The sequence below is a fragment of the Muntiacus reevesi genome, chromosome 2, assembly GCF_963930625.1.
Source record: "Muntiacus reevesi chromosome 2, mMunRee1.1, whole genome shotgun sequence".
Taxonomy (NCBI): domain Eukaryota; kingdom Metazoa; phylum Chordata; class Mammalia; order Artiodactyla; family Cervidae; genus Muntiacus; species Muntiacus reevesi.
In genome coordinates, this window is record NC_089250.1 from 275,732,677 (window position 1) to 275,850,528 (window position 117,852).

Below are 117,852 nucleotides of genomic sequence, written 5' to 3' on the forward strand. Positions count from 1 at the left end.
CAACAAGCAGCATCAAGCTCTTTATCGGGACCTCCTGTTGTGAGGAAAGTCAGGCAAGCAGGCCTGGCAGAGGTGGGTGATTATGGAAACAGTTCCCTAACACTTTGTCATGGGAACTTTCAGTGTATTTTTATTTTCTATGATGTTTATAGCAGGACTTCACAAGATGCCAACAAATCTCCCCAGCCCAGTGTCCTGTGACAATGCCAGGTGTCCTGGGAGGGGGGAGGTTGGGGGGGCTGACGAAAATCACCCTCAGTTGATAGCTTCTGTTCTAGAATCATCTGGGACCCTGCCCTGGATTCTCTCCGTAGCACCAACTCTCCAAACTAAAATTCCACCCTCTTGCACAGGGATCGCACAGACCCCAAGCAGCAAAATTATCCTGCAGAGGATCTTGTCTCTTGAAGTAAAGAGAGAGATCATTGTTGATTCATGGGTCCTGGATTGTCCTCTTCTGTCCTGACTTTAAGTGAAGAACCAGCAGCTTCAGCCACTCAGCAGCCAATGTCCAAGTAAGGTTTCGTCACTCGAAGTGCCGCCAAACTTCGGTGGGTCATTTTATTCAGGTCCATGCCAAACAACCTGAGGACACAAGATGGGAAATATTCCAGGCCAGTATGGTGGCATCCAGTCTCATCCTGCTTGGCTAAAATACCTTAATTCCATTAAGTAGTTCTTCATTGTCAATCAAATACTACTGGGAGATAAGCTTGCTCTAAGCCACGCCCCATATTTAAGACCCTAGCCTGTGTTAGCAAATTTGTAATCATCTTACAAGAGGGCTTCTCCTGGTGGCTCAAACAGTAAAGAATATGCCCGCAGTTCGGGAGACCTGGGTTCGATCCCTGGGTGGGGAAGACCCCTGGAGGAGGAAATGGCAATCCACTCCAGCATTCTTGCCTGGAGAATCCCATGGAGGGAGGAGCCTGGCGGGCTACAGTCCATGAGGTCACAGAGTCGGACTCGACTGAGCACACTGACTCTCCCGACCCCAAGCCCCGGGTCCCGTCTCCTCCAGAGGCAGAGACCATCTCTCACCAGAGGACTCGGAGCTTGCAGCCTGGATGGCTCAGCCTCTCGCATAGCAGCCTGACACCTGTGTTCCCCAGGGCGTTGTTGGTCAGATAAAGGTCTGTGAGGGTCTGGTTGACGCCCAGGGTGGAGGAAATGTCCTCACACGCTTTGCCTGTGAGGCTGCAGCTGTCGAGCCTGTGGAAGACGAGAAGTGGTTGAAGCAATGCGGGCAGTTCCTGTTGGAAAGTGTCAGCTTCGCAGGGAATCAGGGTGATGTTTTCAGGGATCAGTTTAAGGGAAAAGTAGACTAGAACCAGAGCAGTCCAGGTTAAGGCCGATGTGGTGAGGGAAAGCATTTCATCAAGGCATTTAAAGACACTTCCCTTTGCTGTACAGTGGGAACTAACATGATGTTGTAAAGCAACTATACTCTGCTAAAAATTTAAGGTTTTAATTTTATTTATTTTTAATTTTTGGTTGTGCTGTGTCTTCATTGCTGTGTGGGCTTTGGTTGTGGTGAGTGGGGGCTATTCCCTAGTTGCGGTGCTCGGGTTTCTCATTGCGGTGGCTTCTCTTGTTGCAGAGCTTGGGCTTCAGCAGGTTCAGCTCAAGGGCTCAGTAACTGTTGCACTCGGTCTTAGTTGGTCCCTGACATGTGAGGACTTCCTGGACCAGGAATCGAACCCGTGTCTCCTGCACTGGCAGGCAGACTCTACCACTGAGCCACCACTGAAGCCCCCAAATTAATTTTTTAAAACAAAAGAAGAAAGAAAAAAAAAAAAAAAAGACTTCTTAATTCACAGCTCCATCTGTAATGGATATCCTGATTCTGCAGCCAAGAATTTCTCCTTCTGGTCATTCTATCCCAATTTCTCATTGAAACCCCCATCTCAGGGATTAAAGTCTACAAGCTCTAGAAGTAGATATAGGGTCCAGGCCTAAGCTGGTTGGTTTCTTTGTCCCCAGCCACCACGAGTGGTTCCCTCTGGGCACAGGATCCCTTCAAACTGAGTGAATCAGAATCACACTTTCCCTAGAGATTCTTTTGTTCAGAACTTGCACCTGAAAAGAAGTCATCTATAGAGCTGCAGGCATTTTGCCACCATGTATTGGATCAAGGTTAACCTTAATGCAGAATGAGTCAATACAGCAATAAGTAGAGAAGATAATGGAGATCAAATATCTGAATGCCTAGATCAAGCCATACCTGAAACCTACACTTCCAGTTACACAACTTGATCAAGGCTCCCCCCCACTTTTTTTTTTTTAAAGAAGCCAGCATGATTTGGGCTGCTTCCTGCCCCACCCAACACTATGCCATCTGATTTTCTCTGGTTTCTATTCTGTCCGATTGTGTTTCTTTCCTGTATTCCATGCTGTTACAGTAAAAACAGGTAGCATTATTGAAGTGTTGCTGTAGTTGGGATGTTAGATGGAAATGTTTTCATCTTTGACTGAGGCTGTGAGGCAATATGTGCCTCCAAACAAGGTATAAGGCAACAGTTCAGGACTTGAAATGGAAGAGAAAGACCCAGGTGGGTGATGTATAATCACCCACCTCATAGCCACAGAAGGGTCAGGAGTAGGACGTATGGTGAGAGCTGGGGAGGGGATTGTGGAAAGAGCTTGACCCAGATCATTCCATGTCAGGAGCACCTCCTCTGGGGTCCCCATGAGAACACACATATGATCCCCACGAAACAGGTATCATTTGGACACCTGCCAGACTGGGAGGGCGTGGTACTGACATCCCAGAGGGAACCTAGCCGCACCAATGAAGGGAGAGATGGGGCTTCTTTGGTGGTCCAGTGGTTAAGAATCCACCTGTCAATTCAAGACACATGGGTTAGACTCCTGGTCCGGGAAGACCCCACATGCTGAGGAGCAAGTAAGCCCATGAACCACAACTACTGAGTCCGTGCTGTAGAGCCTGTGCTCCGCAAAAAAAGAAGCTACCGCAAAGAGAAGCCCATGCACTTCAACTAGAGAAAGCCCTCTCGCAGCAACCAAGACCCAATGTGGCCAAAAATAAATAAATAAAAGGAAGACATGCTGTCCCTAAGCCCTCATCTTCGTTTCCAGTTACCCAGGGCCCCAGATAAGCAAGAGAGTCATGAAGGGAAAAAAATTAAAAATAGATAAGCCCTGGACTTCCCTGGTGTGTTCCAGTGGTTAAGAATCTGCTTGCCCACGGAGGGAGCACAGGTTCGATCCCTGGTCCAGGAAGATCATACATGCCAGGGAGCAACCACAATTACTGAGTCAGCGCTCTAGAGCCAGTGAGTCACAGCTACTGAAGCCTGTCTGCCTAGAGCCTCTAAGAGATTCTTGACCATCTGAGCCACCAGCATAGACTCACAAGAAGAGAAGCCAAGGCAGTGAGAAGCCCTTGCCCATCACAGCCAAAAATAAGTTAATTAATATAATTAATTAAAAAAATAGACACAGCCTCCTCTCATTCTAAGTCTTTTGGGAGGAAGCGATGGGCTGGTATTGGGAGAAAGGGGAAGGAAGAAACATTCATTAACACTTGACTGAAGTTTATTCTGGACCAGACTGAATTTTTAAAAAATTATTTATTTATTATTTGTTTGACTGCGTCCGGTCTTAGTTGAGGCATATGGGATCTAGTTCCCTGACCAGGCAGTGAACTCAGGCCCCCTGCATTGGGAGCGAGGAGCCTTAGCCACTGGACCACCTGGGAAGCCCCAGACTGAATTTTTACTACATAAAGGTTACCAGAAAGCTATAAATTTGCCAAAGTAAATGCCCAGAGAAAAGGGGAGTTTTACAGAACGTGTTTAGAAGCAATGACTGGATGGAAAAATTTAGCCTCTTCTGTTTGTATTCCAGAGGACTGAATTACTCTGCGACTCATTCACACAGCTTTTCTTTCCACCTCTGAGCATCTCGTATTTTCCAGAGAGATGGAGGGATGGAAAGATAACGATCCAATAGAAAAAAGACAAGGACAGGAAAATGCTCGGTGTTGCCCACCCCGCCCCTGCCAGGGACCAGCATCACACCCAGCAGCCCTGCCCCCCAGTCACTCACCACAGTTTCTGGAGTCTGCAGGAGGGGTGTCGCAGCCCCTCACACAGCAAGGACATGCCGCGGTCCCCCAGGTCATTAAAGCTCAGGTCCAGCTCCCGAAGGTGGGGACTGAGCCCCAGCACAGCAGAGAGACCCTCACAGGCCGCAGAGCTGAGCCGGCAAATGCCGAGCCTGGGAAGACATTAAGCACAGGAGAGAGCTGGCTCATTCCTTCTGAAATTTTTTGGGGGAAAGAGAGGGGTTGGATCTTAGTTCCTCCACCAGGGATGGTCCTGGTCCTCGGCAGTGAAAGCAGGGAGTCCTAACCACTGGACCATCAGGGAATTCCCAGATGTCTTCAGTTTAATGGGGTTGAAAACGCTACTGTATTAACTAGTGAATATTATGCAAAAGAAGCAGACTCACAGATACAGGAACAAACTAGTGTTTACAGGTGGGGAGAGGGGATGGGGGAGGGGCGAGATGGAATTGACAGTCCTCCTGCTTTTTTTTTTTTTTTTGCCCCACCCAGCAGCTTCTGGGATCTTAGTTCCCCAACCAAGGATTGAACCCCAGCCCTCAGCAGTGAAAGTGCAAAGTCCTAACCACTGGGCCGCCAGGGAATTCCTCATTTTATTTTTTTAAATTTGCTTTTTCATCTGTTCCATCATTTCAAAATATAATCTCTGAGCCAGATCTTATGTTAGTCATTGGAACACGTTGCCACAACGTGTTGTTCCTGCACTTCTGGAATACAGCACACACACACAAATTCTGATAGAAGTGACACTGAGGAGAAAAATAAGGTCAAATAGGATCCTGAAAGTAATCTTATCTAGGGGTTGGAGAAGGTGTGCATGAAGAAGCAGCATTTGCTTTGGATCCTAACAGATGAAACGGGTATTATCAGGGTGAAAAAAAGGAGAAATCAGAGCAGAAGTGCATCTCAGGGGGACTTCCCTGGTGGTCCAGTGGCTAAGACTCCAGGCTACCAATGCAGGGGGCTTGGGTTTGATCCCTAGTCAGGAAACTAGATTCCACAAGGTACAGCTAAGAGTTTGCATGCCACAACTAAAAATCCTGCATGCTGAAGTAAGACCCTGGGGGCAGCTAAATAAATCAATAATAAATAAAATAAATATTAAAAGAGAGGGGAAAAAAAGGAGTGCATTCCAGGAAGAAGGGACTGCTTGTGCAAAGGCCCTGTGGCAGAAAAGCCTCTGACAGGAGGCCGATGGAGCTAGAGGTTAGGAGAGGAGGGGAGGGAGATGGCCCCACTGAGCCCAGGCAGGAGGGCAGGAATCGTGACTTTGGACTCCTAGGACAGTGAGGAAAGCGGGGACTCACCGGAGGGTCTGGAGTCTGCACTGGGGGTGCCTGAGGCCCTCACAGAGCAGCAGCACCCCGGGGTCCCCCAGGTCATTCAGGCTTAGGTCCAGCTCCACCAGGCTCTGGTTCACGCGGAGGGTGGAAGCCAGGTCTTCACATGCAGCACCGGTGAGGAGGCAGATCTTCAACCTGCAGAAAATCCAGTTGGGCGTGTGCTCGGGAGGGTTTCCTGTAGAATGCTGATGCTATCCTCCCTGCCCCCAGTCTTTTTAAAAAATTCTATTACAGTAGGCTTGATTTACAACGTTCTGTTAATACCTGCTGTGTAGCAAAATGACTCAGTTATACATATGTGCTCTTTTTCACATTCTTTTCCATTAGGGTTTATCACAGGATATTGGGTATAGTTCCCTGAACTGTAAGGTAGGACCTTATTGTTTATCCATTCCATTTATAATAGTTAGCATCTGCTAACCCCAAAACCCCAGCCCTTCCCTCCTCCACCATGCCTTCCCATTAGCAACCACAAGTCTGTTCTCTGCAACAGTGAATGTTTCTGTTTCATAGATAAGTTCACTTGGGTCGTATTTTACATTCCACGTGTAAGTGATACCATTTGTCTTTCTCTTTCTGACTGACTTCACTTAGTATGATAATCTCTAGGTCCATCCATATTGCTGCAAATGCTTGCCCCCAATCTTAAAACTAATATTTTCAAATAAACAACTTGTTCAAAATATGGCCAAAGGCCTAAATAGACATTTCTTCAAAGAAGACATACAAATGGCCACAAATCACGTGAAAAAAAAAGTTCAACATTATTAATTATTCAATGTTAGTGAATAATTCAATAATTCAATGTTAATATTAACATTATTAAATATTCAACATTATTAGGAAAACGCAAGTCAAAAGCACAGTGAGATATCACCTAATACCCACTTGGACAGACATTATCCAAAAAACAGAAAGCAACAGGTGTTAGTGAGGATGTGGAGAAATTGGAACCTCTCTGCACCGTTGGTGGAAATGTAAAATGGTGCAGTGGCTATGGAAAATAGTATGGTGGTTCCTCAAAAAATAAAAAATAACTATGCGTGTGTGTGTTCAGTTGTGATCGACTCTTTGCAAACCCATGAACTGTAGCCTGCCAAGCTCCTCTGTCCTCTGTCCATGGGATTTCTCAGACAAGAATACTGGAGTAGGTTGCCATTTCCTTCTGGGGATATTCCCACCCGGGGTTTGAACCTGGGTCTCCTGCGTTGCAGGCAGATTCTTTACCCTCTGAGCCACAGGGAAGCCCATATGAGGTCCCTAGAGGAGTCAGATTCACAGAGACACCGGCAGAACTCACCACAAAATCCGCAGCCTACAGACTGGGTGCCTCAAACCTTGACACAGGAGCCTCAGTCCCGCATCTTCCAGTGCATTTCCTGTCAGGTCCAGCTCCAGCAGATGGCGACTGGTACTGAGCACAGAGGCCAGCTCCCAGCAGGCCCCGGCCTCTAGATGACACTTCCTCAACCTTGGGAGGAAAGAGAAGAGTTGAAGAGGGCTCCATCTTGCTTTTCTGTATCCTGATGATTCCTGCCCTGGCCCATTGAATCAGCCGACATGCTTCCCTGGCGGCTCAATGGAAAAGAACCTGCCTGGCAATGCAAGAGACGTGGGTTCGATCCCTGGGTCAGGAAGAACCCCTGGAGGAGGAAATGGTGACCCACTCCAGTATTCTTTCCTGGGTCCTGGGAAACCCCATGACAGAGGAACCTGACGGGCTACAGTCCATGGGGTTTCAAAAGAGCTGAACACGAACCTACAATTGTCCCTAAAGTTACAGAGACAAACAGGATTTTGTCATTTCCAGAAAGGAGAAGCCTGTCTATTAAGACAAATGAGTAATTATGACCCAGTATAGGTGGTCTCTGGAGAAGGAAGTGGCAACCCACTTGGATACTTTTGCCTGGAAAATTCCATGGATGGGGGAGCCTGGTAGGCTACAGTCCATGGGATCGCAAAGAGTTGGACACGACTGAGCGACTTCACTTTCTTTCTTTCTATAGTTCTTTTTGGAGAAGGAAATGGCAACCCACTCCACTGTTCTTGCCTGGAGAATCCCATGGATGGAGGGGCCTGGTGGCCTATGGGGTTGCAGAGAGTCAGACACGCCTAAGAAACTAACACACACACACACACACATAGGAGGACTCATGGAGGCAGTGTACACAGAGTAATAGCTCAGAGCAGGGTCTCTGGGGTTCAACAACCTGTTCCCCACCCCCCTTCCTTTGACCTCAAGGGAGTTTTTTTGTTTTGATTTTTGGGTTTTTTGCTTGTTTGCTTGCTTGTTCAGCTGCACCTCACAGTGGCTTGTGGGACCTTAGTTCTCACACCAGGGATTGAACCCTGACCCTTGGCAGTGAGAGGACGGAGTCCTAACCCCTGAACCACCAGGGAATTCCCTCAAGCGCGTTTTCAGCAGGTCTCAGCTTTCTGTTACATGTGCCGCCATGTCTCAAGTCACTGACTAAAATAAGGATAATAACTGTGCTGGCCTCAGAGGGTTGTTGTGAGGATTACATAACTTATTAAAAGCAGTGGGTGTAGAACCAGCCTGACGCATGGTCAGTGCTCTGTCAGTGTGAGTTACTGTTTGTTGAACATCCTGGTGGAGGGGCTTTCCCACCCAGCTTTGGCAAATGGTGCGCAGTGAGGGAAGGCTCTCTGGGAGGATTTGAGCTGGTTCTTGAAGGGTAAATAGAAGTTGATTTGGAGCAGTAAGACGAGGGGCAGTGAGATAGTAGTAAAAAATACACACACACATACACACAACACACACACAGGTCTCTGCTCTGGCTCCTGGCACAGACTTCCTAAATCTCTAATTTCCTACGTGATATAACAAAAACAAAAACATGGGACTTCCCTGGTGGTCCAGTGGTTAAGGATCTGCCTTGCAGTGCAGGGGACACAGGTTCCAGGCAATGAAGCCTTACTCTGATGCCATCTCCAGGTAGATAGTGTTAGAACCAAGTTAAACTCCAGGACACCCAGTTGACGTCACATGCCTTAGTGTGGGTATAACTCCACGCATAAAAGTGTCAGAAGCAGAGTGTTGGGGGACTTCCCTGGAGGTCCAAAGGTTAAGAGTTTATCTTATCTTCCAGCTAGCGGGGTTTGGGTTTGATCCCTGGTCAGGGAACTAAGATCCCACATGCCTAGCAAAAGGAATATTGTAACTAATTCAATAAAGAGTTTAAAAATGGTCCACATCAAAAAAAAAGAAAAAAGAAAGTTTAAAAAAAATGGGGAAAAAACGGAGTGTTCTTATGAGTAGTAATGAAGACATGGAGAGGGAAGGCAGGGTGATTTTTTAAAAACAGTGGTACTGCAGAAAAAGGAAGTTGCACAAGAAAAGGATCTTTGCGTAGAGACCCCCTAGGGTTCTGACTACTCAGGATGTGGTCAATAAACAGGGTGTGGGTTCTGGGTGGGCAGGTGGCCCCAGGGACTCCTCACCATGTGGAAGTGAGTGGGGTCAGAAGAGGCCAGAAACAGGTTCTCCAAAATGCAAAGAGTCCAGGGCGGGGCGTCTCAGGTCAAGGGTCTAAGGGCAGTTCTAATTCGAGCTCAGTGATAAAGAATGTGCCTGCCAAGCAGGAGATGCGGGTTTGAACCCTGGGTCGGGAAGATCCCCTGGAGGAGGAAATGGCAGCCCACTCCAGTATTCTTGTCTGGAGAATTTCACAAACAGAGGAGCCTGGTGGGCTACAGTCCACCGGGTGGCAAAGAGTCAGACACGACTGAAGTGTCTCAGCACACTTGCACAAAGTGCAGAGAGTCTGGGGAGGGGTGGCATCTCAGCTCACGGGTCTAAGGGCAGCCGTGATGTGAGGTAGGGGTCTGGGGGTCGGCATTTGGGGGGATGCTTCAAGCCCCGGGACACGACCAGCTTGTCCCAGGAGGTCACAGAGCTGAAGGACGTGTTCCCGGGGGGGACACTCACTGCACCACCTGCAGCCTGCACTTGGGGTGCCGGAGCCCCTGGCAAAGCAGCTGCACGCCCGGCAGCCCCAGGTCGTTGCCACTGAGGTCCATCCTCAGTAAGTGCTTGTTGGCGATCAGCGCTGTCGTCAGGTCCCCGCAGACGGAGCTGGGAACTCGGCATCTCTTCAACCTGGGACGGAAGGAAGAAAAGAGCCTGGTGATTTCGTTTGGGGTTGTTCTGTAAAAGGGCTTCTCAGGTGGCACTAGTGGTAAAGAACCCCCCTGCCAACGCAGGAGATGTAAGAGATGCAGGTTTGACCCCTGGGTCGGGAAGATCCCCCGGAGGAGGGCATGGCAGCCCACTCCAGTATTCCTGCCTGGAGAATCCCTCGGGCAGAGGAGCCTGGTGGGCTGTAGTCCACGGGGTCACAAAGAGTCAGACACAACTGAGCGATTAAGCACGCACAGTTGATTTACAATGTTGTGTTAGTTTCAGGTATACATCAAGGCAAGGTGATTCAGCTCTACTGAATATATACATATATAAAATATATATGAGTACATCTATGTATACATATCTATATTTCAGATTCTTTTCCTTTATAGGTTATTACAAAATATTGAGTAGAGTTCCTTGTTCTCTACCGTAGATCCTTGTTGGTTATCTATTTTATATATGAACTTTCCTGGTAGCTCAGAGGTAAAGAACCCACTTGCCAATGCAGGAGATGTGGGTTCAATCCCTGCATTGGGAAGATCCCCTGGAGAAGGCAATGGCAACCCACTCCAGTATTCTTGCCAAGACTACAGTCCGTGGGATCACAGAGAGTGGGACCCGACTCAGCGACTAAACGACAACAACAAAGTGTGTATATTTTAATCTCAACCCTCTAATTTATTCCTCCTCTCCCCAGTCTTTCTTCTTTTCTCCATCAATACAAGAAGGCAATTAAGTTAAAGTGAGGTCATTAGGGTGGAGCCTAGTCCAATATGACTGGTGTCCTTATATGGAAAGGAGATTAGGACAGAGACACACACAGAGGAAAGACCATGTGAGAACGAAGGGAGTAGGTGGCCGTCTGCAAGGCAAGGAGAGAGAGGCCTCAGGGGAAACCAAGCCTGCTGACATGTTGATCCGGAACTTCCAGCCTCCACAACTCTGAGAAAATCAAAGTCCATCATTTCAGTCATCCAGCCTGTGGTGCTTTGTTATGGGAGCCCAAGCAAACATCATCCTATGATTTTTTGGGGTTTTTTTGGCTACACCCCGCGGCTTGCAGGATTTTAGCTCCCCAACCAGGGATTAAGCCTGTGCCCCTGGCAGTAGAAGCTGGAAGTCTTAACCACTGGACCACCAGGGAAGTCCCATCCTATGCTCTTTCTGACGGAGCCCTTAGAGATGGAACGGTAGGGCCCCCAGAAGCTCACAGACCAGCCTGGACTTACCTCAGGTTCTGCAGTCTGCAGTTGGGGTGTCTGAGTCCTTGACATAGCAGCTTCACCCCCCGGCTTCCCAGGGCATTGCTGTGCAAAGCCAGCTCCACCAGGCTGGGGTTGGTGCTGAGGGCAGCAGCCAGCTGCTCGCTGTAGATGTCAGGTAAAACGTGCCTCTCGGGGCTGCAGGAAGGAGAGATGGGATCGTTGATTTATGGAGATGTTTGGCCTTTGCATGTGTGCTCATCCCTCAGTCATCTCGCACTCTTTGCCCGCCAAGTTCCTCTGTCCAAGGAATTTCCCAGTAAGAAGACTGGAGTGGGTTAGCATTTCCTTCTCCCGGGCATTTTCCCAGCCCAGGGATTGAACCTACGTCTCCTGTGTCTCCTGCATTGGCAGGTGTGTTCTTAACCACTGAGCCCGAGGGCTTCCCAGGCGGCGCTAGTGGTAAGGAATCCGCTTGCCAACACAGGAGATGTAAGAGACAGAAGTTCGATCCCTGGGTCGGGAAGATCCCCTGGAGGAGGGCACGCAAAGAGTCAGACATGACTGAAGCGACCTAGCACACACACACGCACCAGGGAAGCTCTGTATTTGAATATGGACTGAGTATTAGAAGATATTAAGGAATTGTGTTTTTTGGTTGTTGTTTTTTGCTATGCTGATCGATTCCTGGGTGAACCCAGGCCCTTCGCAGTGACAGCAGGAAGCCCTAACCACTGGAAAGTGAAAGTGAACGTGAAGTCGCTCATTCATGTCTGACCCTTTGCGACCCCATGGACTGTAGCCCACCAGGTTCCTCCGTCCATGGGATTTTCCAGGCAAGAGTACTGGCGTGGGTTGCCATTTCCTTCTCCAGGAGATCTTCCCGACCCAAGGATTGAACGTGGGTCTCCTGCATTGTAGGCAGACACTTTACTGCCTGAGCCACTAGGGAAGTCCCCTAACCACTGGACCACCAGGAAAGTGCCAGGAATTATTAATTTTGTTAGGAATGATGATGCCATGGTGAGGGAAGGCGGCACAGGTTCAATCCCTGATTGGGGAAATAGGATCCCACAAGCCTAGCAGGAACAATCCCCCCATAACATTTTTTGAGAAAAAAAAAAAAAAAAAGCAACACAGGTAACAATAGATGAAGCACATTTGGCAAAATGTTGCTAACTGGTCACATATATATATTCATCTATCTATATATACTGTGTATATTTGAAATATTCCATTATAACTTTTTTTTTTTTTTGGAAAAGCATTAGCAAGCAACTCAGAGAAGGCAGAAAACCATACAGCTCTAATCCTTGTTGATTGAGTTACTATCAGGGAGCTCTTTAAATTTATTGATTTATTTATTTTGGCCGTGCCATGCACCATGAGGGATCTAAGTTCCAACCAAGGATTGAAACTGCGCCCCCTGCAGCAGAAGCACGGAGTCTTAACCACTGGACCACCAGGGGAAGCCCCAGGGAGCTCTTTAAAGCCATGCATCTACTTGTGGTTCTCAAGTGTGGTCCCCAGGCCAGCAGCATCACTTGCTCTTCTGGTCTTCACTGTCTTTCAGTAAAGTTCGGGTGTTTCCCCTGCTATGCTGTCTTTTTTTTTTTTTCCAATTTATTTTTATTAGTTGGAGGCTCTTATGTCAATTTAATTCTTAGGCCCAACCAGAGACCCTAAGAAGGAAGAGGATTCTTCTTCCCCTGCAGTTCCAAAGCTGATGAAACCACACTGTGAGACCGCACAAACTATTATTCCATCAGTTTTCCCACATATTTGCCTTTCCACAGCTTGCCTCAGGGGACACTCAAAACCCTTTTCTTTTGTCTTGTCACAGCCCTAAAGACCTATTGCTCTTTTGTTAAGACTATACATAAACCCAAATTCATTTTGCTTAAAATTTATTTTTAGTTGGAGGATAACTGCTTACAACATGGCGTTACTTTCTGCCGCACACCAACATGGATCAGCCACAGGTATACGTGTGTCCCCTCTGTCTCGAGCCTCTCTCCCATCTCCCCCCATCCCACCCTCTAGATTGTCACAGAGCACCAAGTTGAGCTCCCTGAGTCAAGCAGCAAATTCCCACCGGCTGTCTAATTTACATATGGCAAGGTATATGTTTCCATGATACTCTCTCAATTCCTCCCATCCTCTCCTTCCCCCTCTGTGTCCACAAGTCCATTCTCTTTGTCTGCCTGTGTCTCCATTGCTGCTCTGCAAATAGGTTCATCAGTCCCATCTCTCTAGATTCCACACACACACACATATATATATATATATATATATATGCATAAGCCCAAATTCTAAGGAGCCCTTTGGGTTAGTTACTTCTGGGTCCATCCACATGTAAGTGGGAATGAACCTGCCAATAAACTTCTTTTCTTTTTTTTAGCTTGTGAATCTGTCTTTCGTAAGTCTAATTTATAAGCCCCCAGTTTCACAACCTAAGAGAGGAGAAGGAAAAAGAATGTTTCCTTTCCACTCCACTTACATTGAAATCCTGGCTCCTAAGGTGACTCCTCGGGGAACTCAAACCAAAACAAAGTCTTAGCCAAACACACACACAAAGAATGTCGCTTGCTCAGAGTTTCCTTCACTGACCACTTCCTTTCATGTTGCCCTTCCCCCTCCAAGTCACTGTTATATAATATTACCCGGTTTTACTTTCCTCATAATAGTTAATTCTGTTTGCAACTACCTTAATCATCAATTTCATTTCATTTGCTTATTTTTTTTTTTTTTTTTTTTTTGCCTATTTCTTTATTTACTATTCTTTGTCTATCTTCCTTCTCCATTGGATGTTTGCTCTATTAGGGGCACTGGTTGCCTTATTCATACTGTCTTCAATCTATAAAAAAAAATGCCCAGGAACAAGGACCTACTTACTGTATAGCACAGGGAACTATACTCAATATCTTGTAATAACTTACAATGGAAAAGACTCTGAAAAAGAATATACATTTATATGTATATTTCATACATTGTTATGAATATACCGAGGGACTGAGTCACTTTGCTGTACATCTGAAACTAACATAGCATTGTCAATCAACTACACCTCAATGTGAATAAAATTTAAGAAAAAAAAGACCACATAGTAAGTTTAGAAAATCACTGGGAATTCTCTGGAGGTCTAGAGCTTAGGACTGTGTGCTGTCACTGCCAGGGGCCCAGGTTTCATCCCAGGTCAGGGAACTAAGATCTCCTAAGCCTGTCAGGGCAAGGACAAGGAAAAAAAAACCTGAAAAAAAAGGGAGTGTGCAGTCCACAGATATAAGGCCCTGGATAATATATGTTGACTGGATACATTCTCCTTGACATGGGCTGCTATTTAGTCCTGATAAGTATTGCTTAGGGCTTCCCTGGTGGCTCAGTGGTAAAGAATACATCTGCCAATGCATGAGACCTGGGTTTCGTCCCTGGGTCGGGAAGATCCCCTGGAGAAGGGCATGGCAACCCGCTCCAGTATTCTTGCCTGGAGAATCCCATGGACCAAGGAGCCTGGTGGGCTACAATCCATGGGGTCGCAAAGAGTTGGACACAACTGAGAAACTGTTAGTGTTTTTCTTCTTGTTGTTTAAGAACAAGAAAATGACCTGGGCACTGTTGACACTTTGGAGCCAAATCATTCTTAGTGATGGAGGCTGTCCTGTGCATTGTAGGATATTTTTGCAGCATCCCTGACCTCCACCCACTAGACCCTAGCATCTGTCCCATCTCCCCTAACTGTGACAGCAAAATCCTTCCCTGCATTTTGCCAAGTATCTCCTAGGATGGAGGAAAAAGTCACCGGCTTTGAGAACATGAACGTGGCTAAGGGCATGAACTCGGGGAGTGAGCCCCAGCAAATACTTACGACGTTGCCAGGGGCCACCTCACCCCGTCCTCTCCATCGGCTTGGTAGGCAGCCCCGAACAGCTGCAGCACCTCGGCGTTCCTGCAGCTCTTCACACAAAAGGAGGACACCATGTGCTCCATCTTGGTGGTGATGTTGTTGACCACGACCACCTGGAAGGGGCTGAGGGCTTGTTGGATGAACTCCTCCTCCTGGAGCTCGTACAGGCAGCCGAAGACCTCCAGGGCGCCCCGCTTCAGGGTGGACCCCTCGCTCAGAGCCTTGCGGCGGATCCACTCGAGCAGCTCGGTCTTGACGCCAGGCGAGACCTTCCAGCCCAGCGTCTTCTCCAGGTAGCTCCTGGTCTCCTCGTTCAGGAGTCCAAAGAGGAAACGGACCGTGAGGGCTAAGAAGCTCCTCTCGGAGAAGGCGTACTCCGTCAGCAACCTGCTGAGGTCCCGCTCGGGGCCGGACCCGCTCGCTCCATCATCCAAGACGTAGTGCATGGCCGCGAAGAACTCCTGGAAACTCAGGTGGATGAAACTGTAGAGCGTCTCGCAGTTGATGTCCTTCTGGAAGATGTTCATGTTGAGGAAGGAAGAGACGTCGGCCGCGTCCAGGCCGTGCTCCCGGAGGTCGTGCTCCGCAAAGAGGATCTTCTGTTCCCAGAGGCCGTGGGCCGCCAGGGCACACAGCCCCCTCCGGTTGGGCGGGGACGGCAGGGTGGGGGTCCCCGGCTTGGGTTGCATCAGACTCAGGAGGTAGAGCAGGTACACGGCCGTCGTGGTCCTTGACCTCCGTCTTAAGAGCCCCCCGCCCTCCAGCTGCTGCTTGAGGCAGGTGCAGACCACCCAGCACACCATAGGGACAAAGCATAGAGTGAAGAGGGGCTCGTCATCTCTCACGAAGCTGAAGACCTGGCCGGCCTGCTCCCGGTCGTGGAAATACCTGTGAAAGTACTCCTTGCGCTCGGCCTCGGAGAAGCCCAGGATCGCCACATGCCTGGGATGCTCGAGTGAACGCTGGAGCTTGGCCAGAGCGGTGGGCCGCGTGGTGATGAGCAGAGACAGCTCGGGCAGGAGCTTTTTACGAATCAGGCTGCCCAGGAGGACCTCCGCGGGCACTTTCTTCTCCCAGCAGAGGCACCAGGTGCCCTGCGGGTCGTGGAAGGAGGGTCTGAGCTCGTCAAAGCCGTCCATAATGACGAGGAGACGCTCAGGCACGCGGACGAGCTCATGGAGAGGCGCGCAGGGCTCGGGCCAGCAGCCGGCCAGGAGGTCTCGCGCGCTGCCCTCCGCGGTGCCCAGGTTCATCTCCCGGCAGTTGATGTAGCAGACGTAGTCGAATCTGTCTTGGAAGAGCTTCCCGTCGGCCCAGTCGAGCATCACTTTGTGGGCCAGCATTGATTTGCCCATGCCCGCCGCGCCCTGCAGAACCACGGTGCGCGGGGGCTCTGGGCGCTCTTCATCCGGCTCGAAGAGGGCCTCGATCTGGATGAGGCTGGCCGGCTGGCCGGCGGTCCCCGCGTGTCCCCGGCCCGTGTCCAAGAGCTTCTGCTGGGCCCCCCTGGGGCTGGAGTGTTCCTTCGCCAGGAGGAGCCGCGTGTACCGGTGGCTGAGGTTGACGCACTCCCCCAGGCGCGCGTTGCGATCTTCCATGAGCCGGAATTTCCTGCGGATGTAGTCCCGGTAGGTTTCCTGGGGATCTAACGGAGAGGAATGAAGGACCGTGAAAGATAGATTGGTCAGCAGCCTTTAATGAATGCATGCATTAATGCAAACTGTGGTCTAGTGAACTATCTGCTTTGCTATGATCTTGGAAGTCTTTTCTAGATGGAGCCTGGGAACTTTGGTACTTTGGTACAACAACACAGATCTTGCCTCCTTGTGGAAAGCAGAAGCATCAACATGGGAACTATTCTTTTTTTTTTTTTTTTTTAATTTAACTTCCCAGGTGGCTCAGATGGTAAAGAATCCACCTGCAATGCGGGAGACCTGGGTTCGGTTCTTGGGTTGGGGAGATCCCCTGAAGAAGTGGACAGCTACCCACTCCAGTATTCTGGCCTGGAGAATTCCATGGACAGAGGAGCCTGGTGGGCTACAGTTCATAGGGTCACAAAGAGTCAGATACACCTGAGTGACTTTCACACTTCACTGTTAATAGGTGGCCCAGTGGTGAAGAATCTGCCTGCCAGTGAGGAGATGCGGGTTCAGTCTCTGGCTTGGGAAGATTCCCTGGAGAAGGAAATGGCAACCCACTCCAGTATTCTTGCCTGGGAAATAGGATAAGGGGCAGAGGACCCTGGGGGGCTGCAGGCCATGGGGTCTGGAAAGAGTCATTCATGACTGGGCACACCTGTACAGATAGTTGATTTATTTTACAATGTGGTACCAATCTCTGCTGTGCAGTGACATGACTCACTTATACACATATAGACATTCTTTTTCTAAATATTCTTTTCCATTATGATTTATCACAGGATATTGAATATACTTCACTGTGGTATAGTAAGACCTTGTTGTTTATCCATCCTATATAGAATAGTCTGTATCAGCTAATCCAAAACTAGTCCTTCCCTCCCCCTCCCTCCTCCCCCTGGGGAATTAGGAGTCTGTTCTCTAGGTCTGTGAGTCTGTTTTGTGGATAGGTTCACTTGCGCCATATTTTAGATTCTACACGTAAGTGATATCACATGGTATTTGTCTTTCTGACTTCACCTAGTACAGTAATCTCTAGTTGCATCTATGTTGCTGCAAATGGCATGATTTCATTCTTTCTCATGGCTGAATGGCATTCCAGTTTCTTCAGGCTGGAATGGATAAAGAAGACGTGATATATATGTATATGTGTGTGTGTGTGTGTGTGTGTGTATCTTTATCCATTCAACTGTTGAAGGACATTTAGGTCATTCCCATGTCTTGGCTATTGTGAATAGTTCTGCTGTGGGCAAAGGGGTGCATGTATCTTTTTGAATTAGAGTTTTGTTCGGGTATATGCCCCAGAGTGGGATTGCTGGATCGTAGGGTATTTCTAGTTTTCTGAGGACCCTCCATGCTGTTTTCCATAGTGGCTGCACCAGCTTACATGGCTCGGGGCTCACCTTTTCTTGGAGCGGCAGGCAAGACTTCCAGAGAACATGCTGACTCGCTGCCCAGTGAGAGTGGGCCGCCAGGTGGAGCGTCTGGAAGAGAAATTTCGCCAGATCAGCTGGCATGTATCTGACTAGCCCTCCACGACATTAACTTCCATTACATCAAACTGTCTACATGATAATAACTCACTGCCCACGTGGGTATCGATCATAGTGATTGGCACCTCCATCCATCTGATTAACCCCTCAGCCAGGGAATTCTGAGTCAGCTTGAATTCCTCCTCCCCTTCAGCCCCAGACCACAAACTCGCATTCTATAGTGCTAGCCTGCCTTTTATACATGCATACCTAGCATATTTCTTGATTCAATACTTATTTATTGACCATCTATTCTTTCATGGACTCCAAAATATATATGTGTTAAGCACTTAGTATGAAAAGTGGGGTTTCCAAGCCAGCCAGGGTGATTGAGGATGATGAGCAGGGGGAGGGAGAAAATGAGTAGAGGAATCACAGAAAAGGTAGTGACTTCAGGGTTCTGACTGACGAATAGGAGTTTCCCAGGAGCAGAAGATAGAGCGGGGTACTCCAGGCAGCTTGAACAAAGGCCAGGGGGACGGGCTAGAGGTGGCCCTTGGGAGCCCAGCAATCATCAAGAAGGAGAAGGGCGGATCTTCCCCAGTGGTCCAGTGGTTAAGAATCTGCCTTCCAATGCAAGGGGCACAGGTTCAATCCCCGGTGGGGGAACTAAGATTTCACAGGCTTCCAGGCAACTAGAGAGAGAAAATGACATGGTACAAGAAGGACCCCACGTGCCACAATTAAGACCAGGTGCAGCCAAATTAATTAATTAATTTTAAAACAGGAAGCAGCAGAAAAATCTTGAAAAAAACACAGCAAAACAAAAACACAAAAGAAGGGAATTGGTGGGTGGCAGCCTCAGCCCGGGCTGTCATCCTTACCCCTCCCTAGGTCCTCTCTCTGGCCTCTTTCCCACAGGTCCTTCCTGTTGATCCGCTGAAAGACACCGAGGGTCAGCAGCCAGGCCTTCCGCGGCCCGAAATGAGCGGCCAGCAGCTGGGCCATTTCCAGGGGACCCGCCGGTTCCATCCTCCCCCAGGGGATCTTGCCCTCCCCCATTTCTGTCTCAGTGCCCAGGTATAACTTGAACTTCTTCAGCTCCGTGGCCTCCAGTTCCTCCAAGTAGGTGCAGAGGCGACCCAGGTCACTCCTGAGCGGGGTTGGGGACATGGGCGCGCCGTGGGCCCTCCGGGAGAGAGGCTGGAGGGGTGTTTCTATACCCGGGAGGAGCGTGTCCACATGCCCCGCACTGATCACCGCAGGAAGAGATATGAACGCCGGGACTGTCCTTCTGTTGAAATAGCGCCTCCTCCCCCTTTGATTCCTTCCCACCCCCTCCCCACCACATCCCCACCTCACCATCAGGTCCACTTTGAAGAGGAGGAAGTGGAGACAGATTGGGACATCGCAGGAGGCTTTGAGTCGTAGTGAGAAAGAACTTTCACTTCTCTCCCTTCTTCCCCGCTCCCTGGACCAAACGCTCTTTGTCCTGTCTACTGTCTTCCTTACCTTACTGGGTCTGAGGTAGATCGTTATCAAAATAGTTACTGCCCTTGGGGGTGAGGGGACGTTTCCCTGGTGGTGCTAGAGGTAAAGAGCCCACCTGCTAATGCAGGAGACATAAGAGAGGTGGGTTTGCTCCCTGGGTCGGGAAGAACCTCTGGATGAGGGCTTGGCAACCCACCCCAGTATTCTTGTCTGGAGAATCCTGTGGACAAAGGAGCCTGGGGGGCCATAGTCTGTGGGACCGCACAGAGTGGGACATAACTGACGCACCTTAGCACACATGCTTCCTCGTGGGAGAATTAGACCTCCTTTCCGATGATATCAGACTCGGATGTGTCGCTTGCATTAACCAATGTCGTGGGAGCAAATGTGAACATGAGCTGTGGGTGAAGGTGAGCAAATTTCTCTTCCAGGTATTGATGAGGGAGACAGAAGCTCAGAGGGGGTCATGGATTCTCCACCATCACACAGCTAAACAAGAGCAGAGGCAGATATCTCATCTCCTTCAGACTAGGAAGCTGCCCTCGGGTGAATGAAAAGGGCATAGCCGGGACTTCCCTGGTGATCCCGAGGCTCAGAATCCCTCTTCCAGGGCAGGGGGTGTGGGCATGATCCCTGCTGGGGGAACTAAACCCACAGACTCTGAAGTCAGCCTGCCACAATTAAGACCTCACGCAGCGCACCCTCCCACCCCCAAGAAGAAACAGTCTGGAGAAGGATGTAGCTCAAACAGCTATCAGTCGTTAATGCTGGGGAAAGATTTAGGTTGGAGGAGGAGAAAGGAATGATCTTATAATTGGATATTCTTTTTTATTTTTTTTTTTTTTAAGATTTATTTATTTTTGACTGTGCTGAATTTTCATTGCTATATGTGGGTTTTCTCTTGTTGTGGCGAGTGGGGGTATTCTTCCTTGTGGTCCTTGTGCTTCTCATTGCAGTGGCTTCTCGTTGTGGAGCAGAGGCTTTAGGGCGGTGGTCAGTCGTTGTGGCCTCGGGCTTAGTTGTTCCGCGGTACATGGCATCTTCACTGACCAGGGATCAAACCCGTGTCCCCTGCATTGGAAGCAGATTCTTACCCACTGTGCATGCCTACATGCTAAGTCACTTCAGTCGTGTCTGACTCTTTGCGACCCTATGGACTGTAGCCCGCCAGACTCCTCTGTCCTTGGGATCCTCCAGGCAAGAATGCTGGAGGGGTCTGCCATGCCCTCTTCCAGGGGAACATCCTGACCCAGGGATTGAACCCACATCTCAGCATCAGAAGGCAGGTTCTTTACCACTAGAGCCACCTGGAAGCCCCTTATTCCACCAAGGATGTTCAGGGAGCCAGGGAGTGGTTTTGAGCATGGCAACAAGGTGAAGAAGGGGTTTGGGGGAAATGCTTTGGTTTCTAGGTCTTTCCAGGGACAGTGATGCAATGTGGACATCCTCTGCAGTCTTCACATTCCTCTCCCCTGACCCCTCACCCTGGGGCTTTTTCTGGAAAAGTAAGAGCCTGAAAGAGCTTTCTAAGCTTCACCCCAAACTTTTACAGGCTTGGTGAGGAAATAAAGAAATAGGACAAAGCCGAAGTCCTTCCATAGTCTATGTAAACTGGGAATTTCAGAGATGCGCTGTTTGGCTCTGATGCTTACATGTGACATGCTTTAATTGTCCTGTTCCCGCCTCTCTCTTTCCTCAACCACCATCCACACTGGAGGTCTGCCTCTTCAACTGCTAATGCTTCTAGAGGCAAAGACAGGAACCCTGAGCTTAGCGGAAAAGGGAGGGATTCGTGAGGGCCTGTCACGTTTTCTGGACTCAGAATAGAGCTGGATTCCTATATAAACCATATGGCTTTTTCGTGTAATAAACTATAGTGAAATAGAATAATATATGTATTATATGACTGAATCACATTGCTGTATACCTAAAATTAACACAATACTGTAAATCAACAATACTTCAAAAGAAAATTTTAGTGGTTAAGAAATGGAACTGGGGTTAGTGAACATTTCTGGGTACAATTGCAAAATCATATCTCCAGGCAGTGATTCTCAAACCCTAATAATGTGCATCACCGGGAGACCTTATTGAAATAAAAGTTCTATTTTAGAGGGTGTGAGGGTCTACATGTCTTTCTTTCTTTTTATTAATTCTATTGGAGTATAGCTTCTTTACAGTGTGTGTTAGCTTTGACTGTACAGCAAAATGAATCAGCCATATGTGTACACAGATCCCCCTTTTTGGGTTCCCTTCCCCTGTAGGTCACCATAAGAGTGCTGAACGGAGTCCCCGTGCTGCACAGTAAAGCACTCACTGTTATCTGCTGTGCACATATGTCAATCCCAGCCTCCCAGTTCATCCCTGCGTTCCCCTTGGTATTCGTACATTTGTTCTCTACATCTGTTTCTGCTTTGCAAATAAGTCCATCTGCGCTATTTTTCTAAACTCCACACATGGGCAATATTATATATTTGTTTTCACGGTTCAGCATGTAATAGTATATATCAGTACTCCATTCCTTTTTTGGGGGGGAGGGGCTTCCCTGGTGGCTCAGATGGCAAAGAATCTGCCCACAATGTGGGAGAGCTGGGTTCAATCCCTGGGTCGGGAAGATCCCCTGGAGAAGGAAATGGCAACTCACTCCAGTATTCCTGCCTGGAGAATCCCATGGACAGAGGAGCCTGGTGGGCTACATTCCATGGGATTGCAAAGAGCTGGACATGACTGAGCAACTAACACTTCATTTCTTTTTATGGCCGAATAATATTCTATTGTGGGACTTCCCTGGGGGCTCAGTGGTGAAAAATCTGCCTGCAATGCAGGAGAGCCAGGTTCCATCCCTGGTTCGGGACGATCCCCTGGAGGAGGAAATGGCAACCCACTCTAGTATTCTTGATGGCCATTCTCATGGACAGAGAAGACTGGTGGACTGTGGTCCATGGGGTCACAAAGGAGTCAGATATGAGTTGTTGACTAAACAGCAACAATATTCCTTCGTACGATATGGAATGGTTTTGAGCACGGGAGGGATGGAGTCAGACCTGCACCAGGAAAGATGCTTCAGGGTGATAATAGACAATCAACCGAAAGAGGCAGCCTGGAGCTGTGGTGTAGGCTCTGAGCCGGGATAGGGAATGTGTTCAAGGAATTCAGGGGTTAGTCACACGAGTTCTCAGGCAAGGGGTGAGAAAGAAGGTGGTGCTAGGCTGCACCCTCTAAAGGTTAGACCAGGGCTTCCCTGATGACATGCTCGTTACCTTACCTCTTCCCCTCCTTTCCCAAGAGGGAAAAATATAGTTCTAGGAATTCAGAGGGGAGGGAAGCTGAATCACTAAGCTGTTTCCTAACTCTGTTTCAAGAAAACCCTTCTTTCTCATGGGAAGGAAGAGACTTGGCAATTTCAGGGCCTTCTGGGCTCAGCATTGTTCCTGGAAACACAGGAAAGGAGCCATTCCACTGCGTGACTTCAACTTCTGCTTCTACAGAAAAGGAGGGACAATTTTTTTTTTAAGCCAATTCAGGAGACACCTAAAATGCTTCTAGAGATTTTTCCCCTCTCACCAAAAAGATGTGATTTTCTGATTGTAGACAATGACATCTCTGTCTCTCTCTCTCTCTTTTTTGGCATGTGAGATTTTAGTTCCCTCCCCAGGCATGGAATCTGTGCCTCCAGCACCTCATTCTTAACCTCTGGGAAGTCCCAGCAATGCCATATCTTTATTTGTAAATATTCTAGTGTGTTAATAAGTGGAAAGAAATGTAAGGAGGTCAAGAAATTTGGGGGCTTCCCAGGTGGCTTGGCAGTAAAGAATCTGCCTGACAATGCTAGAGATGCAGGTTTGATCCCGGGGGCAGGAAGATCCCCTGGAGGAGGAAATGGCAACCCACTCAAGTATTCTTGCCTGGAAAAGCCCACGGGCAGAGGAGTGTGGTGGGTGACCATCCACAGGTTCGCAAAGAGTCAGAGAGGACTGAACATCTGAGCATAAGCTGGATAAAGTATGTTGAAGAATCTCTGGCAGAAGTCTGAGACACGATTTTCATGTTGACTGTAAATCTAAATTCCCTCATGTAGGGGAGACATATCCTAGTTTTTTAAGACATATCCTTGTTTTTTCTTTAAGGAGTTTTTTTTTTTTTTTTTAATTTGGCTGTGTTGGGTCTTAGTTGAGGCACTGTTAGGTCTTAGTGGGTGCATAGGATCTTTTTTTCATTGTGATGTACAGACTCACTAGTTGTACTCAGGCTATTTTTGGCGTGAGGGCTTAGTTGCTCCTCGGCATGTGGGATCTTCAACCCCCAGGGACTGGACCCATGTCCCCTGCATTGTAAGGTAGATCCTTAACCACTGGACCACCAGGTAAGTCCCAGTGATTAAAGGGAATTTTTAATTGTCTTACTCTATGTGATATGATGAAAACTCTCTCTACCCCCATTCAGCTCCATCATCGGTATAATCTACGTTACTCATGAACGCATTGTAAGCTGGACTTGCTTTTACATGAGATGTGATAAAATGCTGAGTTCTTAGCAACTGAGTGAGACGACAGGCTGCTCCGTGGGCTATCACAGTGGTGGCCTACACACACCCTTGTTGTTGTTCAGCTGCTAAGTCACATCCGACTCTTTTTGAGCCCATGGACTGTGGCACGCCAGGCTTCCCTGTCCTTCACTATTCCCGGAGTTTGCTCAAACTCATGTCCATTGAGTCAGTGATGCCATCCAGCCACCTCATCTTCTGTCACCCCTTTGTTGTCACATAAAGAAAACATCAAGTGCTACCTGCCCCAAACATGCTCATCACCACCAGCATCCCCAGCTCATAACCATCTGAGCCAAAAGAGAAACCATCACTCCCAGCTTACAGATGGGGAAACTGAGGCTCCGAGGGAGGCCCAGAGAGTGTGACCTGTACAGCAAGTCTAGAAGATAGATGACCTTCAAGCTCAAGTCAGTCTGGCTCCAAAGTTCAAGCTTTTAAACGCTTAGCAGCTGGAAGGGCACTTATCACCCCAGCAGACCGCTGCTCCAGTTCGAAAGAGGCCGAAGCAGTGAGGTGACCTGCAGACATCACACAGCTCCCCAAGCTGCCACGTAGTCGGTCCTCCCACTGCCCAGGGCCCCGCTGTCGACAGGTCCCAGTCCTGCCTCCTGTGCCCCGCGAGTCTGAGCCGCTTCCTCAGCCCTGTCCTCACTCTCTGACCGCAGACCCCGGCAGGAAGCTCCCAGCCTGACTGGTCCCTCCCCCACTGGGTTTGCGGAACAGTCAGATGTTAGCAGATCACGGCCCCAGAGGCTCCCACTGCTCCTCCCCGGGACCACCACTTGCTGACGACATTGAAAATGAACACTGAGGGGGCTTCCCTAGTGGCTCTGTGGTAAGGAATCTGCCTGCCAGTGCGGGAGACACGGGTTCAATCCCTGGTCCGGGAGGAGCCCACTTGTGGAGAAGTACACAAGCCCGTGGGCCACAGCTACTGAGTCTGTGCTCGAGAGTTGCAACTACTGAACCCACAGGCCGTTGCTACTGAAGCCTGCACTCCCTAGAGCCCGTGCTCTGCAACAAAAGAAGCTACTGCAATGAGAAGCCCATGTACTGCAACTAGAGAGTAGCCCCCAATGCAATGAAGACCCAGCAGAACCAAAAAGAAATTTAAAAAATAAAATTTATTTGAAAAATTAGCATAGAGCAAAAATGGGTGGTATTTAAAGAAAATTTGCCCGGTTCTTAATATCACAGATTAGCTCATGTCTCTCTCTTAGAAGCTCTCCTAGCATCTCGGACTTATCCTTCAGGGCACACGGCGTGGTTTGCAGCTATTGATATGTATTGCTCTTGCCCAGTTAGCCTACGACCACCAGGAACAGACCTGTAAGACTGACAAAGCTAAGTTTATTCCAGAGGAAACAGGGTGAGACCTGAGAGGGGACAGGGAGGGAGGCAATGGAGAGCTCTCACCTCCTCTCCAGTTTCTGGATTCCTGAACAAATGTGGTCCCTGGAGCCCAGCCTGATTTGTGCTGGAATACCCTCTCCACCCCAGAGTGCACACCTTTTTTTTACTTCCACAGCAGTTCTCTCTCCCACCTTTTTCTTCCTTCCTTTTTTTTTTCCCCTTGGCTCTGCAGCCTGTGGGATTTTATTCCCCTGCCCAGGGGTTAAACCTGCACACACCCGCAGTGAAAGCACAGAGTCCTAACCACCGGACGGCCAGGGAATTCCAGGTTCTGTCCCTTTATCTTGGCTTCTCCAGCCCAGGTTTTACTCTGAGAATTTTCTTTTATAGCCGTATTACCAGGGAAGTTTATGGTAAACTGATGTAACCAAGAATCCTAGTGGTGAGATAAAATAGTCCTTCATTTTCGTTTACAGATGATGCCTGCGGTTGATGCAGGGTCAGCAGGCGGCGCTGTTCCGCATGCTCATCCAGGGACCCAGACTGAAGCGGTGTGTGTTGTTCGGTGGCTAAATTGTTTCCGACTCTGCAATCCTCTGGGCTGTAGCCCACCAGGCTCCTCTGTCCATGGGATTTCCCAGGCAAGAATACTGGAGGGAGTAGCCATTTCCCGACCCAGGGATCAAACCCGTGTCTCCTGCATTGGCAGATGGATTCCTTACCATCCAGCCATCGGGGAAGCTCTCTGCTCTCAGCAGATGGAGTCTCTGCTCTCAACAGTTGCTTCCACCTCTTGGCCTTCCACAGAGGTCACATTCCCCAGGCAGCAGGAAGATGGGAGGGGGAAAAAAAATGGAGAGAAGGCAAGTCCATGAAACACACAGATCATTCCACGTACACCCCATCCTCTAAGACTCAGTCATGAGAGCAGAGGAGCTGCAGGAAGGATGGGAAATGTCCCTAACTGGACATTATGTGTCCGGATAAAATTCAAAATCTTCTGTTACTAACCTGGAGACTGGATAAGCAGAAGGACTAGCAGTCTCCATCAGTTCAGTTCAGTGGCTCAGTCCTGTCCAACTCTTTGCGACCCCGTGGACTGCAGCACCGCCAGGCTTCCCTGTCCATCACCAACTCCCGAAGCTTACTCAAACTCACCTCCAGTCTCCATGGTTACTGCCAAAGGACTGTGATTTCTGAGCAGAGGAGCAATCCATTTCATCTTCTATTCTGCTAGAATGCAGAAATAGCCACCATCAGCTTTCCGACTAGCAAACCTTTTCTCCAAGGCCTTCACTGGAAAAAAGAAATGGATTAAATACCGAGCAGACCCTCTGGGAGCCTTGAGTTTCTTAGGAGAAAACCTTCATCAGCAAATCCCTGCTAACTTTCTGGACCAGCTCATTCCTCAGGCAGCAGACGATGGGGTTCACCGGGGTTGACACGATCGCGTGGCAGAAAGTCCCTCCTTTTTAGAGCTCCAGCCACGCGGTCTGCCTGGGGCTCAGGTACAGAGAGAAGGGGCAGGGCGCGGGAGGCTGAGCAGCTCGCTGCGGTGAGGGAGATCAGCACACGTGGGAAGAGCGGGTGGAGAAGGCCTTGCGGCGGCCCCTCAAAAACAGCAGGTGCAGGCCTGTGCCAGTGATGCAGATCCCTAGGACAGGCCGGGCCCCGCCGCTGCGCCCGGCAGGGTGCGCCCGGCCACCAGGAAGGACGCCAGCGGCAGGGGCCGGGTGGCCACGCGCACCCGCTCCAGCAAGGGCGTGCTGTCGCAGAGGGAGTGGTCCAGCATGCTGGGGCCACAGACGGGGAGAGGACATCCAGGTGAGGGGCCCAGTGAGGAAGAGGAGGCTGCCCACCCAGCCGCCCGGTCCGAGGACCCGGCAGACGCGCACGCGCGTAGGGCGCGGGGTACCACTGGGGCGGCGTGGCCAGGCAGCGGTCCGCGGACATCCCCGCTGCAGCAGGGGCTCCGCGGGGCCCAGGGTGGAGTCGAGCCCCGTCTGGGCGAAGCATCCGGCTCGGGGGACTGTCCCGCGTCCCTTGAGGAGGTGGACTGGCAGCTGCGGGGTCACGGCAGAGGTGAAGCCCACCTCCTGCAACGAGAAGGGCCGCAGGGAGGAGTCCCTGGCGGATGGCCAGACGGCGGTCGGCCAGGGTCAAGGTGATGATGAGCAGGTTTTCTGGAAGGGTCAGCGCCTAAGTGACAAGGAGCACCGCGAAGGGAAGGAGCTAGTGGCCCCCAGGAGCATGAACCGCACCCCTCCCCCTGGCCCCGCCTGGGGGTCCGCTCTGCGGGTTGCATGTGTGGCCGGTGGTCTGAGCGCCTGGTTTGGTTCTGGCTCTCTAGGGCTTAGCCTTTTTGGGGTCCCCTCAGTAATGCAGGGGTGGGAAGAGTACCCACCCCATGGGGCAATCGTGAAAAGGAAATGAAGGAAAACTTTCAACAGGACTCGGCTCGTCATAAACACCCTCCTGGATGCTCGCTATTTTCTGTATGTAGTGGAAGAAATATTTTATCAGGATTTTCCAGGACTTCCCTGGTGATCCAGTGAATATGCAGGAGAGGCAGATTCCATCCCTGGTCGCAGAAGAACCCACATGCCTGGGAGCAACTAAGCCCTTGTCCCACAACTACTGAACCTGAGTACCCTAGAGCCCATGCTTGGCAATAAAAAAGCCAGCACAATGAAAAGCCTGGACACGGGACAAAGAGTAGCACCCGTTTTCCACAACTAGAGAAAGCCTGCATGCAGGAACAGAGCCCCGCGGCAGCCAAATAAATAAATACAACTGTAAGAAATTTTTTCTTCTTGCCTCCCACAAACCCTGTTATTTACATATTTATTTGACTGCCGTGTCTGTTGCTGCAGGCATGTGAAGTCTAGTTCCCTACCTAGGGATTGAACCCAGACCCCCTGCATTGGGAGCAGGGGTCTTAGCCAATGGACCACCAGGGACGTCCCCAAACCTGTTATTTACGGATTAAATACTTTGTTAATCCATTGAGGGGTGAGACGTATTACTTGAAGGGCTTTTATTGTCTCCAGAGTGAGTTCATATAGAATGGAATCAGAAAAAATAATATAGAGGACTGGGGTTTTGCTTTTCTCAGCTCTTTATTTATCTGTTTGCTTATGTTTATGAGTGGTAATGTCATATATTTTTTCAGAAGTGCATGTGTCATTTCCATTTTTTTTTTTTTTTTTTGCACTGCTGCATTTTCTCAGAGCATACAATTGCAACCAGCACCCAGATCAAGATGCAGAGTAGGAACAGCACCTTATGTCCCTTATAGTCACAACCCCCCTCCCAAAAGTTCTTCCCTCGTGGCTCAGTGGTAAAGAACCGGCCTGCCAATGCAGGAGACCCGGGTTCCATCCCTGAGTTGGAAGATCCCCTGGAGGAGGAAATGGCAACTCACTCCAGTATTCTTTTCTGGAAAATCCCATGGACAGAGGAGCCTGCAGGGCTACAGTCCCCCCTGCAGGGGGCCCAAAGACTTGGACAGGACTAGTCACAACTAGTGAGTCACAACTCGTCACAACTAGAGAAAGGTCGTGTGCAGCAACAAAGCCCCAGTGCCCTCAAAAATAAATAAATTAATTAAATTTTAAAAAGAGAATTCTACTGTTCAAAAATAAATAAAAAGACAAAAGTGCAGCTGACTGATTTAGGAAGTCTGTATAAAGTTTAAATTTTTTAAAAATATATATTTTTGACTCATGCACCCTGCAGTGGAAGCACACAGTTTTAACCACAGGACTGCCAATAAAGTCTCAAACCAAAGTAAATTTTTGCTCCCCTTAGCATTGATCTACTGTAGCAACCAGTTTAGGGTGGCCAAGTAAAATGCAGAGGGGCAAGGTAAATTCAAAGTTCCAATAGACAATGAATAAGCTTTATTTATTTATTAAATGTGCACATGTCATATAATTTAGGATACATTTGCTGGGGACATGGTTGTGCCTACGGTAGTGAAGTAGTCATCCTTACCCTTTACCTCCTCTTTCTCTTCTGCCTCCGTACTCATCTCTCCCAGCAAACAGAGCTGCTTGAATAAGAGGACTAAGTTGCATTCTACTTCATCCTCTTCCATCCCTTTGTGCAAGGCTGGACACAAGCATGATGCTTGCTAGCTGCTTTTGTTGCTGCAGCAGAAGTGATGAAAGAAAATGCTTTTGCTGCTAGAATTAACATCAGAGATTTTAAACTCTCTTTCTCTTGATTCAGGCACAGCTAGGCTTGAGGTCCCCCACACTGGAGTGTGTCAGGTCACCTGCAGACTGTGGGGACTCGAGGCGCAGAAGAGGACTGGGAGGGAGCAGGGTTAAGTGGGGTCCTGAGTCTCACAGCCCACACTTCTCAGGGTCCATGATCAAATGAGTTCAAATGTCTACAGAAATAATCAATGAACTATCTATAATAGGAATAGGAAAGAGTTTTATCTGAGTCAAACTGAGGACTATGGCAAGGGTGTAGAGAGTGTCCATATAGCTCTGGGAAGCTGTTCCAGCAGTCTTACACCTCATCCAAACAAAGCGCACACATCAACACGACAGAGTGCGTTCCTTCAGGGTTTGAAAGGAGACAGACTTAGTGCATAGGCAGTGAGGCAACAGCTCCCTGGTGTCTGGGAAGGGAACCTTATCTTCCAGGGAGTGTTAACATGGACGCCATGAGAAGGGAGTTATTCATCCTTATCTTCAAAACAGACACCCTTTACCTCAGTGGTTAAAGCAGATGAGCTGTTAGGCTTGGACAGGCTGTCAGTTCACACACAGTTCAGGCTGAACCATTGATGAGCCAAAATGACTTCCACATTCTTCACTATGTGAGCATTTCCTCCATCATGAACATATAAAAGTCTTAGAACCCTATGATCCAGCAATTCTACTTCTGAGAATATATCCAAAAGAATTGAAAGCACACTCTGGAAGAGATATTTGTAAACACCTATTCATTGCAGCATTATTCACAGTAACTAAAACATGAAAGCAAGCCAGATGCCCATTGACCAAGAAAGGGTAAGCCAAATGTGGTATGTGCCAATAATAGAGTATTATTTATCATTACAAAGGAAGGGAATTCTAACACATGCCACAACATGGAGGAACCTTGTAGACACTTTACTAGGTGATACAAGCCTGACAGGAAACACCTAATAAATATTCTATGATTCTCCTGGAGTGGTCAGTTTCACAGAGACAGAGAGCAGAAGGGTGATTGCCAGGAACTGTGAAGGAGAAAGGCGGAATTGTTGATGAATGGGTGCAGAGTTTAAGTTTTGCCAGATGAAAAAAAGTCCTGGAGTTTGGTTGGACAAAATGTGGATGTACTTAACGCGATTGAGCTGGACACTTAAAGATGGTTAAAATAGTAAATTTTATTTTATGAATACTGTACTCAACAAAAATCATCTTGGAACTATTCCCTAAGGGTAACCACAGAGGAGTCAAGCTGATAACAACACGGCAGATGCTCCCCGCCCACCCAGCCCCATCTCCACCCCAACAACCCAGGGGGAAGGACCGTCGTCTGTGCTCAGGACTCCCCGCTTCGGTTCTTGGAGATGTCTCAGCTCCAGCCCCGCGTGGCTTAACCTCAGCCTCCCTGACGGACCCAGTGCTCCAGGTTCTGCTCCAAGGATCCAGTAAGCCTCGGGTCACCCTCTTCTGTGGGAGACTGGGCGCTGAGTTCACATCCTCCCAAGGAGACCTCTGCAACCCCAGAGTGCAGGGGGTCAGCCCGGCTCCTGACTGAGGGTGGAGAGCCCTGTTTTTCAGATGAAAGCAGAAGCTGGGAGCTGGGAGTGTGTGTGAAAAAAAGGTGTGTGGGGGGAATGGGGGTGATTGGACCAGTGTCCTGATGATCTAAGCCTATTTTTTTGACTTATGTACAAACCATATTAATAATTACCCTCATACAGTGAATGGACATGTAGACGCCTGATTTCAGTCTTCTATATACGGTCTGCCCTCCGTGTCTATGGAGGGTGAATCATATCATCTGAAGATATGGGGGTGACTGTCAGGAACTTGAGCTTCTGTGGATTTGGGTATTCATAAGGGGCAACTGTATGGTGATATTACTTTTGGATTTGTTACACCCAGCAACTCTGTGAAGCTGACTACATTATTCAGCATTGGTGGCAATTTTTAAAATGGTGGCAAAATACACAGATAATTTACCATCTTGACCATTTTTAAGTGTACCGTTCAGTAATGTTAGGTGTACATTGTAAGATTTCCGATCTTCAGAACTCTTTTCATCATGTAAAACCGAAACCGTCTCTATTTTATAATAACTCCTTATTTCTCCCCAGTCCCTGCTGAACCACCATTCTACTTTTTTTTTTTTAATTTGTTTACATGGCTACTTCAGGTCTTAGTTGCATCATGCAGGATCTTTCATTGCAATGCACAGACTCTGTAGTTGTGTTTTGAGGGCTCCAGAGCACACAGGTTTCAGTAGTTGTGATCTGCAGGCTCAGCTGCCCCACGGCATGTGGGGTCATAGTTCCCAGACTAGAAATTGACCAGCCTCCCCTGTACTGCAAGGCCATCTTAACCACTGAACCGCCAGGCAAGTCCCCACCATTCTACTTTCTGTCTCTATGATTTTTGACTGCTCTCAGTACTTCATAGAAGTGGAATCATACATTATTTGTATTATATCACTTAGCGTAATGTTTTCAAGTTTCCTCTATGTTGTAGCGTGTATCAGAAATGTCAGTGTTTTCAAGGCTGAATAGTATTTCAATGCATGTGTAGACCTCATCATGTTTATCTGTTTCTTTGAGGATGGACATCTGGGTTGCTTCCAACTTTCAGCTATTGTGAATAATGCTGCTATGAATATAGGTGTACAAGTATCTCTTTGAGATTCTATTTTCAGTTCTTTTGGGTATATACCCAGCAGTGGAATTGTTGGATCATGTGGTAATTCTATTTTTAGTTATTTTAGAGAACTTACATTCCTACTCACAGTGCACAAGGGTTCGTCAGCAGCATTTGAGCAAGAAGAAAACACAGGTCCAGAGACGTGTATGACTTGTTCAAAGGCACAGTAGTGTTCGAGGAGCCAAGATTCTAATCAGAGTGTCCTGGCTCTCTGAATGCTTGCTCTGAACCAAAATGCTAAACTTGGACTTCAGAGTATCAGGGCTGGAAGCCCCCTGATGGGGACTCGTGGTCACTGGGTCAGCCTAGCCCTGCAGAGCAGTGTAGTGAGGGGACATTTCATGCCCAAAGCAGCAGGAAACAGTCCTGTCATTCCTGATTCAGAGTAAAGGTTAGTCCCTCTTCCCTCCAGGCAGTTAGTTGGGAGGCCACTCTGCTGTGATGCTTTGACTGAGCTGGGCTTGAGTCTGTCCCTCCCGACAAATTCCATCTCCTTCTGCCCCAAAGCAGAGTCCTTATTCCATGTCGCTCTGCAGGCAACAAAACAGGAAGCTACCAGGTTTCAGGATCTTCATCATGGAAACATGCAGAGTCTGTGATTTCTGATCACCAAGCCCCTTAGCCACTTCATCCCTATCTAGGACAGAAGGAAATAATGATCATAACGACAGTTTTCCCAGTGGTACAGAGAAAAGCAGCATGAAGACGGTATCTATCACGTGCAATAGCAACAAGCTACTAAATAGCAGAGCTGGATTTGAAATGGCAGAACTGGTTGATTTTGCTTAAAACCAAGAAATCGGCATTCTTATCCACTCAGACCATACCCATTAAGCAGATGCTGTGAGCCAGGCAGTGTGCTGGAAGGTTTTGCTTCTGTACGGACAGAAATTTCCTTTTCTAAGCTCTTTGGCTGTTTAATAATTAAACTGACATAAGACAGGCAAACAGGCACTTCCCTGGTGGTTCAGTGGTTAAGACTCCGGGCCCATATTGCAGGGGGCCTGGGTTCGATCCCTGGTTGGGGAACTAGACCCTGTATGCTGCAATTGAGTTCACCTGCCTCAACGAAAGATCTTGTGTGCTGCAACTAAGACCCAGTGCAGCCTGAAAAAAAGACAGATTAGGAGATTCAATTTGCTTCATAGGGGAGCCCCATAAAAGTTCTGAGACTCAAGACATTCAAACAATTGAGACTCATATCCTCCCCTGAGCTAAGGAGAAAGGAGTAGGGCTTTGGGGCTTCAAATGGGAGGAAAAGAACCCACAGGAAGATGGGAAGAGAAAATGCTTGGAAGACCCTTGGTAGTCCTTTGGATGGCAAGGAGATCAAACCAGTCAATCCTAAAGGAAACCCACTCTGAATATTCATTGAATATTCATCTGAATATTCATATTGAGCATCAGATGCTGAAGCTGAAGCTCCAATACTTTGGCCACCTGATGCAAAGAGCCAACTCACTGGAAAAGACTCTGATGCTGGAAAAGATTGAGGGCAGGAGGAGAAGGGGGTGACAGAGGATGAGATGGTTGGATGGCAGCTTCGACTCAATGAATGTGAATTTGGGCAAACTCAGGGAGATAGCGAAGGACAGAAGAGTCGGGAAAGCTGCAGTTCACAGGGTCACAAAGAGTCGGACATGACTGAGTGACTTAACGACAACAAAAAAAGTACAAGTGCTTGGAAAACAAATGTTTGCCACTCCAGGCAGATAATCCTTCTAGAAATGAAAAGTTGTCTTTGGTTATAGCTGTCTTCCTGGTGTAGGTCCCTTGTGAAAGTTGCTCAGTCATGTCTGACTTTGCTACCCCATGGCTATACAGTCCATGAAATTCTCCAGGCCAGAATATTGGAGTTGATAGCTTTTCCCTTCTCCAGGGGATCTTCCCAACCCAGGGATCAAACCCAGGTCTCTCACATTGCAGGCGGACTCTTCACCAGCTAATTACCTTATCTTGAGCAGTTAAGGGAGAGGCAAGGAGCTTCTGAGTCTGCTGTGTCTTCAGTGCCTTCAGCTCAAAACAGTCAACCCGAAAAAGGGTATATTTGAGAAGACGTATTGTTCTCCCCATCACTTCTCTTTAAGCACTCTTTCTAGTGATTTTGAAACACGTTAAGAGGCTTCTTTGTGTTTGAAGAATCCACAGCTCAGAGATGGACACACCCTATGTGTCCTTTTGCCACCTGCCCCTCGTCACTCCAGTACTTCATGGAATTTAACTCCTAGGGTCAAGGACAGAAAAACAATCTTGACAACTCTGTGTCTTGTTTTGTCAGCAGATTGTAGCCTCCTCAAGTACATCTAGGATGATGCATCAGTATGTTCGCCAGTTTGGGCAGAAGCTGGTTCACAGGCGAGGGGAAGACACCATAAAGGAGTCTGATGATCCCAATGTTCATCTGAGTGCCGTAGAACTGGTGTTCTTGGGTGTGGGCAGGAACCTGGGAGCCGGCCTGTACATCGTGGTTGGTGCCGTGGCCAAGTACGTAGCTGGACCAGCGATTGTCGTCTGCTTCTTGGTGGCCGGCCTGTCTTCCCTGCTGTCCAGGCTCTGCTATGTGGAGTTTGACGCCCGGGTACCACGCTCCTCTTCTGCGTATGTCTGCAGCTACATCATGATGGGGCAGCTCTGGGCCTTCGTCGTTGGCTGGAACATCATAGTGTTATTTTTATCTGGTGAGGTGATGGGACCAGGCGACAGGTGTGGGGGAAAGGTGTGGGGCTAAGGTCAGGAAACTGGGAGATGGGACTTCGGTCTCATTCATGGGAACTTTGTTACCTGAATTGTGGGGGGAAGTGGGTAACTGGCTGGAACACCCCACAACATCATTCTATTCAGCTCTCTCCTGCTTTCCTTAAAATTGGACTAAGAATGAGAAGGAAAGGAAACTGTAGGCATGGGTGGGAGGGAGGCGTGTCCCACAGGCTCATCACCTCATCATATTGAAGTCTTTGCTCAGCTGTTGCCTTTGAATGATTTTTTTCTTTTGAAGGGGGGTGTTGCCACTTGATTTAAAATTTCACCCCTCATCCTTTAGCCCTCCTGGTCCAACTTCCCTGTTTCCTTTCCTTGTGAAACATTGATCTCCTCCTAACATTAAATAGTGGACCTATTTTGTGAGTCATCCCAGTATGCTCTCACCACCCCATGAAAAAAACCTTTGAGATTATGTATTTTGCCTATTTCTTCTTCCAAAATACATCCCCTGGCACATACTAGGTGTTCGATTATGTCTGTGAATGTTTGTTCTTCTGCTGCTGCAGCCACTGCGTGTACAGCCATGGCTTGGAGGTACGCCTTTGACAACCTCATCGGGGACCGCATCTCTCAGGCATTGGAGGGAAGTTTCCCTCTGCATGTGCCCTACTTACTGGCCACGTATGCAGACTTTTTCACACTGGGCCTGGTGCTGCTGCTTGCAGGTGAGTCAGGGGTCAGATATAAGGTGGGATGAGGGGACTCCCCTGGTGGTCCAGTGGTTAAGAATCCGCCTTACAATGTGGGGACACAGGTTCTATCCCTGGTCAGGGAGCTAAGATCTCATGTGCTGCAGAACAACTAAGCCCAAGTCCTTAGCCTGCACACTACACATAGAGAATCTGTGTGTGTGTGTGTGTGTGTGTGTGTGTGTGTAGTTGCTCAGTCACGTCCGACCTTTTGGACTATAGCCCAATAGACTCCTTTGTCCGTGGGATTCTCCAGGCAAGAACGGTGGAGTGGGTTGCCATTTCCTTCTCTAGGCGATCTTCCTGACCCAGGAAGTGAACCCACGTCTCCTGTGTTTCCTACGTTGCAGGCAGATTCTTTATCCACTGATTCCCAAACTTTGCTGTTTGGGTCACAACGAAAGACCCCACAGCTAAGACCCAACTCAGCCAAGTTACTAACTAAACAAAACACTTTTCAAAAAAAGATGGGCTGAGTAGGGTGTGGAGGGAGAGCTGAGGTTGGGAAAGTCTTGGGAGTGGGGACTAGGACTGGAAAGGATGGCCTGTGCTATGAGAGACAGGAAGGCAAGACCTGGACGGTCGTTTCCCACTCTTGGCCCTCTTGACAATTCGAGCCAGTTCATTCCTTGGTAGGGGGGCTGTTCTCTGCATTTCAGGATGTTTTAAAAAATCACTGTTGGATGCTGAGTGGCATCCCTGGTCTTTTCTCACTAGATACCAGGCAAACTCACTCCCCAGATTCTGACAATTGGAATGTCTCCAGACCATGCCAAATGTTTGGGGAATAAAATTTAATCCCAGGTGAAAGTCATTTACTTAGACCGACATATTTTCATCTTGGTACTGAGACCAAAGATTTTTTTTTTAACTTCAGAGGAAATTCACAAAGCATAAATTTATCATTTTGCTATTTTCCCCAGCTTTACTGAGATATAACTGATATACAGCACAATAGGTTTGAGGTGTGCAATGTGATTTTTTTTTGGCTGTACTAGATCTTTGTTGCTGCTCACAGGTTTTCTCTAGTTGCAGAGAGCATGGGTTACTCTTTGCTGCGATACATAGGCTTCTTTTTGCGGGGCTTCTCATGTTGCAGAGCACGGGCTCTCGAGCTTGGTCTCAGTAGTTACAGCATGTGGGCTTCTTTTTTTTTGGCACGTGGAATGTGTTTGAACCAGGGATGGAACTCTTGTTCCCTGCATTGCCTGGCAGACTCCCAACCACTGATCCACCAGAGAAATCCCTCAGTGATGACCTGATGGACCTGCCTATTGTGAGATGATCGCCACAATAAGAAATGAACTATTAGGACCTCCCTGGTGGTCCAGTGGCCAAGACTCCTTGCTCACAGTGCAGGGGACCAAGGTTCCACCCCTGGTCAGGGAACTACGATCCCACTGATGCAATTAAGAGTTCACACACCACAACTGAAGATTCTGTTATGCCACAGTGAAGACTCAGCACAGCCAAATATAGATAAAATGAAACATTTTTTAAATTATAAGAAAATAAATTAACTATTTTATGGGGACAGTTCAGGGGCACTAGTACATTCACAATGTTGTCCAGCCGTCACCTGCATCGAGCTTCAAACATGTTCATCTCCCCTGAGAGACACCCTATATCCACTGAATAGTCACGGTCCATCCACCCCACCCCCACAACCCCCAGCCCCTGAGGCTGCTTTCTGTCTCTATGGACTTAGTTACTGTGCATGTTTCATATTCCATCTCTCCTCCAGTACTACTCGCTCTGGGAGTTCCTGAGTCAGCCTGGGTTTACAGAGTGTTCACCGGCATCAACATTTTGGTTCTCGGCTTCATCATCGTCTCTGGTTTCATTAAAGGAGACCTGCACAACTGGAAGCTCACAGAACAGGACTACGAATTGGCCGCAGCTGTATTCACTAATAGGTTAGGAGCGTACCCTTGGTCATATTAATGTGTGTGTGTGGGGGGGAGTCAGAGCTGAGAATTTGGTGGGGACAAAAGAGACCCAGGCTAGTGGATCCGGATGGTGGGTTTCCTGCAGCCCAGAGTTTGTGGTATTGAGGGGAGAGTCCAGAAGTGATGGCTGAACCCACCTCACCCACGTTCTTTATTGCTCTTTCTCCCACCACAGCTTGGGCCCTCCAGGCGCTGGAGGATTTGTGCCTTTTGACTTTGAGGGGGTTCTCCGAGGAGCAGCTACGTGTTTCTACGCATTTGTCGGTTTTGCTGCCATTAATACTAGAGGTAACGAGGTCACTGAGTGTCCCATCGGGGGTTTGGACAGAGTTTGGGCTGCCCTTGGGCACAAAGGTTGGGAGGAAATTAGCCTGCTTTTGGAGGTCCAAGAGGGAAGGCAATTCTGTGCTTTCACCCAAGGTGTTTTCCTGACCTGCTGCTTCTACCCCTTTAGCAGAGAGAGGAGATCTAAGGCGTCAGCGATCCATCTCCCTGATCTCACTCCTGATGTGCTTTTTGGCCTATTTTGGTGTCTCAGCGGCACTCACCCTCATGGTGCCCTACTACCAGATTCATCACCACAGCCCCTTGCCCGAGGCTTTTCTCCATGTAGGCTGGGGCCCAGCCAGATACGTCGTGGCTGTTGGCGTTCTCTGTGTTCTCACGTCCAGGTCAGTGACACGGGTTTCTCTCCGTCTACTGTCAGATGCTCATGCACCCCAGCCCGTGGGACTGAGAGACAAGAGGGAAAGACATCTTGCTCTCTGTAGACTAGGGAGCAGATGCCCTGGTCTCCCCTGGTTCTCCACGTCCTCACACGTGTCTCCACTTTCTCTCCCAGCCTCCTGGGTGACATGTTCCCCATGTCTCGGTTAATCCATGCAATGGCAGAGGATGGGCTCCTTTTCCGGGGACTTGCCCGAGTCTATGGTCACACAAAAATTCCCGTCATGGCCATCATGTATTCTGGAAGCCTTGCAGGTGAATAAACAAAGCTCACTCCTTCCTTGATCCGTTTCCCTTATGTGCAGATCCAGTGGTTTCTCAATCCCACCCCCTCCATTTTTGTTCCCCCATTCTAGCGATCACAGCATTACTCTTTGGGTTCAGTGACATTGTAAACCTCATGGCAGTTGCGTCCCTGCTCGCTTACTCCATGGTGTCCTTCTCGGTCCTTGTTCTCAGGTGAGACCCCGCTACACCTTGATCAGGGGGCTTGGGGTCATGGGGACGACGGGGAGGTCATCCTGGTCTGTGTCATGCTGCCTTCTGATTGTTCAAGAGAGGAAAAGAAATGGAATAGACAACCTGATGTTGTGTGAATGGGGGCTGCTGTTAATACTGCCTTTAAACCTCTAATTCAGGTACCAGCCAGATCAGAATTTAAGTAAGAATGAGAAAACAAAAGAGAAAATTGAGATCAAGTTTGGAGTTGAAGGAAGTCCTTTGGACTCTGAACCTGAAGCAGGAACCTCAAACATTCTAAAGAGTCTGTGGTTCCCTACCAGCCCCATCCCCACCCGGAAATCTGGCCAGATTGTCTATGGATGTGCCTTCCTGCTTGGTGAGCAGTGGGGTTTCACTTTATTCATATTCTGAAATTGACAGGATGGAGTGAGCATGTGCATTTTGTCAGTTGAGGAGTCTGGGAGATATGATGGCCCTTCCTGATGTTGGTGGTTTCAGGGAGGGGTGTGACCCGAGGTGCTGACATCTTTGGCTTCCGGGCCCAGCCTTTTCTCCTCCACCTTGACCTTGCAGTTCTCCTGCTGACCATCCTGAGCCTGATCCTGGCCCAGTGGCCCAGACGTGTGTTCTCTGGAGACCCTGTGCTCACAACAATGGCTGTGCTGCTGCTGCTGCTCATCTCTGGGGTCACGGTCATCATCTGGAGGCAGCCCCAGAGCCCCTCTCCTCTTATGTTCAGGGTAGGTGACCTATGTGTTCAAAGTGTCCACCTTGAGTGAAGCAGGTCTGTGTGCTTTAGGTCTAAACATCCTTTGCTGGACCAGGGAAGAAGGGGAGTTGCTGAAACCAATGGACTCTTCCCTGATCCACACTCAGTGCCTACAAACCAGGCTCAATAGGCACCGAACACACAGCCTGAATTGGACTGAACTTGTCCCACCCACATGGGGAAGGGTCTCCCTTTCAGATGTCTGGGTTGTGTTCAGGGATGAACTGACTCTGCCCACAGGTCCCTGCTCTGCCTGTCCTCCCACTGGTGAGCATCTTTCTGAACATTTACCTGATGATGCAGATGAGCACTTGGACCTGGACCCTCTTTGGCATCTGGAATGCCATTGGTGAGTGACTGTCTGGGGTGAAGAGGCTTCTTCAACGACTGAACCCAATCCTCTTCTAACCACCTCTCCCCTAAACTGTGTCAGATGCCATAATAGGAGGCTTACTAGGCATTTATAAGTGAGGAGAGCCCCTGTTTTTCTTCTTACTGTCTCATTTCCCTACTAGGATTTGCCATATATTTTGGATATGGGATCCGACACAGCTTGGAGGAGAACAATGAGCCACAGCCACCAGTCTCCACTTCCTAGGCTCTGGACTAAAACAGCCCTAGTGATGAAGCATCTTAGCCACAGGAAATAGATGCTGTGTGGGACCCCCCCATGTCCTGGAGGTATCTGCTGGTTCAAGGTGCACTTTGAGCCTCAATGGACTGTGAAGGTGGAAAGCATTTAGTATTTAGTATAAGTATTTAGTATTTGTTGCCAGTGGACAAAATGACTTTGCTATTGACTTACATCAAGAAAGAAGAAAAAAGCCAAATAAATAACCTAACTCTACACCTAAAGCAATTAGAGAAGGAAGAAATGAAGAACCCTAGGGTTACCAGAAGGAAAGAAATCTTAAAAATTATGGCAGAAATAAATGCAAAAGAAACTAAAGAGACCATAGTAAAAATCAACAAAGCTAAAAGGTGGTTTTTTGAAAAAATAAACAAAATTGACAAACCATTAGCAAGACTCATTAAGAAACAAAGAGAGAAGAACCAAATTAACAAAATAAGAAATGAAAAGGGTGAGATCACAACAGACAACACTGAAATCCAAAGGATCATAAGAGACTACTACCAGCAGCTCTATGCCAATAAAATGGACAACTTGGATGAAATGGACAAATTCTTAGAAAAGTAAAACTTTCCAAAACTGAACCAGGAAGAAATAGAAGATCTTAACAGAACCATCACAAGCAAGGAAATCGAAACTGTAATCAAAAATCTTCCAGCAAACAAAAGCCCAGGACCTGATGGCTTCACAGCTGAATTCTACCAAAAATTTAGAGAAGAGCTAACACCTATCTTACTCAAGCTCCTCCAGAACATTGCAGATGAAGGTAAACTTCCAAACTCATTCTATGAGGCCACCATCACCCTAATTCCAAAGCCAGACAAAGATGCCACAAAAAAAAGAAAACTACAGGCCAATATCACTGATGAACATAGATGCAAAAGTCCTTAACAAAATTCTAGCAAACAGAATCCAACAACATATTAAAAAAATCATACACCATGACCAAGTGGGCTTTATCCCAGGAATGCAAGGATTCTTTAATATCTGCAAATCAATCAACGTAATACACCACATTAACAAATTGGAAGATAAAAAACATATGATTATCTCAATAGATGCAGAGAAAGCCTTTGACAAAATTCAACACTCATTTATGATTAAAACTCTCCAGAAAGCAGGAATAGAAGGAACATACCTCAACATAATAAAAGCTATATATGACAAACCCACAGCAAGTATCACCCTCAATGGTGAAAAATTGAAAGCATTTCCTCTGAAATCAGGAACAAGACAAGGGTGCCCACTCTCACAACTACTATTCAACATAGTGTTGGAAGTTTTGGCCACAGCAATCAGAGCAGAAAGAGACGTAAAAGGAATCCAGATAGGAAAAGAAGAAGTGAAACTCTCGCTGTTTGCAGATGACATGATCCTCTACATAGAAAACCCTAAAGACTCTTCCAGAAAATTACTAGAGCTAATCAATGAATATAGTAAAGTTGCAGGATATAAAATTAACACACAGAAATCCCTTGCATTCCTATACACTAACAATGAAAAAACAGAAAGAGAAATTAAGGAAACAATACCATTCACCATTGCAACAAAAAGAATAAAATACTTAGGAGTATATCTACCTAAAGAAACAAAAGACCTATACATAGAAAACTATAAAACACTGGTGAAAGCAGTCAAAGAGGACACAAACAGATGGAGAAACATACCATGTTCATGGATTGGAAGAATCAATATTGTCAAAATGGCTATTCTACCCAAAGCAATCTATAGATTCAATGCAATCCCTATCAAGCTAACAACGGTATTTTTCACAGAACTAGAAAAAATAATTTCACAATTTGTATGGAAACACAAAAAACCTCGAATAGCCAAAGTAATCTTGAGAAAGAAGAATGGAACTGGAGGAATCAACCTGCCTGACTTCAGAGTCTACTACAAAGCCACAGTCATCAAGACAGTATGGTACTGGCACAAAGACAGAAATATAGATCAATGGAACAGAATAGAAAGCCCAGAGATAAATCCACGAACCTATGGACACCTTATCTTTGACAAAGGAGGCAAGGATATACAATGGAAAAAAAACAATCTCTTTAACAAGTGGTGCTGGGAAAATTGGTCAACCACTTGTAAAAGAATGAAACTAGAACACTTTCTAACACCATACACAAAATAAACTCAAAATGGATTAAAGATCTAAACGTAAGACCAGAAACTATAAAACTCCTAGAGGAGAACATAGGCAAAACACTCTCCGACATAAATCACAGCAAGATCTTCTATGACCCACCTCCCAGAATAATGGAAATAAAAGCAAAAATAAACAAATGGGACCTAATGAAAATTAAAAACTTTTGCACAACAAAGGAAACTATAAGCAAGGTGAAAAGACAGCCCTCAGATTGGGAGAAAATAATAGCAAATGAGGAAACAGACAAAGGATTAATCTCAAAAATATACAAGCAACCCCTGAAGCTCAATTCCAGAAAAATGAATGACCCAATCAAAAAATGGGCCAAAGAACTAAACAGACATTTCTCCAAAGAAGACATACAGATGGCTAACAAACACATGAAAAGATGCTCCACATCACTCATTATCAGAGAAATGCAAATCAAAACCACAATGAGGTACCATTACACGCCAGTCAGGATGGCTGCTATCCAAAAGTCTACAAGCAATAAATGTTGGGGAGGGTGTGGAGAAAAGGGAACCCTCTTACACTGTTGGTGGGAATGCAAACTAGTACAGCCACTATGGAAAACAGTGTGGAGATTTCTTAAAAAACTGGAAATAGAGCTACCATATGAGCAGCAGTACCACTTCTGGGCATAAACACTGAGGAATCCAGATCTGAAAGAGACACGTGAACCCCAATGATCATCACAGCACTGTTTATAATAGCCAGGACATGGAAGCAAGCTAGATGCCCATCAGCAGATGAATGGATAAGGAAGCTGTGGTACATATACACCACGGAATATTAGTCAACCATTAAAAAGAATTCATTTGAATCAGTTCTAATGAGATGGATGAAACTGGAGTCCATTATACAGAGTGAAGTAAGCCAGAAAGATAAAAAACATTACAGTATACTAACACATATATACGGAATTTAGAAAGATGGTAATGATGGCCCTATATGCAGGGCAGAAGAAGAGATGCAGAAGTACAGAACAGACTTTTGAACTCTGTGGGAGAAGGTGAGGGTGGGATGTTTCGAAAGAACAGCATGTATATTATCTGTGGTGAAACAGACCACCAGCCCAGGTGGGATGCATGAGTCAAGTGCTCGGGCCTGGTGGGCTGGGAAGACCCAGAGGGATCGGATGGAGAGGGAGGTGGGATGGGGGACCGGGATGGGGAATATGTGTAACTCTATGGCTGATTCATATCAATGTATGACAAAACCCACTGAAAAATAAAAAATTTAAAAAAAAAAAAAAACAGTTAAAAAAAATGACTTTGCTATTGTATAATTTTTAAGCAAACGTTTTAAAGCTTAATATGCATACAGAAGATTGCATGCTTCGTAAGTGTGTAGTAAGATGAATCTTCACAAAGAAAGTACTATGATGTAACTGTCAATTAGAGGAAGAAATAAAATATTAGCCGACACATAAGAAGTACCTTCTTGTACTTATTTCCAATAAGAACATAGAGATTGCCGCATGGGAAGGAAACTCAGGTAACTATGTATTATGTCAAGAGTTATACTTTAGGGGCTTTCCTGACGGTCCAGTGGTCAAGACTCTGGGCTCCCAATGCGGGGGGCATGGTTTCGAGCCCTAGTCAGGGAACTAAGATTCCACATGCCACAACTAAGACCCAGCACAGCCAAATAAAGAACCAAGTAAGATTTTTAAAAAGAGTTACATGTAAACATTAGCACATGAATAGGCTAGAAATAAAAGAAAGGGAACAGATATTTTGTGCAAATACTAACAATAGAAACTAGGGTGGCTATATTGCTATCAGACAAATTAGATTTTAATCCAAAGAATAGCAATAGATAAAGTTGATCATTTCATAATGATAAAGAGAAATGATCATTTTGGTATTTTCTCCCAACCTTGTTGAGACAAAGTGTAACATAGTGTAAATGGTTGGTTTTCTTTACATTTCTATCCCAGGGTCCTCGGGTCACATAGTAGTGTTGATGAAGAAAACATCTTAATTGGAAAAGAAAACTTCCTGCATTGTCAGAAGTGGGGGGAAGGGGTCATATGTAATGGTTGGTTGATAAATGGTTCCAGTGGGGTTGACCTAAAACCTAGAAAGTAAAACTAGAAAGACAGGACAGAAAGTTGCTGCTGCAGAACAGAATGCTTGAAATTGAGATTTCTGTCATGCAAGAAGTTGGTATTAATGGAGCAGAGGATTGTTTCTGGGAACAACTGAAGTAGAGTGAAGGAGGGATGGAGGTCAAGAAATCAAGTACAAGTTATTAGATGAATTTAAACAAAGATGGAGGAGAATGAATAGAATTAGGAAAATCACTACCTTGCAAGTTCTATTGAAATTACTGACTTAGGAAGCAATTGGAGAACGAGACTGTCAGGTGAAACTTTGATGGAAAAGTTGCTATCACCTGTTTGTGTTGACTGCTTACTGATGTGGGACAACCAGATATCACATGATGCCCAATGTACTGTGATAGGCAATCCAGAACACTTCCCATACAATAGTCCTGATGAAAAGTTGACTCAGAATTAATCAAGTCTCTACATCAACTGCTTTCCAGGTGGCCCAGTGGTAAAGAATCTGCCTGCAATGCAGGAGACCCAGTTTTGATTCCTGTATCAGGAAGATCCCATGGAGGAGGAAAAGGCAACCCACTCCAGTATTCTTGCCTGGAGAATCCCATGGACAGAGGAGCCTGGTGGGCTACAGGCCGTGGGGTTGCAAAGAGTTGGACACAACTGAGTGACTAAGCATGAGCGCCTGCACCCTGGATCACCTAGGAGCTCAGAGCAGACATTAGGGATAGATTCACATTTCAGCTGAAAACCTGGTCACCCAGGGACTTCCTCATTGCAAGGGAGCACAGGTTGAATCCCTGGTTGGGGAACCCACATGCCTCACAGCCAGCGCCTCCCCCACCAAAAGAAAATCAGCCAAACCAGAATGTGGGTAATTCTCCAGGAAAGAAAATGATGCACTTTCTGTAATGATTAAATGATATGACCCAAAGTGGAGAGTTCATACAGGCATGTGAAAGTGTTAGTCTCTCAGTTGTGTCTGACTCTTTGCGGCCCCATGGACTGTAGCCCGCCAGGCCCCTCTGTCCATGGGATTCTCCTGGCAAGAATAGTGGAGTGGGTTGCCATGGCCTCCTCCATGGGATCCTCTTGACCCAGGGATCAAACCTGTCCTCCTGCATTGCAAGTGGATAATTTTTTTTTTTTTTTTTTTTTTTTTTTTATTTTTCAGTGGGTTTTGTCATACATTGATATGAATCAGCCATAGAGTTACACATATTCCCCATCCCGGTCCCCCATCCCACCTCCCTCTCCATCCGATCCCTCTGGGTCCTCCCAGCCCACCAGGCCCAAGTACTTGACTCATGCCTCCCACCTGGGCTGGTGGTCTGTTTCTCCACAGATAATATACATGCTTTTCTTTCGAAACATCCCACCCTCACCTTCTCCCACAGAGTTCAAAAGTCTGTTCTGTACTTCCGCGTCTCTTCTTTCTGCCCTGCATATAGGGCCATCGTTACCATCTTTCTAAATTCCGTATATATGTGTTAGTATACTGTAATGTTCTTTATATTTCTGGCTTACTTCACTCTGTATAATGGGCTCCAGTTTCATCCATCTCATTAGAACTGATTCAAATGAATTCTTTTTAACGGCTGAGTAATATTCCATGGTGTATATGTACCACAGCTTCCTTGGATAATTTACTGTCTGAGATACCAGGGAAGTCTTGGAGATATTACTGAGTTGGTTCCACAGAGTTGACATAAAAGAAAGTCGCATTTTTTTTTTTTTCGGTTTCCCAGTGCACATAAAGGTTATGCTTATACTACACTTCAGTCTAGTCAGTGTGCTTAGAATTCTGTCCGAAAAACCCCAATATACCTACTGTAAGCCACTCCTTTGCCCATTTCTGTTTGCTCATCCCTGTTTTTCTTAGACCTTAATTGTAAAGATGAGATCATTAGGCAACATTTAACTTTCTACTTTTCTAATTACGCACAACACCTCACCTAACCTGCTAATTCCTGGATTATAAGGAGTAAGAATGAAGAATTAAGTAGTTTAAGAATGACTGACTCTCTACCCCTAGGTTCCCCTTAGTAAATTTGCAAGTGGACCACAAGGGGAAGAAAACCTCCAGCTGCAGGTGGATATCCCAAGTCAGATAGTGTCCCAGGGAAGATGGGGAGAAGTCAGCAGGCTTGTAGCAATGGAGAAATGAGAGGGAATCTGACCTCCTGCCTACAGGATTAACTGAGGCATTTAATCATCTTCCCTTTAAAGATTCCCTTGTGCCTTGGCTGGTAAAGAATCTGCCTGCAGTGTGGGAGACCTGGGTTCCATCTTTGGGTTGGGAAGATCCCCTGGAGAAGGGAAAGGCTACCCACTCCAGTATTCTAGCCTGGAGAATTCCATGGACTGTATAGTCCATGAGGCCACAAAGAGTCAGACACGACTGAGCGACTTTCACTTAAAGATTGTCATGGCTGCGCAGAACCGGCATGGACACAGGTCCACCTTCTCCTGAGACAGCTGGCTTTTCTGGAATAAAGTATCTTTTTTTCTCTGAAGAAGCTTGTTCCTTGCTTTATTGTCTGTTGAGTGGCGAGCGGCTGAACCAGCGATCAGTTACAAATCTAACTGCTTGGCTAGAATAGCCAATGAATCCATGTTGGTCACCATGTTTCTGAGTTAACACACCCAGGGTGAGTCCTCTATCTTCACGCACAATGATTAAATGTGGCAATTTATAGTTAGGATGGCCTACTGCTGGAGCCTGGGCTACTGCAGATGTTAAAGCATTGATAGCCTTTTTTCCTTCTCTCATTCATTCAGTTGGGTCTGATTGGGTAGAATTTAGTAGCACATAGAGAGGGTGGGCAAAGCAGGGATATCTCGGTACTCATTCTCTCAGTATCTGGTTAGACTTAGAAATCCCCCGAGTGATTGGGGACTGAGAAAGCCAGGGTTCCCTTAATCCTTTCAGAATCAATCAGCATTCTTCCTTAGATATGAAACAGCCTGAATATTTCACAACTGATGTGCAGAATTGCAGTTTGTCTGTGGCGGCATCATGTCTCTTAGAGGCTTATTGTTGTAATGGATATTGTCTAAAGTATCCACAACAGCTTAAGACACTTCATTCCACCTTGCACTGTTGGCTTTAAGAAAATTTGCAGTATTGTAAATCAACTATAACTCAATTTAAAAAAAAGTTTTTGTAAGAGTCAATCACTACATTTAATTCCGTTTTGATGGTCTGTGCTCAGTGTTTTGGCTTTCCAGGTGGCTCAAGTGGCTAAGAAGTCACCTGCTGATTCAGGAGATGTAAGAGACATGGACTTGATCCCTGGGTTGGGAAAGATCCCTTTGAGTAAAAAAATGGCAACCCACTCCACTGTTCTTACCTGAAAAGTTCCATGGACAGAGGAGCCTGGTGGGCTACAGTCCATGGAGTCTCAAAGACTCAGACATGGCTGAACACACACACATGCCCAGTATTTTAGCATGAGAGTCTCTTGATACAGATTAGAATCTAGTCAACCCTTCACCAGTACCTCTGTTCCCTTACCACTCCACTTCCTGCTCTGATGTTTTCCTTCCTCAAGAGAAAAGCTCATGACCACTTACATTATTTCCCTTCCCTGCCATGGTGCTCAACTCTCCCAACAAACAGAACTCCTTGAAGAAGTGGACGAGAAGGACACCTTCCCCTTTATCCTCTTCATCCCTTTGTGCAAGGCTGGATGCAGGTGTGATGCTTGTTAAATGCTTTTGTTGCTTGAATTAACAGCAGAGATTTTAAGCCCCCACATTCTGGTTGGCACACAGCTAGACTTGGGAGTTCCCCCACACTGGAGCCTCTCAGGCTCCATGTGCAGAATGTGAGAGCCTGAGTTGTGTAAGAGGAATGGGAAGGAGGAGGGTTGAGTGTGGTCCCCGGGTTAACAGCCCCTACTCCTCAGGATCCTTGATGATCAAATAAATTTGTGTCCACAGAAATAAGCAATAAACAATCTATAATAAGAATAGGAAAGAGGGCCTCCGTTGTTCGGGATCTAGGACACCATGAGGGGTGACAGAGGTCGAGGTCGTGGCGGGCGCTTTGGTTCCAGAGGAGGCCCAGAGGAGGATTCAGGCCCTTTGTGCCACATATTCCGTTTGACCACTATTTGTGTGAAATGGCTTTTCCCCGGGTCAAGCCAGCCCCTGATGAAACTTCCTTCAGTTAGGCCTTGCTGAAGAGGAATCAGGGCCTTGCTCCTAATTCTGCTGAACAGGCCTCTATCTTTTCCCTGGGGACAAAGATAAACAATGTGATTGACAATTTGATTGTGGCTCCAGGGACATTTGAAGTGCAAATTGAAGAAGTCTGACAAGTCGGATCATATAAAAAGGGAACGATGACTACAGGACACGATGTGGCTGACCTGGTGGTGATCCTAAACATTTTGCCAACATTGGAAGCTGTTGCTTCACTAGGAAACAAGGTCGTGGAGAGCCCAAGAGTGCTGGATCCTTCTGAAGTTTTGACCGTGCTGACCGAGGAAACTGGCTTTGAAATCAGCTCTTCTGATGCTACAGTGAAGATTCTCATTCCAACAGTGCCACCAAATCTCCGAAAACTGGACCCAGAACTCCACTTGGATATCAAGGTATTACAGAGTGCCTTAGCAGCCATCCGACATGCCTGCTGGTTTGAGGAAAATGCTTCTCAGTCCACAGTTAAAGTTCTCATCAGACTTCTGAAGGACCTGAGGATTCGTTTTTCCTGGCTTTGAGACCCTCACTCATTGGATACTTGACCTACTTGGACACTATGCCATGATGAACAATCCCACCAGACAGCCTGTGGCCCTATATGTGGCATACAGACGATGCTTGCAGATTCTGGCTGCAGGACTGTTCCTCCCAGGGTCGGTGGGTATCACAGACCCCTGTAAGAGAGGCAACTTCAGAGTACACACAGTCATGACTCTGGAGCAGCAGGATATGGTCTGCTACGCAGCTCAGACTCTGGTCCAAATCCTCTCACAGGGTGGCTTTAGGAAGATCCTTGGCCAGGAGGGTGATGCCAGCTATCTTGCTTCTGAAACACCTACCTGTGATGGAGTGATAGTGACACTTTCAGAAAAGGCGTGTGAGAAGCCACCAGAGAAGAAGGAAGGAGAGGAAGAGGAGGAGAGTACAGAAGAGCCACCTCAAGGAGAGGAAGAGGAAAGCATGGAGACTCAGGAGTGACCTCCTTATCTCTTCACCGCCCCCTTTCTGACCCAGGGGGAAGACTGGAGCCTAAGCTGACTGCTACTGGGCTTTATGTGGTGGCATTTCTGAGTAAGTAAGGGAAACAGGAAGGAAGATTTCTAAGAAAGACTGTAGAAGGAAGTGTCATTCCACTGGGTTCTGAAACTGACTTAGTAATCAGAAGTTTCCTGTTTATGACCTGTGCCATCCATCTAAGTGAAGCAAGATACTAACTTTTCGTCCTAATATTCTAGAATCCCCAGCTCCTGAAACCTCTCTCAGCCAGTACTTTGTTGTTGAAATGTTGTGAACTGTTAGTGTTTGGATTTTTTTTTTTCCTAAGAAAAAAGATTAAAGTACTTCCTAGTAGGGAAAAAAAAGAATAGGAAAGAGTTTTCTTTGAGCCAAATTGAGGGCTATAGCAAGGGAGACAGTGTCCCGACGGCTCTGAGGAACTGCTCTGCTGAAGGGTAGTGTCCAGCATCATCTTACACCTCATCCAACAAAGAACTCACAACATGATGGGGTGCATTTCTTCAATGTTTCAAAAGAGAGAGACTACAGAGACAGCAAGACAGCAGTTCCCTGGTGTCTGGGAAGGGAACCTTATCTCACAGGGAGTGTTAATACGGACGCCGTGAGAAGGGAGTTGCTCATTCTTATCTTCAAAACAGATGTTCTTTACCTCAATAGTTAAAGCGGATGAGCTGTGAGGGTCAGACAGGCTGTCTTAGTCCACAAACAGTTCAGGCTAAGCCATGGATAAGCCAAAATGACTTCCCCATTTCTCAATATGTTTTCATCTTCTCCATCCCAAGCAGATAAAAATCTTAGAAGTTTGTGATCCAGCAATTCTACCTCTGAGGATATACTTGAAAGAATTGAGAGCATACCCTGGAAGAGACATTTGTAAACTCCTGTGCATTGCAGCATTATTCATAATAACTAAAACATGAAAGCAAGCCAAATGTTTATTGACCAAGAAATGAATAAGCCAAATGTGGTGTGTACCCGTATGAGAATATTCTTCAGTGTTAAAAAGGAAAAGAATTCTAACACATGTTATGACAGAGAAGAACCGAGTGGATATTCTACTAAGTGATATAAATCTCACAGGAAAGGACACATGTTACATCATTCCACTTAAATGAGGAACCTAGGATGGTCAGACTCATAGAGAAAGAAAGTAGAATGGTGAATGTCAGGAACTGGGAAAGGAGAAGGGGGAATTGTTGATGAATGGATACAGAGTTGAAGTTTTGCCAGATGAAAAAAGTCCTGGAGTTTGATTGCACAAAATTTGAAGGTATTTGGCATGGCTGAACTGGAAACTTAAAAATGGCTAAAATGGTCAATTTTACGTGTGGGTATTTTACCGCACACACACACACACACACACACACACACACACACACACACACAAACCCTCTCAGGACCTCCCCCTAGGGTAACCACAGAGGAGTCAAGGCTGATAGCAACACGGCAGATGGTCCCCACCCGCCCAGCTCCATCTCCACCCCAACAACCCGAGGGTGAGGACTTGTCTTCTGTGCTCAGGACTTCCCGCTTCGGTTCTTGGAGATGTCTCAGCTCCAGCCCCTCATCCTCCCTGACTGACCCAGTGCTCCAGGCTCTGCTCCAAGGATCCAGTAAGTCTTGGGTAACCCTCTTCTGTAGGAGACTGGGCGCTGAGTTCACATCCTCCCAAAGAGACCTCTGCAACCCCAGAGTGCGGGAGGTCAACCCAGCTCCTGACTGAGGGTGGAGAGGCCCATTTTCCAGATGAAAGTGTCTGTCCTGTGTGTGTGAGTGTGTGTGTAAGGAAAGGTAGGGGAGATGGATCAGTGCTCTGAGGCTCTAAGACAATTTTTACTCATGTTCAAATAATATTAGAGGGTACTTAAGTGAAGAGCCGGATACGACTGAGCGACTAGGCACACAAGACAACCACAACCCTCATATAGGGCTTATGATGTGGACCACTGATTTCAGTCTCCTGTATACTGCTGGCCCTTTGGGTCTATGGGTTTCTGTTCTGCTGACTTTGGGGCAACTGTAAGGGACTTGAACATCCACAGATTTTGGTAAACGCGGAGATGAAGACATGGTGACGTATTCAGTCATTTTGGTGTTTGCTGCAACCAGTAACTGTGAAGCTGGTTCTGTTATTTATCATGGGCAGCAATTTATTTAAATGATGGTAAAATACATATAATGTAAATTTGGCCAACTTAATACGTATGGAATTGAATAATGTTAAGTATATCTACATTTTTATGTAGCCAATCTCTAAAACATTTTAAGACTGTGCCCTCATTTAACAATAACGTCCTTCACCCCAGGCCCTGCTGCTGCTGCTGCTAAGTCACTTCAGTCATGTCCGACTCTGTGCGACCCCATAGACGGCAGCCCACCAGGCTCCTCCGTCCATGGGATTTTCCAGGCAAGAGTACTGGAGTGGGTTGCCATTGCCTTCTCCAACCCCAGGCCCTGGCCAATCACATCCTGCATTTGTCTCCATGGCTTTGACTCCTCCTTCGATTTCACAGAAATGAAATCACACATTAATTTGTATATTGGTAAATGGCTTATGTCACTTAGCATAATGTCCTCAAGGCTCCTCCATGTTGTTGCATGGGTCAGAAGTTTCTGCCTTTTAAAGGCTGAATAATATTCCACTGTATGCACAGACCACAGTTGTGTTTATCCATTCCTTCATGGATGAACATTTGGGTTGCTTCCAACTTTTACCTACTGTGAATAATGCTGCTATAAACATGAGAGTGCAAATATCTCTTTGAGACTCTATTTTCAGTTTTTGGGGATGTACACCCAGATGTGGAATTACTGGATCACATGGTAAATCCATCATTAGTGTCTTGAGGAACTATCATACTTTACCCACAGCAACTGCACCATTTTACATCCCTACTAACAGTTCCCAGGGGTTCATTAGTAGCATTTAACAAAAAAGAAAACAGAGGTCCAGAGAAGTAAACAACTCGTTCAGAGGTAGTGGAGAAGGCAAGATTCTAATCATAGTTTCCTGGACTTTTGAGTACTTGCTCTCAACCAAAATGTGACATTGGACTTTTGAATATCATTAGGCAGAGACCCCCTCACAATAACTGGTGGTCGCTGTGTCAACCTAGTCCTTCAGAGCTATGTAGTGAGGAGACATTTCAGGCCCCAAAGAAGCAGCAAAACAGAGTCCTGTCATTTCTGATTCAGAATGAAGGTTAGTACCACTGTCCCTCTAGGCACTTGGGAGTCGCAGGGAAAGAGCAAATTAGCCGAGATGGCACGGTCAGTCTCTCTTACCCCAAGCCTTCTCCCTCTTGCCCCATGTTTTGTAAATAATGATTATGTAACAGCAGAGATTACTTATAGCACTGCACATGCCTGTCACAAGGTACTCTATTGGCCACCAGTGGCTTTTGTTCTGTAAGTATATGTATAAGCTCCCCCTGGAAAGCCCTGGAGGCTGTGTTCTGTTATGGCAGTGTTATGTCCGCATTAGGGCTATGTTACATGATGTTACGGCTGCTGCATCAGCCAGGAGAGAATAAACACATCTGCAGTTCCTACGGCTCCTTGAGTCTTCTTCCCGTTTTCCTGCTCCTTCCTTGCTTACCCTGGGTTCCTCAAAGAGTGTGCACAGTGGGATACAGTGAGACAACTGGTGCTGGGAGCAGGTTCAGCAAGACAGGAGGCCAGTCTGGTTTGATGCTTTCACTGAGCTGGGCTACACCTCCTACAAATTCCATCTCCTTCTGCCCGAACTCAGAGTTCTAATTTCTTTTCACACTGCAGGCAGTGAAGTATAAAGCTACCAGGTTTCAGCATCCTTGACAACGCAATGTATGGAGTTTGAGCTCTCTGATTACTCAGAGAATCACGGCACACTTATAAAGGAAGGGAGGGAAAAATTATAGCAACAACAATAATAAATTTTCCCCAGTTCTGTAGAAGAAAAGAGGATAATGAGTAGTGTAAAGCTTGTGCAAAGTCAGACAAGCTAATACAGAGCAGAACTGAATTTGAACCAGCTGATCTGGTTAATTTCAATTCAGAAACAAGCATTCTTATCCACTTGTGCGAGTGTGCGTTGTGCATGCTAAGTCACTTCAGTCACGTCCGGCTCTGCAACCCCATGGACTGTAGCCCTCCAGTCTCCCCTGTCCAATTCCCTGTGTGCATGTGTGTGTGTTAGTCACTGAGTCATGTCCAACTCTTTGCGACCCCATGGACAGGACCTCTCCAGGTTCATCTGTCAATGGGATTCTCCAGATAAGAGTACTGGAGTGAGTTTCCATTCCCTCCTCCAGGGAATCTTCCCAACCCAGGGACTGAATCCGGGTCTCCTGCATTGCAGGCAGATTCTTGGCCATCTGAGCCACCAGAGGAACCTGGTCTGTCATTGAACTCATACCAATTAGGCATCTACTGTGTGCCTGGCACTGGGTTTGAGGCTTTTGCTTCTGTAGGGGTGGAAAATTTTTCTTTCTAGGTTTCTTGGCTGGTCTAAATAACTAAATTGACATAAGACAGATTAATACATTTACAGGAGCCCCTTAAAACACTCTGAGGCTCAAAACCACTCAAGCATTTAAGGCTTAAATGCTCTCCTGGGCTAAGGAGAAGGGGGCAGGGATCAGAGGCTTCAAGGAGGAGGAAGACAACCCACAGGAGGATGGGAAGAGCAAGTGCCTGATGAACAAATGTTTGCTCCTCCTCGTCCCACTTCCGAGAAATTAGAAGTTCTCTCTGGCGATAGCTCTCTTCCTGGCATAGGCAGTATAATCTACATTATTTTGAGCAGTTAAGGCAGAGGCAAGGAGCTTCTCCTGAGTCTGCTGGGTCTTAATCATCTTTAGTTCAAAACAGTCCACTCGCCAAAAAAGCACATTTAGGGGAGATTAAACAACAACAACAAAACCACTCCCCCTCAGTTCTATTTAAGCAACGCTTCCAGTAACTTTTGAAACATATTAAATGCCTGATTTATGTTTGAAAAACCAAAGCTCAGAGGTGGAGAACTTGACCCATGTGTCCTTGTACCGCCTGCCCCTCATCACTCTATTTCTCCGTGGAATTGGACTCCCAGGTCCAGGGACCTGCTTGATGACTTTGTGTCTTGTTTGCTCAGCAGATAGTAACGTCCTCAACTCCCATCTAGGATGCTGCGTCAGTATGTTCGCCAGTTTCGTCAGGGGCTGGTCCGCAAGTGGCCACTGGAGGCCCGGGAGGAGTCTGAGAGTCGCAGAGCTCCTCTGAGCACCTTCGACCTGGTGATCTTGGGTGTGTGCAGGACTCTGGGGGCCGGCGTGTATGTCCTGATTGGTGTCATGATCCTGCTCATAGCTGGACCAGCGATCGTCATCTCCTTTTTGGTGGTCGCCCTGTCTTCAGTGTTGTCTGGACTCTGCTATACCGAATTTTGGTCCTATGTACCACGCTCCGGTTCTGTGTATCTTTACAGCGTCGTTGCCATGGGAAAATTGTGCGCCTTCCTCATTGGCTGGAACATCTTGCTGTATTTAGTGGCTGGTGAGATGATGGGGAGGGGGATGATGTGGAGCTTAAGATCAGGAAACTAGGAGGGTAACTGGAGTCTTCACTCATTCATGAACACTGTTTATGGAGCTTGTAGAGGGAAGCTCCAGAAAGCCTCACAGCTTCGCTGTACTGAGCTCTCCTGTTTTTTTTTTTTTTTTTTTTTTTTTTTTAAACATGGGCCGAGAATCCAGAGAAAGGGAACTGTAGGGGGTGGGTGAGAGGGAGGCAGTTCCCACAGGCTCCTCCCCTCACCATATGGAAGTCTTTGCTCAGCTGTTGCCTTCATGGGATTTTCCTTTACCACTTGATTTAAAATTTCAGTCCTCATCTCTCAGCCCTCCTGGTCCCACTTCCAAGAAAAGTGTTTTTTTCTTGCATAACTTTGATTTCCTCCTAACATTAAATAGTTGACCTATTTTTTGAATCATCTGATTCTTCTCTCCCCAATCCCATGAAAAGAAACTATCTGAGAGTGAGTATTTTGTCTGTTTTTCCCCTAAATACATTCCAGGGTGCACTGTAGGGGTTTAATTATTGTCCATTAATCTCCCTTCTGCCTCTGCAGCTGCTTCCTGCGTGACCAGGGCGTGGAGCTACGCCTTTGACAGCCTCATTGGGAACCACATCTCTCAGGCATTAGAGAGAACTTTCTCTCCACACATGCCCTCTTTCCTGGCCCCGTACCCAGACTTCATTGCCCTGGGCCTGGTACTGCTGATGACTGGTGAGAAGGGGTGAGACATAGGATGGGAAGAGTGGGGTTTGGAGGGGGAACTGGTGTGGGAAAGTTTTGGGTTGGCAGAAGGTAGGATTAGGACTGTAAAGAAGGATTGGGGTTATGAGTAAGGGTGGCAAGACAGAGAGAATTGCTTTCCCACCGTAGCACCCTTGACACTTTGTGATGCTTCATCTTTTGGTGTTGAGGGCTGTTCTGAACTTCACACTGTAGGGTTTTGTTTTTGTTTATTTATAAATCATTGAATGTTGAGTTGCATCCCCAGCCTTACTCACTAGATACTGGTGCTAAATTGTGATCATCAGAATGTCTCCAGACATTGTCAAACATCCTTTGAGTGACAAAACCATCCCAGCTCAGAATCATTTACTTAGAGTGACAAATTTCTTCCTCTGTGTTGAGACCAGATTTTTTTTTTTTTTTTAATTGAGAGGCTATTCTCATAGCATAAAACTGATTTATTGTCTTTCCCAGTTTTATTGAGATATAATTGACTTACAACATTGTATATGTTTAAGGTGTACAAAGTGATGATTTGACAGACATGTGTTGTGAGATGACTGGCACAGTAGGAAATTAGCTATCTTAAAGTGCTTGTGTCTGCATGGTTGCTCAGTCATTTCAGTTATGTGCAACTCCTTGCGACCCCATGGACTGCAGCTCATCAGGTTCCTCTGTCCATGGGATTCTCCAGGCAAGAATATTGGAGTCGGTTGTCATGCCCTCCTCCAGGGGATCTTCCCAATCCAGGGATTGAACCTGCATCTTTTTCCCCTGTATTGCGGGCAGCTTCTTTGCTGCTGAGTCACCAGGGAAAGCCCTTAAAGTGTAGAGTCCAGAGGGACTTAGTACCTTCACAGTGTGGCAACCATCATCTCCATTTAGTTCCAAACATGTTCATCTCCCCAAAAGGAAACCCTGTACCCACTGAACAGTCACAATCCACCCGTCCACCCCACCCCCACCACCCTCAACGCCTGGCCACTCCTGGCCTGCTTTCTGTGTCTATGGATTTAATTACATTGGATGTCTCATATTCCATCTTTCCCACAGGACTACTGGTTCTGGGAGCTCGTGTGACAACCCTGATTATCAAAGTGTCCACAGGCTTGAACCTTTTTGTTCCCATCTTCATGATCCTCTCTGGCGTCATTAAGGGAGACCTGCACAACTGGCAGCTCACAGAACAGGACTACAGAGCTAACACATCTGGATCCAGCAGCACCTTTAGGTCAGGAGGGTCCTCTTGGTAATGCATGGGTGGTGGTGGCGCAGAGCTGGGAACATGGTGGGGACTGAAGACGTCTGGGCTGGTGGATCCAGGTGATGGGGGTCCTGGAGCCCAGGACTTGTGATGTGAAGGGAGGAGCCCAGTAGAAATGGCTGAACTCACTTCACCCATGTTTTTCCTCTTTCCTTCTCTCACCATAGCTTGGGCCCTCTGGGTTCTGGAGGGTTTGTGCCCTTTGGCTTTGAAGGGATTCTCCAAGGAGCAGCTATACTTTTCACCTCCTATTTTGGTGTTCATGGCATGGTCACTGCAGGTAATATGGTCATTATGTGTCCCATCAGAGCTGTGGCCGCTGGTTGGGCTACCCCTGGGCACAGGGGTTGGTAGAAGGTAAGACCCTGATGCTGAGAAAGATTGAGGGCATAGGAGAAGGGGGCGACAGAGGATGAGATGGTTGAATGGCATCACTGACTCAATGGACATGAGTTTGAGGAAACTCAGGGAGATGGTGAAGGACAGGGAAGCCTGGCATGCTATAGTCCATGGGGTTGCAAAGAGTCATACAGGACTGAGTAACTAAACAACAAAAGCCTGCTTTTGGACTTGCAAGAAGAAAGGGGATTTTCTACTTTCATTCCAGTATCTTTCCTGACCCAGGACTTCCTCCTCTCCTGCAGGGAAGGAAGCCCCAAATCCTCAGCGTTCCATCCCCTTGAGCATGGTGATCTCCATCTTCATCGGCTTCCTGGCGTACTCTGGAGTCTCAGCGGCGCTCACCCTCATGGTGCCCTACTACCAGATTTATCCTTACAGCCCCTTGCCACAGGCTTTCCTCCAGGTCGGATGGGACCCGGCTGGATATGTCATGGCTGTTGTCTTACTGTGTACCCTTTTATACAGGTCAGTGTCCTGGTTTTCTCCCCGTCTACCGTCAGATGCTCAGGTACCCCAGCCCTTGGCGTTGAGAGACAAGAGGAAGGATACTATGTAGACAGGAACCGTGTAGACTAGGAACCGAGGGTGCCGTGGTCTCTCCTGCTTCTGCACATCCTCACACATCTTTCCATTTTCTCTTCCAGCTTCCTATGCGCCATGGTCTCCATGTTTCAGTTGACCTGCGCAATGGCAGCTGAAGGGCTCCTTTTCCGAGGTCTTGCCCAGATCCACACCCGTACTGGCACCCCTATCATGGCCATCGTGGCTTCTGGAACTCTTACAGGTGAATAAAGGAAGCCTTTTCTTTCTTTCTTTTTTCAAATAATTCTATGTATTTATTTTAAATGATTGATGATTGCTTTACAAAATTGGTTTGATATCTGTCATACATCAACATGAACCAGGCATAGGTATACCTATGAACCTTCTCTCTTGAGTCTGCCTCCCACCTCTCACCCCTCGAGGTTATTACAGAGTGCCAGTTCGAGTTCCCTGAGTCATACAGAAAATTTCCATTGGCTGTCTATTTTGCATACGTTCGTGTATATGCATCCATGCTACCCTCTACTCATTTCACCTCTCCTTCTCTCCTGCCTTTTGTCCGTCAGTCTGTTTTCTATGTCTGCACCTCCATGGCTGCCCTGCAAATAGGTTCATTAGTACCATCTTTCTAGGCCATATATATGCATTAATATATGATGTTTGTTCTTCTCTTTCTGACTTACTTTGCTCTGAATAATAGGCTTTAGGTTCATCCTCCTCTTTAGAACTGGCTCAAATACATTCCTTTTTTATGACTGAATAGTATTAAAAAGCAGAGACATTACTTTGCCAACAAAGGTCTGTCTAGTCAAGGCTATGGTTTTTCCAGTAGTCATGTATGGATGTGAGAGTTGGATGATGAAGAAAGCTGAGTGCTGAAGAATTGATGCTTTTGAACTGTTGTGTTAAGAGAAGACTCTTGAGAGTCCCTTGGACTGCAAGGAGATCCAACCAGTCCATCCATGAGATCAGTCCTGGGTGTTCATTGGAAGGACTGATGTTGAAGCTGAAACTCTAATACTTTGGCCACCTCATGCAAAGAGTTGACTCATTGGAAAAGACCCTGATGCTGGGAGGGATTGGGGGCAGGAGGACAAGGGGATGACAGAGAATGAGATGGCTGGATGGCATCACTGACTCGATGGACATGAGTTTGAGTAAACTCCGGGAGTTGGTGATGGACAGGGAGGCCTGGTGTGTTGCAATCCATGGGGTTGCAAAGGGTCGGACACAACTGAGCAACTGAACTGAACTGAACTGAGTATTCCATTGTATATGTATATTCCACAGCTTCTTTATTCATTCATCCATCAATGGGTCATTCTTTCCTATGACCAATTTCTTTAACATGAATGTTTCCAGGGACTTCTCATTCCCTCTCCCGACCCTCATTCTAGGGTTCACGGCATCACTCCTCGGGATCCTTGATCTGGTGAAACTCATGTCAGCCGGTGTCCTGCCTGCTTACACCCTTGTGGCGGTTTCTGTCCTTGTCCTCAGGTGAGACCCACTAACCTTGGCTGAGAGCCTTGGACTCTCGGGGGTGATGGGGAGGTGATCCTCTTCTGCCTTCTTGCTGCCTTCTATATGTCTCACTAGGCTTAAGGCAAGAAAGAGGTAGATTATACTGTCTGATGTTGAATGGGTAGGGACTGCTGTGAATACTGCCCTGATATCCCTCCTTCAGGTACCAACCAGACAAGAATTTAAGCAAGGAGGGGAAAACAGAGGAGGGAAATGAGATTTCTGATCTTGAAGCAAGTCCTTCAGAACCTGTACCTGAAGCAGGACCCTTAAGGATTCTAAAGAGTCTGTGGTTCCCTACCAGCACCACCCCCACCCAGATATCTGGGCAGATTGTCTATGGATGTGCCTCTCTGCTTGGTGAGCAGTGGGATTTTTCTTTGGTCATATTTTGAAATCGACAAGATAGGTAGGGATTCTGTGTCTTTGGCAGTTGAGAAGGGGTCTTGGAGATATGATGGCCCTTCCTGAGGTGGGCAGCCTGGGGAGGGGTGTGGCCCAAGGTCCTGATATCTTTGTCTTCCGGGCCCAGCCTGTTCTCCACCTTGACCCTTGCAGTTCTCCTGCTGTCAATCCTGAGCCTGATCCTGGCCCAGTGGCCAAGCCAGGTGTTCTCTGGAGACCCCGTGCTCACAACAGTGGTGGTGGTGGTGCTGCTGCTCATCACTGGGGTCACGGTCATCATCTGGAGGCAGCCCCAGAGCCCCTCTCCTCTTCTGTTCAGGGTAGGTGACCTTACGTGCCCAGAATGTCCACCTTGAGTGAATGAAGCCTGCATGCTTGAGGTTTAAACATCTTTGTTGGACCAGGGAGTAAAGAGAGTTGCTAAAACCAATGAACACTTCCCAGATCCATACTCACTGCTTTACAGACCCAATCTGGGCAGGCACTGAACACACAGCCTGAGTAAGACTGGAGCCTTCCCACAACCGTGGGGCAGGGTCTCCCTTTCAGACGTCTGGACTGTGTTCAGGGATGAACTGACTCTGCCCACAGATCCCTGCTCTGCCTGTCCTCCCACCGGTGAGCATCTTTGTGAACATTTACTTGATGATGCAGATAACCTCTGAGACCTGGATCTTATTTAGCATCTGGATGGCAATTGGTAAGAAGCTTTTTGGGGTGAAGAGTCCTCTTGAGTGACTGAATCCAATCCTCTTCCTAGAAGCCCTCCCCCAAACTGTCAGATGCCGTAACAGGAAGCCTACTGGGCATTTGTAGGTGAGGAGAGCACCTACTTTTCCTTCTCACTGTCTCATTTTCTTGCTAGGATCTGGGATCCGACACAGCCTGGCAGGGAACAATCATCGACAGCCGCCAGCCTCCACCCCCCAGACTCTGGATTAAAACATCCCCAGTGCTGAATCTGCCTAACCCAAGGAAATTGATGCTATGTGGAATCCCTCCATTCCCTGGAGGTATCTTCTGGTTTAAGAGGCACTTTGAGCCTCTGTGGACTGTGAACATGCGATGCATTTATTGCTCTGTATTTATTGCCATTGGATGTATATTTTTAAAGCAAACTTTTAAAAGCATAATAGACATACTTAAAAGTGCATGCTTTCTAAGTGTGCAGCAAAACGAATTTTCACAACAAAATTACCACAGTGTAGCCAGTAACAAGAGGAAGAAATAAAATATTAACCAGACATGTGAGAAACAACTTCTTGTGACTCTTCCCAGCAAGAACACAGAGACTGCCATTTAGGAAGGAAACACAGGTAACTATGTATTTTGTCAAGACTTACACTTTAAACATTACAACACAAACAGACTGGAAGTAAATGTGCAAATAGTCACATAAGAAAGTCAGGGTAGCTGTATTACTATCCAAGTAGACTTTGAGAAAAAGAGAAATAATACAAATAAAGTGAATTATTTCACCATGAAAAGAGAAATGATTATATTTCTCTTTTCTCCCAGCTTTACTGAGACAGTGTTACATTGTGTAAATGATTGTTTTTCATTAACTTTCTATCTCAGATTCTTAGAGTAACTCAGCTGAGCTGATGAAGAAAAGTTCTTAATTAAAAAAACCAACCAAACCAAAACTCCTACATTGCCAGAGGTGGGGAAATGGGGTCATAGGTAATGCTGGCTGATAAATGGTTACTGATGGGTGTAACTAAAAGGTAAGAAGTTAAAAGCATAACTAAAAGAGAATTTTTAGTGTAAGAAAAAGTTAGTAACTTTTAGTGTAAAGGACAAAAAGAGTGCAACCAAAGTGCAACTAAAAGGTAAGAAGTTATCTTGGAGAGACAAGACAAAAAGATGTTGCTACAGAACAGAATTGCTCGAAATCAAGATTATGGACATTCAAGAAGCTGGTAAGAATGAAATAGAGGATTGTTTGTGGGAATGAACAACTGAAGTAGAGTGAAGGGAGAATGGATGTCAAGAACACAAATACAAGTTATTAGATGAATCTAAGAATAAATGGAGGAGGATGAATAGAATTTGGAAAATCACCTTGCATCCTAACCTTGCAAGAGCTAATGAAATTACAGGCTTAGGATGCTTAATGGAGACTGCACCTTTTGGGTAAAACTTTGAGAGAACAGGTTGACACCACCTGATTATCATTCTTCCTTATTGACGTGGGACAACCAGATCTCACGTGATACCCAATGTGCTGTAAGAGGCAATATACAACACTGCCCATAAAGTAGTCCTGAAGAAAATCTGGATCAGAATTAATCACCTCTTTAGATCCACTACGAGCTCATAGCAGACATAGGGATCGATTCACATTTCAACTGAAAACTTCATCAGCCAGGGACTTCTCCGGAGACTGTGGGTAGGGATGGGAGGGGGAGGGGGTGGTGAGGAGACAGGTTCCACCCCTGGTCGGGTAACCCACATGCCAAATGAAGCAGCCAAAACTAAAAGTCAGCCAGATCGGAATGTGGGTAATTCTCCAGGAAAGAAAAACGGTACACTTCTGTAACAATCAAGTGATATAACCCACAGTGGAGAGTTGATACGAGCATACCTTGGAGATATTGCTGGCTTGGTTCTACAAAGTTGACATAAAAGAGAGTCAGACAGTTTTTTTGTCTGTTTCCCAGTGCACATAAAAGTTATGCTCACACGACACTGAAGTCTATTCGGTGTGCAATCGATTTTTGTCCCTCCCGAAACAAAAAGTAATATACATACTCTAAGTTCCTTGGCCCTTTTCTGTTCACCTTCTTAGACCTTAATCATAAAGATGAGATCATTAGGAAACATTTAACTTAGCTCCTGATTTCTGCTTTCCTAAATATATACAGGGGCTTCCCAGGGGGCTCAGTGGTGAAGAATCCACTTGCCCATGCAGGAGATACAGAAGACATGGGTTTGATCCCTGAGTTGAGAAGATCCTCTGGAGAAGGAAATGGCAACCCACTCCAGTATTCTTACCTGAAAAATACCACAGACAGAGGAGACTGATGGGCTAGAGTCCACAAGGTCATGGAGAGTCAGACATGAGCGAGATACGCATGTAAATGTATGCAACACCTTAACTAAACTGTTGATTCCTCTTCTGGACTAGAAGGAATAAGAATGAAGAATTAAGTAGTTAAAGGGACTTACCTGGCTCCGGTGGTGAAGCCCCCATTCTCCCAATGCAGGGGGCATGGCTTCAGTCCTGGGTCATGGAACAAAGAAATCGAGTGCTGCAGGTTGTGGCCAAAAAAAAAAAAAAAAAGAAAAAAGAAAGAAAGAAAGAAAAAGAAAAAAAGAAAAGAAAAAGAAAAAGAATTAAATAGTTTAAGAATGACTACCCCTAGCTTCTTATGGTAAATTTGCAAGTGGACCACAAGGGCAAGAGAACCTCCAGTTGCAGGTGGACCACACAAGCAAGACAACGTCCCAGGGAAGACAGAGGGAAATCAGCAGGCTTGCAGCAACGGGAAAATGACAGGGAATCTGACCTCCGGCCTGAATGATTCATTGAGCTTTTTTTCCCTTTAAAGATTCTCATGGCTGAGGAAAACTGGCATGGACACAAGTCTACCTTCTCCCCAGATTGCTGGCTTTTCTGATTAAAGCATCTCTCTTCTCTACAGAATCTTGCCCCTTGAGTTATTGTTTGTCAAGAAGCAAGTGGCCAAACCAGCTATCGGTTACAAAACTAACTGCTGACTAGAGTAGGGAATGGCTCAATGCAAGTCAACAAGTCTTCGAGTTTATATGCCCAGGGCAACCCCTCTATCTTTATGCACAATGATGAAACATGGAAATTTATAGGTAGGGTGGCCTAATGCTGGAGTCTGGGTGAATGCAGATGTTAAAGCATTGGTAGCCTTTTCTCCTTCTGACATTCATTCAGTTGTGTCTGGCTGGGTAGAGTTTAGCAATGCATAGAGAGCGTGGGCAATGCAGGAACATCTAGGCACCTAATTCTCCCGATGTCTTGTTTGACGTAGAAATCCCCTGAATTTTTGGGAACTGAGAAAGCCAGGGTTCCCGTAATTGTTTCAGAATCAATCAACAATCTTCCTTAGATATGAAATGACCTAAATATTTCACTATTTTCACAATTTTGAATTGTTGTGTTGGAGAAGATCCTTGATAGTCCCTTGAACTGCAAAGAGATCATACCAGTCAATCCTAAAGGAAATCAATCCTGAATATTCACTGGAAGGACTGATGCTAAAGCTCCAATACAGTGGCCACCTGATGCAAAGAACTGACTCACTGAAAAAGACCCTGATACTGGGAAAGATGGAAGGCATGAGGAGAAGGGGATGACAGAAGATGAGATGGTTGGATGGCATCACCGACTTGATGGACATGAGTTTGAGCAAGTTCTGGGGATTGGTAATGGACAGGGAAGCCTAGCATGCTGCAGTCCATGGGGTTGTAAAGAGTCAGACACGACTGAGCAACTGAATTGCAGTATTTCACAACTGGTGAGCAGAATTGCAATTTCTCCTTGGAGGCATTATGCCCCCTAGAGGCTAATTGCTGTGACAGATGGACACTGTCTAAACCCTCAACAACACCTTAAACCAATTTATTCCACCCTGTGTAATTGGATTTTTGGGAAAAAAATATTTATAGTATCATGAGTCAACTGTACTTCAATTAAAACAAAGAAGTTAATGTAAGAGGCAACTACTACATTTAAGCCCTGTTTTGATGGTCTGTGTCCAGGGTCTTATCTTAGGGGTTACTTGATAGGTTTCAGAATCTAGTCAACCCTTCACCACTACCCCACCCCACTCCCTTCACCTCTCCACTTCCCGCTCCCTGGTTTTCCTTCCTGAAGACTGGAGCTCCTTACCTTTTATATCCCATTTCCCTCCTTGCCTGTATGCTAAGCAAACAGAACTCCTTGAAGAAGACAAGGAGGACACCTTCCCATTTACCCTCTTCCACCCCTTTGTGCGAGGCTGGACGCAAGTGCGATGCTGATTCAATGCTTGTGCTGCTTGAATTAACATCAGATGTTAAATTCCCTTCCTCCTGGTTGGGGTCCAGCTGGGCTTGGGGTCTGCCCACACTGGAGAGTCTCAGGTCATGTGCAGACTTGTGGGAAGTTGAGAAGTGTAAGAGGACTGGGAGGGAGCAGGGTCTGAGTGGGGCCCCCAGTTGCACAGCCCCTGCTTCTCAGGGCCCTTGGTGATCAAAAATTCAAGCAGCCAAAGAAATAATCAATAAACAATCTATAATGGGAATAGGGAAGCATTTCGTTTGAGCCAAATTGAGGATTATACTCTAGAGACAGATGCTCAGATAACTCTGAGGAACTGCTTTCTTGAAGCATCTTTTTCAATACAGTCTTATACCTTGTCTGATCAAAGAGCAAACATCATGCATGACAGGCTGCCCTCCTTCAAGGTTTCAAGAGACAAACTTAGTACACAGACAGTGAGACGACAGGACCCTGGTGTCTAGGAAGGGAACTTTACCTTCCAGGGCACGGACCTGTGAGAAGACAGTTGCTCATCCTTATCTTCAGAACAGATTTTCTTTGTTTTTTTGTTTTTTTTTTAATTAGTTGATTTATTTTAATTGGAGGCTAATTACTTTACAATATCGAAGTGGTTTTTGTCAAACATTGACATGAATCAGCCATGGGTGCACATTTGTTTCCCATCCAGAATCCCCCTCCCACCTCCCTTCCCATCCCATCCCCCAGGGTCATCCCAGTGCACGAGCCCCGAGTCTTGTCTCATTCATCCAACCTGGACTGGCGATCTGCTTCACATATGATAATATACACGTTTCAATGCTATCCTCTCACATCATTCCACCCTCACCTTCTCCCACAGAGTCCAAATGACTGTTCTTTACATCTGTGTCTCTTTTGCTGTCTCGCATATAGGGTCATCGTTACCATCTTTCTAAATTCCATATATATACGTTAGTATACTATATTGATGTTTTTCTTTCTGACATACTTCACTCTGTATAATAGGCTCCAGTTTCATCCACTGCATTAGAACTGATTCAAATGCATTCTTTTTAATGGCTGAGTAATATTCCATTGTGTATATGTAGCACAGCTTTCTTATCCATTCGTCTGCCAATGGACATCTAGGTTGCTTCCATGTCCTGTCTATTGTAAACAGTGCTGTGATGAACACTGTGGTACACGTGTCTCTTTCAATTCTGGTTTCCTCGGTGTGTATGCCCAAGTGTGGGATTGCTGGGTCGTATGGCAGTTCTATTTCCAGTGTTTTAAGGAAGCTCCACACTGTTCTCCATAGTGGCTGTACTAGTTTACATTCCCACCAGCAGTGTAAGAGGATTCCCTTTTCTCCACAACCTCTGCAGCATTTATTCTTTGTAGACTTTTTGATAGCAGCCTTTCTGAAAAGCGTGAGGTGATACTTCATTGTGATTTTGATTTACATTTCTCTGATGATGAGTGATGTTGAGCATCTGTGCATGTGTTTGTTAGCCCTCTGTATGTCTTCTTTGGAGAAATGTCTGTTTAGTACTTTGGTCCATTTTTTGATTGGATCATTCGTTTTTCTGGAATTGAGCTGCAGGTGCTGCTTGTATATTCTTGAGATTATTTTTTTGTCAGTTACTTCATTTGTTATTCTTTTCTCCCATTCTGAATGCTGTCTTTTCACCTTGCTTATGGTTTCCTTCTTTGTGCAAAGCTTTCAAGTTTAATTAGGTCCCATTTGTTTATTTTTTCTTTTATTTCCATTACTCTGGGAGGTGGGTCATAGAGGATCCTGCTGTGATTTATGACAGAGAGTGTTTTGCCTATGTTCTCCTCTAGGAGTTTTATAGTTTCTGGTCTTACATTTAGATCTTTAATCCATTTTGAGTTTATTTTTGTGTATGGTGTTAGAAAGTGTTCTAGCTTCAGTCTTTTACAAGTGGTTGACCAGTTTTCCCAGCACCACTTGTTAGAGATTTTCTTTTTTCCTCTGTATATTCTTGCCTCCTTTGTCAAAGATAAGGTGTCCATAGGTGCGTGGATTTATCTCTGGGCTTTCTATTTTGTTCCATTGATCTATAATTCTATCTTTGTGCCAGTACCATACTTTCTTGATGACTGTAGCTTTGTAGTAGAGCCTGAAATCAGGCAGGTTGATTCCTCCAGTTTCATTCTTCTTTCTGAGGATTGCTTTGGCTATTCAAGGTTTTTTGCATTATCATACAAATTGTGAAATTATTTGTTCTATTTCTGTGAAAAATACCATTGGTAGTTTGATAGGTATTGCACTGAATGTATAGATCGCTTTGGGTAGTATACTCATTTACACTATATTGATTCTTGCAATCCATGAACATGGTATATTTCTCCATTATTTGTGTCTTCTTTGATTTCTTTCATCAGTGTTTTATGGTTTTCTATTTATAGGTCTTTTCTTTCTTTAGGTAGACTTATTCACCCCACTCCAGTACTCTTGCCTGGCAAATCCCATGGATGGAGGAGGCTGGTAGGCTGCAGTCCATGGGGTCGTGAAAAGTCGGACATGACTGAGTGACTTCACTTTCACTTTTTACTTTTATGCATTGGAGAAGGAAATGGCAACCCACTCCAGTCTTCTTGCCTGGAGAGTCCCAGGGATGGGGTTGCACAGAGTCAGACATGACTGAAGTGACTTAGCAGTAGCAGTAGCATTGGTAAGTATTTTATTCTTTTCATTGCAATGGTGAATGGAATTGTTTCCTTAATTTCTCTTTCTGTTTTCTCATTGTTAGTGTATAGGAATGCAAGGGATTTCTTGATCATGGTATCTCCTAGGCCAGGTAAGTATTGCAAGGGATTTCTGTGTGTTAATTTTATATCATGCGAATTTACTATGTTCATTGATTAGCTCTAGTAATTTTCTGGTAGAGTCTTTAGGGTTTTCTATGTAGAGGATCATGTCATCTGCAAACAGTGAGGGTTTTACTTCTTCTTTTCCAATCTGGATTCCTTTTATTTCTATTTCTTCTCTGATTGCTGTGGCTAAAACTTCCAAAACTATGTTGAATAGTAGTGGTGAGAGTGGGCACTTGTCTTGTTCCTGACTTTAGGGGAAATGCTTTCAATTTTTCACTGTTGAGGTTAATGTTTGCTGTGCGTTTATCATATATGGCTTTTATTATGTTGAGGTATGTTCCTTCTATGCCTGCTTTCTGGGGGGTTTTTAATTATAAATGGATGTTGAATTTTATCAAAGGCTTTCTCTACATCTATTGAGATAATCATATGGCTTTTATCTTTCCGTTTGTTAGTGTGGTGTATCACATTGATTGATTTGTGGATATTAAAGTTTCCTTGCATCCCTGGGACTAAGCTCACTTGGTCATGATGTATGATCTTTTTAATATGTTATTGGATTCTGTTTGCTAGAATTTTGATAAGGATTTTTGCATATATGTTCATCAGTGATATTGGCCTGTAGTTTTCTTTTTTGCGGCATCTTTGTCTGGTTTTGGTGTTAAGGTGATGGTGGCCTCATAGAATGAGTTTGGAAGTCTGCAATTTTCTGGAAGAGTCTGAGTAGGATAGGTGTTATCTCTTCTTTAAATTTTTCATAAAATTCAGCTGTGAAGCCATCTGGTCATGGGCTTTTGTTTGCTGGAAGATTTCTCATTACAGATTCTATTTCCATGCTTGTGATGGGTCTGTTAAGATTTTCTATTTCTTCCTGGTTCAGTTTTGGAAAGTTGTACTTTTCTAAGAATTTGTCCATTTCTTCCAAGTTGTCCATTTTATTGGCATATAGTTGCTGATAGTAGTCTCTTATGATCTTTTGTATTTCTGTGTTGTCTGTTGTGACTTCTCCATTTTCATTTCTAATTTTGTTGATTTGATTCTTCTCTCTTTGTTTCTTGATGAGTCTGGCTAATGGTTTGTCTATTTTATTTATCTTCTCAAAGATCCAGCTTTTAGCATTGTTGACTTTGGCTATGATATCCTTTTTTTCTTTCCCACTTATTTCTGCCCTAATTTTTATATCTTTCTTTCTACTAACCCTGGGGTGCTTCGCTTCTTCCTTTTTTAGTTGCTTTAGGTGTAGAGCTAGGTTATTTATTTGACTTTTCTCTTGTTTCTTGAGGTAAGCTTGTATTGCTATAAACCTTCCCCTTAGCACTGAGTCCCATAGGTTTTGGGGTGTTGTGTTTCCATTTTCATTGATTTCTATGCATATTTTGATTTTTTTTGTTTTTTATGTAATTTGTTGGTTTTCAGAAGCGTGTTGTTTAGCTTCCATATGTTTGTATTTTTAAAAATTATTTTCCCTCTAGTTGACATCTAATCTTACCACCCTGTGATCAGAAATGATACTTGGAATGATTTCAATTTTTTTGAATTTACCAAGGCTAGATTTATGGCCCAGGATCTGATCCATCCTCTAAAAGTTTCTGTGTGCACTTGAGTAAAGGGGGAAATTCATTGTTTTGGTGTGAAATGTCCTATATATATCAATTAGGTAACTGGTCCACTGTGTCATTTAAAGTCTGTGTTTCCTTGTTAATTTTCTGTTTAGTTGATCTATCCACAGGTATCAGTGGGGCATTAAAGTCTCCCACTATTATTGTGTTACTGTTAATTTCCCCTTTCATACTTGTTAGCATTTGCATCACATACTGTGGTGCTCCTATATTGGGTGCGTATATATTTATAATTGTTACATCTTCTTCTTGGATTGACCCTTTAATCATTATGTAATGTCCTTCTATGTCTCTTTTCATGGCCTCTATTTCAAAGTCTATTTTATCTGATATGAGTTTTGTGACTCTTGCTTTCTTTTGGTCTCCATTTATGTGAAATATCTTTTTCCAGCCCTTCACTTTAAGTCTGTATGTGTCCCTTGTTTTGAGGTGGGTCTCTTGTAGACAGCATATATAGGGGTCTTATTTTTGTATCCATTCATCCAGTCTTTGTTTTTGGTTGGGGGCATTCAATGCATTTACATTTAAGTTAATTGTTGATAAATATGATCCCACTGCCATTTACTTTGTTGTTTTGGGTTCGAGTTTATACACCCTTTCTATGTTTCCTGTCTAGAGAATATCCTTTAGCATTTCTTGAAGAGCTGGTTTGGTGGAGCTGAATTCTCTCAGCTTTTGCTTGTCTGTAAAGCTTTTGACTTCTCCTTCATATTTGAATGAGATCCTTGCTGGGTACAGTGATCTGGGTTGTAGGTTTTTCTCTTTCATCACTTTAAGTATGTCCTACCATTCCCTTCTGGCCTGAAGAGTTTCTATTAAATGATCAGCTGTTATCCTTACAGGAATCCCCTTGTGTTATTTTTTGCTGTTCACTTGCTTCTTTTAATATTTCAAAACAGATTTTCTTTACCTCAAGGGTAAAGCAGATGTGCTTTGAGGGTCTGACAGGCTATGTTTGTTTACACAAAGTTCTGGCTACACCACAGATAAGCCAAACTGACTTCCCCATATCTCAGTATGTTAGCATTTTCTCCATCACAGAATATAAAATATCTTAGAAACATATGATCCTGCAATTCTACCTCTGAGGATAAACCCAGAAGAGTTGAAACCACACTTGGGGAGAGACGTGTACACTCGTGTTCATAGCACCATTATTCACAGTAATTAAGACATGAAAGCAACCCAAGTGCCCATTGACCAAAGCATGGTTAAGCCAATGTGGTAGGTGCCAATAACAGAGTATATCCAGCATTTAAAAAGAAGAGAATATAATACATGCTACAACGTGGGTACACCTAGTGGGCATTATACAAAATAAGGTAAGGTTGACAAGAGAGGACAAATTTTAGATTATCCCACTGAAATGAAGTGGTCAGAGTGGTCAGATTCATAGGGAGAAAGTAGAATGGTGATTACCAGCAACTGGGAAAGGAGAAAGGGGGAACTGATGTTGAATGTGTACAGAATTTCTGTTTTGCCAGAGGAAAAGAATCCTGGAGTTTGGTTACACAAAATGTGAATGTACTTAACATCGAACTGGGGCAGGTCGTTGACCTCCACGTCCTCTACCTGCCTGCTGTCTGTGCTAAAAGCTTAGCTAAAGAATAAGCTTAATCCAAGAAGTGAGAGCATGCAGAAACAAAGGGAAACAGTTAAAGGAGAACAAATAATAGTAATAATATGGTGACTAAGCATAGTCATGGACCTTTAGCTCCTTCTCAAGGGCTACAGACAATATTGTGAGAGCATGTAGAGACAGACATTTCCACCAGCTGTAAGAAGTTTACTAACTGATGACCAGAGTGTAGCCATGACAACAGCTGCCCCAAATCTGAGAACATGCCTCAAGGAAATGGGGACAAGCTGATGTTATTACTGAAGATTAACTGTACCTAAAAAAATCAAGACAAGTTGGTCAGCTCACTGATGACCACTTTCAAGATGACTGTCAGAGTGAACTGTGCTGTTTCTGAATGTATCCCCCTCTCTGAGTCTATAAAAGCTATTGTGATGTGCTCAGTCATTTCTGACTCTTTTCAAACCCATGGACTGTAGCCCACCAGGCTCCTCTGTCCATACTGCATGTCGTTGCCATGCCCTCCTCCAGGAAATCTCACAACCTAGTGTTTGAACCCAGGGATTCTGCATTCCAGGCAGATTCTTCACTGTTTGAAGCACCAGGGAAACCCAAGGATATTGGAGTAGGTAGCCTATTCCTTCTCCAGGCGATCTACCTGACCCAGAAATCGAAGTGGAATCTCTTGCACTGCAGGTGGAATCTTTACCAGTTGAGCTACCAGAGAAACCCATTAAAGCTGTTACTGTCTGCTTGTTGGGGTGGGCAGGGGAGTTGACCTTTGACAGTAGTATACCCCCCCCCCCCCGCAATTGCTGGCATCCAAAATAAAGCAAACTTTGCTTTCACCAACCTGACCTCTTTAATGGCCCTTGAGGAGCCAGCAGCCAGACTCTGCTTTGGGTTATGACACAACTGAACTGATTACTTAAAGATAGTTTAAATGGTCAATTTCCTCTTATTTGTACATTGGTGGTCGTTTAGTCGCTAAGTCACGTCCGACTCTTGCGATCCCATGGACTTTATCCTGCCAACTCCTCTGTGTATGGGACTCTCTAGGTGAGAATACTGGAGTAGGTAGCCTACCCCTCTCCAGTGGATCTTCCCAACCCAGGAATCGAACCTGGTCTCCTGCATTGCAGGCAGGTTCTTTACCGACTGTGCTATGAGGGAGATGTTATTTGTATGTTACCCCAGTTAAAAACATCTTTGAAAATCCCTTGATGGTAACCACAGAAGTGTTCAGGGCTGGCAGGAACTTTGCATAAGCTTCCGGTCCTCCCAGCCTCCTCCCCACCCCAACTACCCAGGGGTTAAGGGTTGTCTTCTGTGCTCAGGGACTTCCCTCTTCGGTTTTTGGACACGCACCAGCTTCTGCCCTGCATGACTTAACCTCAGCCTCCCTGACTGACCCAGTGCTCCAGGTTCTGCTCCAAGGATCCAGTAAGTCTCGGATCACCCTCTTCCTTAGGAGACTGGGCGCTGAGTTCACATCCTCCCAAAGAGACTTGTGCAATCCCGAGTGTAGGGGGACTCAGCCCGGCTCCAGCCTGAGGGTGGATAGACCCATTTTCCAGACGAAAGTAGGAGCTGGGAGCTGTTGTATTTGTGTGAGAACAGAAGGGGCTGGGAGAGGTTGGATCTGTGTCCAGAGGCTCTTAGACCGGTTTTAGACTGGTTTTAGACTGGTGCTCACTCAACACTCAGATGACCCTCACATAGAGTTTGTGATACGGGTACAACTGCCTTCAGTCTCCTGTCTCCTGTCTGCCCTCCATGTCTGCTGATGCCTCCTCTAGGAGCTGAGCATTCCACTGAGGACGACTCAGTGGTGTTTTGTGTTAAGTTACCTTGGAGTTTTGTACACTCAGCAACTCTGTGAAGCAGGCTCCTCTGTTTATCACTGGCATCATTTTTGTTTTAAATTGTGGTAAAATACACATAAATTTGCCATCGTCACCATTTTTAAATGAACCGTTTAGCAATTTTTGGTAAATTTACATAGCTGTGACACCAATTTGCAGAACTCTTTTCGTCTTGTAAAACTGAAAACAGATTCTCATTTAACAATGACGCCCTATTTTTCCTCTCACCCAGGCCCTAGTAAACCACCGTTCTATTTCTGTCTCTGTAAATTTAACTATATGAGGTACTTCAGAGAAGTGGAATCATACAGTATTTGTCTTTTGGAGACTGGCTTTTTATCATTTAGCATATTGTCCTCAAGTTTCTTGTCCACAAGGGTATTGTCCCTGTTGTAGCATGGGTCGAAATTTCCTGTTGTTTTATTCCTGAATAATATTCTTCTGTAGGCACAGATCACTTTCTGTTCATCCATTTCTCGTGGATGTCCATTTGGGTTGCTTTCATCTTTCAGCTCTTGTGAACAATGCTGCTACAAGCATGGGTGTGCAAATATCTCTTGTGACGTCACTTTCAGTTCTTCTGGGTGTACGCTCAGAAGTGGTATTGCCCAACCATGATGGTAATTTCAGTTTTGGTTTTTTGGAGGAACAACCATACTTTACCCATAGCAACTGCACCATTTTATGTTCCTAATGACACAGCTCACAGGTTCATCAGCAGCATTTGACCAAGAAGGAAACACAGGTCCAGAGAAGTATATGACTTGTTCAAGGGCAGAGAGGTGTTCGTGGGGCCAATATCCTAATCATAGATTCCTGACTCTTTGAATGCTTACCCTCAACCATAGTGTTCAACTTGGACCTTAGAGTAACATGGACAGAAGCCCACCGACCTTTACTCCTGTTCACTGAGGCAGCCTAGCCCTGCAGAGCAGTGTAATGGGGAGACATTCTATGTCCCAAAGGACTGAAAACACAGTCTCTCGTTTCTGAGTCAGAACGAAGATTAGTCCTCCCTCGCTCCAGGCACTTGGGAGGCCATCTGTTTTTCCTTTTTTTTTTTTTTAAATCAAAATGTAATAATACTTTATTCTTAAATTTTTTACACTTTTTTAGTTGGAGGATAATCACTTTACAATGTTGTGTTGGTTTCTGCCTACAACAAGGAGGCTCAGTCATAATTATATGTATATATCCCCATCCCTCTAGGTCATCACGGAGCTCCAAACTGAGCTCCCCGTGTTATACAGTGGCTTCCCACAAACTATCTGTTTCACACATAATCGTGTATAAATGTCAGTGCTACTTTCTCAGCTTGTCCCACCCTCTCCTCCCTCTACTGTGTCCACAGTCTGTTCTCTACATCTGCATCTCCAGTCCTTCCCTACAAATAGGTTCATCAGTCCTATTTTTTTTAGATTCCATACATATGCATGATATATAGTATCTGTTTTTCTCTTTCTGAGTTTCTTCACTCTGTATAACAGACTCTAGGTTTATTTGCCTCACTACAAGTGACTCACATCCATTCCTTTTTATGGCTGAGTAATACTTCATTGCATATATGTACCACATCTTCTTTACCCATTCATCTGTCTGTAGACATATAGGTTGCTTCCGTGTCCTGCCTGTTGTAAACAGGGCTGCAATGAACATCCGGGTACATGTATCTTTGTGATTTGGTTTGATTTCACTTTGAGTTTCTCAGGGTTTATGCCCAGCAGTGGATTGCCGGGTCATATGGTAGTTTCATTCCTAGTTTGTTAAGGAATGTCCATCCTGTTCTCCATAGTGGCTGTTTCAGTTTACTTTCACACCAAGAGTGCAGTAGAGTTCCCTTCTCTCCACATCCTCTCCAGCATTGATTGCTTGTGGATTTTCCAGTGGTGATCATTCTGACTTCTGTGAGGTGATAGCTCACTGGCATGTGGACACAGTGGGGGAAGGAGAGGGTTGAACAAACTGGGGGATTAGGATTGACATGTATACACTACATGTGCAAAACAGATAGCTAATAGGAACCTGCACAGAGCACAGGAACCTCAGCTTGTAGCTCTGTGGTGCCCTAGAGGGTTGGGATGGGGGATGGGGTGGAAGGGAGTCCCAAGAGGGAGGGGACATATGAATACATATAGCATTCCTTGGGCTTCCTTCCATTGTGGCTCAGCAGTAAAGGATCCACCTGCCAATGCAGGAGATGCCGGTTTGATCCCTGGGTTGGGAAGATTTCTTGGGGTAGGAAATAACAACCCACTCCAGTATTTTTGCCTGGAGAATCCCATGGACAGAACAGCCTGGAGGGCTATAGTTCATGGGGTGGAACAGAGTCAGACACAACTGAGCAACTAAACAACAACAAAGCTGATTCGCTTCTTTATATAGCAGAAATTATCACAACATTGTAAAGCAATATCCCTATGGCTGATTCATGTCAATGTATGGCAAAAACCACTACAATATTGTAAAGTAATTAGGCTCCAATTAAAATAAATATTTTTTTTAAAAATTAAAAAGTAGAACACTCAAATAAATAAAATCATAAAGGAAGATATATTATAAATGGTACTTTAAATATACACAGTCTTATAAGAAACTACTATGAAAAACTATATGCCAACAAATTGGGTAACCTAGAAGAAACAGACCAAATTTTTAGAAACATCCAACATATCAAGACAAAACCAGGATAAAATAAATAATATGGATAATAAACAAGGAGGTTAAATCAGTGATAAGAAATCTCTCAACACAGAAAAGATAGTTTAACTGGCAAATTTTACAAAACATTTGATTTTTAAAAAACTGTTAAAATATTGGCCACACTAGGTGTTAGTTTCTGCACGTGGACTTTCTCTCTGGTTGTGGCGAGGGGGCTACTCTTTGCTTTGGTGTGCATGCTTCTTGCAGTGGCTTCTCTTATTGTGGAGCGCAGACTCAGTATTTGTGGAGCACAAGCTTAGTTGCTCCGTGCCATGTGGGATCTTCCCAGACCAGGAATCGAACCTATGTGCCCTGCATTAGCTGGTGTTTTCTCATCCACTGTGCCACCAGGAAAGTCCAAAAAATAAGAATATTAACAAACACGAAAAAACTACATTTATTTCTAGACTCCTTCCTTTTACAAGATAATGGAGAAAACTCGTAGTGTGTGTGTGTGTGTTCCCGAGAGGGTCCCCTCATAATGGAAGAAACTAACGATACCATGATTGGGATTTTTTTCATCCTCTTCTCAGGTCACGTGATTTTCTCTCAACTTCCCTCTGATTTAGTTTCCATTCTGTCAGGGCTAGCCTGGCTTAGGGATTTGGATTGGTTTCCAAATGCAACCAAGACAGGAAATCCACTGGTCTAAGGCACAGTGATGCATTCATATCAAAAACAGGATGCAAGGGGGAGGGGGCAGAAGGCAAGAGAGAGAGAGAGAGTGAGAAAAGAAGTGTTTCCATCTGAGACAGAAAAGAGGCAGGAGAAGGAAGCACAGATGCGAGGACTAACACGCTGAAGACTGGGGTGGGGCAGGTTATCAACTGTGAATCACAGGTCACAGGGAACTCAACATCAATTTAAAATATTCACATATAATGTAAACACAAAGCACCCAAACTCAGCGATGGTTATAGAATTGAGTAATAATTACAGACACGTAAGAAGTACATGAAAATGAAAAGGTGCTAGTATTTGAGAGATAGAAGCCAGAGGGCAGGGAAGTTAGGGAAGGGGTGATGATCAGGACACTCATTGGAAACACAGGGTAACTGTTGGATGAAAAAGGAAAAAAAAGAGGAATGTGAGCGTACCTCTGACAGTTACTGTGGTCACCGTGAGATGAATTAAAAACATGGGAAATTATGTTGGAAAGATGAGAGGGTGGGGAGAAACCTGCAGAAGTAGACCTGAGTGACTCTCTCATGAATCATAACTGGAAGAGAGTGCCTATCAGTTGGGGTTGTCTACTGGGCATCCCAGGTGGATCAGTGGTAAAGAACCTGCCTGCCAATGCAGGAGACGTGGGTTTGACCCCTGGGATAGGAAGATCCTTTAAAGGAGGAAATGGCAACCCACTCCAGTATTCTTGCCTGGGAAACCCCATGGACAGAGGAACCTGGCAGGTTACAGTCCATGGGGCCACAAAAGAGTCAGACATGACTGAATGACTAAACAACAAGAAAATTCTATACAATGTGATATCAGACATGCCATTCTCATGGCTTAAGTCTCTGTCCTTATATTATTTTAAACTCTGTATGTTTTGTCCTATTATGTTACAGTTGTTTAAAAAGTCAGATTTTTTCAAACCAGTGTGGGATTTTTTTTAATGTAAGGTATGTGGGCTGGATTCCAAATGTCCTGCTGTTGTGAAAGAGGGGAGTGCTCCTTACTACTAAATCCCTAATGACTATTTTAGATGTCTTATTTTTTAAAATTTAGACTTTCACTTATTGGCTGCTTCAATTTGAGCTATTTTCTTTTCATTTTATTGAAGTATAGTTGATTTACAGCGTTGAGATAATCTCTTCTGTACTGCAATTTTTTTTTTTTGACTCAGATTTACATATATATTGATATATTCTTTTCAATGACAGTTTATCACAAGATACTGATTATAGTTCCCTGTGCTATACAGTAGGATCTTGTTGTTTATCTATAGATAAACAAACTATTGTATAGTTTGCATGTGCTAATCCCAAACTCCCAATCCTTCCTTCTCCCCCTCCCTTGGCCATCATAAGTCTGGTCTCTATATCTGTGAGTCTCTCTGTGTTTCATAGATAGGTTCACGAGGCTTGTATTTTAGATTTCACATATAAGTGGTGTCATATGGTATTTGTCTTTCTCTTTCTGACTTACTTCACTATGATAAGCTCTAGGTCCATACTGCTGCAAGGGGCATTGTTTCATTTTCCATGGCTGAGTTTCATTCCACTATATGCATGTATGAATATATATGTATGTGTGTTTGTTGTTTAGTCACTCAGTTCTATCTGGCTCTTTTGTGACCCCATGGACTATAGCCCCCAGGATCCTCTGTCCATGGGGTTACCCAGGTGAGAATACTGGCGTGGGTTGCCATTCCCTTCTCCAGCAGACCTTCCTGACCCAGAGATCGAACTGGGAAATCCTGCACTGCAGGCAGATTCTTTACGTCTAAGCCTCCAGGGAAGCCCTCATCATATTGTTGAAGCATTTAAATTTTATTGCTCTTGGGGCAGATAATCTTGTCCTCTATCCTTCTAGGTTCTCTGTCTGGAGCCTGCAAAGAAGACACACGAAGCATAGATGAGCAGAAGAAAGAACTACATCTACAGCTAGCCTTCGGTTTACTTTTCCTGAGGAATGAGGCAGGTGAGGTCTAGGCTATATATTTACAACTAGACATCTGTTTGCACTTGGAGATGGAAATGACAGGAACAGGGTAAATAGCTAGACTTTGCCTGCTGTGGATACGTTACAATAACAGTCACGGCAGGGACGGAGAGGGGCTAAACCCTGTGCGTGTAAAAGATCAAGAGGTCACATATTTTCTATCTTTAGGGCACCGCACATGTGCAGAGAGTCTCCTTGCGGGAGAAAAAGGAGGGGGTGCCCTCTCACAATAAGTGATATCCAAGCCCCCACAGGCCTGTGTGCTGGAATCCATCTAGGAAAAAAACTGCACACACCTGTCAGGGAGGGTCCTAGGGCAGGTCAGGTAATTAGCCAAAGGCAAACAAAGATGGAAAGAACTGCCCTGTATAGACGATTTAACAGGCTATTTATTTATTTCTTTCTTCATTTATTTTTATTAGTTGGAGGCTAATTACTTGACAATATTGTAGTGGTTTTTGCCGCACATTGATATGAATCATCCATGGATTTACATGTGTTGCCCCTCCCTCCTACCTCCCCACCCCATCCCTCTGGGTCATCGCAGTGCACCAGCCCTGAGCACTTGGCTCATGCATCAGACCTGGACTTGGGATCTGTTTCATACTTGATAATATGCATGTTTCAATGCTATTCTTTAGATCATCCCACCCTCGCCTTCTCCCATAGAGTCCAAAAGTCTGTTCTATACATCTGTGTCTCTTTTTCTGTCTTGCATATAGGGTTATCATTACCATCTTTCTAGATTCCATATATATGCGTTAGTATACTGTATTGATGTTTATCTTTCTGGCTTGCTTCACTCTGTATAATGGGCTCCAGTTTCATCCATCTCATTAGAACTGATTTAACAGTCTCTTTACGGGGCTCCTCCTCCTTCGGGAGGACGCCCACAGCCTTCCTCTTGGGTGTGAACTCTGCCTGACTTCTGTCTTAACTAAACAAACTGTGTGCTCCCCCACAACTGTGCTGTGTCTCCAGTGATGCACTTTTACTATATTTTTAGTTTTTGTCTACTGGAGAAATGCTTTTTGTTTTTTTTCCTTTTTACTGGGGACTAGCCAGGAGAACCATGTTTCTAGTTTCTAGCCCCTGATGGACTGGTGACGAGGAGTCTTGGTTCTCATCCAGGCTACTCGAGCCCAATTCTTGGGCAGGGAACTAAGCCAGTGCCCACGGCTGTCTCTCTCTCCCTCCGAGATCATTTGGGGCTGAAACCCAGGATTTTAAGGTAAACTTCAGGTCTCACAAACTGCTGGCTGGAGGCTTCTGACTCTCTCTCTCCCAGGAGAACTTTCTCTCACTCTCTGCTTTGTTCTCTTTCCAAGACCGGCAGGGGTTAATCTAGGTCTGCTCAATGAAGGAGCCCTAGTTGTCTTTTTCTTGCCCCTCTCCCTATTTCTCTTATTCTGCCTAAAGGACAATCCCTGGCCTGTCCCTCACCCAAGCAGAGCTTCCTCATCAACTTTGGGACAGCTGCACCTGGAGTCAAGGCTCAGAACCTACTACAACCGCCAGCTCCCTCTTTGTTGTTGTGTTGTTTAGTTGTTAAGTCATGTGTGACTCTTTTTGACCCTGTGGACTGTAGCCTGCCAGGCTCCCCTGTCCATGGGATTCTCCAGGCAAGGATACTGAGGTGGATTTCCATTCCCTTCTCTGGGGCATCTTCCCCATGCAGGAATTGAACCTGTGTCTCCTATACTTCAGGCAGATTCTTTACTCTCTGATCCCCCAGGGAAGCTCAACCTGGGAGGATTCACTTTAAAAGCCAGATGGGCCAAGAAAAGGAAAACTCATGTTTGCTTTAACAATGTCTGGCATTTATTTAAGTTAGGGGTTGGAAAGTGGCCTAAACATGGTCTCTAGATTATAATGTTATCTTACAGTTAGATCTTTGTTGCTACAAAATGGGAAAATGGACTGAGGTTAACTCTCCTGGCATTCTAAATGACCCCCTTCCAACTTCTCTGAGCTCTCAGGGGGAACCCAAGCTTCCCCCACACCTGTTGTAGTTCTTTAGTCGCTCAGTCTTGTCTGACTCTTTACAATCCCCTTGACTGTAGCCTGCCAGGCTCCAGGTTCCTTGCTCCTTCCGATTTTGTAATTTTAAGTCACTGTATTTGTAAAAAAGAAAAATTGCTAACCATCATCTGACAACATACATTTGCCGTAAACCTTCAATTTTTTTTAAAAAGGCTCTATATTGAGGCACAATAACTGGATGTATGTTTGTGCTTGTACATGTACATTTGAGCAGTTAAGGGAGAGACAGAAAGCATTTCCTGAGTCTGCGGGTCTTAATTGCCTTCAGCTCAAGACAATCCAGGGATTTCCCAGGGGTCTCAGTGGTAGAGTCCACCTGCCTCTGCAGCAGACACAGGAGACTCAGGTTGGATCCCTGGGTTGGGAAGATCCCCTGGCAGAGATCATGGCAACACACCCCAGCATTCCTGCCTGCAGAATCCCATGACAGGGGAGCCTGGCGGGCTGCAGTCCGCAGAGACTCAAGGAGTCAGACAGGACTGAGCACAGACACACACCAAACAACCCATATTCCAAGTGGCACATTTTGGGGGAGACCTAATCCTCTCCACCTCACTTCTCTTTCAAAAGCCTTTCCAGTAACTTTGAAGCATGTTAAAAGATTTCTTTGTGTTTGAAGAAACCAAAGCTCAGAGATGGAGACCTTGTCCCAGGTGTCCTTTTACCACCTGCCCCTCATCGCTGCACTGCCCCATGGAATTAGACTCCCAGGGCCAAGGGTGGGTGGGCCTTGCTGATGGCTTCATGTCGTGTTTCCTCAGCAGATCACAGCTCCTCAAGTCCATCTAGGATGCGGTGTCAGAATCTCTACCAGTTCGGTCAGAAGCTGGTCCGCAGGCGGCCCCTGGAGCCCACTGAGGATTCTGAGAGTCCCTCGGCTCCTCTGAACATCCTGAAGCTGGTGGCCTTTGGTGTGGCCAGCACCCTGGGGGCTGGTGTATACATCCTGGTGGGAGAAGTGGCCATGTTCATTGCTGGACCAGCGATCATCATCTCCTTCTTGGTGGCAGCCCTGTCTTCTGTATTGTCTGGGCTCTGCTATGCTGAATTTGGGACACAGGTCTCGTGGACTGGTTCTGCATATCTCTACAGCTACATCAGCATGGGAGAATTGTGGGCATTCATCACTGCCTGGAACCTCATACTGTCCTATGTCGTTGGTGAGGGGATGGGTCAGGGGTAGGTGTGGGGCTTAAGTTCGGGAGACCGGGAGCAGGCATTTGGATCTTCGATCATGCATGAGAACTTGGTCATCCACTCTGTGAGGGGAGGAGGGGAATAACGTAAGGAAAAGTCCACGACTTCATTCTTTTCGGCTCTCCCCTGCTTTCCTTAAGAGATGGACCAAGAACCCACATGGAAAGGGAACCGTGGGGAGTGGGTGAGAGGGAGGCATGGCCCACAGGCTCATCCCCTCACTATACTGAAGTCTCTGCTTAGCGGTTGCCTTCAGAGTTTCCATTAGCATTTGAACTAAAATTTTAGTCTTCATTGCCCAGACAACTTGCCCCCACTTCCCTCATTTGTTGCATAACTTTGATCTCCCACAAACATTAAATAGTTGACCTATTTTAGAATTATCTGGGTCTATTTTCCCCACCCCATGAAAAGAAACTCTTTGAGATTTGGTATTTTGTGTTTTTTCCCCAACATACATGACTTTGTGTATTTGTTGTTGTTCAGTCACTAAATTATGTCCGAGTCTTTGCAACCCCATGGGCTATAGCACACCAGGCTCCTCTGTCCTCCACTATCTCCTGGAGTTTGCTTAAGCTCTTGTTCACTGAGTCAGTGATGCTGTCCAACCATCTCATCCTCTGAGGCCCCCTTCTCCTTTTACCTTCAATCTTTCCCATGTTGGACACCTTCTGACCTGGGGGGCTCCTCTTTTGGCATTATAACTTTTTGCTTTTTCATGCTGTCCTTGGGATCCTCCTGGCAAGAATACTGTAGTGGGTTGACATTTCCTTCTCCAGTGGCCCACGTTTTGTCAGAACTCTTCACCATGACCCATCTGTCTTGAGTGGTCCTGCATGGCATGGCTCATAGTTTTATTGAACTATGCTAGCCCGTCACCATGACAAGGCTGTGATCCACGAAGAGGTCTTGGTGTGTAGGGGGTCCAATTTATATTTGTCAGTGAACGTTCCTTCTTATTCTGCTGCAGGCACAGGCAGTGTGGCCAGGGCCTGGAGCGTTGCCTTCGACAGCCTGATTGGGAACCACATCTTTCAGGCCTTACAGGGAACTTTCTCTTCATATATGCCTTACTACCTGGCCAAGTATCCGGACTTTGTCGCCCTGTCCCTGGTACTTTTGCTCACAGGTGAGACAGGAATCCAAGTTAGGATGGGAAGACTGGGATGTGGGGCAGCAGGGGAACTAGGGTGGGAAAGGCTTGAGGTGGCAGAACTGTGGGAACTACAAACTAGGGTCTGTGATAGACAGAAAGTCGAGACATAGATGGTTGTTTCCCACGCTTGGCATTACTGACCTTCTAGGCTGAAACAGCCTTTGGTGTTGGGGGCTGTCCTATGCACTGCAGGATTTTCTTAGGATTTTCATTGTCAGTTGTGTAGCCTCCTTGAAGTTTATTCACTAAACACCTGTGACTCATATCTCCCAAATTGTGACAATCAGGATGTCTCCAGACATTGCCAAATGTTCCCTGGGGACCCAAATGACCCCCAACTGAGAATCATTTACTTAGGAGTGACAAGTTTCTTCCTCTGTACTGAGACTTTTTTCAATTGGGAGGAAATTAGCATAGCATAAAATTAGCCATTTTATTATTTTTCCTTAGCCTTATTGATATATAACTGACATACAACATTATATCAACTCAAGGTGAACATCATGATGATTTGAGAGATGTGTATATTATGTGACTGGAGTAGGAAATGGCAACCCACTCCAGTAATCGTGCCTGGAAAACTCCATGGACAGAGGAGCCTGGCAGGCTACAGTCCATGGAGTCTCAAAGGGTCAGAGCCCATATTATATGATAATGGCCACAGTAAGAATCTAACCATGTTAAAGTATGCAATTCAGTGATACTTAGGATATTCAAGATGTATAATGATCACCTTCTTCTAGCTTCAGGCATTTTCATCACAGCAAAAGGAAACCCGGTACCCACTGAGCAGTGACAGCCCATCCATCTTAATCTAGTTCAGTTCAGTTCAGTTCAGTTCAGTCACTCAGTCGTGTCTGACTCTTTGTGACCCCATGAATTGCAGCACGCCAGGCCTCCCTGTCCATCACCAACTCCCGGAGTTTACTCAAACTCATACCCATCGAGTAGGTGATGCCACACAGCCATCTCATCCTCTGTCGTCCCCTTCTCCTCCCTCCCTCAATCCCTCTCAGCATCAGAGTCTTTTCCAATGAGTCAACTCTTCATATGAGGTGGCCAAAGTATTGGAGTTTCAGCTTCAGCATCAGTCCTTCCAATGAACACCCAGGACTGATCTCGTTTAGGATGGACTGGTTGGATGTCCTTGCAGTCCAAGGGACTCTCAGGAGTCTTCTCCAACACCATAGTTCAAAATCATCAATTTTTCGGCGCTCAGCTTTCCTCACAGTTCAATCTCACAGCCCTCTAACTCCTGGTAACCACTAGTCTGCTTTCTGTGTCTTTGTATTTGATTTGGTTATCTTGGAATGTTTCACATTCCATCTTTTCCACAGGAGTACTGGTTCTGGGAGCTCGTGAGTCAGTCCTGGTTGGAAGAATATCTACAGGCATCAACTTTTTGGTTCTCAGCTTCATCATCATCTCTGGCTTCATTAAGGGAGACCTGCACAACTGGGAGCTCACGGAACAGGACTACACATTGAACACGTCTGAATACGCTGACATCCATAGGTCAGGAGGGTGCTCCTGGTCCTTGTCATGCTTGTGGGGGCTGGTGCAGAGCTGGGAATCTGGCAGGATCTAAAGAGATCTGGGCTGGTGGATCCGGATAACAAGGTCGTGGAGCCCAGGGCTTGAGGTATTAACTGCGAAGTCCGGTAGGGATGACTGAACACACCTCCTCATGGTCTATCTTGCTTCTTCTCTCACTGTAGCTTGGGCCCTCTGGGTTCTGGAGGGTTTGTGCCCTTCCACTATGATGGAATTCTCCATGGAGCAGCTTTATGTTTCTACTCGTTTGTGGGTTTTGATGACATTGTCACTAAAGGTAACAGGGCCATTGTGTGTCCCATCAGTGGATTAGGCTGCCCTTGGGCATAGGGGTTGATAGAAGATTTTTTAACACTCTGAAGTTCAAGAGGAGAGTGGATTTTGTGCTGCGCCATTAGTGTTTTCCTAACCCGAGATGTTCACCCACCCTGCAGGGGAAGAAGCGCCAAATCCTCACCGCTCCATCCCCATCAGCATCGTGATCACGGTCTTCATCTGCTTCTTGGCGTATTTTGGTGTCTCGGCGACTCTCACCCTCATGGTGCCCTACTACCAGATTCAGCCTGACAGCCCCTTTCCACAGGCTTTTCTCCATGTTGGGTGGGGCCCTGCCAGATATGTCGTGGCTGTTGGCATCCTCTGTTTTCTTTTATACAGGTCAGTGTCAAGGGTTCTCTCCGCGAACTGTCAGATGCGCAGGTGTTTCAGCCCTTGGGATTGAGAGATGAGAGGTAGACCAGGGAGCCAGAACCCCGGTCTCTCCTGCTTCTCAACATCCCCACCCGTGTTTCCATCGTGCCTTCCAGACTGCAGAGCTCCTTGTTCCCCGTGCCTCAGGTGATCCAGGAAATGGCCTCGGATGGGCTCCTTTTCCGAGGACTTGCCCGGACCCATGCCCGCACGAAGACGCCCATCATGGCCACAGTGTCCTCTGGAATTCTCGCAGGTGAGCCTCAGAACCCACTCCTCCTTGGATACTGTCCTTATCTGGACAGTGGTTTCTCACTGCCGGCCCCCACCTCATTCGCACCCTCCTTCTAGGTATCATGGCGTTGCTCTTTGAGTTCAGTAATCTGGTGGACCTCATGTCGATTGGACACCTGCTGGTTTACTCCTTGGTGGCGTTTTTTGTCCTTGTCCTCAGGTGAGACTCCACTGCACCCTGACTGGGGCTCTTACGTTCCTAAAGACTGAATGGCAGTTCATCCTCTTCAGCTTTTTTTTTTTTTTTTTAATATTTATTTTAATTGGACACTAATTACTTTACAATATTGTAGTGTTTTTGCCATACACTGACATGAATCCACCATGGGTGTATATGTGTTTCCCATCCTGAACCCCCTTCCGCCTCCCTCCCCATCCCATCCCTCTGGGTCATCCCAGTGCACCGGCCCTGGGCACCCTGTCTCATGCATTGAACCTCGACTGGTGATCTGTTTCATAGATGATAATATACATGTTTCAGTGCTATTCTCTCAGATCATCCCACCCTCACCTTTTCCCAGAGTTCAAAAGACTGTTCTATACATCTGTGTCTCTTTTGCTTTCTCGCATGAAGGGTTATCCTTAATATCTTTCTAAATTCCATATACATGCACTAGTATACTGTGTTGGTACTTTTCTTTCTGGCTTATTTCACTCTGTATAATAGGCTTCAGCTTCACCCACCTCATTAGAACTGATTCAAATGTATTCTATTTAATGGCTGAGTAACATTCCATTGTGTATGTGGACCACAGCTTTCTTATCCATTCGTCTGCTGATGGACATCTAGGTTGCTTCCATGTCCTGATTATTATAAACAGTGATGCAATGAACACTGGGGTACATGTGTATCTTTCAATTCTGGTTTCCTTGGTGTGTATGCCCAGCAGTGGGGGATTGCTGGGTCATATGGCAGTTCTATATCCAGGTTTTTAAGGAATCTCCACACTGTTCTCCATAGTGGCTGTACTAGTTTGCATTCCCACCAACAGGATAAGAGGTTTCCCTTTTCTCTGCACCCTCTGCAGCATTTATTGTTTAATTTTTGGATAGCAGCCAATCTTACCGGCATGAGATGGTACCTCAATGTGGTGTTGATTTGCATTTCTCTGATAATGAGTGATGCTGCGCATCTTTTCATGTGTTTGTTAGCCATCTGTATGTCTTCTTTGGAGAAATGTCTGTTTAGTTCTTTGGCCCATTTTTTGATTGAGTCATTTATTTTTCTGGAACGGAGCCACAGGAGTTGCTTGTATATTTTTGAGATTAATTCTTTGTTAGTTGTTTCGTTTGCTATTCTTATCTCCCATCCTGAAGACTGTCTTTTCACCTTGCTTACAGTTTCCTTCGTTGTACAAATGCTTTTAAGTTTAATTAGGTCCCATTTGTTTATTTTTGCTTTTATTTCCATTACTGTGGGAGAAGGGTCATAGAGGATCCTGCTGTGATTTATGTCAGAAACTGTTTTTCCTATTTCTCCTCTAGGAGTTTTATAGTTTCTGGACTTCCATTTAGATGGTTAATCCATTTTGAGTTTATTTTTGTGTATGGTGTTAGAAAGTGTTCTAGTTTCATTCTTTTACAAGTGGTTGACCAGTTTTCCCAGCACCACTTGTTAGGGATTGTCTTTTTTCCCTTGTATATTCTTGCCTTCTTTGTCAAAATTAAGGTGTCCATAGGTGCATGGATTTATCTCTGGGCTTTCTATTTTGTTCCACTGATCTATAATTCTGTCTTTGTGCCAGTACCATACTGTCTTGATGACTGTAGCTGTGTAGTAGACCCTGAAGTGAGGCAGGTTGATTCCTCCAAATCCATTCTTCTTTCTCAAGATTGCTCTGGCTATTTGAGGTTTTTTGTATCTCCATACAAATTGTGAAATTATTTGTTCTAGTTCTGTGAAAAATACCACTGGTAGCTTGATAGGGATTGCATTGAATGTACAGATTGCTTTGGGTAGTATACTCATTTTCACTATATTGATTCTTGCAATCCATGATCATGGTATATTTCTCCATCTACTTGTGTCCTCTTTGATTTTTTCATCAGTGTTTTATAGTTTTCTATATATACGTTTTTTGTTTCTTTAGGTAGACTTATTCCTAAGTATTTTATTCTTTTCGTTGCAATGGTGAATGGTATTGTTTCCTTAATTTCTCTTTCTGTTTTCTCATTGTTAGTATATAGGAAGGCAAGTGATTTCTTTGTGTTAATTTTATATCTTGCAACTTTACTATTTTCATTGATTAGCTCTAGTAATTTTCTGGTGGAGTCTTTAGGGTTTTCTATGTAGAGGATCATGTCATCTGCAAACAGTGAGACTTTTACTTCTTCTTTTCCAATCTGGATTCTTTTTATTTCTTTTTCTGCTCTGATTGCCATGGCCAAAGCTTGCAAAACTATGTTAAACAGTAGTGGTGAGAGTTGGCACCCTTGCCTTGTTTCTTACTTTAGGGGAAATGCTTTCAATTTTTCACTATTGTGGATAATGTTTCCTGTGGGTTTGTCATATATAGCTTTTTATTATGCTGAGGTATGTTCCTTCTATGCCTGTTTTCTGCAAGGTTTGTTTTTTTTTTTTATCATAAATGGATGTTGAATTTTGTCAAAGGCTTTCTCTACATCTATTGAGATCATCATATGGATTTTATCTTTCAATTTGTTAATGCGGTGTATTACATTGATTGATTTGTGGATATTAAAAAATCCTTGCATTCCAGGGATAAAGCCCACTTGGTCATGATGTATGATCTTTTTACTATGTTGTTTGATTCTGTTCACTAGAATTTTGTTAAAGATTTTTGCATCTATGTTCATCAGTGATATTGGCCTGTAGTTTTCTTTTCTTTTTTTTGTGGCATCTTTGTCTGGTTTTGGTATTAGGTGATGGTGGCCTCATAGAATGAGTTTGGAAGTTTACCTCCCTCTGCAATACTCTGGAAGAGTTTGAGGTGGATATGTGTTAGGTCTTCTCTAAATTTTTGGTAGAATTCAGCTGTGAAGCTGTCTGTTCCTGGGCTTTTGTTTGCTGGAATATTTCTGATTACAGTTTCGATTTCCATGCTTGTGATGGGTCTGTTAAGATTTTCTGTTTCTTCTGGTTCAGTTTTGGAAAGTTGTACTTCTCTAAGAATTTGTCCATTTCTTCCAATTTGTCCATTTTATTGGCATATAGTTGCTGATAGTATCTCTTATGATCCTTTGTATTTCTGTGTTGTCTGTTGTGATTTCTCCATTTTCATTTCTAATTTTGTTGATTTGAGTCTTCCCCCTTTTTTTCTTGATGAAACATTCTGGCTAATGTTTTGTCGATGTTATTTATCTTCTCAGAGAACCAGCTTTTAGCTTTGTTGATTTTTGCTATGGTCTCTTTTGTTTCTTTTACATATTTTTCTGCCTTAATTTTTAAGATTTTTTCCTTCTACTTACCCTGGGGTTCTTCATTTCTTCTTTTTCTAGTTGCTTTAGGTGTAGAGTTAGGTTATTTGTTTGACTTTTTTTCTTGTTTCTTGAGGTAAGCCTGTATTGCTATGAGCCTTCCCCTTAGCACTGCTTTTACAGTGTCCCGTAGGTGTTGGGTTGTTGTGTTTTAATTTTTATTTGTTTCTATGCATATTTTTGATTCCGTTTGATTTCTTCTGTGACTTATTGGTTATTCAGAAGCGTGTTGTTTGGCCTCCACATGTTGGAATTTTTAATAGTTTTTTCCCTGTAATTGACATCTAAATTTACTGTATTGTGATCAGAAACGATGCTTGGAATGATTTCTTTCTTTTTTTTTTTTTTTTTTAATTTACCAAAGCTAGATTTATGGCCCAGGATGCGATCTGTCCTGGAGAAGGTTCCGTGTGCACTTGAGAAAAAGGTGAAATTCATTGCTTTGGGGTGAAATGTCCTATAGATATCAATTAGGTATAACTTGTCCATTGGTGTCATTTAAAGTTGTGTTTCCTTGTTAAATTTCTGTTTAGTTGATCTATCCATAGGTGTGAGTGGGGTACTGAAGTCTCCCACTATTATTGTATTATTGTTAATTTCCCCTTGCATACTTGCTAGCATTTGTCTTATATATTGTGGTGCTCCTACGTTGGTGCATATATATTTATAATTGTTATATCTTCTTCTTGCATTGATTCTTTGATCATTATGTAGTGTCCTTCTTTGTGTCTTTTCACAGCCTTTGTTTTAAAGTCTGTTTTATCTGATATGAGTATTGCTACTCCTGCTTTTTTTGGTCTCCATTTGTGTGAAATATCTTTTTCCAGCTCTTCACTTTCAGACTGTATGTGTCCCTTGTTTTGAGGTGCGTCTCTTGTAGACAGCATTTATAGAGGTCGTTTTTGTATCCATTCAGCCAGTCTTTGTCTTTTGGTTGGGGCATTGAACCCACTTACATTTAAAGTAATTATTGATAAGTATGATCCTGTTGCCATTTACTTTGTTGATTCAGGTTTGAGTTTATACACCCTTTCTGTGTTTCCTGTCTAGAGAAGATCCTTTAGCATTTATTGAAGAGCTGGTTTGGTGGAGCTGAATTCTTTCAGCTTTTGCTTGTCTGTAAAGCTTTTGATTTCTCCTTCATATTTGAATGAGATCCTTGCTGGGTACAGTAATCTGGGTTGTAGGTTTTTCTCTTTCATCATGTTAAGTATGTCCTGCCATTCCCTTCTGGCCTGAAGAGTTTCTATTGAAAGATCAGCTGCTATCCTTGTGGGAATCCTCTTGTGTTTTATTTGTTGTTTTTCCCTTGCTGCTTTTTTTTTTTTTTCCCCCTTGCTGCTTTTTATATTTGTTCTTTGTGTTTGATCTTTGTTAATTTGATTAATATGTGTCTTGGTGTGTTTCACCTTGGATTTATTCTGTTTGGGACTCTCTGGGTTTCTTGGACTTGTGTGACTATTTCCTTCCCCATTTTAGGGAAATTTTCAGCTATTATCTCCTCGAGTATTTTCTCATGGGCTTTCTTTTTTGTCTTCTTCTTCTGGGATTCCTATGATTTGAATGTTGGGGTGTTTCACATTGTCCCTGAGGTTGTCCTCGGGACCTGAGGTTGTTTTAGTTCTTTTTAATTCTTTTTCTTTTTTCCTCTCTGCTTCATTTATTTCTACCGTTCTATCTTCTACCTCACTTATCCTATCTTCTACCTCCGTTATTCTGCTGTTGGTTCCCTCCAGGGTGTTTTTTATCTCATTTATTGCATTATTCATTATAATTGGCTCTTTTTTATTTCTTCTAGTTCCTTGTTAAACATTTCTTGCATCTTCTTGATCCTTGTCTCCAGGCTATTTATCTGTAACTCTATTTTGCTTTCAAGATTTTGGATCATTTTTACTATCATTATTCTGAATTCCTTTTTAGGTAGACTCCCTCTCTCCTCCTCTTTTGTTTGGTTTGGTGGGCATTTATCATGTTCCTTTACCTGCTGAGTATTTCTCTGCCTTTTCATCTTGTCTAGATTGCTGTGTTTGGGGGAACCTTTTGGTGTTCTGGCAGTTTGTGGTTCCTCTTTATTGTGGAGGTTCCTCCTTGTGGATGGGGTTGGATGAGCTGCTTGTCAAGATTCCCTGGTTAGGGAAGTTTGCATCGGTGTTCTGGTGGGTGGAGCTGGATTTTTTCTCTCTGGAGTGCAATGAATTGTCCAATAGTGAGTTTTGTGATGTCTGTGGGTTTGGTGTGCCTTTGGGCAGCCTGTATATTGAAGCTCAGGGCTATGTTCCTGCATTGCTGGACTAAGTGCCTGGTATGTCTTGCTCTGGAACTTGTTGGCTCTTGGGTGATGCTTGGTTTCAGTGTAGGCATGGAAGCTTTGGAAGATCTCTTATCAATTAATGTTCCCTGGAGTCAGGAGTTCTCTGGTGTTCTCAGGTTTTGGGCTTAAGCCTCCTGCCTCTGGTTTTCAGACTTATTCTTACAGTAGCCTCGAGACTTCTCCATCCTTATAGCACTGATGATAAAACTTCTAGGTTAATCATGAAAAGATTCTCCATAGCGAGGGGCACCCAGAGAAGTTCACATAGTTACATGGAGAAGAGAAAACGGAGGACAGAGATAGAGGTGAACAGGAGGAGAAGAGGGGGAATCAAAAGGGGAGAGAGCAATCTAGCCAGTTATCAATTCCTTGTGTGCTCTCCACAGTCTGGAACCCTCAGAGAGGCTCATGGAGTTGGGTTGAGAAGAGAAGGTGGAGGGAGGAGATAGAGGTGACCTGGGGGAGAAAAGGGAGAGTCAAAAGGGGGAGAGAGTAATCTAGTCAGTAATCACACTCCTCAGTAAAAATGGGTACTGAAGATTGTATTCTTAAATGTACAAAATTGATAACTAATACCATAAAGCAAAGATTAAAAATCTTGAGTAGTGGTTAGACTCTTAAAATCACAAAAATATAACCAAAAAAAAAATCACAAAAAGTATAGGAAATATATATGAAGTTTGCTTTAAAAATAGGGGTTTTTTTTTTTCAAGGTAATAGTAGGTTATAGAAATGAAAATTAGAGGAGTAACAAAGGACTTTAAAAAAGGAAAAAAATGAAAAGAATGATAACATTAAAAATATATTTAGGTTTTTCTGTGGAGCTGTTGCAGGCAGTGTAGGGTCAGTTCAGTTTCAGGTAGTTCCTTGTTTCAGCTTATATTTCTCAAGATATATAGGGCCCTTCCAATGTAGTCGGTGTTAACTACAGGGATTTTAATCTGTTGCACCTGTCACTTTCAAAGTGGTTCCCTCTGTTTACTTGGCTTCTTCTGTTTGCTGGTCTCTTCAGTGTCTAATTTCCGCCCTGACATGGGGCGAAGGCGGTCACTGATTTAGGCTCACTTGTTCAGTCGTGCTGTGGGGAGGGAGGGGCACTGCAAACAAATCTCACTGGCATGTGGGGAGTGTGCGCACAGTGTCTCAGCCACACTGGGCTTGCCCCCGCTCATGGCGTGTGTGCTTTCCCAGTGTACACTGCTTAGGCTCCAGGTTGCTCTGCAGGGAGCGGGCCCTGGGTTGCATGCACTTCCCAGGCCTAAGCTGCTCAGGTTCAGGTTCTCGGGTACTCCACAAAGGCACAGACTCGGTTGTGCCTGCCTTTTGTGCCCTTCCACGTTCAGAGCAGCTCAGGCAACCAGGTGCTCGGCAAGAGCACTCTCCCCAGGTGTGGTGCATCTTATCACCACCAAGGTCCCAGCCGCTTGGTTTCCAGGACACGCCCATCTCCAGGGTGCCACGTGTCTCTTCTGGGGGCCTGATCTCTGGCTGCAACCCTCCCAATGGATGTCAACCACACAGAATCTCAGGAAGTCTTGGTTAGAAACTGGAAGCCTGTTTGCAGTTTGGTATGGGATGCCCTTTCTGGGGCTGAGATTGCCCCTTTCTGGCTCTGGTTCCCCGCCCCCACCTCCTGCCTGCTTGTCTCTGGCAGGGAATGGGCCGGTCCACAGCCTGCTATCTCTCCTCTGGTATTTGCTCAGTCCTTTGTTCTGTGAGCGGGCGGCAGTGCCTTAGGTTAGGGCTTTGCATGGGATAGTTCTTGCTCTCTCTTTTCTTTTTTTCCATCCTCTCTCTGGCTATCCTACAGTTTAGGTTGCTGTCTCATGTTAGCTCCCTCAGACTGCCCTCAATGCATTCAGGTCCGGTTCTTACCCTAAGCAATGCAGCCCGCACCTCCCCGTTCAGCCCCCACTTGCTGGTGGCGGATGCGAGCATTTGGGGTACTTCTTCGCTGGGAGTTGCTGTTAGGGACATAATCTGTGGGTTTTATTTGTTTATTTTTCCTTCTGGTTTTGTTGCCCTCCGAGATTCCAAAACTCCCCACAGACCCGACGGTGAGAGGGTTTCCTGGTGTTTGAAAACTTCTCTTTTAAGAATCCCTTCCCAGGACTGATATCTGTCCCTGACTATTTTGTGTCTCTTTTTATCTTTTATATTTTGTCCTACCTCCTTTCTAAGACAACGGGCTGCTTTTCTGGGTGGCTGATGTCCTCTGCCAGCATTCAGAAGTTGCTTAGTGGAGTTTGCTCAGGGTTCAAATGTTCTTTTGATGAATTTGTGGGGGAGAACGTGGTCTCCCCATCCTATTCCTCTGCCATCTTATCCTCACGACCCCTCACCTCCCCCCCCTCCTCATTCTTCAGCCTTGTAAACACCTGCTCTGCTTAAGGCAGGAAAGTGGTGCATTAGGCTGCTTTTTTTTGAATGAGTAGGGACTGCTGTTAATATTCCTATAATATCTCTAAATCAGGTACCAGACAGACTGGAATTTAAGCAAGAATGAGAAAATAGAAGACAAAATTCAGATGAAGCCTCTAGTTAAGAAAAATCATTTGGAATCTGAACCTGAAACAGGAACCTCAAAGACTCTAACGAGTCTGTGCTTGCCTATCAGCACCACCCCCACCCAGAAATCTGGCCAGATTGTCTATGGATGTGCCTTCCTGCTTGGTGAGCGCTGAGAGTTATCTTCGGTCATATTTTGAAATTGACAGGATGGAGTGAGTGTGTCTATTTTGTCAGTGGAGGAGTCTTGCAGATATCATGGCCTTTCCTGATGTTGGTGGTTACAGGGAAGGATGTGACCCGAGGTCCTGACGTCTTTGTCTTTTGGGTGCTCCTTGACCCTTGCAGTTCTCCTGCTGACCATCCTGAGCCTGATCCTGGCCCAGTGGCCCAGCCAGGTGTTCTCTGGAGACCCTGTGCTCACAACAGTGGCTGTGCTGCTGCTGCTGCTCATCACTGGGGTCACAGTCATCATCTGGAGGCAGCCCCAGAGCCCCTCTCCTCTTCCATTCAGGGTAAGTGAGCTTATGTGCCCGAAGTGTCCACCTTGAGTGAATGAAGTCTCTGTCCTTTGATGGCAAAATATCCTTTCCTGGACAGGGAATGAGGGGAGTTACTGAAACCAATGGACTCTTCCCTGATTCACACTCAGGGCTTTGCATACACAATCTCAGTAGGCACTGAATGCACAGCCTGAGGAGGACAGGAGTCTCCAACTCACGTGGGATAGGGTCTCCCTTTCAGACATCTGGGCTGTGTTCAGTGATGAACTGACTCTGCCCACAGGTTCCTGCTCTGCCTGTCCTCCCACTGGTCAGCATCTTCGTGAATGTTTACCTGATGATGCAGACGACCTCTGGGACCTGGGCCCTGTTTGGCATCTGGAATGCCATTGGTAAGTTGCTTTCTGGGATAAAGAGGTTTCTTGAATGACTGAACCCAACATCTTCCTACTATTTATCCCCACACTGTATCGGACGCCATAGGAGGTCTACTGGGCAGTTGTAAGTGAGTGGAGCACCTACATTTCCTTCTTATCATCTCATCTCCCTACTAGGATTTCTCATATACTTTGGATACGGGATCCGACACAGCCTGGCAGGGAGCAATCATCAACAGCCACCAGCCACCAGCCTCCACCTCCCAGACTCTTGACAAAAGCATCCCCGGTGCTGAGTCATCTTAACCACAGGAAGTAGATGCTGCATGGAATCCCTCCATGCCCTGGAAGATCTGCTGGTTCAAGGGACACCTGAGCCTCCATGGAGTGTGAAAGTGGAAGCATCTAAAGCCCTGTATTTATTGCTAGTGGACAAAGTGACTGGACCATTGTGCAATTTTCAGTAAACTTTTAAAAGCATACTATACATACATCTAAGTGCATGCTTCATAAGTGTGCAGCAAGATGAATTTTCACAAATTACCACAATGTAACCAGCAAGTAGAGGAAGAAATAAATTATTAATGGGCATATTAGAAGCACCTTTTTGTACTTCTTTCTAATAAGAACACAGAGACTGTCCCACTGGAAGGAAACTCAGGTGAGGATGTATTTTGTGAAGAGTTATACTCCAGGGACTTCCCTGGCAGTCCAGTGGCTAAGACTCCACACTCCCAGTGCAGGGGGCATGGGTTCTATCCCTGGTTGGGGAACAAAGACCCTGCATGCCCTATGGTGTAGCAAAAAAAAAAAAAAAAAAATTGGTTTAAGAATGACTGACTTTCCTCCCCTAGCTTCCCCTTAGTAAACATGCAGGTGGACCACACGGGCAAGAGAATCTCTGGCTGCAGGTGGGTCACTCGAGCAAGACAGTGTCCCGGGGAATATAGGAAGTCAGCAGCCTTGTGACAATGGAGAAATGACAGTGAATCTGACTTCATGTCTTAACAATTAACTGAGACTATTTCCCTTTAAAGACGGCCATGGCTGAGCAGAACTGTCATGGATACAAGTCCATGTTTTCCCCAGATCACTGGCTTTTCTGAATAAAGCATCTTTCTTGTCTATGAAAGCTTGCCCCTTGATTTATTGTCCATTGAACAGCAGATGGCTGAACCTGCTTCTGTTACAAATATAACTCAGAGTCCAGAATAGCCAGTGGGCCCATATGGGTCACCATGTCTCTGAGTTAATATGCTCAGGGCGAATCTTCTATCTTCAAGTGCAAAGAATGAAAATGGTAATTTATAGTTAGGATGGCCTGATGCTGGAGCCTGGGCTATTACAGATTTTAAAGGTTTTATACCTTTACTACTTACATCATTTGTTCAATGGGATCTGGTTGGATAGACTTTATTAAGGCACAGAGAGATTGGACAATGTGTAGAAAACTAGATACCCAATTTCTGTAAAATCTTGTTGTTGTTCAGTCACCAAGTCATGTCCTACTCTCTGCGACACCATGGACTGCAGCATGCCGGGCTTCCAAGTCCTACACTATCTCCTGGAGTTTGCTCAAACTGATGTTCACTTAGTCGGAAAGCCCCTGAGAGATTTCTTTATTCTGGGAATTGAGAAATCCAGGATTCCCTTAATTCTTGCAGAATCAATCAGTAAGCCTGTCTTAGTGATTTGTGTGTTTGCTCAGTCAATCTCATCATTTGTGACCCTATGGACTATAGCCCACCAGGCTCCCCTGTCGATGGGATTCTCCAGCAAGAACACTGGAGTGGGTTGCCATGTCCTCCAGGGGATCTTCCCAACCCAGGGATCAAACTGGTGTCTCCTGCTTGGCAGGTGGATTCTTCACCATTGAGCCACCTGGGAAGCCCATGAGAAGGGAGGGCTTATCCTTACCCTCAAAATAGATGTTCTTTACCCGAGGGGTTAAAGTAGATGAGCTGTGAGGGTTGGACAATGCAGCCTTGGTTCACACACAGTTCAGGCTGAACCATGTATAAGCCAAATGGACCTCCCCTCAATTTGTGAACATTTTCTCCATCACCAACATATAAAAATCTTAGAACCCCATGATCTAGCAATTCTACCTCTGAAGATATACCCAGAAGAATTGAAAGTGCACTCTGGTAGAGATATTTGTACACCCACGTTCACAGCAGCATTATTTGCAATAACTGAAGCATGAGAGCAATCCACATGCCCACTGACTGAGAAATAGATGAACTGATGTGGCAAGCACAAATAATAGAGTATTATTTACCACTGAAAAGGAAGTGAATTCTAACACATACTACAACATGAAGAAACCTTGTGGACATTCTTTTAAGTGACATAAACCTGACAGAAAGGACAAATATTCTGTGATTCCCCTTAAATGGAGTATCTGGAGTGGTCAGATTCATCAAGACAGAGAGGAGAAGGGTAATTTCCAGGAATCAGTGGAAGAGAAATAGCTCAGTTGGAATTCCATCACCTCCACCAGCTTTGTTTGTAATGATGCTTCCTATGGCCCACTTCACTTCACACTCCAGGATGTCTGGCTCTAGTTGAATGATCACACCATTGTGGTTGTCTGGGTCATTAAGATCTTTTTGGTATAGTTCTTCTCTGTATTCTTGTCATCTCTTCTTAATATCTTTTGCTTCTGTTAGGTTCATACTGTTTCTGTCCTTTATTGTGCCCACCCATTTTTGCATGAAGTGTTCCCTTGGTATCTCTAGTTTTCTTGGAGAGACCTCTAGTCTTTCCCATTCTATTGATTTCCTCTATTTTTTTTTTTTTTTTTTTTTGCATTGATCACTTAGGAAGGCTTTCTAATTGCTCCTTGTTATTCTTTGGAACTCTGCATTCAGATGACTATTATCTTTCCTTTTCTCCTTTGCCTTTCTCTTCTTCTCTAAGTTATTTCTAAGGCCTCAGACAACCATTTTGCCTTTTTGCATTTCCTTTTCTTGGGGATAGTTTTGATCACGGCTGTGAAAGTGCTGCACTTAGTATGCCAGCAAATTTGGAAAACTCAGCAGTGACCACAGGACTGGAAAAATCAGTTTTCATTTCAATACCAAAGAAAGGCATTTCCAAAGAATGTTCAAACTACCGCACAATTGCACTCATCTCCCATGCTAGCAAAGTAACGCTCAAAATTCTCCAAGCTAGGCTTCAACAGTACATGAAACGAGGACTTCCAGATGTTGAAGCTGGGAATCTGGGGGTTGAAGAGATCTTGGGCTTCCCTGGTGGCTCAGAGAGTAAAGAACCCGCCTGCAATGCAGGAGATACTGCTGCTGCTAAGTCACTTCAGTCGTCTCCGACTGTGTGCAACCCCACAGACAGCAGTGCACCAGTCTCCCCATCCCTGGGATTCTCCAGGCAATAACACTCGAGTGGGTTGCCATTTCCTTCTCCAATGCATGAAAGTGAAAAGTGAAAGGGAAGTCGCCCAGTCGTGTCCCACTCATAGTGACCCCATGGACTGTAGCCCACCAGGCTCCTCTGTGTATGGGATTTTCCAGGCAAGTGTACTGTAGTGGGATGCCATTGCCTTCTCCAGAGATGCAGGAGACCAGGTTTCAATTCCTGGGTCTTCCTGATCCCCTGAAGAAGAGAATGGCATCCCACTCTAGTATTCTTGCCTGGAATATCCCATTCACAGAGGACCCTGTTGGGCTACAGTCCATGAATTTGAAGTCGGACACAACTGACAAGCTAACCTAAAGAGACCTGGCCTAATGGATCCAGGTGGAGGGGATCCTGGGGCCCAAGATTTGTCATATTAAGGGAAGAGTCCAGTATACATGACTGAACACACCTCACCCACATTCTTTCTTGCTTCTTCTCTCGCCATAGCTTGGGTCCTCTGGACTCTGGAGGGTTTGTGCCTTTTGGCCTTGATGGGATTCCCTGAGGAGCAGCATTATGTTTCTACATGTTTATTGGTTTTGATTCCATTGTCACTACAGGTAACATGGTCACTATGTGTCCTATCCAGGGTGTGGGCACAGATTGGGCTGACATGAGCATGGGGGTTTCTTTTGGAGGTTCAATAGGAAAGGGGATTTTGTACTTTTACTATGGTGTGTTTCCTGACCCAGTGTTTCCTCCAATCCTGCAGGGGAAAGAGCCCAAAATCCTCAGCGGTCCATCCCCATCAGCATCGTGGTCTCTGTCTTGATCTGCTTCTTGGCGTATTTTGGTGTCTCTGCGGCACTCACCCTCATGGTGCCCTACTACCAGATTCACCCTGACAGCCCCTTTCTACAGGCTTTTCTCTATGTTGGGTGGGGCCCTGCCAGATATGTCGTGGGTGTTGGCATCCTCTGTGCTCTTTCATCCAGGTGAGTGTCATGGCTTTCTGCTCACTGACTGTCAGATGCTCGGGTATCCCAGCCCTGGGGATTGAGAGACAGGAGGAAGGACACCTTACCCCATGTAGACGAGGGAGCGGATGCCCTGGTCTCTCCTGCTTCTGCACGTTCTCACTCCTTTCTGTTTTCTTTTCCAGCCTCCTGAACACCATGTTCGCCATGTCTTGGTTGATCTACACAATGGCAGAGGATGGGCTTCTTTTCCGATTTCTTGCCCGGATCAACGCCCGTACATGCACCCACATCACGGTCATCATAATTTCTGGAAAACTTGCAGGTAGATAAACAAAACCCACTCCCTTTGGATTATCTTTCTTGGCTTGCATATTTCCAGCTGTTTCTCACTCCATCCCCCCACCTTGTTTGTGCCCTCCATCTAGGGGTCTTGGCGTTACTCTTCCATTTCACTGATCTGATGGATCTCATGTCACTTCGGTCCCTGCTTGCTAACTTGGTGGTCGATTTTTCTGTCCTTGTGCTCAGGTGAGACTCTACCCCACCCTGTCGGGGGTCTTTGACTTGTGGTGATTGGTGGGGGCTAATCCTCTCTGCCTTCCTGCTGCCTTCCAAATGTCACTCTCTGCTTTTCTGGGAAAAAAGATGGATTCGGCTGTGTGATGTTGGTGAGTAGGGACTGCTGGTCATGTCGTCATCATACCTCTAATTCAGGTATCACTCAGGCCAGAATTTAAGCAAGAACCAAAGAACAGAGGAGGAAACTGAGATGGAGCTTGTAGTCAAAGAAAGTTCTTTGGACTCTGTACTTGAAGGCAGAACCTCAAGGATTCTAAAGAGTCTGTGGTTGCCTGCCAGCACCATCCCCACCCGGAAATCTGGCCAGATTGTCTATGGATGTGCCTTCCTGCTTGGTGAGCAGTGGGACTGCTCTTTGGTGATATTCTGAAATTGTCAGGATGGGTAGGTGTGTATATGCGTCTGTTGAGGGGTCTTGGAGATACGATGTCCGTTCCTGATGTGGGCAGCCTGGGGAGGAGTATGACCCGAGGTCCTGATGTCTTTGTCTTCCGGGTCCAGCCTGTTCTCCTCCACCTTGACCCTTGCAGTTCTCCTGCTGACCATCCTGAGCCTGATCCTGGCCCAGTGGCCCAGACGTGTGTTCTCTGGAGACCCCGTGCTCACAACAGTGGCTGTGCTGCTGCTGCTGCTCATCACTGGGGTCACGGTCATCATCTGGAGGCAGCCCCAGAGCCCCACTGCTCTTCACTTCAGGGTAGGTGACCTCACGTGTCCAAAGTGTCCACCTTGAGTGAAGGAGGTCTGCATACTTTAGGTCTAAGCTTCCTTTGCTGGACCAGGGAAGAATTGGAGTTGCTGAAACCTATGGATCCTTCCCTGACCCATCTCAGTGCTTTATATACACTATCTAAGTAGGCACTGAAGACACAGCCTGATGCACTGAAATTGTCCCACCTACATGAGATAGGGTCTCCCTTTTAGATGCCTAGGTTGTGTCCAGGGATGAATTGACTTTACCCACAGGTCCCTAGTCTGCCTGTCCTCCCATTGGTAAGCATCTTCGTGAACGTTTACCTGATGGTGCACATGACCACTTGGACCTGGGTCCTATTTGGCATCTGGATGGGGATTGGTAAGTGACTTTCTGGAGTAAGGAGGCCTCTTGGGTGACTGAACCCAGTCCTCTTCCTACCGCCTCTCCCCTAAACTGTGTCAGATGCCATAATAGGAGGCCTATTGGGCATGTGTAAGTGAGGAGAGTGCCTGCTTTTACCTCTCATCGTCTCATTTCCCTACTAGGGTTTGCCATATACTTTGGATATGGGATCTGACACAAGTTGGAGGAGAACAGTGAGAAACACAGCAGCCTCCACCTCCCAAATGCTGGACAAAAACATCCCTGGTGCTGAGTCATCTTAACCACAGGGGAGATATGCTGTGTGGAACCCCTCTATGCCCTGGAGGATCTGCTGGTTCAAGGAGCACTGTGAGCCTCTATGGACTCTGAAGGCAGAATGCATTTACAGCCGAGTATTTAGTGCTAGTGAACAAAGTGACTTTAATGCTGCAAATGCTGAAGGAAACATTTAAAAGCATAATACACATCCAGAATAGAGGATTTTCTTGAAAATGTACAAAAATGTAACCAGAAACCAGAGGAAGATATAAAATATTAACTTGCATATAAGCAGTGTCTTCTTGTGCCTGTTTCCAGGGAAAACACATAGATTGTCACATGGGAAGGAAACACAGGAAACCATATATTTTGACAGGAGCTGTACTCAGGGGGTTTCCCTAGCAGTCCAGTGGTTAAGACTTGTCTTCTAATGCAGGGGATGCTAGTTTGATCTCTGGTCATGGAACTCGGATCCCATTTGCCATATGGCCAAAAAAACAAAACATAAAGCAGAAGAAAAACACCAATACAGTATACTAATGCATATATATGGAATTTAGAAAGATGGTAACGGTAACCCTATATGCAAGACAGAAAAAGAGACACAGATGTATAGAACAGATTTTGGACTGTGTGGGAGAAGGCGAGGCTGGGATGATCTGAGAGATTAGCATTGAGACATGTATATTATCAATTATGAAACAGATCACCAGTCCAGGTTTGATGCATGAGACAAGTGCTCAGGGCTGGTGCACTAGGATGACCCAGAGGGATGGGATGGGGAGGGAGGTGGGAGGGGTGTTCAGGATGGGGAACACACGTAAATCCATGGTTGATTCATAGCAACGTATGGCAAAAACTAGTACAATATTGTAAAGTAATTAGCCTCCAACTAATATAAATAAGTGGGAAAAAAGGAAAAACAAACAAGCAAAAAGCAGAAGCAATAAAGACTTTAAAAATGTTTTTAAAATCTTAAAAAAAAAAAAAGTTGCACTTTAGGGAATTCCCTGGAGGTCCAGGATTTAGGATGCAGCATTTTCACAGCCATGGATGGCCAGGGTTCATTCCCTGGTTGGGGAACTAAGATCCTACAACCGTGCAGTGTGCCAAAAAATAAGAAAAAACAAACAAACATAAATGCAAATTTTTAAAAAGACTTGCATTTTAAGTATGAGAAAGCAGATGGGTTGGAAGCAGAAGGATAAGAAGAGATACATTGTGCAAATAGTAACAAGAAAAACAGAGAGCCATATTAATATCAGATGAAGGAAAATTTAAGAGAAAGAGAATAATAGTACATAAAATGGATTATTTTATGGAGGAAGGGAAATGGTCATTTTCATCTTTCTCCCCAGCTTTACTGAGACATATATCACACTGTGTAATAAGCACTTTACTTTTCTGTCACAGACTCTTAGAATTACATAGTAGAGTTGATGGGGAAAGGTTCTTTAATTGGAAAAATAAAAACCCTGCATTGCCAGAGGTGAGGAAAGAGGGTGGGAAGTAATGGTTGGTTGATGAATGGTTATGACTGGGTGGAACTAAAAGGAAGTGAAACTAGAGAAGTATGAATAAAAAGGTGTTACGGAAGAAAATAATGCTTGAAACTGAGGTTATGGACATGGAAGACATTGGTAATCCTGAAGTAGAGGACTGTTTGTGGGAATGAGCGACTGCAGTAGAGAGAAGGGTGGATGGAGGTCAAGAAATGAGCAGTGAAGTTGCTAAATGATAAAAACAGAGGAAGATGAACAGGAAAATTCTGCATGTTCACCGTCCTGCAAGGTCTACTGAAATACAGGCTTAGGAAACAATGGAGACTAAAACTGTCGGGTGAAACTCTGATGGAAGAGGCTGCCATCACCTGATCGCTGTTCTTCCCTTACCCCTGGGGAACAACCAGGTATCCCGTGTTACCCCATGTACTGTAACAGGCAACACAGAACACCGCCCGGAACACAGCCCTGATGAAAAGCTGAATCAGAAAGTCATCAAGCCTCTAGATCAACTGTAGCTCATCGGGAACATAAGGGATAGATTCACATTTCCACTGAAAACACAATCAGCCAAAACCAGAATGTTGACAATTCCCCAGGGCAGAAGGATGGTCCAGAATTTATACCAATTAAGTGGTATGACCCACAGCCATAAAAAGGAATGCATTTGACTCAGTTCTAAAGAGGTGGATGAACTTAGAACCTTTAATACAGAGTGAAGTAAGTCGGAAAGAAAAGAACAAATATCCTACATTAACGCATATGTATGGCATCTAGAAAGATGGTGGCACCGATGAACCTATCTGTAGGGCAGCAATAGAGCTGCAGACATAGAGAACAGACTTGTGGGCACTTGTGGGGAAGGAGATGGTGGGACGCATTGAGACAGGAGCATTGAGACATTTCCATCACCACGTGTAAAACAGATCGCCAATGGGAAGTTTCTCTATAACCCAGGCAGCTCAGACCCAGTGCTCTGTGACAACCTAGAGGGGTGGATGGGGCGGGAAGTGAGGGAGGAGGCCCAAGAGGGAGGGGACGTACGTGTACCTATGGCTGATTCATGGCGATGTATGGCAGAAACCAGTAAGCCATGGTAAAGCAATTATCCTCCAATTAAAATTGTTTTTAAAAATTGTGTGAAATGGATTCCAGATAAACTGTCTCCAATGCCCCCTGTTCTTACAGTGGGGAGTGCTCTTTCCTTCTAAGTCTCTGATGCCTATTTTAGCTCCTGGCACATAGTCATCTCCATGGCAACGTTAAATGCCTGATCTCTGTCCACCACTTCCTTTACTGGCCACACATTTTATTCAGTAGCAACATCATATTGTGGAAACTTTGCTGTTCTTGGAACAGAAACACTCCCCCCCCCTCCCCCCTTTATCCTCTTAGGTTTTTTGATTGGAACGTGCAAAAAAGACACAGAAAAGGCAAATTACCAGGAGGAAGGATTATATACAGGAGACAACAGAAGTGTAACTTGCTAAATGATTAAAGTTACAGGTTTCTGTACCTAACTTCGTAGAGGGGTGTAGGGAAAAAAAACTTTTATGGAAAGAACAAATGGATTTCTTTGGGAAAGACAAATAAATTAAGAAACCAGAGATAAGACGTTTTGGTAATGATGTTTGTCTCTGCATGTGTGAGTGGTCTTTCCAGCTTCTTCAGGCTAGAAAATTCCGAGAGAGCAAAATTTTTAAAATTTTTAAATGTATTTGTTTTTAATTGGAGGATAATTGCCTTACAACTTTGTGTTGGCTTCTGCCATACATCCACATGAATCAGCCCTGGGTAGACCTGTGTCCCCTCCCTCTAGAGCCTCCCTCCCACCTCCCACTCCATTCCACCCCTCTAGGTGTCGCAGAGCATCAGATTTGAGCTCCCTGAATCATAAGGCAAATTTCCACTGACCATTTGCTTTACACATGGTCACGTGTATGTCTTCATGCTACTCTCTCAATGCGTCCCACCCTCTCCTTCCCCCACTGTGTCCACAATTATTGTCATAATTTTACTCACTGTTGGGCTCTTGGGAGCTGTTGGGAGCAGCCTCTCCCCAGAGAGGGACTTTCTGGCAGCGGTACTTACCAGAACTTTCTGCTTTGCGTCTGATAAGGGAGGCTTCGAGAAGGCTTCTTTCTGCATCCGTTGCATCTCCAATGTCTTCTTTTAAAGTAATTCTCTAAACCACTGAGCCTGTGCTCTAGAGCCCCTGTGCCACAGAAGAAGCCTGTGACCCTAGAGTCCGTGCTGCCCAACAAGAGAAGCCTGAGCACCGCGGCTAGAGAGCAGCGCCCCCCACCCCCGCCCCCATCCTGCAAATGGAGAAAGCCCCCGCAGCACGAAGACTCCGCCCAGCCAAAAAATATATATAAAATGGTGCACTGGGAAGACCCAGAGGAATCGGGTGGAGAGGGAAGTGGGAGGGGGGATCGGGATGGGGAACACATGTAACTCCATGGCTGATTCATGTCAATGTATGACAAAACCCACTGCAATGTTGTGAAGTAATTAGCCTCCAACTAATAAAAATAAATGAAAAAAAAAAAAAAAAGAAAGAAGAAATATAGAAGTGGCTCAGACGGTAAAGACTCCGCGTGCAGTGCAGGAGACCCTGGTGCAAACACAGGGTTTGGGAAGATCCCCTGGAGAAGGAAATGGCTGCCCACTCTAGTACTCTTGCCTGGAGAATCCCATGGACAGAGGAGCCTGACAGGCCACAGTCCATGGACTCACAAAGAGTCAGACTCGACTGAATGACTAATACTAGACCTTTTTTTTTTTTTTTTAACCAACTTTGGGGATTCAAGTGCATCCTCAGTCAGCCAACTAAAACTTTCTGAAATGCGTTAAGCCTCTTTCATCTTGTGTGGTTGTTTTTTTTTTTTTTCTTTTTTTCTTTTTTCCCCTTTTAACTTCAGCCAGTTCAGTTCAGTTCAGTCGCTCAGTCGTGTCCGACTTTTTGCTACCCCATTAATCACAGCATGCCAGGCCTCCCTGTCCATCACCAACTCCCGGAGTTTACTCAAATTCATGCCCATTGAGTCAGTGATGCCATCCAGGAATCTCATCCTCTGTCTCCCCCTTCTCCTCCTGCCCCCAATCCCTCCCAGCATCAGGGTCTTTTCCAATGAGTCAACTCTTCGCATGAGGTGGCCAAAGTACTGGAGTTTCAGCTTCAGCATAAGTCCTTCCAATGAACACCCAGGACTGATCTCCTTTAGGATAGACTGGTTGGATCTCCTTGCAGTCCAAGGGACTTACAATATTGTAAATTGCGGGGAGCCGGCCTGACTGCTCAGGCCCCTTCTCGGCCATGGGAGAGATCAAAGGGAGAGAGATCTGTCCCGCCACCCCTGATTTATTAAAGTGCAAATTGGCCTTTCTCACCTCCCTCAAGGAAATTGCTGCAGCCACCATTTGCCCATTCTCCTGACTCTGACAAGATTATCAAGCTTCTGTGAATTTTTAACTGATTGTAAGACGCCAGTGCCATCCTCTGCTAGTCTTAAAGAGTTGAGATAAAATTCATGAGCTAAAACTGGTGTCTGCAGTTCTGCACGTATGCATGCCTTTGATCTAAAATTTGGTGAGTCCTGTGAGCATATATATGTATGTTACCCCTCAGTAAATTTGTCGGAATCAGTCACAAGCTGACTCCGTCCCTCTCAACACCATCTTTCCAAGTCTTTCATTTCTCAGGTGCTCTGGTGATTGCGTCCTCGACCTGTTCCTTAGCTGGCTGGCCCGGCAGTAAATCAACTATACTTCAATGTTAAAAAAAGAAGCAAATATGAGAGTCCATCAAGTACTGCATTTATGTCTCCTTTTGCTGGTTTGTGCCCAGTGTTTTAACATGTGGGTCACTTGACATGGGTCAGAATCTAGTGAACCCTTCACTAGCATCCTCCAAAGCTGCAACATTCCCCTCTCATTCTCGGGGTTTTCTTCCAGGAGGAGCAGGGCTCCTGATCTCTTACATCATTTTCCTTCTCCATCTCTGTGCTCAGCTCTCCCAGCAAACAGAGCTCCCTGAATAAGCAGACGGAGTCACATCACTTTTACCCTCTTCCATCCTTTTGTGCAAGGCTGGGTGCACGCGTGATGCTGATTCCATTTTTGTGTTGCTTGAATTAACATCAGAGGCTTTAAGTGCCCCTTCTCGTGGTTGGGGTCCAGCTGGGCTTGTGTGTCCCTCTGCACTGGGGTGTCTCAGGTCATGTGCAGACAGTGGGGAGTCCAGCAAGAGGACTGGGAGGGAGCAGGGTTGTAAGTAGGGTCCCAAGTCTTACAGCTCATACATCTCATGGTTCCTTATGATCAAATGAGTTCAAGTGTCCATTGAAAAATGCCGGGGTCCAGCCTCGACAGGATCCAGGGGGTACCCTCAGGATGAACGGCGTCAGCGAGAGAAAGAGAGACGTGAGACTAGCCTTGATAGGGCCAAGTCTGTGTTTTACTTTTTGACAACCGGTTTTATACCCTTTCACAGAACGTTTTCAAGGTACAAGATGCTTACTCATGATTACACAGGATTAGCATTACATCATTTTGATTTTTAGGAAAAGCAGGATTTTTTTTTGCTTTCTAATTCTATAGTAATTTTTAGCACATGATCTTCTGACCTTGAGGCTATTAACATTTCATGCAGGTCAGGTGATTGTAAACCTATTTTCCGTTTTTATGGTGACCTTAACTGAAAGGTAACAGGGTCATAGGGAAATAGTACAGAGTAGAATTATATTCTTGTTAATACAAAAATTAATCTTTCTGCAAAAGTTGTCAGTTGCGTTTATCTAAGAAGTTTACCCCATACAGACTCTGCGGCTTCAGTGAGGCAGCTTCTGCCTAGTACTCCTGGCTGACAATAAACAACCATCTCATTGTTACCACACTAGGGCTAAGTTCTTATTTCCCTAGATCTTTAACTATATTAACAATGGTTTTTATAACACAACCTTAGCACATTAAAGGCAAAAATACAGCAAGCAAAACACAGCAAGCAAATCACAACCCAATAACCACCTATAGAATAATTTTTTTATGTTTTCTAATAGGACTCCTTTACCCCTTAAAAGGGCTCTATATCTATTAGGCCTTTTATATAATCAGGTTCTTTATGCTATTTTATGATTAGGATATTATAAGCAATCATGCATATTAGTACCAAGCGCATAAATGCATTTGGCTAACAAAACTACCAGCAAAGGAGTTTGAATTAAAACACTCTTTTCACCCTGGATAATCTCATAAAATACCACCACCTGGGAAACTATTTGATTAAAGTTCTAAATTGTTTCTTATTTGGGAAGAGATCGGGGAAGACCTTCCTGCCTGTGTCAGAGAAATTAGGGAGTAGTCCATTGAGGCAGGCATCAGAAAGACAGATATCATCTTTAAGGTGAGAGCCGGGGGCAGCTTTTCGAAATCTCTGAAAACCTGATCTGCCTTGCCTGTCAGGCTTTCTCTTCGTGACCTTGTCACGGGTGGGATCTCGTGAGCTGGCCTTTTCGAAAACCCCTGAAAACCTGATTCGCCTTGCCCGTCAGGTTTTTTCCCTTATGGCCTTGTTAGGGGTAGGGTTTCATGAGTTGACTTTTTTGAAACCCCTGAAAACTTGATTCGCCTTGCCCGTCAGGTTTTCTCCCCTATGGCCTTTTTAGGGGTAGGGTCTCGTGTGTTGGCTCCCGGCAGAAAAAATCAATAAACAATCTAACAGGAATAAAAGAGTTTTATTTGAGCCAAGCTGAGCACTATAGCCCAGGAGGCAGACTCTTAAATAACTCTGAAGAACTGCTCTGGTATTCTTATTTTGGCAGTGCTGCATGGCATGCGGGAGGAGGGGGGTGTGAAAGGTCCTTAGTTCAAACCAAGGATCGAACCCATGCCCACTGCAGAGGATGCATAGAGGACTGCCAGGGAATTCTCAGAACTGTCCCACTGAAGCATGGCTTCCAGCACAGTCTTATGCCTCATCCAAACAGAGAACATGCATCACACACCACAGGGTGTATTCCTTCAAGTTTCAAAAATACCAACTTGGTACATAGACAGTGAGACAGCAGGACCCTGGTGTCTCAGCTCCAGCCCCGCATGGCTTAATCTCAGCCTCCCTGACTGACCTAGTGCTCCAGGCTCTGCTCCAAGGATCCAGTAAGTCTCGGGTCACCCTCTTCTGTAGGAGACTCGGAGCTGAGTTCACATCCTCCCAAAGAGATCTCTGTAACCCCAGATGGAGGGGGTCAGCCCGGCTCCAGACTGAGGATGGAGAGACCCGTTTTACAGATGAAAATAGGAGCTGGGGGCTCTTGTGTTTTGTGTGAGAATCAGTGGGCAGGGGGGTGGGAGGCCTCGGGAAGGCAGGTTGGATCAGTGCCTGGAGGTTCTTGGGTGTGTGCTAAGTCACTTCAGTCATGTCTGACTCTTTGCGACCCTAGGGACTGTAACCCTCCAGGCTCCTCTGTCCATGGAGATTCTCCAAGCAAGAATACTGGAGTGGGTTGCCATTTGCTCCTCCAGGGTTTCTTCCCAACCCAGGGATCAAACCAGCGACTCTTATATAAGTCTCCTGCATTGGCAAGCAGGCTCTTAATCACTCACTTTTTTTTGGACTGGTGCTCAAGCAATAGTGAAGATTGTCCTCATACAGGGCTTATGATATATGGGCCACCCACTTCAGTCTCTTGTACACCATCTGCCTTTTGAATCTATGGGTTCCTCATCTGCTGATACGAGGGAACAGTAAAGGACTTGCCTGTCAGCAGATGTTGGTGTCTGGAGGGGATGATGATAGCTTCTTGTTGTTCAGTCACTCAGTCATGTCCGGCTCTTCACGACCCCATGGACTGTAGCACACCAGGCTTCCCTGTCTGTCACCATCTCCCGAGTTTGCTCAAGTTATTGCTTTGTTGATTTATATTAAATCACCTTAGGGTTTTTATACCCAGCAACTCTTTGAAGCTGGTCTCTATTATTTATCATTGGCAACAACAACAACAAGGTAGTAAAATATACATGACATAATATTTACCATCATAACCATTTTTTTGAAAAATTCAAACCCAAAACCCACATGATCCACAGGATTTTAACACGGATCAAATGTAGGACCATGGCAGTGAAAGTTCTCACTCTGAGCCACTGAGCTGCCAGGGAATTCCCATCTAAACCAGTTTTAAGTGTACAGTTCAGTAATATTAAGTATATTTACTTTGCCGTCCAGCCAATATGAAGAGCTCCTTTGTATCTCGTAAAATGGAAACTGTGCCCCATTTAACAATACCTCCCCATTTTCCCCTTAACCTCAGCCCCTGGCAAAGCATCTTTCTACTTTCTGTCTCTATGGCTTTGTCTCCTCTCGATACTTCATAGAAGTGGAATCATACAATACAAACATACAATATAGTGGCAAGTGTCTTAAGGGTGGCTCAGATGGTAAAGGATCTGCCTGCAATGCAGGAGATCTGGGTTGGGACGATCCCCTGGAGGAGGGCATGGCAACCCACTACAGTATTCTTGCCTGGAAAATCCCCAAGGACAGAAGAGTCAGAGGGGTTGCAAAGACATAACAGAGCAACTAACACACACAGACAAGGGAGTGACAGGAAGCTTTCCCCAAGCTTTCTGGGTCTTAATTACCTCTAGCTCATAAAGAATCTGTGAGCCAAAGTGGCACATTTGGGAAGACATATTTTCGTCCCCCTCATTTCTCTTCAAGCAAATCTTCGAGTGACCTTGAAACATTAAAAATCTTCTTTATTTTTGAAGAAACCAAAGCTCACACAGAGAGAACTTATCCAATGAGTCCTTTTACCACCTGCTCCCATCCCTCCATTGCTCCGTGGAATTGAGCTTCCAGGGTCAAGGGCAGATGGACATCCTTGATGACTTTGTGTCTTGCTTTCTCAGCAGATTGTAGCCTCCTCAACTATGTCTACAATGCTGGGTCAGTATCTACTCCAGTTTGGTCAGAAGCTGGTCCGCAGGAGGCCACAGCTCAGGGAGGAACCCGAGAGTCCCGAGACCCATCCTCCGAACACTCTGGACCTGGTGGTGATGGGTTTGGACAACGTGTTGGGAGCTGGTATATACATCCTGATTGGTGGAGTGGCCAAATACGTGGCTGGACCAGCAATCATCCTTTTCTTACTGGTGGCCGGCCTGACTACTGTGTTGTCTGGGCTCTGCTATGTCGAGTTGGCAGCTGAAGTAGAGAGACCCGGTACTGTGTATTTCATCAGCTATGTCACAATGGGACAACTGTACGCCTTCATTACTGGCTGGAACCTCTTACTGTATTTAATTATTGGTGAAATGATGGAGAAGGGTGAGAAGTGGGCCTTAAGATGGAGAAAGTAGGAGAGGTGACTGGGGGCTTCACTCACTGATCAGAACTTTGTTATCCACCTTCGGGGCAGAGTTGGGAGAGGGGTAATGGTGGCAGGAAAACTGCACAACCTCGTTGCACACAGGTCTATCCTGCTTTCCTTAAATGATGGACTGAGAAACCAGAGGGAAGGAACTGTAGAGAGTGGGTGAGAGGGAGGCAAGTCTCTAGGCTCATCCCCTGACCACAGTGAAGTCTTTGCTCAGCTGTTGCTTCCATGGATTTTCCCTTGACCTCAACTTAAAAGTCAATTCTGATCTAGTCCCTCCTAGTCCCATTTAGCTGTGTTACTTTGTTTTCCATCACTTCTATCTCCTAGCATGTTAAATAGTTGGCCTTTTTGTGAATCACCTGGGTCTCCCCTGTCCACCCCATGTGAAGAAACTCTTTGAGATCAGGTGTTTTTTTTGCTCACCTCCTGCCCCAAATATCTCACATGGTGCATAATAAGGGTTCAGTTTCTGTCTGCTTGTAAACATTCCTTCTTCTGTTGCTGCAGCCACTGCCTGTATAGCCCAGGCCTGGAGCTCCACCTTTGACACCCTGATTGGGAACCACATCACTGAGGCATTAGGGGGAACTTTCTCTCTGCAACAGCCCTACTTCCTGGCCTCATTTCCAGACTTTCTTGCCCTGGGCCTGGTGCTGCTGCTCACAGGTGAGAAGGGACCAGAGACAGAAAGGGAAGAGTGGGGTATGGAGGGGGAGCTGGCATGGGGAAGGCTTGGGATGGCAGAAAGGTGGAGAGTTAGGACTGAGAAAAGAGGGTTTGGAATAAGAAAAAGAGGAAGGCAAGACAGAGAACATTTTTTCGTACCCTTGGACTATTGATAATTTAGGTTGGATCATTCTCTGGTGTGGGATGCTGTCCTGTGCATTTTTTGTTTTATTAAAGAATTGTTTTGGGGGGGATTCCCTGGTGGTTCAATGGTTAGGAGACTGTGCTTTCACTGATGAAATTTTGGGCTCAATCCCTGGTCAGGGAACTAAGATCCCACATACCAAGATGGGTACCCCTCCCCAAAAAAATCATTATTGGATGTTGAGTAGCATCTATGATTTTTATGTACCTGGTACCAGTGACACCCAACCCCCAAATTGTGACAACTGGGATGTCAACAGACAGGGCCAATGTCCCTTGGAGGACAAAATCGCCCCAGCAGATCAAAGCTCTGTGTGTGTGTGTGTGTGTGTGTGTGTGTGTGTGTGTGTGTGTGTGTGTGTTTAACTAGGAGGGAATTCATGTAAATTTAACCATTTTATTGTTTTTCCCAGCTTTACTGAAATACAATTCACTTCATGGCAAATAGATGGGGAAAGAATGGAAACAGTGAGAGACTTTATTTTCTTGGGTTCCCAAATCACTGTGGATGGGGACTTCAGCCATGAAATTAAAAGGCACTTGCTCCTTGGAAGGAAAGCTATGACAATCCTAGACAGTATATTAAAAAGCAGAGGCATCACTGCTGACAAAGATCCATCTAGTCAAAGCAATGGTTTTTCTAGTAGTCATGTACAGATGTGAGAGTTGACCATAAAGAAGGCCGAGTACCAAAGAATTGAGGCTTTTGATTGTAGTGCTGGAGAAGAGTCTTGAGAATCTCTTGGGCTGCAAGGAGATCCAATCAGTCCATCCTAAAGGAAATTAGTCCTGAATATTCATTGGAAGGACTGATGCTGAAACAGAAGCTCCAATACTTTGGCCACCTGATGAGAAGAACTGACTCATTGGAAGAGACCTTGATGTTGAGCAAGACTGAGGGCAGGAGGAAAAGTGGATGACAGAGGATGAGATGGTTGAATGGCATCATTGGCTCAATGGACATGATCTTGAGCAACTGTGGGAGACAATGAAGGACAGGGGAGCCTGGGGTGCTGCAGTCCATGGGGTCGCAAAGAACCAGACATGACTGAGCGACTGAACCACAACAACAACTGACACACAGCATTGTAAAAGTTAAAGATGATTTATAGACACAGATATTGTGAGATGATGGTCACAGTAAGGAAATATCCATCTGCAAGTGGCACTTAGTACACTCCCAGTGCGTTGTAACCACCACCCCATCTCGTACCAAACATTTTCATCACAACAAAAGGAAACCCTGTACCCACTGAGCAGTCACTGTCCATCTGTCCCCAACCACCAACCGCCAGCCCTGGGCACCCACTAGTCTGCTTTCTGTCTCTCTGGATTTAGTTATTTATTTCTCTAGCCTCACTGCAATGCATGGGGAACTCCCAGACCAGGGATTGAACCTATGCTCCCTGTAGTGGAAGCTCAGGGTCTTAGCCAATGGACTGTAAGGGGAGTCCTGGATTTAGTTATTTAGTTGTCTCATTTTCCATTTTTCCCACAGGACCACTGGCTCTGAGAGTTTATGAGTCAACCCAGATTTATGAGGTGTTCACAGGCTTGAACATTTTGGTTCTCAGCTTCATCATCATCTCTGGCTTCATTAAGGGAGACCTACACAACTGGAGAAGGCGATGGCAGTCCACCCCAGTACTCTTGCCTGGAAAACCCCATGGACGGAGGAGCCTGCTGGGCTGCAGTCCATGGGGTCACTAAGAGTTGGACACGACTGAGCGACTTCCCTTTCACTTTTCACTTTCATGCATTGGAGAAGGAAATGACAACCCACTCCAGTGCTTTTGCCTGAAGGATCCCAGGGATGGCAGAGTCTGGTGGGCTGCCATCTATGGGGTCGCACAGAGTTGGACACGACTGAAGTGACTTAGCAGCGGCAGCAACAGCACAACTGGAAGCTCACAGAACAGGACTATACATTGGCTGCAGCTGGAGCTGGTGATGCCTATAGGTTAGGAGGGCACACTGGGTTGTAGTAATGCATGTGTGTGTGGTGTACAGAGTTGGAAATATGGTGGGGACTAATGAGACCTGGGCTGATGGTCCAAACGTGGGGGTCCCTGGAGCCCAGGACTTGTGGTATGAAGGGAGGAGCCCAGTAGAGATGGCCGAACACACCTCACCCATGTTCCTCTTTTTTCCTCCTCTCACCATAGCTTGGACCTTCTGAGTTCTGGAGGGTTTGTGCACTTTGGCTTTGATGGAATTCTCCAGGGAGCAGCTACATGTTTCTACGCATTTGTTGGTTTTGCTGGTATTGTCAGTGCAGGTAACATGGGCCTCGTGTGTCCCATGAGGGGTTTGGGAACAAATGGGCTGCCCCTGGGCACAGGGGCGGGTAGAAGTTTAGGTTGCTTTTGAAGCTTGAGGAGTACAGTGGGTTTGGTGATTTCACCCCAGTGTGTTTACTGGACCAATACCTCCTCCCATCCTGAAGGGGGAAAAGCCAGCAACCCTCAGTGGTCCATGCCCTTGGCTGTCATGATCTCCTTCTTCATCTGCTTTTTGGTGTGTTATGGTGTCTCGGCGCCCTCACCCTCATGGTGCCCTACCACCTGATTCAGCTTGAGGGCCCCTTGCCGCAGGCCTTTGTCTATGTTGGGTGGGAGTCTGCCAAATACGTCGTGGCTGTTGGCATCCTCTGCATTCTTTCCTACAGGTCAGTGTCATGGTCTTCTCCTCCTCTACTCTCAGATGCTCGGGTATCCCCAGCCCTTGGGACTGAGAGATGAGAAAGAAAGACATCTTGCCCCAGGTAGACCAGGGAGCAAAAACCCTGGTCTCTCCTGCTTCTGCACCTTCTCATCCATTCCCATTTTCTCTTCCAGCCTTCTGAGTATCATGTTTATCATGGCTCAGTTGACCTATGCAATGGCAGAGGACGGGCTCCTTTTCCAGAGACTTGCCTGGATCCCTGCCCCCACTGATGCCCCCACCATCATTATCTGCACCCTCATTGTCCACACCATTGCCCCCACAGGAACCCCTATCATGGCCGTCTTGGTTCCTGGAGCTCTTGCAGGTGAACAAATAAAACTTACCCTTTGAAAATCATACTTCTTAATGTGCATTTTTCCAGTGGTTTCTCACTCTCCCCAGCCATCTTTGCTCCCTCATCCCAGCGGTCATGGCGTTACTCTTTGACTTCACTGACCTGGTGGACCTCATGTCACTTTGGTTCCTGCTGGATTACTCCATGGTGACATTTTCTGTCCTTGTCTTCAGGTGAGACTCCACGACATCTCGACTTTGGGTGGGGGCTGTCTTTTACTTGTAAAGGTTGATGGGGAGGTAATCATCTTCTACCTTCATGCTGCCTCCTCGATGTCCTGCTACCATTGATTGGTAAAGAGAGACATTAGACAGACTGATGTTGGATCAGCAGTAGGGGCTGTTACTAATGTTGCTTTAATATTTCTAATTCAGGCATCAACCAGCCCAGAATGGAAGCCAGAAGGGCAAAACAGGGGAGGAAATTGAGATGGAGCCTGAAGTTGAAGGAGGTCCTTTGGAATCTGAACCTGAAGCAGGAATCTCAGGCATTCTGAAGAGTCTGTGGTTCCCTCCCAGCACCATCCCCACCCAGAGATCTGGCCAGATTGTCTATGGATGTGCCTCCCTGCTTGGTGAGCATCGGGATTTCTCTTTGGTCATATTCTGAAATTGACAGGATGGCACTAGAGTGTGTACTTTGCCAGCTGAGGAGTCTTGGAGATATCATGGCCCTCCCTGATGTGGGCAGCATGGGGAGGGGTGTGACCTGAGGTCTTGACGTCTTTGTCTTCTGGGTCCAGCCTGTTCTCCTCCTCCTTGACCCTTGCAGTTCTCCTGCTGATAATCCTGAGCCTGATCCTGTACTGGTGGCCCAGCCAGGTGTTCTCTGGAGACCCTGTGCTCACAACAGTGGCTGCACTGCTGCTGCTGCTCATCACTGGGGTCATGGTCATCATGTGGAAGCAGCTCCAGGACCCCTCTCCTCTTATGTTCAGGGTAGGTGTCCTTATGTGCGCAAAATGTCCACCTTGAGTGAAGGAGGTCTGCATGCTTTAGGTCTAAACATCCTTCACTGGACCAGGGAAGAAGGCGAGTTGCTGAAACCAATGGACTCTTCCCTGATTCACACTCAGTGCTTTAGAAACTCAGTCTCACTAAGCACTGAGCACACAGTCTGAGAAGAACTGGATTCTTCCTGCCCACATGGGGTAGGGTCTCCCTTTCAGATATCTGGGATGTGTTCAGGAATGAACTGACTTTGTTCACAGGTCCCTGCTTTGCCTGCCCTCTTCTTGGTGAGTACCTTTGTGAATGTTTACTTGATGATACAGATGACCATTCAGACCTGGGCCCAATTTGGCATCTCGATGGCAATTGGTGAGTGGTTAGTGGGATAAAGAGGTTTCTTGACTGACGGAGCGCAATATTCTTTCTACTGCCTCTCCCCTGAACTATGTCAGACACCATGATAGGAGACCTATTGGGCATTTGTAAGTGAGGGGAGCACCTACTTTCCCCTCTCATCATCTCATTTCCCTTCTAGGATTTGCCATATACTTTGGATATGGGATCCGACACAGCCCGGAGAACAATGGGACATAGCCACCAGCCTCCACTTCTCAGACTTAACAGAAACATCCCTAGTGATGAATTGTCTTAACCACAGGAGAGAGATGCTGTGTGGAATCCCTGCACGCACTGGAGGATCTGCTGGTTCAAGAGACACTGTGAGTCTCTATGGAGCATGAAGGTGGATGCATCATTGCCAGTGGACAAAGTGACTTGAATGTTTTAAATGCTGAAGTTTACATTTAAAAAGCATAATACACATCCAGAAAAGTGAATTTTCATGTGGAATGTACAAAAATGTAACCAGAAACCAGAGGAAGAAATAAAATATTAAGTTGAACACAAGCACTGCCTCATTTTGCCTGTTTGCATTGGAAATACATACATTGTCACATGGGAAGGAAACACAGGTTACCATATATTGTGACAAGAAAGTGAAAGTCACTCAGTCATTTCCAACTCTTTGTGACCCCATGGACTATATAGGCCCTGGAATTCTCCAGGCCAGAATACTGGAGTGGGTAGCCTTTCCCTTCTCCAGGGGATCTTCCCAACCCAGGGATCAAACCCAGGTCTCCTGCATTGCAGGTGGATTCTTCACCAGCTGAGCCACCAGGGAAGGCCAAGAATACTGGAGTGGGTAACCTATCCTTTCTCCAGGGGATCTTCCTGAGCCAGGAATTGAACCGGGGTCTCCTGCATCACAGGCAGATTCTTTGCCAACTGAGCTATCGGGGAAGCCCATATTGTGAGAAGAGTTGCACTTCAGGGGGCTTTCCTGGCAGTCCAGTGGTTAACACCTTGCCTTCTTATGCAGGGGGTGTCTGTTCCATCCCTGGTTTGGGAACTAAGATCTCACATGCCTCAAAACATAAAACAGAAGCATAAAGACTTTAAAAATTGTCCACATAAAAAAATATATATATTTTTAAAAAAGGAAAAGGAGTTGCACTTAAGGTAGTCCCTGGAGGTCTAAGAATTCGGACTCAGCATTTTCATTGCCTTGGCCAGGGTTCTATCCCTGGTTGGGGAACTAAGATTCTAAAAACTGTGCAATGTGGCCAAAAAATAAGAAAAAAAAAGGTTAAAAATGAATTTAAAAGAAAGAATTTCATCTTCTTAAATTCAAAATCTAATTGGCTTTATTCAACAACTCATGAATTTAAACATGTGCTCATACTCCCTTTTTTTCTGACAGAGCTTATAAAGTGTTCATGTTATTTTTTCTTTATATATTTGATAGAATTTAGTCAGAGAAGTCATCTCAGCCTGGGTTTTGCTTTATGGGAGGATTTATAATCACCAATTCTTGTCCCTATTATAAGGCGACTCAGATCTTTCTTTAGAAAAAAAGAGTTGCAGTTTAAACATGAGAAAAGAGATTGGTTGGAAGTAGAAGGAAAGGAACAGATCCATCATGCAAACAATGGCATAGAAAGCTAGCATAACAATATTAATAACAGACAAAGTAGATTTTAAGAAAAAGAGCATAAAGCAGATAAAATGGGTTATTTTACAGTGAGAAAGATAATCAGTCATTTTCATCTTTTCCTCCAGCTTCAATGAGCTATAGAATCACACTGTGTAATAAACACTTTACTTTTCTGTCACAGAGTCTTAGAGTTACACAGTACAGTTGATGAGGAAAAGTTCCTAATTGAAAAAGAAAAAAAAAAAATCCTGTATTGCCACGGGTGGGTGAAAAGGATGGGAAGTAGTGGTTGGTTGATAAATGGTTACAGTTGAGTGGAACTAAAAGATGGGAAGTGAAACTGGAAAGTGAAAATAAAAAAGGTGCTGCTGCAGAACAGAATGCTTGAAATTGAGATTATAGACATTGAAGATGTTGGTAATAATGAAATGGAGGACTGTTTGTGGGAATGAGTAACTGAAGTAGAGTGAAGGAGAGCTGGAGGTCAAGATATTGAGTAGCAAATTTATTTAAAATAGATGGAGGAGGGTGCATAGAATTAGGCAAAGTCACCATCTTGCAAGTTGTAATAAATCAGATTTAGGACACAATTAATGTGACTGAT

The 117,852-nt window shown here is 45.6% G+C and overlaps 4 protein-coding genes and 2 pseudogenes across 5 annotated transcripts; 5 read left to right on the forward strand and 1 right to left on the reverse strand.

Annotated features, from left to right (window-relative positions):
* Positions 1-497: 497 nt before the first annotated feature.
* NLRP12 (NLR family pyrin domain containing 12) lies at positions 498-18,968 on the reverse strand. Of its 2 annotated transcripts, XM_065920763.1 has the most exons (11): positions 18,680-18,968; positions 17,727-17,807; positions 14,663-16,331; positions 12,235-12,264; positions 10,810-10,980; positions 9,383-9,553; positions 6,734-6,904; positions 5,398-5,568; positions 4,072-4,242; positions 1,042-1,212; positions 498-585 (listed from the first exon to the last, which is right to left on the reverse strand). In XM_065920763.1, the coding sequence occupies exons 1-11, from the start codon at positions 18,966-18,968 to the stop codon at positions 498-500; spliced, it is 3,183 nt and encodes a 1,060-aa protein (XP_065776835.1). The 2 variants fall into 2 exon arrangements, with proteins under 2 accessions (XP_065776835.1, XP_065776836.1); XM_065920764.1 differs by lacking the exon at positions 4,072-4,242.
* A 15,427-nt stretch (positions 18,969-34,395) lies between these two features.
* LOC136158919 (cationic amino acid transporter 3-like) lies at positions 34,396-40,040 on the forward strand. Its single transcript, XM_065920767.1, has 11 exons — positions 34,396-34,765; positions 35,354-35,512; positions 37,281-37,439; positions 37,642-37,789; positions 37,959-38,156; positions 38,327-38,466; positions 38,568-38,670; positions 38,850-39,049; positions 39,247-39,413; positions 39,683-39,791; positions 39,958-40,040. Exons 1-11 carry the CDS (start codon positions 34,396-34,398, stop codon positions 40,038-40,040), a joined length of 1,836 nt encoding a protein of 611 aa, XP_065776839.1.
* Positions 40,041-48,307: 8,267 nt separating this feature from the next.
* On the forward strand, positions 48,308-49,492 carry LOC136158916 (interleukin enhancer-binding factor 2 pseudogene; annotated as a pseudogene).
* Positions 49,493-54,663: 5,171 nt separating this feature from the next.
* LOC136158917 (cationic amino acid transporter 3-like) lies at positions 54,664-60,858 on the forward strand. The gene is made up of 11 exons (XM_065920765.1): positions 54,664-55,033; positions 55,608-55,766; positions 56,832-57,009; positions 57,210-57,322; positions 57,687-57,909; positions 58,089-58,228; positions 59,385-59,487; positions 59,675-59,871; positions 60,070-60,236; positions 60,508-60,630; positions 60,778-60,858. Exons 1-11 carry the CDS (start codon positions 54,664-54,666, stop codon positions 60,856-60,858), a joined length of 1,854 nt encoding a protein of 617 aa, XP_065776837.1.
* Positions 60,859-80,995: 20,137 nt separating this feature from the next.
* LOC136158918 (cationic amino acid transporter 3-like) lies at positions 80,996-94,584 on the forward strand. The gene is made up of 11 exons (XM_065920766.1): positions 80,996-81,365; positions 82,373-82,531; positions 83,896-84,073; positions 84,277-84,389; positions 84,547-84,769; positions 84,919-85,058; positions 85,154-85,256; positions 93,319-93,518; positions 93,702-93,868; positions 94,140-94,248; positions 94,411-94,584. Exons 1-11 carry the CDS (start codon positions 80,996-80,998, stop codon positions 94,506-94,508), a joined length of 1,860 nt encoding a protein of 619 aa, XP_065776838.1. The 3' UTR covers positions 94,509-94,584.
* Positions 94,585-95,103: 519 nt separating this feature from the next.
* LOC136157647 (cationic amino acid transporter 3-like) lies at positions 95,104-100,698 on the forward strand (annotated as a pseudogene).
* Positions 100,699-117,852: the final 17,154 nt, after the last annotated feature.

Coding starts and splice junctions, on each gene's coding strand:
- NLRP12 (XM_065920763.1), bottom strand. CDS start 18,968: ATGTCCCCAACCCCGCTCAGGAGTGACCTGGGTCGCCTCTGCACCTAC. Junction 16,332..17,726: donor GCCTGCCGCTCCAAGAAAAG/GTGAGCCCCGAG, acceptor CCTCTCCGTTAG/ATCCCCAGGAAACCTACCGG. Junction 10,981..12,234: donor CTTCCCCTGGTGGTCCAGTG/GTTAAGACTCCG, acceptor TCCTTCCTGCAG/CCCCGAGAGGCACGTTTTAC.
- LOC136158919 (XM_065920767.1), top strand. CDS start 34,396: ATGATGCATCAGTATGTTCGCCAGTTTGGGCAGAAGCTGGTTCACAGG. Junction 34,766..35,353: donor CATAGTGTTATTTTTATCTG/GTGAGGTGATGG, acceptor CTGCTGCTGCAG/CCACTGCGTGTACAGCCATG. Junction 38,671..38,849: donor TTCTCGGTCCTTGTTCTCAG/GTGAGACCCCGC, acceptor CCTCTAATTCAG/GTACCAGCCAGATCAGAATT.
- LOC136158917 (XM_065920765.1), top strand. CDS start 54,664: ATGCTGCGTCAGTATGTTCGCCAGTTTCGTCAGGGGCTGGTCCGCAAG. Junction 55,034..55,607: donor CTTGCTGTATTTAGTGGCTG/GTGAGATGATGG, acceptor CTGCCTCTGCAG/CTGCTTCCTGCGTGACCAGG. Junction 60,237..60,507: donor CCTCTCCTCTTCTGTTCAGG/GTAGGTGACCTT, acceptor CTCTGCCCACAG/ATCCCTGCTCTGCCTGTCCT.
- LOC136158918 (XM_065920766.1), top strand. CDS start 80,996: ATGCGGTGTCAGAATCTCTACCAGTTCGGTCAGAAGCTGGTCCGCAGG. Junction 84,074..84,276: donor GAATACGCTGACATCCATAG/GTCAGGAGGGTG, acceptor CTCTCACTGTAG/CTTGGGCCCTCTGGGTTCTG. Junction 85,257..93,318: donor TTTTTTGTCCTTGTCCTCAG/GTGAGACTCCAC, acceptor TCTCTAAATCAG/GTACCAGACAGACTGGAATT.